This window comes from Rhyacophila brunnea, unplaced genomic scaffold (genome assembly GCF_057557595.1).
Source record: "Rhyacophila brunnea isolate RB1 unplaced genomic scaffold, BYU_Rbru_1.0 scaffold_12, whole genome shotgun sequence".
NCBI classification, from domain to species: domain Eukaryota; kingdom Metazoa; phylum Arthropoda; class Insecta; order Trichoptera; family Rhyacophilidae; genus Rhyacophila; species Rhyacophila brunnea.
The window spans coordinates 40,305-184,483 of NW_028232774.1; the positions used below are offsets into that span (position 1 = coordinate 40,305).

Genomic DNA, 144,179 nt, shown 5'->3' on the forward strand with positions numbered 1-144,179 from the left:
GATAAAATCTTAGCAGCAAAAAATCAGAACACCATAATTTTGGTTTTTGACCTACAGAAGGTTTTGGATACACCATCGCTAACATCGAACGTAGCATTTAACAAACGATTGTTTTCCACATATACTTTATCGATAAGGGACTGCTCTGTCAAAAGCAACACAGAATGTTACATGTAGCATGAAGCAATAGGTGAAAGAGGATCCGACGATATTGCGTCATACTTGTACAAAAAAATTACCAGTAAGTGTCCCCCAATTGTAACCTATTCGGATACGTGCGGTGGCAAAAACCGTCACATTAATATGGCTGCGATGTTTAGTCTGGTAACAAGTTGTCACGATTCAGTAGAAATAATTGACCATAAATTTCTTTTACCTGGTCACATCCATTAGGAATGTGACGTGGATCATTCTCGGATTGAAAGGGCCAAAAAACTTAATGATGTTCCCATTATGGTTCCCAGAAAAAACTATCGATGTTGATGGCCAAAAAGTTAACTGGATGAAAATAAGGTGGATAAGGTACGAGAAAACATTTGGTGTTTTGAGTTTCAAGTACACATTAGATGAGTCTGAGCCATTCAGAACATTAGATTTGCGACGAAGTAAAAGAGGCAGACCTATTAGTGTAAATTGGTCTTTAGAAAAGCGCTATGATAGACCTCTCCTTATTAACCCTCTTAAAAAGAAAGATTGAATTGATCTCTTTCCATTAATAAAATGAAGAATTTCATTATTTTTATAACAGCTTAAAAACAACCCCCATGCCCTGAAGTTGATTTATTCGAAGACGAAGAAGAAGACAATGAAATTGAATGAATAATAAGTAATTTTATACGTTCTTAATAATGTGTTAACTAATAATCATATTTAATTTTTGGTTTAATAAATAAAACAACAAATTGACATATTTTAATATAATGTCTGACTACTTCGATAATTTTTCAAATATACTATAATAAAATATTATGTAATTACCTAAGTACTTAGTGTGCTAATAAAATGTTAATTTTGAAAAAATTGTTTTTTTAAGTATTACGCTGCCACTTTTAATTCCTTTCGAATTATCTAATTTAATTTAAATTCAACAATTAATTTTTATGGTATGTCAAACTTTTTCTCACCATTATAAGAGGTGTGAAACTATGCATATGGTGGTAAAACATGTTTTGTCACAAAACCACCATTTACAGTTTAACCAAGTAAACTTTACGAAAGTGCAATTATTTAGTTACTTGCCAAATGTGTGAGGTACCAATTAGTAAAAGAATTAAAAGAATATGCTTTAATTCTGATTTTTAATAGCCTATCAAAATTTATATTTCTTCTCCTGTAAACTAAGGTAAAACGGACATATCAACTTCTGCCATAACGCCACAGATATTATATCATATCATATCATATCATATCATATCATATCATATCATATCATATCATATCATATCATATCATATCATATCATATCATATCATATCATATCATATCATAGCATATCATAACATATCATATTATATTACATTATAATTTATTTTATTTTATTTTATTTTATTTGGAGTGGAGTTGAGTAGAGCAGGTCAGAACAGAGAAGATCAAAACAGAGCAGAGAAGAGCACATCAGACTAAGTTCCTGAGTATTTATTGTCAGTAAATGTTCACAAAATTATACACTCGCCATAATTTCACAAAATCAGATTGAAATTAGGCTCAACAAAACAGAGCACAATAATTGTTCAAGAAAATTGGTCACTTTTTAAAGTTCGATAAATTCGTTGGGTGCAGGTTGGGTGCAGGTTGGGTCCAGGTTGACTGCAGGTTGGATGCAGGTTGCGTGCGTTACATCATTGAAAAAAGTTATGCCAAACTGTTTTCAGCAATTCTGCAATTTGAAATTGAATGATTGAGATAAAGAATTGTCGACCCCGATACTACAACGTATATCTACTGACTTCACTACAATCTTCATAATCTGCACTGATTGGATCATCTTTGATCTCGAAGAAAGAACAGAGTTCTGCTAGCAACTATATCTACACCTACATTCCTTTACTACTCTACCTTTTACATCTATCTGTATAACTGGATTAACGCATCCAAATATATATAAATTTCAAAGGTTACATGCGACTGTCGCTAGGTAGATGTGCGTGGTCTTCATATGCAACACCGGATCGAGTGGAGTTTAGATGTGAGAGCCGGCTTACATTTTAAGTAAACATATCTTAAAAAGACTCCTTTAGACGAGTCATGTAAACGTGAGTGAAAGTGAATCATGTAAACGGGGCTTAAGCAGGTATCTAACGAATTTTCGGAAAACGAAATACTAAATACTAAAATTAAAGGGTGCGGCATTCTTAATCTTCTTAAGGGCGACACTTTGCCTAGGGACGTCACTGGCGTTGTATCTAGTTTATGAGGAGAACATTAGGGAGCTTGGTGTTTAATTATTGTTATGCTGATACTCGGTGTGTCACGGAAGTATGGCAGAGGGTCAACTGTGCCGCTTTCGTAAGAAGGTTGAAAAACACTATGTAAGAATAACTAAATTAAAGGTGAATCATTTACATAGCTGATATCGTGGAAGTGAATGTAAAAAAGGGTTATTAAGAAAAGTGATTAAATTAGCTGTACATTGAAGGAATTTTTGAAGTAAGTTTAGAAATATATTGTGTGCTTTGAGATTTATTTCACAGTATTTCATTTATACAACTTTATTACACAACTGTAAATCTCTTAAATTCCTAAGTTAATATTGAATTGTACCGCATCGTAATATGCTTTAATATTTGAAAGTGATAATAAAAATTTACTTGACTTCTAAATTCAGTTTGATTTACAATATTTTAATCTCTTTTACAATGTTATACAGAGCCGCTTTAAGACCTTCATAGACCCTATACATATTTATTTTAGATCTTTCTACATGAAATTATTACTCATAAATTTATGTTTACTTACTTGATTTTATTTGATCAATACTGAAGCAGGAATGAATATTATTCATCGTCATAGATTTTTGGGTTTTCACCGTGTGTACTTCTTCCTTCTTTCCTCGACTTTTCGTTGCAGAGGCCATTTTTAAGATATGATATCATATCTTCTCTTGATAATGGCCTCTGCAACGAGCCCGAAACGTCGAGGAAAGAAGGAAGAAGTACACACGGTGGAAACCCAAAAATCTATTACGATAAAAAAAAAACAACCGAGAAAGCCTCAAACACAATACTATTCACTTTCTTTCACTAGGTCGAGTTGTAACGTCATAACTTTGCACTCCGGCTCTAAGATGAAAATGATGTTTTATTGCATTGGAGATTGAACCTTTTCTTTACATGAGCATTTAATAAAAATAATATGACAATATGCACTTACCCCGAAGGCGGGGTAAGTGCACCTGTTCTTATTTTTTTAAATGAAAATAGGTACTTACAAATCAATTAAAAACAGCAGATATTGTTGCGGTGATAAAATAATTAGAATAAGAAATAGTTGATATCCTTCTTATAAAAATTTGAAAGCAATGTGATTGATACTCCTGTGAAATGTGGGACAATTTTAAACTTCATAATATGCATTTTATATGGTTCACTTACCCCGATTCACCTAATGCATTCTAAAAATATTTTTTTTACAAAATATATTATTATCTATTTATTTTATTATTACTATATAGTACATTAATACAAGTGAATATCATTGATCTAATTTTATGCGAGGTATATACTTACATACCTACTCTACTGGATTTATTTTTTTGAAAATGTTCAGAATCACCAATTTATTAGAAAAAATCTAAGGAAAAAATATTGGCCCAAGTGCGATTCGGTTTCACATCTATCACTGTTCGGGTGAGTGCCCTTATCCTTCAAGCTACATACCGATCCATCCATGACGTACAAACTAATACTAACATTTATTTAGAATAATACATTTTTTCATTATTAAAAATATAACATTCGACCACGGTAGCCGAGCGGTCACACGTCAGGACTATAATGTCGTGGTTCCCGGGTTGTAATCCCGGGTCTGAAAATTTCACATGCTGTTTTTCCAATGTATGTTTAAACCCAGAGTATGGACCTAATTGGTTGAACAAGTGGCTAACATCCATTTCTCGTAAAAAATAAAAATCTGTTAGTACAATCTCCACTCACATAATAATATGATCAGGAACAGACAATATGGTTTAAAAAAAATCATGTTTCCGGAAAAATGTACGTAGGCAGTTGTCTTTATCACAGTTCACCATGTGATGTTGTGTGGGAAACCGATGGTCGTGGTCATAGCATGAAGATCAAATTCATGTGTAAGTAAAACACTTTTAAAAAATACGTAATAAAAACTGCCGGAATACAAGAGAAAGACAGAGTTCTAATAGGTGGATATGTTACTGAGATTTTGAAAATTGTGTATATTTCTTTATACATTAGTACATAATAATAATATTATGTACTTTGTAATGTTCACTCATGTCGATGAATAGAATAGATTAAATTGAATCGAATGAATTGAATAATTGAATGGAATGAATCAGAAAAACACTACGACTCAAATTATTTGTTTTTGATTTCATCACAAATTTTATTCATAAGAATTTAAAATTTTCGGTTTTATCTTCTGTTTTTAGAATTTTAATTCGCCCATTTTTGTTTTTATTTATTCATTGTTATTTGTTTTTAATATAGAAATTACAGGAGCTAAAAGGTTCATCGACCCTACGCACTGTGTACACTTAGGTTATTAGATAAAGCGGCCCTGTAATTCTCTCTGTTAAATTAGTTGTGATGTTATGCAAACCTTCTTTTTCATTCAATTCAGTGGCAGCTGAAGAATATCTAAATTACACGCAAATTTCCCAACAACTTAACTGTGACAATACTAATTTTGAGGTATTGATATTCGGTTAGGTATTTATGATCGGTACCTACGAGTTTACGATATCTACCTGCGTTAGCAATCACATTTCTCATTTCCTGCACATGCTACATGGGAAATGGGTCGTCCTTATATGAGTTCAAAGAGTCAGTTAAGTGAATCGACTAAAGGTGCAAATACATGATCACTTTATGTGCTGTCATGGTAACAAATTTAATCTATGGTTTCGTCATTCTGCGGAATATTTTGAATGATCACTATTTCTAAAAATAAAATGACAGAGAGTGCCAATCTAATGTATTAGTATTTTGAATTATTATGCATTATTCATACTAATTTCGATTAATTTTAACAGTGTCTACGTGTGCGTGCGTTAAAATAACTTGCAATATTACATCCATAGATAATAGTTTGAACAGAAGCCAACCAGGCGACCATAGATAATAGATGTAAACAGCAGACTATATAGATAATAATCGAATAGAAAATCCATAGAAAAACCACTAAAAACAAAGAACGACGCGAGTCAAAAATGTGTAGGCCTGCAGATAAGAGAAAAAAAAACGTTCACTGACAAGCGCGGTACGCGTGAGGTGACCTTATTGTTGTTCTGGTGATTTCAGCAAATTTTTCTAACTGACAATGTTCATTTAAAGGTTCAAAATGTGCTACGGGATGGGAGCATCAGTCTGAGAACATTTTTAATACTAATACCTTTAAGAACTCACGTGCATATAGGAGTCCTTCATTCGGGTACTTTAATGTTCAGAGAGACATTTCAGGGGTTGGCAAAAACTATAAAATGATTAACACGAACTTGGATTTGTTAACCCTGCACAGAGTTATAATTTATTACAATTGGGCAAGCATCGATTTTATTGCATTTGGACAAGCATTGATTTTAAAACGGTTCGCCGGGAACTTTCACTTTTGCACGGCATTGCCATTTAAAGGGTTGATTAATAATTAATGTAACATTACACAGTGTTCACTGATGGGTTGATTAAACTCTTATTAGGTTACGCTATACACTTGGTATTAGGTTTCACGACACACTTTTTATTTATTTCGATCTTGCGTAGCGGGTGTCACACTTAAGGGGTAGGTAGTAGCGTAGCGTAGCGTAGGTCAAAATGAAGCTTTTGTTCTATTTTCAAAGCATGATCCTGGACATACCTTAAACGTTGTAGATAATATATTTATATAATTTTGAAGCCTTATTATCCTTTATATTTATTTTAAACATTTGATGACTGCATTACATAAAATAGTATTCTTTTAAACCTCTCGCTCTAATGTTTTAGAATATAGTCATATTTCGGTACATAACTGTGCAGTGGTGTTAAGATTTTTTACATTTATTAATTTTTAAACGCATTTATAAAACCATTAGTATAATTTATGACGAGATAATTTTAGTAAAATATTTACGATAAAAAATTATATTGATAATCTCTGTGATCCCAAATTTGACAAGAATTAGGCATTTTATTATTCAAAAAAATGGGCAAGATTAACACATTTGAAGATAATTCTAAAGATACAAATTATAAGCTATGTCTTTGACCATTCAAGTGTGATAAACATCCTTCGAATAATAATTGCTTTATAATAATTATTGACCTAAGTATAAGGTAGTGATTTTTTGAAATACGCCATTTCTTTTGGCATTCCCCAGTGGTTAATCTACAACATACGGCCGCCCCTCCTATATATTGTTAAGAAAACAGAAAAAATGATTTTTTAATATTAATCCTTAAATCCCCGATTCCCAATATTATGTTTTCAGATCATATGTTTTTGTTACCCATTACATGATATCCATTTTTCCACATAGTCAGCTATATCCGATGACGCAAACTCCGTATAGTAGCTGACTCAATAATTATAATAATTAATTCCTAAATATTCATTTCAAGATATTATTTTGATTGTGAATACGTCAATAAATAGCGGAGCATAATTCATTGGACACGTCACTCCAATATAAGTTCCCGGTCTGTTAGTATCTCAGTCTCCGTATCGCTCCGCACAACATCTCTACCGAGATTCGGACCTCGGAACAGTATCATAAGTATTGTAAAATAACTACTGTAACTTGTACCGACTGTTTACACTGCAAATAAAAATCGCTCCTCCATCCATCGGAGCAACCACCAAATCACGACTCCCTCATCTACACCATTCATGAAACCCACACTTACTCAAAATTCTTCAATCACTCACAAAGTTACTTTTTATTACATGACAGTTTTCGTACCACCACTGAATAAATGAGATTCTAATCTTGTAGGCCTAATAAAGTTCATATCTCCTCGTCATTCTATTAATGTTTCACATAGCCGCAAAACAAATATTCGAATAATTAGTATTCCTAGAAGCTGGCTCCATAAAGGAACCTAAGTGTATGATCACTATGGATCCAGCCCAAAATACAACCTATGGCTATAACAGCTCCGTATTCGATTGGTCGGATTATGGAGTATTTTTTGTGATGCTCATCAGCTCTGCGCTGATCGGAGTGTATTTTGGATGCTTTGGCAGCAAACAGAAAACCACGGCGGAGTATTTACTTGGCGGGAAGTCTATGCAAGCCTTACCAGTTGGACTATCTCTAGTTGCTAGGTAAGAAAAAAAGTTTTATTTAAGTCGTTTAAAATAGGTTATAATTGAGTGGAAAATTTACATTTAGTAAACAGAAATAGAAATTAAAATATCTCACATTTCAATAATTGATTAATTACACATGTAAGAAAATGTTTGAATGTTGACCAATTTAATCACACATCTATAAATAATAGCATATATGCACACTATGAATATAATACACATGTTGTGTGTCATCCGATTGTGGGATTTTCCAAGCACATGATATCATAATGAGTAGCCTATCTCAATTTGTTAATAGTATTCTTACATATCTGTTGATCTTACAGTAAGTTCAAGGCGGCTATCGAGGGTAGTTTAACATATTTATGTATAGAGGTGTTATAATTGTTATAATAAATTAGCCATCTAAAATTTCAAAACTGTCTATCTTGCTAACACAGCCAAGAGAGGTGTTGTTAAAACATAGCACTTTTTGACAGTTCAGCGCATATATTCTATACACAAGGCCGCTATCGGTGGCTATCGAAGGTAGTTTATCATATTTTTGTATTGAGGCGGTTAATTGTTACAATTCAATTCAATTTATTTCAATTTCAATTTATTTATTTTTCGCATATTGTGGACATTACAAATTATAAGTTTAAGACGTTCACAACATGACATGAAACATTATTATAAAGAAGGAAAAAAGGTAATAAAAGCGATAAAAATGATAATATAAAAAGAGTAAGTAAACAATAAGTTCACCGTGTGAACTGTCAAACAGTGCTATGTTTTAACAATACCTCTCTTGGCTGTGTTAACTTTTCGAGCAAGATAGACAGTTGTGACAGTTTATATAGCTAACTTATTGTAACAATTATAATACCACAATACATATTGGCAATTATAATACCACAATACACGGTGGCCGCGCGGCATAAGCGTTGGACTATCATGCCATGGGTCCCAGGTTCGAATCCTGGGTCTGGCAAATACACATATTGTTTTTCAATATGTGTGTGAGTCAGGGTATGGACCTAATAGGTTGAGCAAGTGGCTAACATCCATTTCTCGTAAAAAAAAAATCTGTTAATACAAACCTCTACCCTGTGGAGGCCCATATGATCCTATTCGGATCGGACATGGTCGGAACATATTATATATGACGAAAGTCATGTTCAACTGCTTTGCGGGCCAAATAGAAATCCTCATCAATGGCACTCAGCTCGAGCAGGTGAAAAACTACGTATATCTGGGACAACAAGTTTCCATAGATGGATGTATGTTTGATGAAATTATTCGCAGAGTAAAGTTGGGCTGGAGTGTTTTTGGCCGCCTGAATAATGTCTTTAAAAATGACCTCCCACTGTACCTAAAGTGCAAGCTAAGAGGTGCATGCTGGGCATAACACGAAAGGACAAAAAGCGGAATGAGTGGATAAGGAAACAGACGGACAGACAGAAGGGTTTGTGATGTAATATAGTTTGCTACAAACCTCGAATGGAAATGGGCTGGATACATAGCTCGAAGAAGGGACAATTGCTGGACTAATCTGGTCATCTAGTGATACCCAAGAAGTACAAAACATCGACAAGGTAGATCCAGAGGCTGCTGTTTCAATGAAATAGTTAAGTTCTGCGGAAGTACGTGGCAATGCAACGCACAAGACCGAGAGAAGTGGAATCAGCTTGGAAAGGCCTTCATCCGACAGTGCGTCGCTGTAGGATTGGTTTCCCGAATAGACCAAATGTTCAGGAGACGAAAAACAAATTTCATAATCCTATATTTAAATACATGGAAATATTTGAATTATTATTTTTACAGCATATGAATGATGTATCGATTACCATTACAAAGTAATTTAAAGAAAGGGATGGTTCTAGTCCAATTAGATACAAAAAAACATTCTGCATTAAAAGGTCGATTTCAACAAAAACGGATATTCGGGAAACCAATCCTATAGCGACGAGTGGGTAGATTCAGGCTGATGATAATGATGATGATGATGACATAAATATGATAAACTAACCTAAATATTTACCGATAGCGGCCTTGTGTATAGAATAGATGCGCTGACGATTAACTTATTGTAACAATTAACCGCCTCGATATATAAAAAAATATGATAAACTACCCCGTGTCCATAAACTTGTACGTATGCAGTTCGCCGTATCACACTTCACCTGAAATGTTGTATCGAAAATATATGGCCGTATATTAAAGACTGTCCAACCTCTTTGGGTCGTATAGTACTGACATAAAATTCATGTCTAAATAAAACACGGTTCTTGTCGGTTTACACTTTACAGGAAGCCAGCAGTAAACAAATTTTGAAAATAGCCGATATACTGGATTATTTGTTAGGTTAGGTTAGGTTTTCATTCTCGAATTCATGAATTTTGCCAAAATCAGCTATGAAAATTGAATTTGTTCATATTGCATCTAATAAAATTGGAGACCGTATAGAATACGATCATCTCTTTCCGATTAGAAAGCTCACGGCGAACTGTGCTACGGTGAAATGTTTTACATACAATTTAAATATAACCGGTTAGGAGAGGTTTAATAGAGTAATAAAACTGTAAATTACCTTAGCTTAGCTACCTGTCGCCATTAGGTAATGATGCAGCATAAAATATTATGATAAGAGACTTTATGAGGCAAACATTTAAAATTATATGTTTTCTTGTTGTTATGTAGAGATTTAACAAAATTCATGTTTGTTCAGAGATTAAAATGTTTCAGTAAATACAGCAAACTGCCAGAAAAAGTCATTCAGGGAACTGTCAAAAAAAGTTTTAAAAATCTTATGTATGACAATGGAAAAAAATATTAGTTTTGTTTCAACTATTTCACTTATTGTCATAGATCAGCGATGGCAAACCGTTTTAGGCGTCCATTCTAAAAAACTTGAAAAAGATTTTTAATAATCGGTGGCGTACCAAAGGATAAACACATATGAGGGAAACATCATAAATTAAGAACAGTATTATTTATACGTATGAGTACTATTGACACATCATCGTAAATGTGCAGTTAAATTTACATTTAAGTAGGTGTACCGCACGCTCTCCGCGCTTGTTGTCCCCAGCCCATAAGTGATACGGAACATAAAATTTTAATAATGAAAACAATAAAATTATAAATGCAATATTTTGTGCTAATACAATCCGAACAGAATTTTACCAGTTAAAACACTTATTGATAAATATCTATTGAAATGTGATGTCAGTATTATGTAAATGAACTGTTTATAATCTGGAAAATATCACATAAGTGTGATATTAGTGCATTTACAAGAAGAAGGCATGATCTCCCAAAATCATTAATTTACTGGTGATTAACTATTCAAAACTGATATTCGTTCGGAGTGACGGAGTCTAGTATTAAAAGTGTGATAAAGACGAACTGACATTAATTTTTCAATAAACTTTTTTTTTAGATAAAATAATTTTGTAAAAAAACATACGACACCGACGGGTTTCTACAAAATGATTTTAACATCTAAGTATATGTTTTACCGCTTGCCATGATATTAAAATTGTGTGCAGAAATTCAACAGTAGCGCAGAAAATTTTACTATTACTATTTTATCAAAATTTTTCACGTCATCGCTACGCTTACGCTGGCAGAGCGCTCTCAAAGCTTGTCGTCCAATCACCGCTGTTAAGCACCATTAGGCGCGTATACGACCGGATGGGTGATTATTTATTATTATAAATTATTATTATAATTTTTCACGGTCTAAGATTCAAATTCGCGTGGGTTCGAATCTATCTTCCGACAAATATTTTTTATATTTTTTTTATTCTATTTTTATATTTTATTTTAGTTTATATTTTTAATATTAATAATTAATATTTATTAATTATTAAATGCGTTATTAAGTGAATACGTACTGTAATATGCAAAATGACATTTTATAAAATATAACAACCCCGGTATGCAATTCGGTCGTTCAGTGGTAGAATGCTCGCCTGCCACGCGGGCGGCCTGGGTTCGATTCCCGGCCGATGCAACTTTTTGTATTTTATTTTATATTTTATTTAACAAGTAAGTATACTATGTTTTACCGCTTGCCACGATATTGAAATTGTGTGCATAAATTCAACTGTAACGCAGAAAATGTTTTATTATAGAACTTTGGTTGCGGGCTGCTACTAAAAAATTGCTGGTATAAAATAGATCTACCATTGTTTGAAAATCATCATACAAGTGACTGAATGATATTATATCAAATGTAAGCATGCAGTGCCATCTTTAGCGGAGAACTTATACTAGGTAGTTGATGTATTTCGAGAGCCGCCCGGCTTTAGGAGAAACAATCGCTCTCAGACATATACATGTTACAATGTACTTCCGTGTAGCGGAGGTACTTAGCATCAGGCTACTGATGCATTTTAACTTCGACGTAGAACATTATCGCTAAAAACGTTTTTTTCTAGTGTGTATGTATATGCATGAGATGTTTTCAAATTATGTATGTTCAATATTTATAGAATGTTACATTCTCAAATCTTGTGTCTTATTCGTTGAATAAAAACTAAATAATGGAGTAATCCACGACGTCAGTTAATAATTATGGAATTAATTGATACCCACCTTAATTTAATATACTAAAACCGATAGTCAACATTATAACGCATTTTGATAAGCATTTTATTTAACAACTACTAGTTAAAATCATCGTAATAAAATAAGATGCCCGTAGCTTAATTGAAAAAGCATATTGGCGCGAATCCAGCAGATGCAGGTTTAAGTTCTGTCAGGTGTTGTATTTTTTTTTCTACAAAATGATATTTTCTGGTGTGTATATTATGCATGAGATGTTTTCAAACTACGTATATTCATAAACAATAAAATTATTCTTTCACTTGCCAACAGAGCTTCGGTGAGTGGTATTGTTGTAACAGTTGAACAATGATTTCTGTTTTGAAAATGTGTTTTTATATTCTTCTCTTTTATTTCAGTCACATTTCAGGATTAACGCTGATAGGTGTGCCATCTGAAGTGTATCTGAGCGGCATATCTTACTGGCTTGTGGTTCCTATAGCATTCTTCGTCTGCATAGTCGTCTCTTATCTCTTTATTCCGGTGTTTTTCAACCTTAATATAACAAGTACCTGTGAGGTAATCTATATTTTTATATTATATGCGGTATTGTATGTTTTACTAAGATAAGGAAATTGGCTTCAAAGTTGAAGATGTGAATATAAATTATACCTAACTATTTTCAATATTCTGTAATGGTTACATGTAACTTGTACGTAAAACATTGTTTCCATGTAGTACAGTTCGCCATGAGCTTTCTTATCGAAAAGAAATCTGCAATGCAATGTTATGATCACCCTGTCATGTGGCGCAATTCAAAACAAGTGCGGGACAAAAAAGTATTATTAAAAATCGATCATGATGTAATGAATTCGCCAATTTCTAGCCAGGGTCACAATAAATGAGGGTTACCTGTATATATTTTGACATCTGGTGATGTGAGTAGGTACTATGGACTAACATATTTTTAACTCAATCAACACTTGTACCCCTTGGGTTATCAGCCCCTCACCTGTATTTATTGCCAAAGATACAACTTTATTTTTGTTTTTTTACGGTACCATTAAATTATTTATAAGTATACACACTGACCAAATATGCTCAAGATTCGAGAATGTCACAATTTTTTTATTGAAAATATGTAACTTGAAACAGTATCAGATACATACATATTGGAAAAATGCTAGAGAAAATCCTGTTCGGTCCGAGATGTTTTCTAGAATGTACATAATATTATATGAGGCTACTATGTATTTGGAAACACGGCTCATTCCAATATTGTTGAAAAATTAACCTTGATTGCCATTTTGTAAAGTAAAATACACATACAAAATAACTCGGCTTTATTACATACAAAATATCAAATCAAAATAATGCGAAACTTTTAAATGTTCTTCTAAACAATCATTTAGTTTCAAAGACGGATCGTTTCACGTTAGCTAATAGGAGTTTAACTTTTGGGTCATGTGACTAACATTTTAGTGGTATGTCATTGGTTGCATACTTGTATAGGCAGTTAATTCAAACTGTTAAGTCGCAGAAACGGCTCAATCCAACTTTTACTTTGAAACCCGGCTTGATACAAACATTAAATGTAAATGGATTCATTATTAATATTGAATTGAATAAGTTCCCCTATATTTTCTATTTTAATTATACCACACTACAATAATGAACTAAGAAATCAAACAAATAGGTAAGTCATTTCTTAATCTGTAAAACAGTTTATTGCATTTTGCCGCAAATTATGTTTTTGGAAATGAACCGTGTTTGCAAATAGTAGCCTCATTATATTATGTATGTTTCCAAGGCTGTTGCTAGGTAGAAAGCCCATCCACGGATGTACGAACAGATCGGTTAGACGTTATATTTTTCAAGATTTTTTCTACTAGGTATATTATCTGAGTTGTTTTTAAATTATGTATGAGCAATATAAAGAATGTTACATTCTTAAATCTTATGCATTATTCGTTACATAAAAAAAGTTTATTAAATTATTAGCAAGTGCAAGTACTTTATAACTAAAAATTGGAGAGATCCCGACGTCAGTTAGGGATTAAGGCACTTAATTATTGATACCTTGTTTAAAACACGAAACCCGATAGCCAAAAATTAACGCTTAACGCTTATAAAATTAAAAAAATAGATAGGACGCTTGTGGCTTAATTGGTACATTATGGTATTTTTGGACAATATAAAATTATAAATAAGATAAGATATATTATTATTACTGTATTAGTGTTACATAGTGTCTTTGTTGTGTATAAAGTTAGAGCAAACATTAAGAATGTCATAATAAGTTTACAGAAATGTATTCATTTTCACTGATGTTGCAAGTGTTATTAATAATTATTGTTATAAAGTGTTTGTTGACACCAATTAAATAATAGAATATTTTGTTTCTTTCAGTACATTGAGATGAGATTCTGCAGTTCTTTGAGAAAAATTGTATCTTTTGCTTATGTGCTCGCTTCATTGATGTTATTATCGCAGTTTATTTACATACCTTCATTGGTTTTGACGCAAGGTAAATATTCTAACATAATGCTTTTTTACTAGGTATTCCACTTATCACAGATTTAGTTAACACAGTAGGCACGTTATCTCTTTGTTTGAACATAGTGTATCTTGATAAACTAGAATAACTGTTAAAAATACAATTATATGAAGTAGGTTCCAATATAGGTAACTGGAGTCTTACCTACATATTCTGTAGGTTTGTAGGTATACAACAGTGGCGAGGGGTGGAGGTTGGCTGTTAGGATTCAACATAAATAGTGCACACTAAACCTTGTCAGTCAAACTTAATTGTTTTCATTGAACTAAGAATATAATTTGCAGATGGTGGTGATTAGTTTTTAAAAATCAATTAAACCCTCCCTAACTAAACCATAATAATTTAAGTATGCTATGGGCGATTCAACAAAAATAGTGCACACGTTTTCAGTCATAATTATTTGTTTTCGTTTAATTAGTTAATACATAATACAGATAGGGTTGGTTAGTTTTTTTTTAAATTCATTAAGCTGTGTCTAACCAAACCATAATCGATAAAAAATATTCTTCTATCGATAAAATATCTAAAATTATGTATGGTTTGATGGCATATATTTAGATATTTTATAGATAAATGAATATTTTTTTACTATTATCTACTATGGCTTGGATTTGGCAGGGTTTACTTAAATTTTAAGAACTAACAAACACTATCCACACTTTGTAGTCGTAGTTCAATGAAAACAAATACGTTTGACTGACAAATTTTAGTGTGCACTATTTATGTCGGATCTTTCAGCCTACCTCCACCCTTCGCCACTGGTACCTATACAAGTTAGGAATTGGAAAGGTTGAAGGTTGGTAGGAATGTATGTTTACAAGAATGAAGTGTGACTAATAATAAGCAATAGAGTGTGGAGTGTCCCCCATTGATCACGAGGGTTACATAAGCGTAATTTTGGGATCAATGGCAAATTTTAAAAACAAAACATTTTATAACCCTATAAATTAAAATAGTAAACATATAATTAAAGTAATAAAACTACGCCACACTGCTGAGGAATTTATTGATGAACCTACTCTGCCTGAAGTAAGAAGAGCGTTAAGAACGCTGAAAAACAATAAAGCACCTGGAACCGACAGGATAACAGCCGAGCTGATAAAGAGTGGTGGCCCAACACTGGAAGCAAATATCCACAAGATAATTCTCAATATTTGGGGAAAAGAAATTTTACCTGAGGAATGGAAGATGGGTATAATCGTGCCTATTCTGAAAAAGGGAGACAAAACAATGTGCGATAACTACAGAGGATCACAATTCTAAGCGCAGCTTATAAAGGTTTCATATCTGTACTGTATAGCAGGTTAATCATCTATAGTGAGGAAATCCTGGGAGAATACCAATGCGGCTTCCGATCAAATAGATCCACCATAGATCACATCCATCTCATGAGGCAAACTATGAAGAAAGCGCACGAATACAACCTGACACTCCACCACCTGTTTATTGATTTTAAACAAGCTTTCGACAGCGTGAATAGGGATAAGATGCTGCAAAGCCTAAAAATACTGGGAATTCCCTTAAAATTAGTAAGGCTGATAAAGACCACACCGACGGATACTCAAGCAGTTGTCAGTGTGCAAAATGAGCAAACTGAAAGCTTCAAAATCGAATCAGGTGTGAGACAAGGGGATGCGCTATCCACTATGGTATTTAACCTTGTGGTGGAATCCATAGCTCATGAAACCAACATAAGAGGATGGGTAGATAACAATACAACGCAGATGTACGCTTATGCTGACGACATAGTAATTACAAGCAGATCCAAACAGAGGATGATCGACCATGGTGGCACTATGAAAATAAAAGCAGAAAATGCTGGGCTGCATATAAACCAGTCAAAAACTAAGTATATGGTCAGCACACGCAATCAGGTACCGCTGCAGAATATAGACATAGGACAGCATGCATATGAAGGGGTGGACAAGTTCACGTATCTTGGATCCAGCCTAAATACACAAAATAAGACAGCAGAGGAGATAAAAATCCACCTTATCTCCGGGAATAAATGCTGGCATGCCTGCGAGCGACTGGTGGGGTCGACAATTCTAGGCCGAAGAAGTAAACTTCTTATATATAAAACAATTATAAGGCCGGTGGTCACTTACGGCTGTGAGACTTGGTGCTTAACTCAAAACGAGGAAAACAAATTAGCTGTCTTCGAGCGCAAAATACTCCGCAAAATCTTTGGACCCACGTTGGAAAATGGGAACTACAGAATAAAAATGAACCATGAATTGGAAGAGCTGATTGAACAGCAAACAATCATAAGGTACTGTAAATCCCAAAGACTACGATGGGCGGGACATGTGGAGAGGATGCCTGAAGTTAGAGCGCCAAGGATTATGACGAAGTGGCTACCCCAACGGAAGAGACCCAGAGGCCGTCCAAGAAGGAGATGGGCTGACGCCGTAGAAGTGGACTGGTTTCATATAGGAAGACCCGGTAACTGGAGAAGTGTGGCGAGAGACCGGAGTGAGTGGAGAGCGGTTGTGGAGGAGGCCAAATCCCACCCCGGGATGTAGCGCCGTGGAAGAAGAAGAATATAACTGCAATAAACTGAAAAATAACATTCATTTTGTTACGCATTGCAAAAAACAATCAACATATTAAGTAAATACTACATAATGTTGATTGTTGGCCTGTCTGCACTTTATATGAAAAATTTGTCGATAGCTGTCAAATAATCTAATAAGCTATTTGCATGCACGTGATTGTACTTGTCATTATGATTACTGGCTGGTGGCACATGTCGAAACAAGTGCGAGATAAAACTATGTCATTGAAATTCAATCGCTATATAACAAGACAAGTGTTATCTGTACTGTACTGTAGCTCGTGGTCATATTAAAATAATTAAAATTAATACAAGTCGACATGGTTTCCTCACAGCTTAATCCAAGTATAAGTAGAGATTGCAATACCGAATGAAAATATTATTGAAATATATTGAAAAAACACAGGTAGTAGGTATCTGCTAATAAATATATTATATATACTTAAAGGTCTTTAAAATATTGATATTTTATAGAACATGCTATTGCTGGTCTCCAAGGGTATTGAAGGGCAACGGAAGTAAACAAGACCGCATTACCCGTCAAAAATACAGTCATATTAAACCGTTTATGTTAATTAATACATTTTGTTTCCACTTTCAATACCGAATATATCGGTATTGTTCGATTTTTAAAACCGGTATTTCGGTATCAAAAAATACTGGGATACCGGTTTTGAAATACCAGTATTGCTACCCCTAAGTATAAGTATACCTACATAAAAATATTAATAATTTCGTCATCATCGCCTCAGTCCCCTCATTGCTGTTACCACATTTTTCGGGTATCGCTCTTGCATTGCCTCATACTTCTAAAATTGAGTACCTATCTAATCGATCCAATTATGACTATTAAAACACAATCACTGCTGACCTTTTAATTACCACATTTAAATAACACGTTAATTACATCTAATGGCCAACTGCTCCAACTGCCAGTCGCGGTGTTAGCACTAAATGAGTTAAGGTCTTTAAAATATATTTTGGGTACCATTGGACATGTGTGATGCTGAATATTATTACATATCTTTTATTTGTCATTTATAATTTTTATATGTGGTAATTAGGTATAATAAGTAACCTAAGAGCTTAAATACGGAAGTCACATTTTTATCGTTTTTGAGTTAAGTATTCAGATTTAAATGTTCTGTTAATGCTGAAAATTTGGGAGTCGAACGTCACATAATTTTCAAAATACTTACTTCTAAAACGATGGTAGTCCAATTTTATATACTTCAGAGCTGAAAGAGTGGATATCCAATTTCAGTAATTTTTGCTTGAATCTATAGCAAAATGATTAATTGCAAAAGTGCGAAAGTCCAACATTAGCAAAATAATCTAGGATATTCTGAAAAGTTTCATTTGTAGAGACATTTGACTGAAAATACTTAAAACTGCTATCCTGCAAAATATTGAATATGTGACTTCCAGACTTTTAGCTCTAAGGTACAGTATAATGGTATGTAACAAAGTTTGTAGTAATATACAATTACAAATTATTGATTTCAGCCACCGGCATTAATCTGTACTTAATCTCTGGAGCCGTTTCCGCCGTTTGCATCTTCTATACAACTATTGTAAGAAGGAATTTTTTAAATATTTTATTTTTCTTACAAATAAATTTAATCCAATTACTTAAATGATTTATATTTTTGTTTACGAGCATTTAAAAGTACCTATTACGAGAAACAATAATATTCACTAAATAGTTGACCTTTTAAAATATTTTTTTTTTGTTCAATGAGTGGTAGGTATACAAAATTAAAGAATGTAACATACTTTTCATAATTTGGCCGCACGGCTTAAGGGGAGAGGTATGCCAGCAGAGAACCTAGCGGAAAAATACGAAGCTTGCAATTTGAGATTTTTTTGAGAATTTATAATTTCAACTGTATTAATTAATAAATATGTATCTGAAAACATTAAAAAGTTTTTTTTTTTTTATTTCAAAGATAAACTTACATTTTGATTATTGTAAGAAAATGTAATAAAATATGAATTCGTTGCAGGGTCACATCTTATTAATACATTATATTTTATGGTCATAATTATTATTAAAATTTAGTTTATTAAGTTTTCAATTATTCGTCATGTATATTTTTGACTAATTCATCGTTTTAATATTTATTTTAAAAAACATCGATTTTTATAAAAATATAAATGTGAATAACTTGAAATCCTTTTTATTTATATCAAATTTTATTTTAGGTATGGTCCCAATATTGAAGCTCAATTTGATATAAATAAAAAGGATTTCATGTTATACACATTTATATTTTTATAAAAATCGATGTTTTTTAAAATAATTATATAAAAATATTAAAACGATGAATTAGTCAAAAATCTACACGACGAAAAATTTAATACTTAATAAACAAAATTTTAATTATAAATATGACCATAAAATATAATGTAATAATAAGATGTGACCCTGCAACGAAATCATATTTTATTACATTTGTTTACAATAATAAAATTGTAAGCTTATCTTTGAATTAAAAAAAAAACTTTTTAATGTTTTCAGATACCTACATATTTTATTAATTAATACAGTTGAAATTGTAAATTATCAACAAAAAAAATCTCAAATCGCAAGCTTCGTATTTTTCCGCTAGGTTCTCTGTTGGCAAGCCTCTCCCCCTTAAGCGTCGCCCTATAGTGTTATGGGCCCCAGGTTCGAATCCTGGGTCTGACAAATGTACTGTCATATTGTTTTTCAATTTGTGTTTGAGTATGTACCTAATAGGCCGAGCAAGTGGCTGACATCTATTTCTCGTACAAACAAAATCTGTTAATACAAACCTCCACTCTGTGGAGGCTCATATGATCATATTAGGATCGGACATGGTCGGATTGGTCGGAATACAATCGTTAAACCTTACTGCCTGGATATTCTATAGTGAAAAAAATTAACTATTAATGTCCGCAGATGTAATTTCTTCTTGCGTGCAGGCATTAGGCAGGGCTAATGAGATTATTGTTACGGTTACTATTGTCAACTGTACTTAAGTTCGCAGTTCATATACAAAAGTTCAATCTTTATTTTGATTTTCATGAAAAATAGTGATTTTAGACATACCTAGCTCCCTTTTTATTTCACTCACAGAAATATATGCTCTCAAAAGAGATGATAGTCTGATTTTTTAAAGAGATTGTTCTGATTCATATGTGAGAATTATTGGCCTAAGACTATACCTGGATCTTTGAATTCCGAGATAGCGTTTTGGACTTCAAGATCTCATGATTACATGTTCTAGCTGCATGTATTATTTATTTTTGTCCTCTGACATCTGTTTCCATGTCTTACATTTACATAATAATATTACTAAAATCAGTAAACGTGAAATGCTCAGCTTAAGTTTATTGTGTACATATTATATTATATCGAGACTACATTCAAATACCAATAATGTCCATCTTTCTTCAACTGTCAGTAATATCCATTTTTATCCAACTGTCAATAATATATTTTTGAACGCAGGGCGGAGTGAAGGCAGTAATATGGACAGATTTAGTTCAAACACTTATATCTGTATTTGTCTGTATGGCAGTAGTGATAATTGGAACCTCAAACGAAGGGGGCATGTCTCACATAATTCAGACGGCTTATGATGCTGGGAAACTTCATTTATTTGAGTGAGTATCAATAATACAAAAACGTATAGTACTAACATTATCATCAATCGAGGTCGATCCACCGCTGGATGATGACTTCCCCATAGCTTCTTCCACTTCTCTAAGTCCCCAGTTCATCGTTACTTATAATAACATCTATTGGCAAAAACCGTAAATAACGCTTGCAGTCAATAATACAGCACTGCTCAGAAAAGACTTACTTAGAACATAGATCACATTGTAATTTTAGGTGTGTCACAGAAATCAACCAATAAACATCCATTAAAAACAGTTCTGTGTATCAATTATTAATTAATTCTATCCACATCTCAAAAACGTAAACTTAATAACCGAACAATCAAATCCCCTAAATTAAATAAACAGTTATGTACATGCTATAAATATATCCCCCCATTTTTATAAGTTTGTTGATTCAGTGTGCTTTAGGGCTAACATAACTATATTCTATGTCAGTTGTACATTTGCCATCGGTGAATGGGCATAGTGCCTGAAGATTCCGAAAGGTGAAACTCGGGATGCATAAATCGCTTAAGAATTCAAATTCAAATAACATCATTGCTATTAATTTTCTCTTCTTTTCAATTAATCGGTTTTTAAGAAACTTCAGTGTTATTTTTGTTGCTTTTTCTTTTACATAGTTTGGATCCAAACCCATTCCAAAGAACAAGCTTTTGGATCATGACTATAGGAACAATATTTCCTTGGATGGGTCATTTGGCATTTTCTCAAGGATGTATACAGAGATATAAATCTGTCCCAAAGGAACGAGATGCAGTTAAGTAAGCATTATTAATTATTTTAACTTAACCCCTCAAGTCCGTTCCAAAACAAAGCGATGCAGTTGACCCATTGGATACAGACAGAAAAGAAGAAAAAAATTGACCAACAGCCAGATTAGTCCAGTCAAATTAGACCGAAAAATACGTTATGGTTGCAAAAGGTGGGGTAGAAGATTTATTTTCCTACTTGTATATAATGATAATGAGTACGAAAAAAACGATTTTGCCAATTCGGATGACTTCGGCACAACTTTTGGCGGGCAAAAAACCACAAAATTTTGAGATTTTTTTTGGTTTACACTTATATCTCAAAAATGGTCGGTCGTAGCCAAAATATTGTTATATACAATTTTAAAGTTTATTAAACGTTTTTTTCTATCTCTGACCGTTTATGAGATATTTGCTGTTGAAAACAGACAAATAAACAGTTTGAGTTACAATCTAGGCTTTATGGTCAATGGGCCCAATGTTCCAGATGGTGCGTGGGGGTGGGGTGAGGGTAGTGGGAGTGGTAGAAAGGGTCACATTCCAATACCCCCACCAGTACCGCTGGTGCCACGACACGAATCAGTACCACTTTTGCTACATGTCGGCAAGAGGACAATTCTTGGACAACTTAGTCTTTCGAAAACCTGGAAAGGGAAGTAAACCAGATGTGTTGTTCTCGACAAAATCGTTGAAATATGACGCACGTATCATCCTTTTCACACACGCGTTCAGTGGGTGTGATACAATATCCTATCGTAGTATATTCTTGGGTTTTCACCGTGTCTCCTTCTTCCTTCTTTACTCGACGTTTCGGGCTCGTTGCAGAGGCCATTATCAAGAGATAAACCCAAGAATATACTACGATAAAAAACAACCGTGAAAGCCTCAAACATTATATATTATACAATATCCTCTCTATGTGGCCATATAAAGATTAAATTGTGTGGTATTTTGGAGAAGAATATTCAGTTGAAGGAAGTGGTCACAGTATTCAACAATCCAGATGCCATCCATGATGAAATATATAGGCTGGTGGGAGCTGCATTGCAAGACTTTGAAGACGTACAACCTTTGCCTACTCCACCTCCACCAAAGCGGCAGAAACGGTTAAAAAATTAAGATGTTTGGTGAATATTATTATTCTGTAGGTATTAAAATTTGTTTTGCTATCATTACTAAAACTATCAACATACTTTATTTGTAAGATATTAAGGGGGAGAGGCATAGAAATTCATTATACTTCATTATCAAATTAAAGCTTTAAACATATTTTAATCGATCAATACCTATCTAAATACAATGGGAAAAATAAAATATATTTTTTTTATTTCAAAGACAAAGCGATGGAGACTAAACTAAAACAAAAGTGGTACTGATTCGTATCGTGTCACCAGCGGTACTGGTGGGGGGTATTGGAATGTGACCCTTTCTACCACTCCCACTACCCTCCCCTCACCCCCACGCACCATCTGGAACGTTGGGCCTATTGACCATAAGGTCTAGTTTGTAACCCCAAACTGTTTATTTGTAAGATCTTAAGTTTAAAATGGTATTTCTTCTCATTAAAGTTTGATTTTTACTAAAACGCGTGTTTTCGAATACATATATACTGTTTTCAACAGCAAATATCTCATAAACGGTCAGAGATATAAAAAAATGTTTTTTCTTTAAATCTTAGCAAATTTAATAAGCTTTAAAATTGTATATTACTATATTTTTGCAGAGACCGACCATTTTTGAGATATAAGCGAAAAACCAAAAAAAATCCCAAAAATTTGCGGTTTTTTGCCCGCCAAAGGTTGTGCCGAAGTCATCCAATTTGGCAAAATCGTTTTTTTCGTACTCATTATCAGTATATACAAGTATGGGGGAAAAAATGTTCTACCCCACCTTTTGCAACCAAAAAATACAGATTGACTGGACTAGATTAAATTTTGTAGTAAATTTAATATTTACTAAAACTGCTACAACTTTTATATTACATATATGATTAATTTAAATATTTTTTTCAAAACTTGTGTAGATATTAAACACTCCAATTTAAACTCATATTTTTAAATATGTAGGTAAATTTGAAGGATTATAAGAAATATCTAAAAATAAAATATAAAACATTCGGCAATCGGACATTGATACCGATTGTCCAAAATCACTTGGTCAAGAGTAGCATTAAATTAGCTCTGATTGTCTCCAATGGATTAAGTGAGTATTATGAAATTATATCTTAAACAAACAAAAATTGTGAAAAAAAAGTGTACAAAAATTGTCAGTGTCAATACCAATATATGGATAGATATTAGTGGCTGGGAAATACTGAAAACGATTAAATAGGGGTAGCATAATAAATGACGTGTTGCCCAAAACATCAAGAGGCATACTTTGCAGGCATGTTCTCCCTATCTCGGCTGGGTCCACCCTCTCGATCTGCATATACAGGTATGTGACACATCTTTGATGTTAATCAATGGCGAGGAAATGGACGTCGATGACTTTCATCTTATATGCCTCCCCATCAAAACAGTGAACAACTATTCATGAGGAAACAGACTATTCATTTAATGATGCTAAATGCGGCGTTAAAGACCTGGCAGAAAAAAAGAATGCCTCATATATGCTTTTTCGAAATATCAAATGGCGTATGGAGATAACCGCATTCACTTGGAATCATTACACTACTCAATTCTCAACAACTGCACATGGTGGCTTCACTGGTAGGCTCTACGAGCTTGGTCTCTTGGATATCCGGTCAACATGTCCATGTGGCGGAGTAAAACAGGATGCAAACTACATCCTCCAGGAATGTCCTAACATGTGTACGGAAAAGAAAGAGCTGCTCAAGTCAATTCAACCGCTGTTGGGCCCATCATACTATCCGGCCTGGTCGCCGTAAAATTTTATTGCATATGGAACATTTGCAGTGTCATACTGGCAACACATTTATATTGTTCAGCAGTTTTGTATTAGCTTTTGTTACTTTTTACAATTTTTAATTTTGCCTCTACATGCTTCTCTCTCCCATACTCTTAATTAAAATTCATGTAAATTTAGTTATAGCACATTTCAGTGCGTAGTGACCTCAGTCTTGGGTAACTGTTTCTGAGACATTCCCAGTCATGAAAAAATGATACTTTATACCAAATGTAGGGTTTCATGATACACCCGATTAAGACAGGATGTGGTTTGGTGAAGCCATTAACTTCAATGTCCATGCTACTTACATTACTTAAAATCTGTGGGAGTGAACGAATATGAAGATACCATGTGAATTATTTTATAGTAATAATATTGCAGTATTTTAATTTCAGGGCATTGTTCATCTGTTATGCTGGAATTGTTTTCTTTATTACATTGAGCATATATAGTGGTGTATTACTCTTTTCGGTCTACAAAGATGATGATCCCGTTGAAAAAAAGGTGACTTTATTAAATTATTTATTTTCTTACCTAATTGTAAATACATAAATGGTTACATGTAAATTGTACGTAAAACATTTCACCATTCACCAGTTTGCCGTGAGCTTTCTATCGGAAAGAGTGACTATACGATCTCCGATTTTATTAGATTCAATATGAACATTAATTCAATTTTCATAGCCGATGTTGGCAAAATTCGTGAATTCGAGAATAACAACCTAACCTATTAAATAATCCAGTATATCGGCTATTTTTTTTAAAAAATTGCTTCTGGCTTTCTGTAAACCGACAAGAACCGTGTTTTATTTAGACATGATTTTATCTCAGTACTATACGACCCAAAGAGGTTGGAGACGACCATATATTTCCAATAAAACATTTCGCAGTGAAGTGTGATACGGCGAACTGCATTTGTACAAATTTTCGGACACGTACCTACATAAATACCTCACTTTACGGCCAAAATACATTCCTGGTGACGTTACCCCAGTCCCGGTATGTCCACAAAGGCAATATCCCCTCAACCGGTCCTGCCCTTAGGCCGGATTGAGAACCTTCGCTTAAGCTAGCTCAGCCTTAAGTGGGAGGAGGTAGTCACCTAAAGTTCTGTTCGACACTATTAAACACACTGCAACAATATTATTTAATTTAATTGTTCAAAAGAATCGCCACCCAGTAATAGGTTGACGTCTGGATCGTTAATTATTTCGTTAACCTCCAATTTAAATTTATTTCGTAACTGTATACGCAAAATGTCAAAAACTGCTGACCATCTGTCACTTGCTTCTTATGTCAGATTGTTTTCCGTAGAAAACATCGCGGGATTATTTTTAGAAATAAAACTTCTCGATAACACAGTTTTAATTATTTATTAAATTATCTTTGATGAATAAATTTATTATAGTTAATGTTTATTAACAATTCAATATTTTATTTTACCTTTAAATAATTACTTAATTATTTTATAAACTTATTTAACTTAATTATTATATAAAAGAAAACTAATTATATAAAACGCGTTCCTCTATACCCTTTAGGAGGGATTTTCCCGAAATTTGACGTCACAGATGCAAATTTCCCCCACTCTAAATTTATGTTTTCTTTGAATAACTAAAGAACCGTCCATAGTTTTGATTAAAAAATTATGTCTACGCGTAAGGGTTTAAATACTTGACATTGAAATATGGATTTTGTTAACTTAAAATGCACAAAAGGGTCGGAAAAGGTCTTACATGACTTTTCGGGGCGTGTTCACACGCGAAACATGGACCAATGGGGCAGTTTTTATACCTCCTCCATGAGACCAAGAGCCAGACTCTTGGACCAATCACAGAAAAGCTGTTCATTTCCCGACTTTTCCGGAAAAGTATGAATATTTGATTAGATAAAAATAAGCGGCCTATAGATGTCTATAGGTAGAACAAGTTTCGTAACAATCGCAAAAGTCCCTCTGGTACTTTTAATACAGATTGGTTAAATATCTCCTGATTCATTTATCAGGATCGCGATTATGGAAAATGAAAATTTATCCGTTCAAAACGATGCGTATTGCTAATACGAATGACAAAATCAACCGTTCGGATATATTAGTGTAAACAGAATGAAGCAACATTTAATCCAGTCGTTTCTTTTATACTCGGTACTTCCGCGCCGATTCTAGTCAGCTGAGAGGTAGGTACGATCAAAATTTATTTAATTACATTTATGAGGTACTTTAAACTAGAGATATAACTTTAGATCCAAGTAAGATTCCTACGACAAGTATTGATTTATAAGGTTTGAAATTTACCTGTTTAGGGTAAGTTTTTACAATTTAAAAATGATCTGCCAGGCTTAATTGACAGATCTAAGAAATAATTTTTATTTGTAAATTAGCAAAATAATTGTGCCCTCGGACTAACATTGTTAGAATTTCTATTTTCGAAATTCCTTTATCTACCTTTTACAAAATTAAGTACTTAAACTCGTACGTACCTTATTATAATTGATAACATTAATTTATTATTTGCAATCAATACTTACAATGTACAATCATTAGATTTTAATTACGACGTTATCTGATATCATAATTTATTTATTTAAGATATTTTATAATAGTCAACGAGAAATACATCGCGATAAGATTTCAAATCCTTTCACGTAAATAAAATTTGATTTTATATAATTCAAAATTGGATTATTATGAATGGGCATTTGTTTACAATATTTAGCAAATGATATCACATAAGTCGTTTACATTTTATTAGTTATTTTTAACCTTAATTCTAGACATTTTAGTTACTTACATTTTATCTTACTCTCTTTCTTTTCACTCTGAGTGGCTATAAGTCACTCAGACTGTACTATGGGAGTCACTACATAATCATTATAGCTTTGTTCAGAGGTAGGCCACGTAATTTCATACAAAAATCGACATTTACGATCGGACTGAAAAGTTGTGACGTCACAAATTTATCGCAAAAAATGCCGGCTGAAGGCGTGCATTTTGTGGCCGTGTCACTGGACTGGCTGTAAAATGAACATCTATATTAGTAAGTAGGTACCTACACGTGCACGTTCTTGCTCGATGGTTTTACGCTGATTCCAACATATTTCAACGTGTGTACCATCTGGCTCTATAGTTTTTGTTCGACATCGAACAAATTGCGCTATCCGAAAAAGATTGAAGGTCTGTTTTTCTTGCGCGATGTAATTTGAGTGAGGACGCACCGGCAAGGCTAGTGTGGCCTCGCTCTCACTCGTGGTCGAAGTCGTGGCGGTCAACGGTGGCCTGATAGCGTCTTGTATCAAGTTGCTCGACTGTGTGGACGCAACGACGAGCATGCTTCCAAGTCAACATTCTCGATCGAGCAAAACCGTCGAGCAAGAACGTGCGTGGGTACTAGGCTTATTATTATAACGAATCAGCGCTTTTGACAAATTCTTCAAGGTTAACTGTCAGTCAAGCAGTTCTTGTTATGTGTTATTTGTAAAATATTATGATGCAGATGTTCATGACTTGCTAATATTTCCATCTTCAATTATTGTTTATTTATCAACAAAAGCCATTATAGCAAAAAACCGTATAACAAGAGTGACTGTATATAGTGAGGTATAAAAGTGTGACTTAAAAGTTTTTTTCGGTAGGTACCTATCTCAAAATGGCGGAATATGGAGATTGCCGGCTTTGAAACTAACAGCCTCATATTGTGTTTTATTTTAATTATTATAATGTCTTTCCACTAAGAATTAACAAATAACACCATAAAAGAATGGTTCATAACCAAAGATGTTGAAAATACCTTCTTCTATACTGATGGAACCTAAATGTATGAAATCGAAGCAAAAAAAGGACCACTAAGTCAAGCTAAAGGTGACTTTGTAATGCAAGTTCATTTGCAGAGAACTTCACACTACTGCTATGACATTTATTTGACAATTTACACGGCGTATAAATAGACAATCCGTCACGATGAGTAGATAAGTATAATAATACAACACTTCGGCATAATTATTTAGTTGAAAAATCATGTAAAATTTATGTAACACATGCACAACAGGCCCATATAAGAGAAATCTAAAAATTTCATTACCATTTGAAGGTATCCCTCGAAAAGGGGTCTATATGAAAAAATTAAATTTGACATTAGATTTGATTGAATTCTAGGTAATGGAAATATTATTTAGACAACTGAAACTACACTGAATTGTATACAAAACAGTTTTATTGAAAAAAGTAACATTTTAATACATGAAATTCTTAAAATAATGTCATTTCGGTAGAAAGAGGGTCTATATGCGAGAAATTTATTACAATCGTAAAAGGGTCTATATGAAATAAGGGTATAGTCATTGAACAATAATTTCATTCGATGGCTACAAGATTTTGGTAAAATACTCTGTATTTTGATGGTATGGATTGTGACACGTGCATGTTCTGCGAGATGTCTCATGGTTTTTTCAGTTGCTTGTCTAAGAGGAGAGCACAAACTTTAAGCCGGCTCTCACATCACAGCTCGCCTCGTGTGCCTGACCGCCATAAATCAAAACTTCCGAGAACGGACGGCCAGTGTTGCATGACACAATCTCGCACATCTATCTAGCATCTATCATCAGTCGCGCGTAGCCTTCAAAACGTATTGATATTTCATGCGGTGTCGGCGAGCCGGTATAGGAATGACCTATTCCTTGTGATTTCGACCCTCCGACTCCGAAAATGTCGATTACAACAGCCAGATGTTTTTTTCAGACTTAACAGTTACATTCGATCAATATGCGAAGCTCCATTTGGCAACATGTGATTTGTTGTTTCGTTAAATAACGATGACGTCACACTGACGTTTTCGACACGTTTTTAGGGGAGACGAGTTCTGATATGCGAGCCGGCTAAGGCATTGTGCCGGAAAAGTAGATCGTTTGTTAAAATTTGTTGTGTAATATTTTTCAAATAAGTAATATATTTTTTTCTTGATCAGTAATTTCTTGACATCCTTTCTTTACACAACCTTTTTTACTGCATATACTAAAATATGTCAATGCTTGACACATGTCATATTGCAGCAAGCATATAGACCCCTTTTCTACTTACTGTTTCTGAACGGTATTTTGCAGATTTTAGTACCCCAGCTTTATTTAAATACTCTTTACCATTATTTCTTTGACTTTTCTAATATTTTCTTTCCACTGTGCAATTTATGTGTCTTACGTTTACGCTGCTTATTCATCGTTTTAAGAGCTGCCGGTGACATTACTACCCAAATTTTCAAAGATGACTCGTTTTTTTCCCGGATGGTGGGAATTTTGTGGAATGAAGAAATATCAGTAGATTTCATAAAATATCAAACAATATCAGTAGACATGGCAACACTGAAACGCATATAGACCAGGTTCACTTAACTTGGCGGCAGTGTTGCCATATTTTTCTATGCTGATTATAGTACAAAGGCGTAAAAATTATAGTATTTCTGAAAAATATATAGTACAGGAACATTTTTCGTCTTGAATCCTTTAAAATTATAGTATTTTGGTATATTTGGCGTAAAATTATAGTATTTTACATTTTTCGCGAAATCAAAATTATAGTATTGTACTATAATTATAGTACGGTTGGCATCTCTGCTTGGCGGTATTAATTGTGTCAAATGTGTTGCTATAATGAAATATTTTTTTTCCAATATGTTGATTAATGCTATATAGACCCCTTTTTAAGGGATGTCTTCATTTAAGAGTGTTTCATGAAAGAACTGATTTTGCACGTACATCCACTGCAGTCTTCGTAATTTGTTGAATTTTTTTATGTCATTATGTAGGTTAACCTGATAATATAATGTATACTATTTATTTTTAGCTGGTTTCCCGGCCTGATCAAATATTCCCCTACTTTGTATTGGACAGATTGGGATATATCCCAACGCTACCAGGATTTTTTGTGACCAGTGTATTCAGTGCGGCATTAAGGTTTGCATTTTTTTTATAGGATATGTACTTACTGTCGAACAAGAACTTCTTGTCCACATGTTAAAACTGCAAACTAATAAGCCCCTCCTGTTTAGTTAATCGCACTTCCGTTTTCAAATGAGGAATGCCTCTAAATTTATAATTTCATTTTACGCTTCCGCGGTGTACAAATTTATAAATTTACGTAATTTGATGCTTTTTATAATAAAAATATATCTAAAACGATCAAGAAAAATATTAATGATATTATTAGTGAACTTTTTGTTTATTGCGAAGAAGAAAAGGAGTCATACCTAAAAAAAGAGTCGATACATTATTTAAACACCCGTTGCCGCCATGACAGGTATGTCATTGAGAAGTATTCTATATGCGACTACAGAGACTTCCGGTTATCGACGAAATCTTATCAGACAGTACTTACTTCACCCTGTCACGCCCCAGTGTTGGGGCACACAAGGATGCGCCACTTCCTTTGGTCCTTAACCACATCTTGCATGGTTGGCCACTACGACGGAATCTTTGAGATTGAGCATCTCTTCGATCTTCGGTGATTGAAGTAATCACCGAGGATCCAAGAGATGCTTAATGAGAGATGGCTGTTTTTTACAAAACTCTTACTACATATTGTATTTTCCACATGGATCCCTGCAGAAAGAAATCAAAGATTATTCAAACTAGTTTCTATTTGCGACCGGGCTTTCACAATATATAATGGCATTATTGATAGTGTTGACCTCTATGTCACTGATAACTATCTTAGAAATCGGGAGTATCAGTTGTTTGTTCTCCCATGCTAAAGAACTAACCTCCCATTCGTGATGCCAATTGGGAGGGCGATAACTCTGTTAACTATATCAACTAAATTTCTTCAGATGTTGATATATTTCACTTACGTGAGTTGAGATAGGTGGGTGTTGTTTTATATTTTTTTTTTAAATAGGGTTTACCTAGCTCATTTGGTGTACATACTTCCATGTATCTACTTTATAAGTTTTGTGTTTACTCTTTGTAGGTACTGTTTTTCTAATATCTATCTCTTTGTTTTTAAATATCATACTAACGTCTTGAATTTGTACTTTGTAATGTTCACTATATTATGTAAATAAAATAACTTATTAAATTCTCACATATCTCATTAGCATGCATTTTAGTTCTCTTTCAGCCGCCCTGAATAGTATATCGGGATTAATATACGAGGATTACATAAAAAAACCTGGAACCAGTGAACACAAAGCCAATTTGATAATGAAGTCGATAGTCGTTACAATTGGAATTTTCACTGTTATCACTATTCCTATAATTGAGAAAATGGGTACAGTTCTGGCTGTAAGTATCATTTTAATAAGTACGGTAAATTACCACATTCATTCGATAAGAATTCAAAAAAACAGACTTTCTTTACAAAAAATAATGAAGGATACCTAAAACCGCCAAATTCCTCAATGTCAGAAGTGACATGTCTGGAAAATCGCAGAATGCATCTTAGCATAGTGAAACTTATATATAACTATGTGGGCTTATTTATTATGTTTCAAAAATGCAACTTACCATAATTAGATACAAATAACAATTGAAATTATTATCAGCGTGAGAAAGTTGCATACTTTGGCCATATTTTCCACAATAAGAAGTACCATTTATTCCTTACTTCATTAACTCGAAGAAGAAGATTCTCTATGCTATGCAAGGTCCATAAGTGATCTGATACGACTGAGCAACCAGGAGAGAATAGGGGAGGTGTACTGCAGGTTGGTCGCCAACCTTTGATGGAAGACGACACCAAAAGAAGAAGATTTGTGGGAATTATTATGAAATAATAATTGTTTAAGTTTGGGTGCGTTCCTATTCTAAATAACAAATATACCCATTTATATAGAGCAGGGGAGGGCAAACTGCGGCCCGCCGGCTTTTTTTTTGCGGCCCGCCATCATTAATTGTACTCCTGATTACGAATAACTTTTTTTATATTTTTTTAAAAAATAATGACAATAGATTAAAATTTGAAGAATTTCTTGTTTCGTTAATGTATTATCTCAGTACGTCTTCCTTGCGTCTCGTCTCACACTATGTAACCACTATTTTCTATGTTGAACATCGTGACACATTTAAATACTTTTAACTCTGCGTTGCAAGGAAAAAAAATATATACCCACGATAGGGTGAAGAGTTTGAATGGATTTCAATTAAAACTCAAGTTGTTCCTTCGACAAATATCGAATAAGAACGTGGACCACTTTTCAACTTTGAAGTTGCTGAATATACCAGAATATAAATTTGAAGAATATGGTAAAATTATTAAAGCTCTGAATGACGATTTTTTACAAAGATTTGGTGACTTCCGAAAAATTGAGACAAGTTTAGCAACAGTACGCGATCCATTTTCAATAGATATTGATAGTGTACTGACAGAGCTACAGTGACACTGATTTAAGAGAATTGCATCGTCGTGAAGATATATCCAAATTTTACAATGCCCTTAATTCAGACAAATTCGAACAACTTAAAGATTATGCAAGAAAAATGTTCGTTGTTTTTGGATCAACCTATATATGTGAACAAACATTTTCGATCATGAACCTCAATAAAAATTCTTTACGATCAAATATCTCCGATGCCCATTTACAAGCAGTTTTGAAAATATCAACCACAAAATTAGCACCTGAATTTGAAAAAATGTAGGTACAACACTTTCATTCTTCTCATTAATTTTTTTGTAATGTTTATTTTTCGTGATAATAAATAGTGTATATAAATTCTAATGGATTCAAGCTCTGTACTATTCCATTTAAGTCGTTTTTTGCGACCCGGGTTTCGCCTTTCGTCATATAATGTCAAACCGGCATTTTATTGTAATAACACAGTTGGTAGATTATTAATAAATAATAAAGACTCCATAGAGATTAAAAATAAATCCGGTATTACAGCTTATTTACAGCCGGAGCTATAACTTGAGATTATTGGTCTGCAGTGACACTGATTTAAGAGAATTGCATCGTCGTGAAGATATATCCAAATTTTACAATGCCCTTAATTCAGACAAATGCGAACAACTTAAAGATTATGCAAGAAAAATGTTCGTTGTTTTTGGATCAACCTATATATGTGAACAAACATTTTCGATCATGAACCTCAATAAAAATTCTTTACGATCAAATATCTCCGATGCCCATTTACAAGCAGTTTTGAAAATACCAACCACAAAATTAACACCTGAATTTGAAAAAATGTACAACACTTTCATTCTTCTCATTAATTTTTTTGTAATGTTTATTTTTCGTGATAATAAATAGTGTATATAAATTCTAATGGATTCAAGCTCTGTACTATTCCATTTAAGTCGTTTTTTGCGACCCGGGTTTCGCCTTTCGTCATATAATGTCAAACCGGCATTTTATTGTAATAACACAGTTGGTAGATTATTAATAAATAATAAAGACTCCATAGAGATTAAAAATAAATCCGGTATTACAGCTTATTTACAGCCGGAGCTATAACTTGAGATTATTGGTCTGCAGTGACACTGATTTAAGAGAATTGCATCGTCGTGAAGATATATCCAAATTTTACAATGCCCTTAATACTTTGGACGCGGAAGACGCACACGGTGCGTAATGACCAGGCGGCCGATCGATGTAATTAACGTGGATTTTAAAGGGGGCAATTAAAATCTCATTATCTATTCAGCAGCGAAAGCGTTAATTCAGACAAATTCGAACAACTTAAAGATTATGCAAGAAAAATGTTCGTTGTTTTTGGATCAACCTATATATGTGAACAAACATTTTCGATCATGAACCTCAATAAAAATTCTTTACGATCAAATATCTCCGATGCCCATTTACAAGCAGTTTTGAAAATACCAACCACAAAATTAACACCTGAATTTGAAAAAATGTACAACACTTTCATTCTTCTCATTAATTTTTTTGTAATGTTTATTTTTCGTGATAATAAATAGTGTATATAAATTCTAATGGATTCAAGCTCTGTACTATTCCATTTAAATCGTTTTTTGCGACCCGGGTTTCGCCTTTCGTCAAAATAATGTCAAACCGGCATTTTATTGTAATAACACAGTTGGTAGATTATTAATAAATAATAAAGACTCCATAGAGATTATAAATAAATCCGGTATTTACAAATTAGACTGTAACAACTGTCCTAAATTTTACATTGGGAAAACTACGAGGAGCCTAAATATTAGAATTTCAGAACATTTAGCAGCCCAAAGATTGGAGAAGGATACTTCAACGTTTGCTAACCACTTATTAAATGAAAAACACACGTTTGACATTGAAAAGGGTGCAAAACTACTTCACAGTCATACGGGTGATTATAAATTATTCTACCAAGAAATATTAGAAATAAATAGAGCACAGTTGCAGAGCTTACCTATATTGAACAATCAACTCAGCTTTCCTAGTAGCCCTTTGTTATATCCTATAATATGATGTTTTACATATGAGACTATATTATGGTCAATTGTATTGACACACAATTTATATATGTTTGTATGAGATTATATATATTTGTATGAGAGTCTAGGGATGAGGATTTAGGTATGCATAATTGTATAATATATATATATATTATATTAGGTGAGTTATATATTATATTATATTAAGCGAGTTTATATATATAATTTTGTTTTTGTTAAAAAATAATGTTATAAAAGTAGGTACCTTGTAAGTAGTATTATTATAGACATCTCATTAGTTAACTTGATTAATTATTTTTCTTAGAATTGACGATTTACACCTCTTGAGTGTAGTATTTTTTATTGTTATAAAGAATTTTGACCTATTATTAGGTTTGACGATTTATTATAATAATATGCTGTCCAGTGTATTGTTATTAATAAGATAGGGTTTTTACTAATTGGGTTTTTTACTGACACTTCAGCTATTCATAATTTGTTTATTGTATTTTTTGTTGTAATTTCTAACTAAATAGGTAGGTAATGGAGTTTTTACCTACTTTATTGTATTGTTTTACTATATAAGGTAGAGTTAAGGGTGTTCGTTGTCAGTGTGTGTTTGCATTTGGTGAGTGTACACGACGCCTGAAGATGCCGAAAGGCGAAACCCGGGTCGCAAAAAACGACTTAAATGGAATAGTACAGAGCTTGAATCCATTAGAATTTAAATTCAAATTCCATCAAGTACCTTCGGTCGAAAGTATTAATATTATAATAGTGTATATTATCTAAAAATGGTATTTTACTTGCGGCCCGCCGCTCATTTTGAATTCTTGAATTTGGCCCTCCATCCAAAAAGTTTGCCCGCCCCTGATATAGAGGCTTTAGATATTGACAGCCGTGCTCTGTTCAGGGGAATCAAAGCATTCTGCGTCAACACTACATCAATACACAAGCATTAAGTACAGTTTATTGCAGCGCTCGAAATGGAAAAGTTTACGAAACCGGAGCGCTCAACAAATTTTCAGAAGATATTTACATAGTCATCAAATCGTATGAGTATTTTATAAAAATAAGTGTGTCAGATTTTCTATTATATGGCCTATCTAGCTCAGACGGTCAATATATTTTTTCCACGAGACGGAGCGATAATTTTACAAATTTCACGAGCCGGAACGGCGCTCCGGTGCGTTCTGTTCCATTATGAGCCCTGAGTTGATATTAATATGGATTATATTTTTACTAGGAATGGTTGTCAGATATTTCCCGATCCCATTGTGTCCCATCTACTGACAAACACATCTATCGGTTTTTAGAATTTGTAAACCTCCATGAGTCATATAAAAAATTGTAATACATATTTGGATTCTTTCCTTGAAATTTACCACCCTTAAACAGTACATGACCTTACCTGGGTGCCATTAATTCCCATGTTCAATCCAATCCAGACTATATGGACACCTGTGGTGCATTAGTTAGAATTATCAATTATTTCAGCTTTTAATTTTAGATGAGTTACAAACTGAGCAGCGTATTGGGTGCCCCCATATTGTCAATTTTCATGATGGGTACATTGGTGCCGTGGGCCAATACTAAAGGTGCAATAGTTGGAGGAGTAGTCGGAGCTGTCGTGTTAATTTGGATAATGATTGGCAGCATAATAACAGCTGATGATAAAAGGTAAATTGGCAGTACAAATCAAAGTAATTATTGTAATCAGAATATTATTTTTAAGTAATCAGAACCAGTGGCGCACCCAGGATTTGATATTGGGGGGGCCAAGGAAGAGAATGTAAAATAGTCCCATATGCTCTTTTTTTTCTTCACAGCCTAATTTCTCATTTATCGCCCTTTTGTCTATTGCACTCGGTGTACCTACACCATGGTCCCTACATCCTGAAACGGGCCCTCAGGCTAGGATATTTGGCGGGGCCCCTAACTACTGCTAAGATTAAAGGCAGTGTAAAACACTACATTAAAGTTTTTCAAATTGTGTTTTAGTTAAAATTAAGGGTACTTATACAGTGAATTATTTGCGATTTTTAATACATCTACTTTAATAATGGAGCTGTCGAGTATCGACACATAATAATCAAAAAATGTATTGCACAATTATATAATTGAAAATGTTTATGGCCATGAAGTATAATAGCGTCGCAGGTGACTTCTTTACTATTAAAGCTAATTTATGATGTGTGTTTATTTCACTTATCTGGTCAACCCGACACACCGGGCCCCTCACAGCCCGGGCCCCCAAGCTAGAGCCCTGACGGCCCTCCCCAACCATGACCTACACCACTCCGGAATTCAGGTGGACACCGAGAATTTTTTGACAGTTCCATTAGGGATTGGGTTTCTAAAAAAACCTGACATTAGTGTTTCGAAATTTTTGTGTTAGAAATTAAAATCTAAGATTTTTTTCTAAAAAGGGTGCTGGAGAATTATAAATCATTTTTTTGCCGTGTTTTTACTTGTCTAAGCCCAAAAGTATGGTTTATTGGCTTTCAATTTCAATGTTTAAAATCATTCTGATAATTTTCATGTTTGGGGTGCCAGGGCCCCTTGCCCTCCCCCCCCCCCTGGGTGCGCCACTGATCAGAACAATAATTAGTCAATGTTGCCAATATTGGTGGGCGTAACTGATCAATATTACAATGGTTCAAAACCAAAGAGATTATCAAAATTAATTATTAAGTATTCAATATAAATTGACCGAAATGAGCAGAATGAGCTATAAAAGGACTTCATTCAGCGACTGGATAAACACTGATGATCATAATTAAATGGATACTTTGTTATGACAGTGACCATACAATACACTCTTTTATAAATTAATAATGGAACATATTATATTGTAATGTGTTTGATATATGTTATACCTATTCAAAATTATGTAATAAAGGCAAGACTGAAAGTTGGTACTGAAATGATTCTACTTTCATTTGGCTACTTTAAATAGAACCTTTAGATATTGGGACCTCAGTTTCGGATGTAATGTGGGTATTTTACACTAAAGTAATATTTTGTTTTTGTGTCATTGTTCTCATTCTTCATCTTAAAAATCATCCATAATAGGATTTTTCGAAAATGCGAAGAAGACATGGATGACACACAATTTGGCTTCAGAAGTGGTTTGAGCACTCGCAAAGCACTCTTCAGCTTGAATGTTCTAGTGCAAAGATGCCTAGATGTTAATGTTAATGTTAATGTTTATATGTGTTTCATCGATTACGAGAAAGCATTCGATACTGTTAGACATCCTAAACTTCTCGAACTCTTATAGGAGAAAGGCATCGATGCGAGAGACATTCAACTGATAGCTAACTTATATTGGAATCAAACAGCCCATATAAAGATTGAAAACGAAGTCAGTGGAGAGGTAAAAATTCGTCGCGGTGTAAGACAGGGTTGTATATTGTCACCTTTGCTATTTAACATGTACTCGGAAGCTATTTTCAAGGAAGCCTTACAAGGTGAATCGGTGGGTATTATGGTTAATGGCAAACATATTAACAATATACGATATGCCGATGATACTGTGCTGATTGCTGATAGTTTAAAGAGTTTATATCAACTGGTAGAAAAGGTTAATGAGGTCAGTAATTCTTATGGTTTAAAAATGAACCTCAAGAAAACAAAACTATTACTAGTATCAAAAACAGCGACACCAGACACCAGACACCAACACAAATTTTGTCATTAACAGCGAACCAATCGAACGTGTGACCCATTATAAATATTTGGGTACATGGGTCAATGAGAAATGGGACCAGTCTCAGGAAATAAAAACTAGAATTGAGATCGCAAGGAGCGCCTTTCTCAAAATGAGACGCCTCCTTAGCAATCGAGATCTTAACCTAGGTCTGAGACTGCGTATGGTACGTTGTTATGTGCTCTCAATTCTTTTCTATGGTATGGAAGTATGGACGCTAAACCAAGAGATGTCACGGAGACTTGAAGCTTTCGAGATGTGGCTGTATAGACGCATCCTCAAAATTCCTTGGACTGACCGGGTGACAAATGTTCGAAAATCGAATGGGGAAGGACCGAGAAGTTCTACGTAGTATCAAAACCAGGAAACTACAATACCTCGGCCATATTATGAGAGGACAAAAATACAGCATTCCCCAACTTGTCATTCAAGGAAAGATCAATGGGAAGCGTAGCAGAGGACGGCGCCGCATTTCGTGGCTTAAGAACCTCCGTGATTGGTACGAGTGCAGCTCCACTGAACTGTTCCGGGTAGCAGCTGACGACAAATATAAGATCGCCTTGATGGTGGCCGACCTCCGCTAGGGGATGGCACAATAAGAAGAAGAAGTTCTCAATCAGTGCTTGACTCACATAAAATTAGTATGTGTGTGATACATATTATCTAAACAGTAAAATCTCGATTATCCGGGCTAATGATGGGGGTGATCGGCACGGATAAACAAAAAACACGGATAATCCAAACTATGGTTTTTTCTTTTTAAAATACATACCTGTTATACATTTCTAAAGCAGACAATTATTTTGACATATTCAATACTCATTATTAAGAAAAACTGGTTGGTTGGTTTGTAGGAATCTTTTAATGATTTTCTAATATCAGTTCGAATTTTCCTAAGAGCTATTATATCGTTGTATACACCGTATCGTACACGGATAATCGGGAGTTTATTGTATTAACATGTGTATGTTTTACTGCTCGCCGTGACTATTAAAATAAAATTCTATGCACAAATTTAAATGTAACGCAGAATATTACCAGCCGAGTGGTCGAACGCTCTATTCGGATCACCGAAGTTAAGCAACATCAGGCGCGGATAGTACTTAGATGGGTGGCCGCTTTTTTTTATCACACGAAAAAATAACGGATTCGAACCATCGATTTATCGGTTATCAGCCGAACGCACTACCTTTGCACCACGAGATGGGACTGCAATAGTGACGATTTTACTGTATCTATATAATATCTAATATATAAAAATTAATATTTGTGTGTTTGTGTGTTTGTTTGTTCGTATTTAATGCGCAGCCATACCGTTCATCCGATTGCGATAAAACTTTGTAAAATTATTGCTTGCACTTGCGGGAAGAGTATAGGCTATACTAATATATAAAAATGAGTGTCTGTCTGTCTGTATGTCTGTCTGTCTGTGTGTCTGTCCCGTATGCGTTCCTATACCATTCATCCGATTGCAATGAAATTTTGGAAAGTGGTTGTATGCACACCCATGAAGGTTTCTGAATTAGAAAAATCATCATCTTCTTCTTCTTCTTCATTCTATTTTCTTTTATTCGTATGGTTCCTATACCATTCATCCGATTGCAATGAAATTTTGGTAAGTGGTTGTATGCACATTCATGAAGGTTTCTGAATTAGAAAAATCATCATTTTTTTCTTTTTCTTCATTCTATCTTCTTTTATTCGTATGGTTCCTATACCGTTCATCCGATTGCGATGAAACCTTCGTCAGTTATTGTGTTAACACCCGCAAAGGTTTCTAAAATAGTACAACCATCTTCTTCTTCATTTTATCTTCTTTTATTCGTATGGTCCCTATACCATTCATCCGATTGCAATAAAACCTTCGTCAGTTGTTGTGGTAACACCCGCAATGGTTTTTGAATTAGTACAACCATCTTCTTCTTGTTCTTTTTCTTCTATTCTATATTATTCTATTCGTATGCGTTCCTATTCCATTCATCCGATTGCAATAAAATTTTCGTCAATAATTGTGCCAACACCCGCGAAGGTTTCTGAATTAGTACAACCATCTTCTTCTTCTTCTTCTTCTTCTTCATTCTATTTTCTTTTATTCGTATGGTCCCTATACCATTCATCCGATTGCGATGAAACCTTCGTCAGTTATTGTGGTAACACCCGCAATGGTTTTTGAATTAGTACAAGTATCTTCTTCTTCTTCCTTGGTTCCTATACCATTCATCCGATTGCAATGAAAATTTGGTAAGTGGTTGTATGCACATCCATGAAGGTTTCTGAATTAGAAAAATCATCATCTTCTTCCTCTTCTTCATTCTATTTTCTTCTATTCGTATGCGTTCTTATACCATTCATCCAATTGCGATGAAAATTTGACCAGTTGTTGTGCGCAAGCCCGCGAAGGTTTCTGAATTAGTACAACCATCTTCTTCTTTCATTCGTATGCGTTCCTATACCATTCATCCGATTGCAATGAAACTTTGGTGAGTTGTCGTGCGCACGCCTGCAAAGGTTTCTGAATTAGTAAAACTATCATCTTCTTCTTCTTCTTCATTCTATCTTCTTCTATTCGTATGCGTTCTTATACCATTCATCCAATTGCGATGAAAATTTGACCAGTTGTTGTGCGCAAGCCCGCGAAGGTTTTTGAATTAGTACAACCATCTTCTTCTTCTTCTATTCCTATGCGTTCCTATACCATTCATCCGATTGCAATGTAACTTTGGTGAGTTGTCGTGCGCACGCCTGCAAAGGTTTCTGAATTAGTAAAACCATCATCTTCTTCTTCTATTCGAATTCGTACCTACACCATTCATCCGATTGCAATGAAACTTTGGTGAGTTGTCGTGCGCATGCCCACAAAGATTTCTGAATTAGAAAATCATCTTCTACTTCTATTCTTATGCGTTCCTATACCATTCATCCGATTGCAATGACATTTTGATCAAGTGTTGTGCCCTTGCCCGCAAAGGTTTCTCAATTAGTACAATCATCTTTTTCTTCTTCTATTTGTATGCGTTCTTATGCCATTCATCCGATTGTGATGAAATTTTGACCAGTTGTTGTGCGCACGCCCGCGAAGGTTTTTGAATTAGTACAACCATCTTCTTCTTCTTCTATTCGTATGCGTTCCTATACCATTAATCCGATTGCAATGAAACTTTGGTGAGTTGTCATGCGCATGCCCACAAAGATTTCTGATTTAGAAAATCATCTTCTTCTACTATTCGTATGCGCTCCTATACCATTCATCCGATTGCAATGAAACTTTTGTCAGTTGTTGTGCGCACACCTGCAAAGGTTTCTAAATTATTATTATATAAAATACAAAGTTTGTTGTTTGTTTTTTCCATCCAATTTTGATTTTTTTTTACTACATATTAATAACATTAATAACGTTTTCATATTTTGGATTCGATTTTAATTTAGTGTTCTTATGTTTGACCTTTACTCCTATTAGAATTATTTTCATATTGCCATATTGTATTACACAGATATTTTAATATTAAAAAAATAATTACCTCTTATTATTTTTCAAATATCTAAGATAAATATAACCACGAAGCGACCCTGTACGAAGCCGGGTACTTCAGCTAGTATATTATATAAAACAAAGTCGGGTTAGTTACACCATTTATAACTCAAGAACGGCTGGACCGATTTTTATGATCATTGATTTGTTGGATTTGTCTCCGCCCCGAATAGCAGAATAACTATTAAAACATCGAAAAAATTCACGGAAAAATAAATTATGAAGAACATTAATTTTCTTATACATTTCGTATGGAACGGCTTTTTTGATGGTATCCCGAGAACTGATTGACTGATTTCGATGATCTTTTTTTGTTCGTCTCACCCTCGAGAAGCTTCCTCGCGTATTGTAAAAGTAAGGAAATCACAAAAAAAAATCGGTATACAACGCCATCTCTGATACACGAGTATTGCAATTCAGTAAAGTCCATCAAATACATCTGCAAATATGTCACCAAAGGCAATGATATGTCTGTTTTTGGCGTTCAAACTCCCATAACTAGCGATGAACGAGTTGCAATGAAGTGATTTGGTGTATTTTCTCATTTCCCATTCATGAACGTCATCCCACTGTTGTACATTTGGCGGAGCATCTGGAGAATGGTCAACGAGTTTATTTCAACGCATCAACGTGCTCAACGTGCTGAAACATCTCCAGCGACAACATTGACCAATTTCTTTTCGATTTGCGAAAGCGATCCGTTTGCACGAACGTTGCTCTACTCTGAGATGCCACGTTATTACACTTGGTACGCTTCATCGAAGAAATTTCAACGTCGGAAACAAGGCGATGCGGTTTCTGATCATCCGGATGTGCGTTCTACTGATGCTCTTGGTCGCACTTACACAGTTTATCCGAAGAATGACGAATGCTTCTACTTGCGGTTGTTGCTGGTGAATGTTCGTGGGCCGACATCATTTGAATCACTTCGAACTGTCAATGGTCAACAGTTGTGTCAACAATGTCAATAGCTCAATGTGCTTGATTCTCATTGGAACATGAAGCTTCGAAGACATCGCTGAAGGAATTATTTCTGCATCTCCAAGTCAGATACGCACATTATTTGCTATCATTATTTCCACATGCTTCCCATCGAATCCACCTGAACTGTGGAACAAGTACAAGGATGACATGTCAGAAGACATTTTACATCGAATTCGTGTCAGTTCAGGGAATCCTGATCTCGGTGTGAATGAGGAGATACATAACCAGGCTTTGCTTTTGATCGAAGACATGTGTTACCTCATGTGCGGCAGTTTGTTAGTCAAGTTAGGAATGCCAACGCCACATCGTGGAATGTACGACGCTTTCAATCGAGAATTGGAACGTGAACGTGAATATGATTGAGATGCATTGAACCAATAAGTTCGAACGAATGTACCACTGTTGAACCCCCAACAGAAGGAAGTGTACGATACGTTAATGAAGGCAATTGATGATGGATATGGTGGCTTATTTTTCCTCGTTGCGCCCGGTGGAACATTGATTTTGGCCACTGTTCGTGCGAGATCGGAAATTGCTGTAGCTAAGAAGCTGAAGAAAAGCTGTAGAAGGATGCCGAACGACTCATTCAGCGTTGAAATTACCTTTAAACCTTCAAACGACTGAAAAATCGACATGCAACATTGCGAAACTCAGCAATGGCCAAAGTTTTGTTAGCAACTAAAATCATCACCCGGGATGAATGCACAATGGAGCACAAACGCGCATTGAAAGCACTCAATCGATCTATGAAAGATCTGCGCAATGACTCAAGAAGTTTTGGAGGCGCAATGATTTTACTATCTGGCGATTTCCGCCAAACGTCTAGAAAGGTGAAGAAAAAAATTTAAAATAACTGGCAGAACGTGGTTTCGATCCTCGGACCTCTGGGTTATGGGCCTAGCACGCTTCCGCTACGCCAATTTGCTGCGTGCCACGAGTGACAAAATTAACGTATTATTGTAGTTTATCTTAGATACAATAAATTTTTTTTTTTTTCCGAAGGATGTATATAACATGATAAATTTATAATATAATTTATTAAATTAGATGAAATAGTAGGAATATTGTATTGAAAAAGTATCTTTGATGATTTGCTTTGAATAAGTACATAATATAAATATTTTTGATCTTTTTGAGAGCTGCCCGGCTTTAAAACTAAACAATCGCTCTCAGACATATACATGTTACATTGTACTTCCGTGTGGCGGAGGTACTCAGCATCAGGCTACTGATTCATTTAAACATTCAATTTTTAATTCCAACCTATTGTTTTTTATGTTTCCTTTTGCAAAGCAGAAGCTTTAAGAAGAAAGATTGAATTTTTATAATACCTGTTACAAGTCATAAATTATTATGTAGGTACTAGAAAAGCCCATCCAAAGATGTACGAAAAATATATAAATTATAGACCACTTCTTTTATTCAACGAATAATTCACGAGATTTGAGAATGTAACATTCTATAATATATTGAACATACATAATTTAAAAACATCTCATGCATATACTCATTAGAAAAAATCCTGTTGTGTCGTATATGCATGAGATGATTTCAAATTATGTATGTTCAATATAAAATTATAGTTAATTATTAGCAATATTATACTGGAATGTATAAACATGCACAATGAAAGATTGCCAAAAGTCCCTCTTATAAAGTTGGTACCTAATTCCATCATCATTTTTTTACGATTAGAACAGGAAAATGTCTTGTTAATAATAATTAATGAAGTCATCCAAATGACCAGTGTAATTTTAAAACCTTCAAATAAATCTTTTGCCAGCTTTGTAAAACGTTCCCCATTATTTTAAGGAACCACTACAATATATTTTAATAATTTAATTAATACCAATTTGTTTAGTGTATAACGTGAATGACAGTAACAGTACTTTCCTTTGGTTTGTTCATCTGTTATTGACTTCAAAATGACATTTTTAGAAATGGAACTGCACAGAAGACCCGTGCGCATTTCAGGCTTAATTTTTTGGAAAATGTAAAATTAAAAATAAGATGAGTCCTACGTGTTTGTCTTTCGTAAAATTCTAATCACACAAAAAATACACCAGAAAACCTGAACACGACATATTGTGTGGTGTCATGTCACAATAGACTAATATACTATAATTATACTACATTGTCACTAAGGTAGGAAATTAATTCGCATATCAGTGCTTGTAAGTATTATAATCCATATAATATCACTCCTTACTAATATTGTAAAATATTTTTATTTTCTTTTGCAGTGAGGATGTGTTCATATTATACAAGCTATCATTCATGCTTTATCACACGGTTTGTTTCTGTATTACCTTTTCCATTGGCATCATTGTGAGCTACTTCACAGGATTCAATGACTTGAGGATGATTGATCCAAAACTGATCTCCCCACCGATGAGAAGGTTTCTGCCAAAGGGTGGAAACTTTGAGTTTGTTCCAACCAAGGACGGTGTGTTGTCAGAAATAAAGTTGTCAAAGAATGAAAATTTTAAATAGACTGATTTTTCATAATGATATAATAAATAGATAATTATATTGTTAAGGAATTTGTTGTATTATGACGTAATGCTTGTAAATTACTGCACATTAAAATGCATATCATATTTTATGGAGAGATTTTTATTGAAGTTATTTGGGAATAGTATACAGTGATGTAACAAGGGATGAGTGAATGGGGCAGCTACCCGGATGAAGCAGAAATGGAATTCTATTGAACACACAAAAATTATAAATTTAATACATATTCAGAATCGCTAGTAAATAATGTGTGCACATTTTGATTCAATTCTTTTAATTACATATGACCCACGTCCATACTAAAAAAATTCACACGCTGGCTAGTCGTAGCAACACAATGCACATACACACCAAGTTCGTCAGCGAAAAATATGTTAAGAGTAAATCCATGAAAAAAATGTGAAACATAATTTTCTTTAATTGTGATTTCACATTTTGAGTGTGTGGTGATGAAGTTATAGTTGTTTCGAGTAGAGCTAATTTATCATTACAGGAATAAATAAATACTATGATAAAAATGACCGAGTGATGTTATAATCGCGGGTACGGATAAGATTCACTATACATATATTATTATTGAACTGACTAGTGATGTACCGAGATGTTAATATAACCAAGACTGTACTCGACTGGAATGATGGCTGAATGTGTCGAGTGACCAGACTCGAGGTGAGTGATGAGTTATGGATCATCCTTGCTATTTATACAAATGGAATCCATAAATTACAAGAGACATTGATGCAATTAACCAAATCATAATAGACACTATTGATCTAGCTAGAGGTTATGATTAAGGAATTGCCGACATACTCATACACTTTAATGTATGTACATATTAAAGTGTATGAGTATGTAATGCTGAGAGGTATGATTGCTACAAGTGTATGTACCTATCTGTAGATGAATATTTAAAAAAAAACATCACATATTGAATTTATTTTGTCGCAAATTTGCATGACGTGTCTAATACACTGCTGGCAGGTGTGGTTCGTAACGGTTAGCTATGTACTTACAGGATGTTGGCAAGGGCGGTAGGTTAAGTGATAATGTGTAAAAATAAAACAACCAATCAATTTATTGCAGTGCATTTTATTCATAAATAATTACATATTCCAGATTCCAAATACCTGTCGATTCAAAGCTTAAGCGACACGAAATACACTATAAAAGTACAAAAGGGTATTCACTGACTAATGTACACATGTCCTACGTACAAGAACTTTAATCAAACAGTAAGTATCGTAGCCTCCAAATTAAAAAAAAAACCACACAAGATAACATTCACAATCACAAAATACCATACTATTTATTAGTTAGACTTCCGGCGATATGAGATATTCATTCAACTGATAGATTGGACTGAATCAGCAACACGTCTAGGATATTGTATGAAGTATCGTTTTTAATACACGTTACATGACACATGCTGTTTTCTTTAAGACAAAAATATCACCAAGCTCATAGAGAAACAATGCAACCTCAACAAAACTACTTTCCATAGATACAGAATGACCATATTGACTCTTGACAAATTTAATGTCATCAGGTGATGATAAACCTGTGGTTTCAACTATTTTGATATACTGTGCAATTCATTGTTGCGGGGGTATATCTCAATTTCTCTGATATAAAAGACGTTATTATGATTTGTTTGCAATTATTGTGTCATGCATTCGACAGATGACTCAAGATAAGTATATTGTACCGTTATCAATTTAATAATAATTGTACATATAAACTATTTTTTTTCTAATCAATGTAAAGTTAACTGCGTGCATCAGTGCATTAATTTACACTTGTTTTGTGACTGTGTTGCATTGACTTTTATGTACTTACAACTTTGGATACTTTCAGATTCTTGAAAGGTCGCCAAAGCAGTGGTGTATGTTATTAATTCTTTAAGTGATTTTCTTCTATATGAGGTTTTGTAACAAAGGTGTAATTTTTTTGACATCACTAGTTGCGAGAGTATATTATTATTTTTAACGATCATTGAAAATATTGTATATTGTAAAGTAATGTAACAAAAAGGGATCATACCTGTGATCCATCAAGGTTCTAAAGATAGATGACAATAATATATATTTTAGTATTCAGATAATGACACGTGTGTTTATTTTATTAGCAAGAAAGCACTACATATTATAATTATGCAACCTTGTTGTAAAATCAAGTTAACGAAATTTGTTGATAACTCTATTAATTTTCTTAATCGTTTTATTATCTATTAACGTACAGAATACGTAATAAATAGTTGTATTACAGATTAAATACGATGATTGTCAATAATTTCACATGAAATATTAAGAAGATGTTAACTTCTAGAAACGACGTTACAGTGCAGAAACTACTTACCTATAGATTAATTAATGCATAGACGTCTTTTATGACTACGGTACGGTATCGAATTTGAAATAATAGACTAAATGAAAAACACCTTTGATACAAAACCTGATTTCTCACATCTAATCACACCAGTATCCCAGATGTACAGTATTGCCGTAGCAAAATAAATATGATATTCGGGCAGACACAGCATCGCCAAATTATTTACAATGTGCCATTTATTACTAACGGTAATATTTCAAAGTCAGATATATAATTTCAGCGATGCTATGTCATTTTAATCCTAAAGTTGGTCACCGACAGTAAATCCTTCCTTCTAATGAATATATTTGACACAAAAAATAAATTCATACTATAATACAAAAGTATGCTAACACATATATTGTATATTTTGGTTAGATTTAAAAATAATTTGGCAAGCTCGCAGACAATTACCGTAAAATGAAAAACTTAAAAATACAATTTAGAATAATTACATTGGTGTTTATTATTCATTGTAAATTTTCAGATTTAATTTTGAACACTCAGTTAAATTTACGATTACATAATATTATTATTTTTTAATCCTTGAGCAATGGTTACATACTGATTGGTTTTTAGATCACAATCGTTAAAATGACTGAAATTACTTTTAATTATTTTAAGCTAATCCTGAACACATTATAAATATTATCTGTCTTGTATTAACGGTAGAATCATGTAACTTAATAAAACTTTATCACTTTTGACTGCCAATGATTTTCAACTACTTTAAGTTAATTTGATGTAGATGATTTTAAAAATGATTGATTATAAATTAATTTGAATACATTCTATAGATCTGTATTTCCCATATGGTGGTATTTAAACTCTGTAAAAGTATGTTAGATCCAATAGTTGACTGCTGTCATTTTTATTATTTGGTAGTTTACCAGCAAATAGCATTCATGGGTATATCCCATAGAGGTATTAAATATATCCCTTGCCCAATTACATAATCGTAATTTTATTTAAATGAAAAAAGCAATGTTGCTAGATGTACCATTTGAATGCCATAATTTAAAGCAAGGTTTCATTTTAGAAATACATATTTCATGCTTCCGTTAATTGCCTATTTTTAAATTACATATTTTACGTTCGGATCTATATTGCGTCTTTACGCCCCTGCACAGACATTCGAGGCGACTCCAACTTAATTTGAACAGAGAAAAGCAAACAAAACTGTTTTTCTGATATTTCGTAGAATCAAAATGTCAAACTGGCTGAACATATATATAGAACAGATATATGTAATAGCTTTATAATTTCGTACGAAGCAGTAATTTTGTATTGGCACTAAAGGAAAAGATATTTCTCAACCCCTCATACAAAAAGATATTATTACAATTGCCACTCATTCGTATCGTCTTGTTATGCAATTTGAGAGACGAGTGAAGGTAGTAACAAATATATATAAAATAAACGAAAGCGAAAACCCTGTTGTGCGCCTTCCTATTCAGTTGCATTGGTTTTATTCCAACCGATGTCGAGTCAACTCAGTGCATTAAATTACGTTATCAGTGGTGTTTGGGCATGACCTGATAACTGCATTTTTGGTCATTTTAGGTTAAGAGTAAAAATTGGATCCGATATCTATATTTCATTTAAAATGCTCAAAATGCTATGGTAATATGATGACATGTGAACAAACATAGCGGTTAGTTTGGTCAAAATATGATCAAAAACCTTATCATAGTTTGACCATTGATAAGTGACACTATTTTCCTAATTAGTGGAATAATGGACAATCTAATTATTGTCATAATATTCTTTTGTTATATATATATTTTATATATATGTCTTCTCAATGTTAGACAAAAAAATGAATCAAGATTTATGTGGGCAATTCAAAGGTTAAAATTGCTCTTCTGTATATAACACCAAACAACACCAATATGTTTTGTTAACGTTAAGTTGGAAAGTTGCAAACGTCTTGAGTTTGTATATGCGAGCGGACTCAGTGTATAAAAGATATATTTAAAATATTACATACTTAATTGATTGTTCCAATCTACCGCTGTTGAAATAAAATTTACACCTCCGTCTGATGAGTCAATTCAAAATATATAAACCTCCATAAAGACTACGCATTATTATAATATCGGTAAGAATTATTCAATCATTATATTATTTTAAGATACTTTACGATAGTGATACAAATATATACCAGCTAATGTAGGTATAAATATATAGGGATTTTCGTTTATACAATAGTATATTATTATTATTCTTATCGTATGCAAGATTGTATATGATTTATGCTAAACATGCATATACCTTAAATTTATACTCTATCTAACAGATGATTTGATTATTTTATCTGAAATTTTCACTATTCTTTTTAGATTAGAAGAAGTATTGCAATGACGACTGTGATGTCGTTAACATGAAGTAGATGAAATTTAACATTATAATAATTCAAAAGATAATAATATAACAATGCGATAGAAGTTAATAAATAAGTTTTCAAAAGACATTTTTTTAAATTCTCAAATTTCTTTGAACATCATGCATCAGCAATACATATGTACCTATAGACAATATTCAAGAATATTGAGATTAAATAAATGTAGTAGGTAAAGCCAAATATTATTTTTAAAAAAAATGTATTTAAAAATTACATTCGAAATCATCTCAAACCAGACAAAAAAAAACTTTAATTGTGAAAGCTTGACTAGGATTTATGTTGCTATTGAATAAAATATGTAGTCGAAAAGATGCAATACAATATAACTTGCAGTATATTAATTGTAGAGTTTTCTGATATATATAATATTTATAATAATATATTCAGAGTAGAACCATTTTATAAATGAATATTGTACAGGTGAGATATAACTCGATAAAAAAAAGGATTAACAACTGTCACATCTGTTGAAATGTAATAATTTATATATAATTCTATACCAAATATACAGACAATAATGAAAATTGAAAAGCAACTTTCTCTAAACAATATGAAATATTATATAATTTATATTGCACTTTGAATGAAAATTTCAACTAGTTTTTTTTCAATACATGCTATCAAAATAAATACGCATTGTATTAAATAATATTAATGCACTTTGATCATTTGCTAATATGGCGGAAAATGTGATATAATAATACAAAAATATATTAACTAATTTAAAGCGATATAAAAACAATTACCTGCATACTACTCTTACATTTCAGTATGAAAATACAAAACCAAATGATAACAATTATACAAAACTAATATAAACACCTTATTTGATGAGTAGATATTTTTATTCAACCAATTTCAATCCTCTGTATATTTTTTTTTATTTATTTACAAATGCGGATTTTGGCGTACATACGAATTCGTCAACTGTCAAAGCATAAATGCTTTATTTCTTGAAATGTCCAAACAAAATCAGTAAAGTAGGATGTTTATGGTAAAACAGTTTTCTAGACATCAAAAAAGGATATTATTTGCTAACAGATGGCATTGGCTATATCGAAATAGTTTGAAATATCGCAAATTTGCGACACTATGCAGCGAAGGGTTAACAATGTGTATTGAAAATTAAGCTTGTTTAAAGCATATGTAGATGGCGTGAGTTCACTTAATCTTTAAAAAAATAAACACAATACTTACCGAAAAAATATTAAAAAAAAAAATTACCATCACAAATGCAGCAATAATCAGTATGAAACTATGATGTCTGAGGATAATCACGGCTTCTTAGGAGAGTATGCTTAGTGGAACTATTATATCATTCTTAGATTTAATTCAAATACTTCTAAATACAATTGCTACAAAGCTAAGCAACATATTAATTGCTAATTGCACGACACACGGCATGAGTTTTGTTATAAATTGTAGGTAACTGACTTTGGAAGTATTTGAATAAAAAATCGCGAGTATTTTGATTTCTTATTAGTTTCATTAACTTACACCTACGTATATCTACCTAAAATTACATAAACATAGCCAAAATATTAATATTTTACGACTAGAAATCAATAACACAAAAGAATATCATCAATTTCGTCTCAATGTTGCCGTCAAATCAAAACAACCAACTACAGACTAACTTCAATAAATACCATTTCTATTTAAGCAATGTTTGAAAACATTCAGCAGATTATACGGATTAATTATCCTACAATGTCCAGTTTTGTCACCACATTTACTGTCGGGAGTATACTGATGAAGAAACTGAAAAACCTCTTGACAATCGGTAGTGACTGCTAATAATGATTTATTGGTGCATGTACACCAGGGAGCTTTTTAGATTATTATTTCATCATTTATAGTAGCACCTTCAGACCGGTCGGATAAGTCATATGTGATAATTCATCATAAAAAGGTTAACTATCCTACCATATCTGATGAGCATCCACAGAGTGGACATTATATTGCACAAGTTGAATTTATCAGGCAGCTCCCAAACAAATTATTATCTTCAATAATAGAAAATAATTGCCGACGAGTCAACAGTTTAGAGGGTATTCTAAACGCCCAGTTTGGAGTTTAGATAAACGTCTATAATAACAAAAGTCATTTGGACACCCTGTCGCCATATAAAATTGTAATGATAATACAGGTGTAAAAATGTTTTCAGACATTGCGATGATTTAATTTAATTTTGTGCCAAAATTCACTATCACTGATAAAAAAATGTAGATATCTAGCGGACTATGTAACGGGTAGAACATCGAACGAAGAATCATGGAGAGCATTAATTAATATTGTCATGGTTTCATTCAAACATTCTCTGTCGGAAACGGTCCTTCGAACAAATAAAATATAATGAAAACTTTCATTATGATATTCAATCGTAATTGTTGAGTTCAATCAGATTAATGCGAATTCGATATAATCACATTAATTCATAAATTGGAATCGTAAAGGTGAATAATAGAACTGTTGATGAAAAAATACTGTGTATCGTGTTGTCACTACTCACTCGATTATACAATAAAACCTTGTGAATACGAAATATAAGGGATATAAAGGAGTGTTGTACTATTACTAATTTTAAATAAACAATAGGTACCATACCATGACAAAAAAAAATATTATCTAAAATTAGAATTATCGCAAATTTCGAATTATTGAGATTTTACTGTAATTCAATTACAATCAATGTATAAGACGCATCATATTGCATTTAATATAACAGTTGAGGGGTTGGAATACATGGGTAGCCGTTTATATTTCAGGAATTGGCAACACTGGTGTTTCTAGGTGCAATTTGACTTCTGTATTTTGAAGTTTGACATTTTTAATGGCAAAAGTACTCAGAACGTTTTATCAAATAGACGCTTTTTGTTTTTTTTAAATTCAAAAATCTATCTCAGCCAAAAAATGAAATTAACTCATTAAAATTTTCGTGTGATTATTTTTCACAACTTTCGACGTGGATTATCGCGGGAACAGTACATCGCTGAACTTAGCGCTTTATATGGCGATGAAGCACCATCAAAAACTATGGTATATTGCTGGTTTAACAAATTTTATTATGGCCGTCGTTTGCTCACAGACAAGCCGCGTGAAGGTCATCCAAAATCGGTTGTTTCTCTAGAAAACATCGATGCTGTGCGTGAACTGATAATGCAAGATCGTCATGAGATATACCGTGAGATTCAGGCATCCTTGGGCATTAGTAACACCAGCGTGAATACTCTTGCATGAACATTTAGACGTGAAGAAGCTATGTTCGCGTTGGATCCCGCATAATTTGACAATCGCACAAAAAGGCGTGTGTTGATTGGTGCAAGAAAATGCTCAAAATATACGATCAAGGTGCTTCAAAAGACATTTATAAGATTGTTACATGTGATAAATCTTGGATCTATACGTATGAGCCCCAAAGTAAACAGCAGTTGACCGTATGGGTCTTCCAAAATGAGCTGAAACCAACAAAAGTTGCTTGCACTCGAAGCACTTCGAAGCAAATGGTCGCCTGTTTTTTCGGAAAAACGGGCCATGTCGCAACTGTGCCTTTAGAGAATCGTAGAAGTCAATTCTGAATGGTACACAATCATTTATTTGCCAGAATTTTTTGGTGAAATAAGGAAAAGCAACCGTCGGCGTCAAATCACCCTTCATCAAGACAATGCGAGCTCTGACACATCGGCTCAACAAGCGCCTATTAAAACATTAAATTGATGGGTCATCTGTCGTACAGCCCCGATTTGGCACCTAATGATTTCTTTTTATTCCCGACAGTCAAAGATAAATTGCGTGGTCAACGATTTTCTACACCAGAAGAGGCGGTTGATGCATTTAAAAACGTTGTTTTGGAGTTACCTTCTGCAAAGTGGCAAAAATGTTTTCAGATTGGTTCAAACGCATGGAAAAGTGTATAAATTATCATGGAGAATATTTTGAAAAACAATAAAACTGTATTTATAAAAAATTGTTTTTGTTTTTACTTCCCGAAATACAAACGGCTACCCTCGTATGCTTAATGATTAACTAAGAATTAATTATCCCCCTTTTCTCTGGTTATATGTATTAGACAATTAATGATGATTATTTCCAGCCTTTTGGCCAATACGAGTAGTTTATAATCGATACACCACAATACACCGTATTAATGAAAAGTTAAAAGCACGGAATACTGTATATTATGTAATACAAAAATAGGAATGTACAAAACATCAGTCAAATACAAATGCGTTGTATGTGGAAAATAAAAAAAATATCACATAATATTCGAATAGTTAATATTTCTTCCGGGACGAATCGCATGGCTAAATACTGTCAACGGAATAATATGTTAAAGAAAACTCATGGAAAATTACTACCTACTAAAATAATACGGTAAACCCGTTAATTCGAAATCGACAACCGAAAATCGCAAAAAAATCGAATTACAAAATACAAGATGTATGACAAATAAAAAAGGGGTTTCCGTTTCCGATACAATTTCGTTCAGATGGTTATTATAGTTCATTCATTGATTTAGTGGAAATTACTATAAATAGATTTAATGAATATGAATCTTGGTGAATATTTCGATTTACAGTGAATTTTTAATTAATTGTGTTCATATTAACGGGGTTTTACTGTATTACCTAAAGCTTCTCTGTATATAAAAAAAATATTAATAATTGAAAATATATAAAAAGTTTTTTTAAAGAATTTGTCACCTAAAAAGCAAAGTGATGCATGTATATAATCGTGGTCAACGCTAAGTTAGCAATCATTATCAGTCTATATAATTTATATTTTACTATATGTGCCACAATATCAAAATCAGAATTACATAATCAGCTATATTTTGATCAAAAAAAAGTTCACATATATATACGCAATGAATTACAAAAAAAAATTGCTTCTACATATTGGCGAATAAAAGAAACATTTCGATTACACTGACATTGCTTTTTAGGCGATCCGAGTCTATAAAATTTGACACACATGGAATAAATACGCTTCTGGCAAAATTAATAAAATGACAGTTCATTGACAGACGAAAAATTATACAGTGTCCAATGATTTGGCAAACACGTATCACATTGTTTTGTCATGGGAATAATTCACAATGTCGGATGAGTTATGATAAAATCAAAAAAAAAAATATTTTTATTTCGAGATGGTGAAATTACTTTGAATGAGCAGTTTATAAAAAATTAAAATCTATATAATATTTAGGGTTTTTTTTCTTCAAATAATAAATACATAATACTTCCATACTGAATAGTTTTAACCGCTCGATATCAACACTAACATACATATGGGGTTGTTCAATACAAAATGTGATACTTTTTATGTCTGATATGAGGTGCTAAAACCTTCCACCTATTTCTCAATGTTGCCGTTACTCAAAACACACCAAAGATAATAATATACTAATTCATAATTCAATACAACAAAAATGTTATTTGAGCGATTGGCAACACAAGTACCTTGATAATGATTATTATTATTGATTAAAAATATTCATTCGAAAGAAATCATTATTATAACGATAATAATGAAGATGAGAGAAAATAACCTAAATTAAATATTATTTAAATATGATAGTATTATTATTATTATTATATACGTAATATTGATGACTTTTCTCTACCAAAAATAGCATTTCACTAGATATATCTTAGTTAAATCATAATATACTGACATTTTAATTTCAAATTTGGTGTAAAATATTATTGATTATCCATTGTATTCAGTACCGAGGGAATTAAAGAGCAATTATTGAGGAAAGGAGTTTCCGCTTACACGGCGATACATGCCTGGTCACTCCTCCTAGGGAATAAAGAACTTTCATTAACTATTATTTGAGAATGGTTTGAGTAGATATCCTACGAATAGTTTATTGATCCCATTCTGATTCGTCCACACCCTCCATGCTGTCTTGTTCTAATGTCATGTCGATCTCAATTCTAGCCGCCAATGATCGCTGGATCTACAGAAAGAAAAAATATACAGTCACATTAAGAATCAACTAAACAGAGACAGGACAACCGCATTTAATCGGCAGCTCTCGAGGTGCAGTGCAGTGCAAAAATTACTAACCACCTTGTAAGAAAAAGGAGGGAACATGGTTATTAACACGTCCAGTCCTGAAACTGCACCTAGCGCGTTTATACAACATTTCCCCTAGTACGCACACCGCGCCCTCGCTATAACAACACTTGTATGGCACATTATTATCACAGCACAGCTGGAAAGTATAATATACTACGTCAGCACATGATAAATCGTCAGTATATGTTTGATTGTCAAATGGGATGGCAGTTTCGCGATGTTTTAAAATTTCGGCACATAAAGCTGCGTTCACACTCTCTTCTCGTTGAGTATGTAATTAATAATTATCAATATTTAGTCTTTTTTTTAGTTTTATACGTAGTTTTTAGTCGGGAGTTCACCTATTCACCCAATATGGATAAACCTTCGAATTCAAAAAGGGCAAGAATTTCGGAGGATAGTGATAGTGAAAATTCCAATTTTTGTGACAATAGTGACTTTGGTACTGAAACTAGTTTCACAATAACTGACAGTGAATCAGATTTTGAGTCTGAAAGTGATGAGGAGAACACTGGCACCTTTGACATAATACCACCTTCTCAATCATCACCAAGAGACCAACCATCGGCATGCGGACAGGACCATGGTCAGTTGCAAACACAACCTTCTACTTCAGCAACACAAAGCTAGCATTCAACGTCTGAATCCAGACATTGGTCAGATACACAGAAACCAGCCATAAGTATTCCATTTTCGGGGACCCCAGGCATAAAAATTGACAGTGAACGATGATTTCTACAATTTCATCATAAATGAAACAAATGCGTACGCAGTAGAAGTTTTAGGCCATTCGGATGGTGACAAAAGTAGAATTACTCGCTGGAAAGATGTGTCAGTGGGTAAATTCAAAATATGGCTTGGACTATTATATCATATGGGAACCATTAGACTAAGTCGGATAAATGATTATCGGAAGAAGCACTATCTCTTCAATCTAAAAGCTTTCTCTCAATATATGTCACGAGACTGATTTTTGTTGATTCTCCGGACAATGCACTGCTGATACTATTAGTTTAGATAAAATACAGCCACTGCTAAATTTTTTCAACGAAATGATGAATACCATTTATGCGCCCCAAAAACATTTGTCTATTGACGAGTCATTAGTATTGTGGAGAGGAAGACTAGTCATGCGTCAATACATCAAAGGGAAGAAAGCAAAATATGAGATCATATTATATATTATGTTGGGAGAATCAAATGGCCTGGCTTTGAAAATAATCGTTTATGGAGGTGCCGCTGACACGGAGGTAGGTGGAAAAGACCATACCAACAAGGTCGTGAAAAAACTTATGGACGGAAAAACTGGCGCGGGACATTCGCTATATATGGACAATTTTTATAATAGTGTTCCAATTGCGGAAACATTATTAAAGGAAAAGACTTATGTCACCGGAACACTTTGAAGTAATAGAAAGGGCAATCCAACAGAAGTGAAAAATAAGAAACTGAAAACCGGAGAAGCCAACAGTCAATACACAGACAGTAGTATATGTGTGACTAAATGGAAAGATCGCCGAAAGGTATTGATGATTTCCTCAGAGTTTCATGGCGAGTTGATGGAGACGACAAACCGACATGGTAAAGTGGCCAAAAAACTCAAAATGGTCATACAGTATAATAAAAATATGAGTGGTATAGATTTCCACGACCAGATGCTGGCTTATTATCCATGCGAACGGAAGTCAGTTCGATGGTATAAGAAGTTAGGGATACACTTATTTCAGACATTTTTATTGAATGCCTATTGTTTGTATAATGCAAATAGGAACAAAAAAATGTCACTTTATGACTTCAGAATGGGGGTAATTGAAAACTTAGTGGGCCCACCTCCAACCGCACTCATTTAACAACCAACAAATAAAATACATCTTCCGGTATTTTGTGATAAAGACAATCGCGGTAATACAAAAAGAAGGCGATGCAAACATTGCTGGGATATCTATCATACACGCAAAGACTCCATTTACTGCTGTGTTGATTATCCCGATAAACCTGGTTTTTGTCTAGATCAGTGCTTTAGATTATATCATAAGTAATAATGTGATTTAGATGTGAAAGTGTAATTTGTGCCAATCAATTATTTGAACATCCAATACTATATTTTAGTTTTATAATTGTATTTCTCGATTTGTATTTCAACCACAAATAACATTTTCAAAAACTTGAGACACTATGGGCTGTAATGAAATTGAGATAAAGAAAACAAGGTAAGATTACAAATTTATTCAAAAAAATAAATAAAAAAAAGGTTTGTAATATTATGTCATGTGTGAATGCAGCTTTAGTCACTATTTGTGTTCTAGTTTTAACACATATTGCGAGTCATCTATATGGTTTATGAGTCTGCACTTGCCTGTATATTGAAGTTCAATTAGTCATCTGTCATATCCAAATAAGCACGTCGAAATAAATTATAAATTTAATGGAGTTTTAGAGTTTTTAGAGTTAGAAATAGAAAGAACTGTAACTTTCCTCAAACTCAAAAAATTCCAAATTATTCATTAAGAATCGTAACTAAAACACAAAACTTCAAATTTACTAACCTTATATTGTGTACTTATAATAAATTTGACAGGTATCTATAATTTCCAAGCTAAGAGGATCGCAAAATTTCACTTTGATTTTAATGAAAATATCTATAGGTATGTACATACTTATACATTATTATGGTTGAAGTCTATGTGTAAGATAAATCTAACTATGTTGACTAAGCACTTGGCTCTTAGTAAGGTCAATTTAGCGGCGTCATTTATGACTGACCATCACTTGAATGGCCACAAGTCAAACAAAGAGTAAAATAACCAACCTCATCTTGTTTAGCTTTGGTGATACCGGCCATGTCGGGGTTCCATCCCAGCCTGTTGAAGGGCTGGTTGCCGGAGAAGCCTGAAGGTTTGGTTGCAGGAGCTGTAGCACTCGCTGGAGACTGGGCTACCGGGTTCACAGATGCCGATACTAAACACAATAATTAAACTTTAAGAAGCACAATAGTATATTGTGTTACATGAAAAGGCAGACTTCCGAAAATAGCGATGACGTATGTGACACGACTGCTACAGAAGACACTACACTACACAACGAAGTTGTTGATAATGTCTAAGCTGTATTTAACGTATTCCACAACAGATTGGAAGTGTTAACTTACAGGTATCCATTCCAGGTGGTTTCAGAGATATAAGTCTTGGAGCTTTGTCGATTCCTTTGAACCATTCAGCCGATGTAACAGTCGGCTCCCAACTGACACGAGTCGGCGGGAACAAATCATCTTGGAACAGTTCACTCTGAAAATAGTCACATGTCACAACTGAATATTATTCAGTAACATTTTCTGCGTTTTGCATAAAAACGAATTGATGGGTTAGTCAGTGTACAGATGTTATCCAGTTTTTACTAAAATTAATGTACACAGATCACCTGTCTGCATCACACCCATACAGTACTACGAGGGTGGGTCAATAAGTCCTTAGAAAAGCCGACAGGTGGCGCGACTAGTACTGCAAGCGGTTTGTTTTCATGCAGCGGCACTACCGATTCAGTATGCTGCGAAGTTTCAATCAGATTGGTCGGGTTGTTGTGTGTTTCTCGTACATTTAAAAAAAAATTTGCTTGTGGAAAATGGAAAAATGGAAAATGGAGAAAATTGAGTTTAGAATTGTTATTAAACATTTTAATATAAAAGGGTTAACAGCAAAGGAAATAAAAAATGAGTTGGATTTAGTTCACGGCATATCTGCTCCTTCACTTGCAACTATTTATAACTGGTTAAATGAATTTAAACGTGGTCGTACATCAACAAAGGATGAACCACGCTCAGGACGTCCTGTAGAGGTGACTACACCAGAAATGATCAATAAAATCCACGATATGGTGTTAAGTGACCGAAGATTAAAGTTGAGTGAGATAATTGAGGTTACAGGGATCTCAAAAGGTAGCGTCATTTCTATTTTACATGACAAATTGGGCATGAAAAATATTTCTGCAAGATGGGTGCCGCGTTTGCTCACAGTCGACAATAAACGCAGTAGGGTGGTGGCCTCTAAAGCCCTGTTGTCGCTCATGCAACGCAATCCGGATGAATTTTTTCGTCGCTTTGTGACTGTAGATGAAACATGGATACACCACTATACTCCCGAGACGAAAGAACAGTCAAAGCAGTAGATTGCGAAGGCAAACCATGTCCAAAGAAGGCGAAAACCGTAAAATCAGCTGGTAAGGTTATGGCTACTGTATTTTGGGATGCACGTGAAATTATTTTCGTTGACTATTTGGAAAAAGGAAAAACAATAACAGGGGATTATTTTGCATCTTTATTGGACCAGCTAAAAAACAAAATTGAAGAAAAACGGCCTCATTTAAACAGGAAAAAAATCCTCTTTCATCAGGACAATGCCCGTGTTCACACATGTTTACGATCAATGGCTAAAATTGAAGAATTGAAGTTCGAATTGGTCGACCACCCACCGTATTCGCCAGATTTAGCCCCCAGTGACTTTTTCCTTTTCCCAAACTTAAAAAAATGGCTAAGTGGACAACGTTTTTTTTCAAATGAAGAAGTCATCGATCGGACAAATGCTTATTTTGAGGACCTTCCGAAAACTTATTTTTCTGACGGTTTAAAAAAAATTGAGAAACGTCTAACCAAGTGTATTGAGCTCCAAGGAAATTATGTTGAGAAATAAAAAAAAAATACAAAAATAAAACCTGTTTTAATGCTTTTTTCTAAGGAATTATTGACCCACCCTCGTACCTCGTTGGGAGGACTGGAAATCAAAAAAAACTCGATATTATATTATACGATAATTTCATAGCCTTGTCATAATTTTAATATTATATAAATTATAAAGCCTACATTTTCGTGTAAGAAGGTTTTTCTGGAATTTTTTTGATCTTAACCCGATCCCCGCGTAGCGTCATCAACAAAAAATAGTTTCGTCTGCGGGCATATTTTCGTAATGTTAATATTACCCGTACCGTAATAAATACATCAGTTAAAAATTATCGGTCTGACTTTTATTACCCCCAAATCCATTAAGTTTGCGTCGAGACACTTAAGAATAACAATAAAGGCCTTGTGGAATCATATAAACTCGAACAAATATCTCTATACAAAAAACTTACCGATACGCAAATCCACCATTTTGTCCGAAGCTAATCGGCCGGGACCACTGCGCCGACCCTCTTTTGGTATCGCGTTACAACTTCACACTCGTAAATCAGTCACTTATTTTAACCTTTGCCATTAGAAAATACATTAATTATTCAATACCGTGACACTTTAAAAATAATACTTAAAACTTAACTGCATTTAAAAAAAAAAGGATAACACGAATTTAAAAATGTTTTGAACTATGGTAAATTTTATAACATGGATCTAAACATAACGTGACTTGGCACGTTGAACACATAAAACGGGATAATTTGTATAGTTTTTTTGCCTTTTTTGAATTGCCACAGACATGGCATCTTCTGCGCGGCTTGTCATTTTTGGGTGTTGGAGGAATGTGCACTGGCAAATGGTCTGTAGCGGATTTTGGTAATAAACGTACCGGATTGTCACTACTTGATGCCGTGGGCCTATGGGGTTGTACAGTTTTTACACCAAATTTTTCCACAAGTTGTTTAATCACACATAATTGATATTCGGCCAATGATTTTTTGCTACCTGTTACAAATTTGAATAAATAATAAGCATTTAATAAATATAAGTCAATTATGTGGAAAGCCACCTTCTTGTACCACTTAATAGACTTTCTCATGCACGAAAGACTACTGAGCATCATATCCACTTTGTCCACCGTCCCCATATTTTTGTTGTAGTCCAACACACACTTAGGCTTCATGATGGGGTCCCCTGTCCTAAAATTAGTTTTTCCCGTTGGTCCAAACGAGTCATCATGGAGCGTGGTTAACATATGGACATCCCTCCTATCGTGCCATTTAAGGGCCAATAATGGGCTTTTTGATTTGGCTTCCGTTTCTCCCTTTTTCAAACTTTTAAAGCTTGGCATCTCCTTCCGGTTCTTCCTAACCGTGCCACAAGCATTAGTTTTATTATCGTGGAGGAATTTAAAAAGGGCTGGACTGGAATACCAATTATCACACCATAAGGTGTGGCCTTTTCCGATATAGTCATTTAATAGTGTCGTTACCACTGCAGCAGATATACCCAAATTTTGGTCGTCCACTATATCTGTACCATCGCCACAATATATAATGAAATCAATTATATAGCTGGTCATGACATCGCACAATACAAACATTTTTATCCCAAAACGGTGCCGTTTTGACGGGATAAATTGTTTAAATATTAGCCTGCCCTTAAAAACAATGATGCTTTCGTCAATACACAAGTTTTGGTGCGGGAGCATTGTCTCTCTAAAAATTTTGCGGGTGTGCTCCAGAAGTAAACGTATTTTGACCAGCCTATCTGTGGTGGTCACATTCGAATCACAAAAATGAAGCATCTGCAGGATTATTTGGTACCGATCTCTTGGCATAATTTTACCAAAAATATCAGCATGGAGGTACGGATCGGTGCTCCAATGCTCCTCGATCGTAGTATGCTTATTTCTGGTCATCAGCAAAGAGACAGCAAAAAATGTGTCGAGTTCCGGCACTGATGTATCGGTCCAGTTATGTGACCGCGATTTCGGTCCCAGGGCAGATGTAGTGTAAACATGTGAAAAAAAATTGTTCGTTTGTGTCACTATCTCCGACATTATATTATTATTAAGAAAATGTTCGAAAAAATCGCATTCAGAAGAGGTTTCACTGAGAACGTTTGATGTTACGCCGGATTGAAAGTTATCGAATTCATGAACTATTGGAATATGTGGCCCGGTTCTCCAAGTACGTAAAAATGCAATTGGCTCGTCTGAGTCCGTATCCGAGTCATGATCACTTTCAAATTGGGCCAATTCCTCTTCAGACATAACATAGTCAGAGTCCAATTCCTCATTCATGATTTCCGCCGGACCAATATTCACCTCCGCCATTGTAAAGTTTTTCCACAAATATTATTTATAAATTATAACCAAAAAACCCGTAAACAGTTTTAAAAAGTTTTTATACGGAACATAACAATAAACGCAAGTCAAACACAAATAATTAACGCACACACTATAGTCAGTTTTTAATTTCACAATTTACAATCGTACATAACGATCGTAATACATGTAAAATCGAATCAAAGAAAAGTTTTTTTTTTGCCGATAAACGCTAGACTCAGCCACGAATAATTAAACGCACACAAAATAGTCAGTTTTTAATTTCACAGTTCAAAATCGTAATAGTTATTATAAGTTTGACTCGAAAAACAGTGTATCAAAACTTGAATCATAAAGATCGAAAAATAAACGCTATCGGCGCAAAGTCCGTTCGTGTTGACGCGGAGTTGGCTACTGCGCTTGCGTAACATAAAGGCGGTCATGTTTAATTGAGTTCAGTCGGGCGATGTTTTGCGATAGTTTGAAGGGGTTCAAAGAAATGGTGTGTATGAACTTAAACAAATTATTTTTGACAAACCTATCGAGATGGCAGTACGAACACGAATCAGAGCATTTTTCAATACAAAAATCAATACTATGCGCGAAGTATTTCCTACTTTATCGACATTTCAATTTTCGATCTCAACTGGTGCGACATCCGCCCAGTATAAGAGCTTATGTAAAAAACAACAGATGTCCCATCCGCGGCGATCGGGTTAATAGATATCGTTGGTATCTGAGCATATTGTGGGAAAACAGTTAATAAAAGAGTGAAGAAACGTACCTTAATTCTGGGCACAGCGAAGCTGAGAGGTTCAATCGTAGCATTCGTCAGACGGAAACCTTTGGCGAATTCGACTATTTCGACAGCACACTTTCTTTTGGGGAGGAACGAGAGTCCTTGGTGGAGTGAGGCGCAGCGATGGTGGGATAAGGCGCACAGATGCGGTGCTTCTCCAGTCACTTCAAAGCAGTAGATCGTCGAATCACCCTACATTTAAATAATAATTCATCGCGTTATACCTATTATGACCAACATAACAATGCATCAGTAAGGAATGTGAACTCATGTATTGTTATAATTGTGATTGGATGTGACCAAACATAACCATTATGATTTTAAAATATGTTTTTTTTGGGATTATTTTAAGAAAAAAGTTTCACATAATTTTCATAGGTGCCAGTAACGACGTTTTGATTATGGTTAATGGTTAAAAAAAACAAAATGGCTTTGTTATTTTTCGAACACTGTTTGCGCTACCACTACATGACAACATGTGTTAGAATAATGTAATGTAGTACATAAATTTATTCTGTCATTGTTTTTGGGGTGAGAAGAACGAGCCTTGTATTTAACTGTGTACAGTAAAACATCGTTAAAAAGAACACAAAAGTCCCTTGAACATTATTTACATATAAAACCATACCTTTAATTCGAATTTCGTAATTCGAAATTATTTCTGAGTCCTGGCATATAAAAATATTCAGTAAATCGTAATAAAGTACACTATTTCATGAGCCAGTCATTGAAAATTGTGACAGACTTTTCGTAAAACATCACAAATTAGTTATTGTAAGGTAATAAAAATAATCCTGACATTTTATGACCCATTAACACAAACGGAACTGGAAATTTGGTAGGCACATCTATGATCATAAACAATATTGATTAAAATCAAAAAGAAATTTTAATTTTCATATTTTTCCCCCATACATTTCATAATTCGTAATTCGATTTTTTTTTCGATTTACGGTCCCGTGAAATACGTATTAATGAGGTTTTACTGTACTGTCTCAAACACCTCATACGAGGGTAGTCCCAGAAGTACCCGACCTGATGTATAGATAGTAGATCATTATTTTGACAAATTTAAATAAAAATAGATTTTATAAATCAAATATTTCTTAAAAAATATATTGGACTGTATATAACTAACATCATAAAATGATAGCTTAAACAATTATTAAGTAATTTCAACTTTAAAAAAAATTAAAATATGATTAAAATTGTTTGATTTTCATCGTGTCCTGCATCCTGTAACACCGGAGCCAAATTGGCGTCGATAGGGCGCGATGGGTTAATAATGGCAATACTCACTCTTCCAGTGACGAACAAGGTGGAGCTATCTTCATCATAAAACGGAATCAAAATGGCTGGAGAGACATCCAAACCGACAGTGTTTAGAGGAGCAGAGAGGTCTGATGCGTTAAACAGCATTATTTGACGTTCAGAAACTCTGCAAGAAAAAAAGATACATGCATATTTTTATACATCATAATATAAATTTGATATGGATTTTTAATGTCAACAGAGATTGAACTTACTATAATAGAGGGAGTATTATGAGCTCTTTGTATTACAACACATTATGGTAATTCTGAAGAAAATGATTTTTTCATCTTCTGTCAAAAGCTGTCTGCATCGAAGAAAAATATCGTCACCGTTCAGGTAAAAGTCACCAACCATGAAAATGGCAGTTTTGAGTTAAGTATATCATCCGAAGCGTAAAATTATGTTCGTTAAGATGCAAAAGTCACCACGGTACATTAGTTAGTAAAATGTTGCTTAACCCTTTGATTAGTATCGCCGCACGTATGCGGCGACACTGTAGTGATCCAAATAGAGTATCGCCGCGTATGTGCGGCGACACCGTTTCATTCGAAATTTTCAATAATAATAGATAATAATAGAATAATTTCGATGTAATTATTATTTACAGACAACACAAATACATTTATCATCAATTTTTAGATGTTATTATAAAATAAATATTTGTTTCTAGTGAGAAAAAAATACGTAAATAAACGCAACTATTACGAACAAAATCTAATTCCGTAAAATTCCTACATCCCCTTTTATTCTCTTTTGAAAAAAATTTTAAATTCTACCATCAGAAACAGATGTTCTGTCGAAGATTCCAGGCCCAAATTGGAAACAACTATGTGTTCAAAATTTTATAAATTATTACGAAAATATTTTTTTATGCATAGCAATTTCAGTTTTCAGTTCTGTTTGGATCCCAAATATGTAGAAATTCATTTATACATATAATATGTCTACAAATTATTATAAAAAATATTATTTTCAAAAGTTTCCAATACAGCTCTATTTTGTTTACATTTAGATAACCAAACGCAGCGGCGCGACAAGAATAAGGGCCATACATGTGTCCCACATTTCAATTTTTTTCACACTTGTTGACAGCTTGATTGTTTTCGGGTCATTAGGTATCGTTGTTTCAATCACTCAAGAGAGATTCAAATATTATGCCGATCTTAGGTAAACCTCACCCTCTGCACAACCCTTAGCAAAATATTTGGATATTATTTAGTTTTTTGCTTGAAGTCGGATTGCATGCATTGAAATTGGATCGCGATAATAATTATTCGATATTATTTATTTTGTGATTTTGCCATTTTTTATCTATTTTTTACTATTTTTATTACACAATATATTATAGCGGTGTTTCCCAACCAGTGTCGCGAGAGCAAAGTATAGTAAAAGCAAGGTCAGTTGTTCTCAACATTTTATAAAAATATAAATTTTTATAAAATATATATTTTTATAAAACTATATTACTACTTGCATAGTAAATTATGGTCAAATAAATTGAGTGATTCTCAACATTTCATAAAAAGTTTTTTTTCTAAATAATTTTACCTCAGACTTTTTTCGAATGATTATTATTACACCTATTATAATTTATTTGATTGTATAATAAATTTAATTTTCTACAATTATTATTATTATACTTACTATTCTTATTTTGGTTGGATAGTAAAATATTGTAAAATAAATTCAGTGGTTCTCAAGATTTTATAAAAAGATTTTTTTTTCTAAATTCACCTCATATATTTTGTTCCAGCGATTGATATTCTACTATAATTATTTCGATTATATAGTAGACTATAGCAAACCAGCGGTTCCCATTTTTTGTACTTTATTTAATTTTTTTTCAAATGTTTATTATTATTCTGTTCTAATTTTGATTGGATATAATGAAATGAATTTAGCGGCTCTCAACATGTTATAACAAGAAATCTTCTTCTTAGTGTATCTCACATTTTTTTTCATTGATTGTTATTTTGCCCTGCTAAATTTCAATTATGAAAAAGTTGTTCCTGTCATTTCAAAAACCTTTAATAAAATTATGAAAAAGTGTAAACAATAAATGCATAACAATGATAAATAGTGTACTCGTGCAAGACAGAAACTGTTGAACAGACTGATATATTTCAAGTATCTACATAGGTAAGTTTATATAATAAGACTTTATCTATACCTACTTTCTTTTGCAAAAATATTCTTTTTGGTGATGAGAGTCAGAAAATATGTTTTACTATATTTTACTATGTAAGAAAAACAAGAGTAGCAAGTGTGAGATAAATTTAGATAAAGAAATATTTTTATAAAATGTACTGCAATTGATTTACTATAGTTTATTACACAATAAAAATAATTTTTATGAGACCTAATTACCATTGGGAAAAGTGCGGGATAAATTTAGAAAAAAAATCTTTTTATATAAATTGTTGAGAACCGCTGATTGATTTACTATATAGTTTATAACGCATTCGAAATAACTACTATATAATATAATAATTACCATCAGAATAAGTGCAAGATAAACTTTGAAAAAAATCTTTTTATAAAATGTTTAGAACCACTGAAATTGATTTTTATTATGTAATCGAAATATAGTCATAGTATATTACCGCAAACACTGTCTTTTTACTTAGCAGGGCAAAATAATAATGCTTGAAAAAAATTGTGAGGTAAACTGAGAAAAAGATTTCTTGTTATAAAATGTTGAGAACCGCTTAATTTATTTCATTATATTACTATCCAATCAAACTAACAACAGTATAATAATATCTAATCATTTGAAAAAAAAGAAATTTCTTATAAGTACAAAAAAAAATGGGAGCCGCTGGTTTGCTATAGTGTACTATATAATCGAAATAATAAATTATAGTAGAATAACAATCGCTGGAACAAAATATAAGAGGTGCATTTAGAAAAAAATATCTTTTTATAAAATCTTGAGAACCACTGAATTTATTTTACAATATTTTACTATCCAACCAAATTTAGAATTATAAAAAATTAAATTTATTATGCAATCAAAATAATTATAAAAGGTGCAATAATAATCATTCGAGGAAAGTCTGAGGTAAAATTATTTAGAAAAAAAACTTTTTATGAAATGTTGAGAGCCACTGAATTTATTTGACTATAATTTACTATCCAAGTAGTAATATAGTTTTATAAAAATATATATTTTATAAAAAAATATTTTTATAAAATGTTGAGAGCAACTGACCTTGCTTTTACTATACTGTGCTGTTGCTGCACTGGTTGGGAAGCACTGCTATAATGTATTGTGAAATAAAAATAGTAACAGTAGGTACATAATAAAAAAATTTTTCTAAAAACTTGTAAATTAACCCAAAATAAAATACTTAATAAAAGAAAATCTTCAAAATTAACTCACTCCCGAGATGTATATTCTAAATATTTAACTCACTAATCAAAGGGTTAAATCCGAATTATTTGTTTTCCACTAAATGACTTTCTATAAAATCTTAACAAGCAAAAGTCATTATAGATGAATAGACATTATTGACTCTATAAAAAAAATCCTTCGTTATAAATATACAAGAAAAAGTCACTATACTATGGATGGTGAGTTTTACTGATTTGTCATTTGAAAACTTCTAACACTTGTCTTAAATACACAAAAATAACCAAACAGGAATAGTTTACCTTAGCTTGTTATAATAAGATCGCTTTGGTCTAAATTAAATCAAACAAAACTCACCATAGCGTAATGGTGACTTTTGTCTGCTCGTAAATGCAGTAGAGTGATGACGAAATAAACAAGCAAAAGTCACCAAACCATAATTGAGCTACCTTGCCTCCTTCAAAACCTTCCAGATGTTTTAATTAGCATCAAAAAGTAAAAGTACCTTAAATAAATTATTAAGAAGATATGAGAAAATAATGTGATGTAGATAAAACCTTAAAAACATAAAAATATGATCAAACTTTCAAATTGCGATATCTCAAAACAATGTTTTTAGGATTGGTGACTTTTGCCTGAACGGTGACGATATAAAGGATTCATCTGTGAGGTAACGGACTTACTTGTCGAATCCTGTGACAACAACATGAGTTCCATTGAGGGCCCAAACTATCCTAGCACCCCTGCTGCCGACAGGGCCTTTCCCCTCTTTGATTGGGGCATCAGATGTCCTGGGTTGGTAAACCTGTAATATTAATTTATATAATAATAAATTAATAATTTAATTTTGTGTACTGGTAATACAAACCATAGAAGTTCATCATAATTAAATCACTCTCAATAATACTTGATGGAAATGGTATACTATGAAAGAAAAAAATAGTTCCCGCGATCATTGACACGTTCGTCTAGACAGGCTCATTATAAATAAACCTATGGCTCTGTTCGATAGCGTGGTTTGTAGGTGGTCACCTACTTGTGTACGGCCCTTAATTGATGAGCGGTGCCACTATAATTTCCACGTGATAATTAATTTTACCAATTGATATGGGATATACATATACATTAGAAACATAATTATTGGAAAAAACTTGGACCGGGTGGGATTTGAACACACGTCTTTTGCTTGCTGGGCGATTCCTCCAACTAGCAAACCAATAAGCTATTTACCCAGACCCAGAGTATATAGGTAGCGGATATTTTCTATTATACATCTAATATTATGACTTACTGAAGATGTTGTTAAAATTATGTCCACAGATGCCTACTTTCGAATCAATGTAATATGGTTACTAAATTTGATTCCTCTGGAATTACCACAAATTTATGTTGTGGTGCTTAATTATGTACTTCAATGAAAAAACTTTGCTTTTTAAAAATCTTGTATAGTCTTGAATAAAAATAATAATTCAGATAATAGATTCTAATGGATTCAAGCTCTGTACTATTCCATTTAAGTCATTTTTTGCGACCCGGGTTTCGCCTTTCGGCATCTTCAGGCGTTGTGTACACTCACCAAAGGCAAATACACACTGACAACGAACACCCTTAACTCTAACTTATATAGTAAATCAATACAATAAAGTAGGTAAAAACTCCATTACCTACCTATTTAGTCAGAAATTACAACAAAAAATACAATAAACAAATAATTATGAATAACTGAAGTAAAAAACCTAATTAGTAAAAACCCTCTCTTATTAATAACAATACACTGGACAGCATATTATTATAATAAATCGTCAAACCTAATAATAGGTCAAAATTCTTTATAACAATAAAAATACTACACTCAAGAGGTGTAAATCGTCAATTCTAAGAAAAAATAATTAATCGAGTTAACTAATGAGATATTAGTCTTTAATAATACTCTTACAAGGTAACTACTTTTAAAACATTATTTAACAAAAACAAAATTATACATATAAACTCGCTTAATATAATATATAACTTAAGTGAAACAAATTTTCAAAACGAACTTTCAACGATTAAACAAATTGCTATTAACAATGGTTATGAGGAGTCTCTTATAGACAAACTTTTAATAAAAAAGAAAATAAAATTAGTATCTAAATTATTATATAAAGGTATAGAACCTACCATACCGGTCATTGCTAATCATTGGTGTAGATTAAGTTATATGGGTAAAACCAGTGAAAAAGTTAAAAAACATCTGTCCAAAAATAATGTCAAACCGGCATTTTATTGTAATAACACAGTTGGTAGATTATTAATAAATAATAAGGACTCCATAGAGATTAAAAATAAATCCGGTATTTACAAATTAGACTGTAACAACTGTCCTAAATTTTACATTGGTAAAACTACGAGGAGCCTAAATATTAGAATTTCAGAACATTTAGCAGCCCAAAGATTTTCAACGTTTGCTAACCACTTATTAAACGAAAAACACACGTTTGACATTGAAAAGGGTGCAAAACTACTTCACAGTCATACGGGTGATTATAAATTATTCTACCAAGAAATATTAGAAATAAATAGAGCACAGTTGCAAAGCTTATCTATACTGAACGATCAACTTAGCTTTCCTAGTAGCCCTTTGTTATATCCTATATGATGTATTACATATAAGACTATATATCGTCACCGTTCAGGCAAAAGTCACCAACCCTGAAAATGGCAGTTTTGAGTTGAGTATGTCACCCGAAGCGTAAAATTATGTTCTTTAACCCTTTCTAAGCGTTACGAATCCCGACTTAGTACAACAGTGCGCGTTGTTATTTCAAGCATCAATAAATCGTAATAAATGTCAGTCAAACATACACAAATAGAGTAGTAAAAAATCGGAGTCAAGTTCAAAAATGATTATGACAGAACCTAATATTTTATGTGACTCTAAAAATAAACATTCGTCGCCTAAAACTGATAAGAAATCACGAACAAGATTTCTTCATTGAAAAAATGCCGGCTTACTCGAGCGGCGCCATGACACTTACGAAATGGTGCTGGACTAATGCGTCGATGACAGATTAACAAGTGTAAGAACAGTTCAGTATTATAGTCTACGGCTACGATTTCGACAAATATGTCATACACATAATGAATAATAATATGGTTTATGACTTTTATGAGCATTTTTGTTGAGTGTGTTAAAAAAATATCAGTCATAAATAGCTCATTTTTATAGCATCCAGGACATCTCAAACTGTGTAACTTTTATTTGAACTCCCATACACATTGCAGCACTGCAGGTCGAGTATAAATAAATCATCCTTGAGAACTACTGGCTATTTGAGAGTAATGTACTTACCACCAGTGCCTGGTTTGTACCTACCATTGACCCCGAACTGAATGGAATCGAATGACACATAGTTTATAACAAAACGGTTTATTTTTCGAATACCTATTAGGCTATTACAATTCGTAAAATATTAAATTTCAAACACTTTTTGCACTTCTAAATGCTTTATAGTCACCACAATTTTATTTTCAAGTTCATTTGTTTTTTTTTTTATTATATTACTTCAATAACCTGTGGGTCTATTCTATACTTATCGAACACTAAAGTGATAAATAGTATCAAACTTAGGGTAGGTTTGTATCAAAATATTAGCACTTATTGTAACAATTACACGAAGTTGGTTTTTATTGTTGCAATAAGTGCGATATTTCAACAGCAGCAAGATAGGTGCTGTTAAAATATAGCACTTATTGCAACAATAAAAACCAACTTCGTGTAATTGTTACAATAAGTGCTAACATTTTGATACAAACCTACCCTAAGTATGATAATATTTATTACTTTATCACTTTAGCGGTCGATAAGTATAGAATAGACCCACTGGTACTAGAATAGGTAATCTCTTATTTTATTATAATGACATGATAGTAAGTAACTCGAGTTATTTTCGACTATAAATATAAGAAGAATTCTCCATAAAAAAAAATAGTAGTCATGAATCAAACCCTTTTGAATAGTGTTACGAAAAAAATAATTCTCAAGTGTCTGTCTCACACCAGCAGACGATGATTTGCCGCGCAGTGTATAAAAATTCAGTAGCGCGGGACCTGGTGTAGCGTAATACGACAATTTAAGCATTTATGCGGGAACGGGCATCTGATTGTTCGTGTCTTTTCTTTATAAATGGCTGATAACTAGGGTAAATAAATAATTTTTGTCTGTTTCACCTAATTCTATAACCAGAAAATAGTATTTAAAAATGTTAATCAATGATAAACAAAGAGACATATTGAATCGCGGACTCCTAGGTATATTTAAATGACACCTTGTTCAAATTATTTTCCGAAACTATTTACTCGCGGATAATATAATAGCAGATAGGCGAATGAATGCAATCTCCAAAAGCATTCCTTTTGTAAAAATATTTTGTAAATTCACTTTGATCAATGTAAATTTCGAATATTCTATTTAACAGTTTACGCACCAAATAGTTTTTCAATCATTAAAAAACAATATAACTTATTATATCGCAAACTCGTATCGTTACAAACACGTCAGTCAAATGTCTTCGACGCACATGCACTAAGAAGCGATAAGACACTATATACGCGGCAAATTTGAATTGGCCCGATGACTGATATTTTTTTATTCAAGACACGCTCCCGAAAAATATTTATTTAAATTAGATAGAACAAAAGTTTAGGCTATCCATTGACAGATGTCAAGAGAAGGATGATTTCTGAATAAATTAAATCAATGTTCGAATTATTCGCGCCTGGCCGAAAGGAGTACTAGGCAAACGAAAATCGAAATGACTTTAGTCAGCTGACGCGCGGATGACTCGCGCGTATAGGCTGACTAAAGTCAGTTGCCGCGTTAGAAAGGTTAAGATGCAAAACTCACCTCGGTACATTAGTTAGTAAAATTTTGCTTAAATCCGAATTATTTGTTTTTCACTAAATGACTTTCGATAAAAACTTAACAAGCAAAAGTCATTATAGGTGAATAGACATTATTGACTCTATAAAAAAAAAATCCTTCGTTATAAATATACAAGCAAAAGTCACTATACTATGGATGGTGAGTTTTACTGATGCTTCTTTTGGCTAACATTGTTCAGATTATTAACAAGCAAAAGTCACCAAACCATAATTTGAGCTACCTTGCCTCCTTTAAAACCTTCCAGATGTTTTAATTAGCATCAAAAAGTAAAAGTACCTTAAAGAAATTATTAAGAAGAGATGAGAAAATAATTTAATGTAGATAAAACCTTAAAAACATTAAAATCTGATTTTTCCTGCATTTTCAAACTTTCAAATTGCGATATCTCAAAACTATGTTTTTAGGGTTGGTGACTTTTGCCTGAACGGTGACGATATGGTCAATTGTATTGACACAAAATTTATATATGTTTGTATGAGAGTCTATGGATGAGAATTTAGGTATGTATATTTGTATAATATATATATATATAAATCCAGCTATCATTGTTGCGTCCTTTTACAGAACCCACAGTATAGCGTCCATCTGAAAGACTTGATTTTTCGTAAATTTGAACAAAGTATATTCTTTTTGTCATTCATCTGACGACCGTGAGGTATTTAAATTTTTGAAAAACGTTTATATAAAAATATACAAAAATAAAAAAACTACCTTTCAATGACCCGCTTATCGGAACTCCTTTCATATTAATACATTGGGGGGTCCTTCATATATTTTTTCATAGTGGGTAGCATGTCGTGCGTCCCACTTGTATATTTGGTTTGATTGTCCCAACAATAGGACGTCTTGCGATGTTGCCACTGTTTCTCTACGTTTTTGTTTAATAGATTTAATAGGTATGTAAATAGGTTGTTATTGAATGTTAAAGCGTTCTGGGAAGAGCGCTATGATCATGGCGCGTTATTATGAGTTTTCGGAGACTATTGTTTAGAATAGAAAAATTGGAATGGTACTCTTTATTTTGGTTAGTGATATGAGATATATTATGTATTGTTGGGTAGGTACTTTCCAACCTTTTTCAGTTCATTCTCCCGCCTCAATTTTCTTCCGTCTTTGCTGGAATACTTATTTTTAGGTCTCGTAGATCTTGATATTTTCTATATAGTATGTGGCAGTATCGAAGGATGGAGGTAGGCTGTAAGATTCGACATAAATTGTGTGCACTAAACTTTGTCAGTCATACGTGTTTGTTTTCATTGAAATAAGACTAGAGATCGGTTGGTTTGTTTTTAAAATTCAATTAAACCCTGCGAAAACCAAGCCATAATAGATAATAGCCAATAAATACTAGTAAGTATATCTATAAAATATCTAAAATTATGCAATTAAGTCATACATAACTTTGGACATTTTATAGATATAATAATATTTTTTTATCTATTATAATTTGGTTTAGGAAGGGCTTCATTAATTTTAACAATTAACCAACAGTATGTGTAATATGTATTCTGAATCCAACGAAAACAAATAAATATGAATGAAAAAGTGTACACAATTTTGTCGTATCGTCCAAAATATACCAAAACTATTTTGGTTTGGTTTAGGCAGGGTTTAATTAATTTTTTAAACTACCCAACACCATCTGTAAATTGTAGTCTTAGTTCAATAAAAACAAATACGTATGACTAACAAAGTTTAATGTGGATTATTTATGGCAGGTCTTAACAGCCTACCTCCACACTTCGCTGCTGGAAGGTGGTAATTAAGTTTCATAATTCTCTGATTCCCTTTACTGTGATAAGTAAAACTATACTTTGCGGATTCATAAAATTGTATAGGCAAAGAGAAAGGGGAGTATTCAATATAAAATTGATAGCATAACATTCTTATAAGTACATCTGAATAAACACAAAAAAACTAGATATTTATTTATTTTATATAATGTCATTGTCCAGGATCTATCCGATGCTGGGTGAAAGAAAAATAGTCATAAGCAACAAAATTATTTTTAATAAATTCATATTATAATAACTGTTATGGTGTTATAGTTACTACTTTAAATAATAACTATATCTAAATGAAGTTAGGTTGGTAGTTAGTAGAAACATTAGTTGATAAAAATAATAGGCAGCTAACATGTACTTCAAAATAGTTACACAATTTAATAATTAAAAAAAACAAGAACAATGTCTAAATAAAGTTAGGTTTTTGGTAGAAACACAATTATGACATTGTATAAGAAAAAAATAACCCTATATATAATGGAAAATAGGTTAAAGAAAAAAAAAAAACAAGAATTACCTATAAGTAACAAAATAAAGTTAAGGTGGTTGATAAAAACATACGAGTATCAATAAAATAGCTGGTGATAAACTTGCTGATAAATTTGCTAAACTCAATAAAGCATCTTTATATCGTAGTCTTGATATTTTCTATATAGTATGTGGCAGTATCGAAGGATGGAGGTAGGCTGTAAGATTCGACATAAATTATGTGCACTAAACTTTGTCAGTCATATGTATTTGTTTTCATTGAAATAATACTAGAGATCGGTTGGTTTGTTTTTAAAATTCAATTAAACCCTGCGAAAACCAAGCCATAATAGATAATAGCCAATAAATACTAGTAAGTATATCTATAAAATATCTAAAATTATGCAATTAAGTCATACATAACTTTGGAAATTTTATAGATATAATAATATTTTTTTATCTATTATAATTTGGTTTAGGAAGGGCTTCATTAATTTTAACTAACATTAATTTTAACAATTAACCAACAGTATGTGTAATATGTATTCTGAATCCAACGAAAACAAATAAGTATGAATGAAAAAGTGTACACAGTTTTGTCGTATCGTCCAAAATATACCAAAACTATTTTGGTTTGGTTGAGGCAGGGTTTAATTATTTTCTTAAACTAACCAACACCATCTGTAAATTGTAGTCTTAGTTCAATAAAAACAAATACGTGTGACTAACAAAGTTTAATTTGGATTATTTATGGCAGGTCTTAACAGCCTACATCCACACTTCGCTGCTGGAAGGTGGTAATTAAGTTTCATAATTCTCTGATTCCCTTTACTGTGATAAGTAAAACTATAGTTTGCGGATCCATAAAATTGTATAAGCAAAGAGAAAGGGGCGTATTTAATTTAAAATTGATAGCATAACATTCTTATAAGTACATCTGAATAAACACAAAAAAAAAGATATTTATTTATTTTATATAATGTCATTGTCCAGGATCTATCCGATGCTGGGTGAAAAAAAAATAGTAATAAGCAACAAAATTATTTTTAATAAATTCATATTATAATAACTGTTATAGTATTATAGTTACTACTTTAAATAATAACTATACCTAAATGAAGTTAGGTTGGTAGTTAGTAGAAAAATTAGTTGATAAAAATAATAGGCACCCAATATGTACTTCAAAATAGTTACACAATTTAATAATTAAAAAAAACAAGAACAATGTCTAAATAAAGTTAGGTTTTTGGTAGAAACACAATTATGACATTGTATAAGATAAAAGTAACCCTATATATAATGGAAAATAGGTTAAAAAAAACAAAAAACAAGAATTACTTATAAGTAACAAAATAAAGTTAAGATGGTTGATAAAAACATACGAGAATCAATAAAATAGCTGGTAATAAACTTTTGCAAAAAATTGCTAAACTCAATAAAGCATCTTTCCCCTACCAACAATAAAAATAAAGATATTATATAATACTGTACAAAAACCTAATACTAAGTAGGTAGGTAGGTTACCAAAATTTCAAAACAGTAAGTATCCGAAACAATAACGGGAATGCGATAAAATAATAATACTTACCTACCTAATTTACCATACATCGCGTCTGTCCCGAAGGTCACATCATAGGAATAATAATTATTATTGCCCGTGCTGACATAAAAAGCTGGAATACAGCGTTGCCAACCGTGGGACGTACAACACGCGACACATTGTAAACAAAATATTCAGGCACAAATATACACTTATCGCTAGTAGCGCGCCGTCAGCGACAAAACTCCAAACTACAAATACATATTTTGTTCCTATGAGGTAACAAAACTGCGTCTGGGCTATTTTCGGTTTTAGACTCTATGAGCGGTTGGGAGATGAGAAAACGTAAAATTACATGAATTCAATTCTGCGTCCGTATACCGGACGCCGTATTACAGTTGGACGCAAGATTGAATGAAAGTGTCCTATTACATGACGCAGTAATGATAGCGGGATGTATATATATATATATATATATATATATTATATTAGGTGAGTTATATATTATATTAAGCGAGTTTATATGTATAATTTTGTTTTTGTTAAAAAATAATGTTTTAAAAGTAGGTACCTTGTAAGAGTATTATTAAAGACTAATATCTCATTGGTTAACTCGATTAATTATTTTTTCTTAGAATTGACGATTTACACCTCTTGAGTGTAGTATTTTTATTGTTATAAAGAATTTTGACCTATTATTAGGTTTGACGATTTATTATAATAATAAATGCTGTCCAGTGTATTGTTATTAATAAGAGAGGGTTTTTACTAATTAGGTTTTTTACTTCAGTTATTCATAATTATTTGTTTATTGTATTTTTTGCTGTAATTTCTGACTAAATAGGTAGGTAATGGAGTTTTTACCTACTTTATTGTATTGATTTACTATATAAGTTAGAGTTAAGGGTGTTCGTTGTCAGTGTGTATTTGCCTTTGGTGAGTGTACACGACGCCTGAAGATGCCGAAAGGCGAAACCCAAGTCGCAAAAAACGACTTAAATGGAATAGTACACAGCTTGAATCCATTAGAATTTAAATTCAAATTCCATCAAGTACCTTCGGTCGAAAGTATTAATGTTACAGATAATAGATATTCATCTAGTTATGAAGGACACAAAAAAGAGAATTGGTGTACCCTGATAAGTCCATCCTTGCTGACGGTAGCCAGTCTGGTCCCACAGGGAGACCATGCCAAAGCAAAGATCTGATCTTTGTGCCCGGTGAGCAGAATCTTCTCAGATACGTCAGGCGTAGCCAGGTCCCAGAGCTTCACTGAAAAATCGTGGGCAGCTGTAGCCACCACATCTGAAGCGCACGGATGGAACTTCAAAAGGTATATCTTGTCAGAGTGCGCCGCCCACGAGCGGGCTGGAGAATTTGTCGGTTCAGTCAGACCTGAAAACATTAATTTACGAAATTAAAATAGTTTTACCAATGTATTAGGAGTTTCGGAAAACGTTGTCATAAATTTTATTTCATGATAATTTTTAATAGAGAATTATGTTTTATTATTTAATCATTCACATTATATATACCACAAAGGACAATAATAAAATTGTACCTGAGAACAGATTCACAAACTTATTTGTGTATATATAAGAATTCTTGGCAAGTAAATAAATGTAGGTACCTACCCGTTCTATTGTTTGAGATGACATCTACTATCTAAGGAACAAAAGTTTACCTCCTTCAGGAATGATCCATTCTCTTACTATCCCATCATCACAGGCAACCAGCAACCTGGCGTCCTGGAAAGGATCCCACTGCCAGTCGCAGAGCGCGTTTGGATGAAGCAAAGCAGGTGTGACACCGTCTGCTAAGCGACCTGTGGCCGACAATTCTAACACAGCCACGCGACCGCCTCCCCCTCCAAGAGGGACGGCCACTCTTTGGGAATTTGCTGAAATAGATATTCATACATAATTTATGTGATACATTGACAAAGACAATAGCTGTTACCGATTTTGACCATTGTCTGTAGAAGCAAATGTCATAAAGTTAAACAAAATGTGTAGAAGATTTTCCAGCAGTCTTCTGACATATCACTTAACTTTCCCTTTATGAAACTACTAATGAATTCCGTCCGTTCCGTTGATATCACCTTGAGTTACCGTACAAGAATGCCAATATTCCAGTAGGTAAAAGGGAAATGCCTATTTTGGTAACATAAATATGTCTAATAAGCTTTCATCATCATTATTTACTATTTGTTTCATCTATAAAATGATCAATAAGATATCAAAACTTAATTAAAACAGAGTATTTCTATACATTCTTACAGCCTACAATCACAATACTATCTTGATCTCACCTACTTTCATATCTCTTCCTCAGATTTCAGAATGTCTCTCGGCATTACAAATACTTTGAGTTCGGAATGGAATCTGACGGGTATTTATCAATATTATATGTATTTACTGGATGATGCCATCGACTTTGAAAATAATAACATTTTAATTAGATGTAATATTGATGATTCTAAGAATAGCCGAAATATAAAGATGACAAAGTGCACATTAACTGAAATATTTGCAGTTTAATGGGTTGGGTAACCTAAGGTGACATTACAGTAACGGGAGCGTTAACTCCAAATTAAATAAAAAAAGTGATAAAAGATGTCGTATTCAGGCAGTTAATTATCCCGTGAAGTTAACTGTCAGATGCAATGTTTTTTAACATGGTTATGACCACCGTTGCTAACAGCGAACTGTCAAATATCATTGAATAGGACTACAAAACATTTTTAACACGTCATACTCGACTCTTATAGGATGCATTTGGAATCAAGTAAGACACAGTAATGTAGTAGTGTGTATATAACATAGTAGTGCTAATAATTATTGTAGATAACCGCCTTGTTTATGGAATTGCTCTGAGTGATATGTATCCGTGTTACTTTAGAGCAATTAAAATAACAGAAACATGTTATGTACCATATTAACTATTTAGAATAGTCCTGCAGGTGAGTCCAATTGTCTCATTGAATTTGTTTGTAGTTTGTTAACTTACCATGAAAACCATCGCATTCTCCAGATATCTGCCGACTTATATTTTTAAGGTTCTCAATGTGCGTCGACTTGTGTCCCGGAGTCCCCTTCAAGTGTCTGAACTTGGAAACACGACCTGAGAAATAATGAGATTTTTATAAATTGCAATTTCAGTATCACAGAAGGAAAAATGTTGAAAACAAAATATTTTACACAAACTTACCGAATACGGTTGATGTCCGCTTAGTGGAAGGATTAACCACAGATGCTCTCTTCTCCTCAGGCTCCGGACTCCGTCTGGACTTTAATGAATCACGTCGCCTGGAATACATATTTTTATCAGCAAAGTGTATTTATACAACCACTATCAAGAATACTCCCGGTATTTATCTGGGAATAAATTATGATGTCGAGATGCCATGCTTGGTTTGTGAAAAGAGAAAAGAGAGGCCTAAAGAATTAATAATATGTAAATATAATCGTGAAAGAGAAAAGTGCTGAGTCGGATCAACGCTACATTTTACAAAAATTCATTCAAAAGTGAATCGTCTTTTGGTTCTCCTGAGAGTGTAGACTTAGTTTCCTTTTCCTATCTCATACAGATGTAAGTAGCCAACGAGTGAGTGAGCAAAGAATGATATGTGATGCAACCATCAACATGTTCAAGTGTTGGTACCATGAATACCCTGTTTGTAAAAAAAATGCAAATGGCGATATTTTTTGGCACATATTCTGCTTGGGTTACTTATTTACGTATGTTTTAGTTATTTGTGATTATACAGGATTGTTCAACCCCTGTCAATGTCAATTCAATGCCACCACAAACGGTGTTAAAGAACGCGCAGGCTTAATAAAATTTCTTTTAGGCTTATAAAACTATATTGCAAGCCATTTTTATTTCAGTCTGACCCTGGCTAATAAATTTCACAACACAAGTGTGAAGCTAGTTATAAATGAACCTGCAATGCAAAATGACATGCATCTAATTTAACACATTGATCGCCAACTAGTTTTACATAAAATAGTTAAAAAATGATTATTTGTCTCTAAGGTATTATTTGATAGGTAATGAAAGAATATAATGTTTTTTTTCATTTTGATGATTTTTTTACGTAAATATTGGTTTTTATGATGTGCCGGCCACATGTGTCCGTCGCGGCGCCAACAAGTTAATTTATTCTATTGCGCCGGGCCGGCCACTTCGCCGGTCACCTGTCCATATGTGTTGACGAGAGCATGGTGCCATTTCGCGGTCGAATTATATTTAGATTTAGATAGTATAATAAACAGAAAAGGCACAAATACGGAATAAAAGTTTTCAAATTGGGTAGTATAATACCTGGATACACATAAACTGGAAATATACGTATACATACCTTATAATCATTTTTTTTATTCTATTTTTTTATTATTTACATATTTTTTATAACTTACATTTTTATAATCTATTTAATTTTTATTTTTATATCAACAAAAACACATTTAAAATTTAAAAGGAAAACTTTTTTTTTCATTATGTACATTCTTTACATTAGTGAGCCTATATTTTGTGACTGGGAAGACATATTTTCAGGCCAAGTGGCAGTAATATACAGAAGGGCCATGCCGGTCACCGCGTATCGAAAAATGCACAGCGCGCGTGCCCGCCGGCGCTGTAGAACAACTCTACGCAGGTCTTCTTTGCCGGTCACCGGTGACCCCCATGGCCCCCTGAACGTAATCCAATGCCGGTCACCGGTGACCCCCATGGCGATCAACGTGTTAATCACCAGCCTTGGTAATCCTATTATCCATCTCCATAGAGGACAGGTTTTTCTCATCTTTGTTGAAAACTATAATCCATGAAAACATGTGGAAAAAATATAGTGAATTTGTTAATTGATAGCGATGTTGACTTATAACGAATAATAGACTAAAGCTGAATAACCTCAATGGAGTGGGGGAAGGCTGATTAACTTCGGCAACGGCAGCCGCTGCATTGGCAGCTATCATTCCCGTGGAAGCTGTCTCTTGCACGCTCATGCTCCTGTTCTCATAGAGACGACGCCTTTCCGCAATACTAGCTCTCTGGTTTCCCGAACGTTCAAAGTTCTTGCTATCATCGAACACATCGTCAGCTACGCACGTGTCGGGTGTCTCTTTCGAGTTAGTCCTGAACAAAAGATAACATCATGTTTAAACATTCTATGCCATCAGCGAGTTTTCTCGCTCTATGAGGCCGTGATCGACAGGCCGCACATACAAATTTCTTTCGCGAGTTATCTCGTCCGACTTCAAACTCATATTACTAGCCACTGTTGATTGATTTGCATAATCTAAAAAATAGATAAAGACATAGTGACATCTGTTTGAATTATTATGAAATACTAAGCCACAAATTATCGGAATCACAGCGATTTTAGTAAGAGCATCGCTCTACATTCAACGTGTGTTGTTAAAAATGTGCGGCCTGTCAGATACTGCCATAGTAATATCGTGAGGCATAGAAAAGGTTAATCGACAATGGGAGTAGTCGATGTGTATATTGAATAATGTATTGAGAGACTTACTTGACTTCGAACATCTTCCTTCTTTCAGCCGTGCTGGGAGTCTTTGGTTTATATCCTGAATCGGAAGAATTGGCCTCTTCTTCGACACTATTATCCGATTTGCCGTTTGTATATTCTCCATCTGTTAAATTAGATTAAGAATTGTAAAATTGACACTATAGGCACAGATACACATGTGAGTAAAAAGCATGTTTTTGCGAGTAGGTTGGATGCTATGCTAGCTACTCTACTCAAGTGCCTGATGGTCAGTATACATGGTAGCTATGCATAGAGCCCTTGGATAGATTGCCAAAAAACTGAAACTTTCAATCTTACTGCATGCTCTGCTAGTTACTATAGTATAGGTACAGTAAAACCACGTTAATACGAATTCCATGCGACCGAAAATCGAAAAAAAATTCGAATTACAAAATGTATGGGGGAAAAATATTAAAATTTTGAAAATTTTTTTTTTTGATTTTCATTAATTTCGTTTCCGATCATAGATGTGCCTACCGAAATGGGTCATAAAATGTCAGGATTATTTTTATTAACTTCATAAAATAAGTAATTTTTGATGTTTTAAGAAAAGTCTGTCACAATTTTTAACGATTGGCTCATGAAATAGTGTACTTTATTACGATTTATTGAATATTTTTATATGCCAGGACTCTGAAATCATTTTGAATTACGAAATTTGAATTAAAGGTATGGTTTTATATGAAAATAATGTTCAAGGGACTTTTTTTTCGGGAAAATTTCGAATTACGGCGAATTTCGAATTATCAGTGTTCTTACTAACGAGGTTTAACTGTAGTATAGGTATAAGTATAGGTAAATTTATTATTTCCGACTGCTCTTACATGAAGCCAGGGAGCTCAGAAATAATGGGAACTGAAATATCTAACGGTTAAGGAGATGCAGGTAACCGATCTCGAGTAACGAAGAATACGGAATAAATTCAAACACGTGTAAATAATACGTTACACGTTGAATACTGAAAACTGCTCTGGGTTTATGCATTTACGCTCATCTAATATTGATGTATTACACACACCATTGCACATACATAATGCGTGTTTCATTTTCGTAGGACACTCACACATTCAAAACCCTGCATCAACATGTGGAGTATTGAACATAGCCTATCGGTATTCTATTTATTAACTGTTCTATGCATGAAGCTTTTTGCATCGTTTTTTCTCACTTGGTATCGCTACACCATATTTTTTGTCAAAACCATCGAATTTCACGCTTATGTGGTATGTTTATAACACATAGATAATATTATACTACTAACACGTGCTCGTTGGGTATGTTCAAATATGCCGGTGACTGACACCGCTTCTTCTATTTACACCACATGTGACATGCACACAAAAAATTAAACACCACGCGACATGGCCCTCACAAGGGAGGGGGAGGCTGACAGGGCTCTAGTCTGGGGGCCTGGCGTGGCGGGTCGATCAGTTAAGTGAGAAAAACAAACACCACAAATTTGCTCTAATAGTAAAAAAAGTTGCCTGCGGCGAAGATCATGGTTAACGATTACCGTGTTACTTGGCTACCATGGCAATCACTGCTTCATAATATGCTGATTGCCGACAACTCAATAAATCAACTGGATTTATTTAAAAATTGCTAAAAATACAAGAAATACCCTTAAGGGGGGACATGCTCGTCGAAGGTCAAAATTGAGTTTTTATTGTATTTTCAAACCATGATCCTGGACACTCCTTAAACGTTGTAGATAATCTATTTATATAATTTTGAAGCCTTATTATCCTTTATAGTTATTTTAAATATTTGATGACTGCATAAAGTATTTTTGTTACATAAAATAGGATTGTTTTAAACCTCTCGCTCTAATGTTTTAGAATATAGTCATATTTCGGTACATAACTGTGCAGTGGTGTTAAGATTTTTTACATTTATTAATTTTTAAACGCATTTATGAAACCATTAGTATAATTTATTACGAGATAATTTTTGTAAAATATTCACGATAAAAAAATATATTGATAATCTCTGTGATCCCAAATTTGACAAGAATTAGGCATTTTATTATTCAAAAAATCGGCAAGATTAACACATTTGAAGATGATTCTAAAGATACTTATTATAAGCTATGTCTTTGACCATTCAAGTGTGATAAACATCTTATGAATAATGATTGCTTTATAATAATTATTGACCTAAGAATAAGGTAGTGTTTTTTTGAAATACGCCATTTCTTTTGTCATTCCCTAGTGGTTAAGCTACAACATACGGCCGTAGCCATAAATTGACAAACTATAATTAAAGTAGGGAGTAAAATTATGTTAACGCGCGTGTTTGAACATGTACCTAACCGAATTTTTTTTTATTTTTTTTTAAACGGTACATGTTCAAACACGCGCGTTAATATCATTTTACTCCCTACTTTAATTATAGTTTGTCAATTTATGGTTACGGCCGTATGTTGTAGCTTAACCACTGGGGAATGACAAAAGAAATGGCTTATTTCAAAAAAACACTACCTTATTCTTAGGTCAATAATTATTATAAAGCAATCATTATTCATAAGATGTTTATCACACTTGAATGGTCAAAGACATAGCTTATAATAAGTATCTTTAGAATCATCTTCAAATGTGTTAATCTTGCCGATTTTTTGAATAATAAAATGCCTAATTCTTGTCAAATTTGGGATCACAGAGATTATCAATATATTTTTTTATCGTGAATATTTTACAAAAATTATCTCGTAATAAATTATACTAATGGTTGCATAAATGCGTTTAAACAGTAATAAACGTAAAAAATCTTAACACCACTGCACAGTTATGTACCGAAATATGACTATATTCTAAAACATTAGTGCGAGAGGTTTAAAAGAATACTATTTTATGTAACAAAAATACTTTATGCAGTCATCAAATGTTTAAAATAACTATAAAGGATAATAAGGCTTCAAAATTATATAAATAGATTATCTACAACGTTTAAGGAGTGTCCAGGATCATGGTTTGAAAATACAATGAAAACTCAATTTTGACCTACGACGAGCACGTGGGCCGTTAACCCTGGGGTGCCGTGGAAACAGTAGTGTAGAAAATCACAGTGCCCTTAACCTTAGGGATAGGTAGGGGGCCACTATAGACCCAAGCCTAGGGGCCAGCTTCAGGATGTGGGGACCGTGCTGTGCGATTAGCTGATATGCTGGAGAGAGCTACTCCCATTTGTATTAGATTATAATACACTATAGACATGATAGGGATATTTTAATAATTTGGTGAGGTAATTTATATGAAGTATTACCCACTGTTTACTGAGAGAACTATTATTGAAATACACCGAGTACAACATGTTTTTATGTAAATAACATCAGACATTAGTAACATTATAAAAGACCATCACCTTTATTCGGAGTAGCTTCCACGTCGCTGGTAGGCGAAGACTTTTCACCGCTTGCGAAGCTATCAGAGTTTGAAGAATCCTTTGGTGTGGTACTCACTATGTTTAGGATGCCTGAATTAGGAAAATCACGAGGATTTATTTGAATAAAATCAATTAAATTTTAACTTAATAAAGACAGGAATGGAATACTTTTGGATTTAGTTGAGTGGATAAGAAATGCCTGCAAAAGTCTGCCTGGGTCTGCACTAGATCATTTGATATGGTTCATTTGTGAGGTGCTATTCAAGGGAAGTATTACACGGTTTATACCTTTAGTGGGGCTATCGTTTGTTTTAACGGGAGAAATGTTCTCCTTGCCGATGATGTCTTCACTCTTGGCACAGTCGATCTGATCTCCTGGGCCTGTGGACACACCTCCCGGGGCAGCCGGCACACTGAACACCTTGTCGAAAGAAAACTCCTCGCTGCTCTGGGATGAGGAGAAAGGCTTCGGACCGAGGCGTGGCTGTGAACCCACATAAATACAATTAGATACGTAATCATGACATTATCCTTCATCTCGATGCCGTCTCCTCAAGAAGTTTAATTTTTTAACCATTTGTTCAATCTGTTTAAGTTGATTCAAATATGCATTAAAAAACGGCATATGAAAGGTACTTGATGGAATTTGAATTTAAATCCATTAGATAATTTTATCAATTCACAATTGTCATAATGTATTAACTTTAAAAAGGACCTTAAGTCGTTTCAGAAACCAGACGAAGGAGAAAATTGATGGTAATTTTTCTACTTTAGTATTGTAATCTTCTTAAAATGAGATAAGATAGAGAAGCATAATATTGATTAAATAGAGTACACATATAAAAAAACAGGACACATGGAAAAAATAAAAAACGAAAAAAATATAAACAAAAAATATTCTCAAATATTTTATTGAACAACTACGGATGCTTATAAAATCCCTGAATAAAAAGCTAATCACACATGAAAATTCATAAATTCTTGTGAAATGAATTTAATACAGTTTAATCTCACTAATCTGACACTATATAAAACCTGATGGTGCCGGATTATTGGAATATATGGAAAACTGGAAAATAGAAACTATGAAAATGATACTATTTACTAAACGACTGTTTAAGGTCCGTGTTAAGCGCCTAGATTCAGTAAAAATATTCTGTCTTTATAGTTTATATCAATGAAGAAATTTAAAATGTAATCAAAACTCAAGGATTTTACAAACAAGCATATTTACAAAAGTAAATTATTATATAAAAATCATAAACACAAAACAGCCAAAGTGTTAAAAGCGAGTTCCTTTCATACCTTGTACCCGCTGACACTGGTCTGAGCGGTCGTCCTGGGCCGAGCGACCGGCCTGGGCACGCCATTAACCACGTTCACATTACTGTAGGCCTCTTCGCCAGCCCCTGCCTCCGAAATGGAAGACCTGGGCATGGGTTTAGGCGCAAGAATCGACGAGCCATTGCTTCCGTTTTGGGTAATATTATAAACCTTATCTTCGTCTGAGACTCCATTCGATTTGTGATCGTCATCGCCATTTTCATTGTTTATTTCGGCAACGGTGATCAACTCTTCGAATTCTGGCTGCGGCAGGTTGTTCTGATCACTCTCTGGCATATCGTTGCCGTCATTGATTTCACAGTCATACGGAGCGACTTCGTTCACAATAGGCGGTTGCTTCTTCTCAATGGTAGGCAGCTGATTGATATGATTCTTATCTTGATTCTCGATGCGTTTAGAGCACTTTTCGTCCGGTTTCGGTTTCTCCATTCCCTTGATCAAGTCTTTGACGTTAACGAAATCAATTCTGGAGGCTTGCTCGCTGTCTTTGACAATATCGGGCTGTTCGACGGGCGGTTGGACTTTGGGCTGAGGTTTGATGAGTGCCGTCGGGGGAGAGTTGATTGGTTTTGAAGATTTGGGAGTCGGATCGACCATGGCCTCCAGTTGCTTCACGTATTGAGCTAAAGGACCGCGGTGTACCTGATGAAAAAAAATACTCTCTTCAATGACACTAGCATTTATAAATACACTGTAGATATTGCATAATATAATATGAAAAGGCCCAATGTAAAAATGGATGTAAGTACATATTACTTTGTCTAAAGTCATCATTTCAATTTTTCCCGTGTGCCCACTTCTTTTCTTTAATGTTGTTTTACCCTTTTTTCATAAACACCAACACCATTGATGATGAAATAATTTACACGAACATGAAGTCTTGCAAACATAAACCATGATTTTTGTAATAACCCAAATAGATTAGAATACCATAAATTAATAGTAAACCCATGATGGATGAAAAACCTCTTCAATGTATAAATTCCATTTTGTGGTGCAAAAGAATTAATGAAACTTAAAGTGAAAAATTGAACATAAAATATATATAACACATAAAATAATAAGAAACCAAACACTTACCTCCTTTCCGAAGTAGGAAACAACACCGATGTGCAAAGACAGAACAAACAACAAACAGAACCACGGCTAGTAAAGTAATCAACACTAAGCACGGAAAACACAAAAAAAACACCAGAACTGAAAGGGATTTACATCAATTGCATGAAAAAGAAAGACAAAACGTGATAAGATACCAAAGTACTACACATGCTATTTAATATAATCACAATATATAATATATCATATTATATATCTAAGACTATTTATTTAGTGGCCAGTAAAACATGGCTCTAGATGACTATATTCGATTAAGTAGATGACTTCTTCAAGCTATGTGTCTTGCCCACGCCTTTGTCTGTTGCCATATCCAATTATTGTTTTTATCGGCGTTATGCCCAGTATGCACCTCTACATACCGTAAAACCCCCTAACTTCGCCAAGTGTCCCTAACTTCACCTAAATCAATTAAACACTAAAAACTCATGTTTTTACTATCGCACCACTTTAAGCCACTAAGGCGATTTTAAGGATAATATTCGTCCTGTCACCACAAAATTTTCAAACCGCCATTATTTTCGCCGTGTTTGTGTTAGTACCGTTTTTTCGAGTCCGGTTTGAAGAGATTTTTTCGGAATACCTCTGAACTTTTGCTGATTTCTACGAATCTTGTAGAGGTAGGTTCTTCATATTTTTAATATAATATAGTGATATAGTCTGCTTGCCAAATGTAACGTGCGATTTCCGATATTTATAATAAAACATCAATTATTTGAGTATGCAATGTCAGGCTATGTTTTGTCAATTACTTGTTCCTACACTTCCCCTGGCTTTAGGGTTGTCACAAAAAAATGATTTTCTTGAAATAAATGTGTTTTTTTTTATTTTTATGGTTTTTAGACTAAAAACTATTCATCACTTTGAATCACCAGTTAACAATTTTTCTCATATTTCCTTTGTTAAAAATTTACTATGTAAATCAATACATAAAAATGATACTATAATGCTTTGGGTTTTGGCAGCCCTAGCGTAAATTGGTAGGTTGTATAAAACAGTCATTGAAGTGATTCCTATCTTCGCCAACGTAGATATTTCTTTAAAATATTTCAAATTGTCTCTAGCTAAGACCTGAATTTGCTTAATGTCATTTATAATAGATTTCGTGAGTATCCATAGACCATAATTTTTTAATGGACCTACTAAAACACATTAGGCAAAGTTAAGGAATCGTGCCGTAACTTTGTCTATATAAAAAATAGTGATTTATTGTATTATTTAGTATGAAAAGGGTGTTACTTCAATATAAATAATAATTAACACTATCATTGTGTATTACATAAGGTCTATAAGACTTCATATTGGTGGATATTGTGGTGGCAAAACGACTTTCTGTTAAAAAACCGGGCCAAGTTAGGGGGTTTTACGGTACTACACTGTGTCATCTGGACCACTCTTTTATTGTGTCTGATCAAATAAAGCTGATATTCTGTTTCATAACCTATGGCTGTGCCGAATCATACTGTTTCCGGTTTATTAATATTCTTATGTATTCATAACTGGCGGTTGCCGCTGACTTTGTCCGCATGATATACAGAATGAAGATATAGAATTTTTTCAAATATACAATGGTTCGATAATGCCCCATTACCCCTTGCATCTCACTGTTCCACTGTTGCCATCTGACCACTTCACTTATTTGTCATTCAATTTTATGATTAGCTCCAACAATAGTGTGTGGCAACAATGGCGGCGCACACGTCCCTCTACCCGCACCTCACTTCAGCATTCCACTGCTGCCAGTGACATCCTTCGACCAACTGCCGCCCTTATTCAGACTTAGAATGCCGCTCCTTCAATTTTGATTTAAATTTTAAAGAAAATTCATTTATCTATCTTAAATGGACAATTAATCTACCTTAAATGGACAAATCCAATAAAAATATAATTTTTTTTAGAAGTTTATAGAATGCAAAACATGTTAGCGTCGCAGGCAAAAATACCTATTTCCACGAAATCTGCAGTCATTATTCATATACGTTCTTTCATTTGTCGCCCCTTTGCAGTTCATGGCCTGTCTACCTCCACAGGATGTTGCCTGATCACTTTATTTACTAGTGATGAATTGTTGCAAACGCGTTATTTTGATACTTGTTATCCTAACTTTGAGATATTCTGATGAAACTTTACTAAGCTAATACTGACTATATTGAATTCTATAATCTGTGCAAGTTTCATCAATATTGGTTCAGTAGTTTTCGAGTTATAAATCGATAAGATATTATTATTGTTATACATGACAATAGTTTATGTTGCCTAATTTTAACCAGTATGAATCACTATCTCTTTCTCAACGTTTCGATCTCTATCTCGGCACATGACGTGATGGTAATGTATACAGATAACAAGTCCCAAACACGCCACAACAGTTTTTGAAAAATTTTATTATATTCCTTTAATAACCACCGCATTTTGGAATGTCGAAATGTATTTTTAAAATAAATCATGGGTTTAAATATGTTCTCTGGTTAAAAATCATCTACTGAATATGTTATTTCTACCTTTAAAACCACTCGAAATACGATTTTGTTGCAATATATTAATATTGTGGAATTGTTTGCAACAATGAAAAGTAAGATTGACTGTTTTCTTATACACAGATATGTTTTGATTTGTTGGCTAACAGCTAACCAGCTAACAACTAACATAATGTTCAGCTTATTTTGTGAACCAGATTATGTCCAGCATGCTGTATAGTGTATATAACTATATACCCACATTAATTTTCATAGAACCGGCTGTCAACTACACATAAATTAACAAACTCAACAATGAAACATGAAACACATGAAATCCAATCATGCAAAAAGTAAAATATACAAAACAATACCTTTTCGGAGCTCTGTGGACCTCTCTTGGCGGGGTCCAGAGATACTTTTGGTACAGGATGGTCGACACCTTTCAGCCACATGGTGGAGTTGGTATGGGTCACAAATCCGGGGGTATTAGGATAGAGGTCAGCATGGAAGTCTCTGTATGTCTGGAATTAAATACAAAAAAAAACTGTAAAACCTCAATAAGAAATTTTATGTGTTGTCAATAATAACACTATTAAACTAAATACATTGTAATGATAAATATAATAATAACATTATATTAAATATTCATGCTTCATATTCTGCCACTAGATACCCTTATTGGGCAGAGCATTTACCTTAAGTGCCGAGCCACACCGGGCGACTCTGGTCTCGAGACCAGTCGCCGAGACCAGACCGATGCATGCAGTTATATGGACCATGCCACACCTGGTTGCCCAGTAATCGCGCAAGCAATAAAGTCGCGCGATCAGTAAAATCTCGTTTGTGCGCTCGGTCTGGTCTCCCGGTCTCTCTGGTCGGGCGATCGGTAGCGATGTATGAAAACATATAGCTATGTATTGAGCGCTGCCACACTAGGCGACCAGTCGCCGGCAGCCACGCCGCATTTTTTGCATAATTGCGTATACATTCATTATTATTATTGCTGCCTCTCTGGTCGCCGGCAAGTCGCCCGAGTAAATCGCCCGAAGAGACCAGTGGCGCGACTGGTCTCGAGACCAGAGTCGCCCGGTGTGGCTCGGCTCTAAGTCCTGACATAAAACTAATATTTGACATAGAATTTGGTACCTTTCTGGGGACTTGATACATGATGGGGACAACCATGCTGGAGGTCAGCTGAAGTACTCTGTTCACTTCTCCTTCCATCACTTTGAGGGCTCTCTTTGGGACTAAGCACGCTCCTTTGGTTTGTTCACCTGACAAATTCACATGCCATTAATTAAACATACATTTTTATCAAAAAATTACGATAGTTTTATTTGGAAAAACTTTTATTAAGTTTCTTTACTTTTATTTATACATATATAGTACATTTCCACTAAACCAAAATCAGTTTATATTATTTTCAAAATAATAAATTGGTCTATTGATAATCGATGACAATCAGACCAATTCATTATGTTTTTATCAGTACAACAAAACAGATATGTAGATAATGTCATGAAATTAAACCGGTTGTGGTTTACGATAAATATAATATTAATAATATAAAATGTTATTTCTTATAAGAAATCGATTGCCAACAAGTTCTATGTAAAATTATTAGAAAATGGTTAATTGTTTTTAATTATTATTTGATAAAATATGTAAGGATATGATTTTTATATTTTATGCACATACCTGAGTGTCTGAGACCCTCGATGAGGTAGGGATCTCTGTCGGCGATTTCCATGTACGCAATGGTGGTGTCCCCCTTCCCAGCGAGGAAAAGCATGCAGGTGTCAGGGTCGTAAAGAGGCATCAGAACGCCAGTGGAGCAATCCAATTCTAAAGTTTTTTCAGGGGTAGAAAGGTTGCGCACGTCTCGGATTATAACCTGCCGTAGACGGGCCGAGTCAAAACCTGGTGGAAACATTTACATCATCAAAAATTGGTCAAAAGACACCAAAAAAGTGGAATAACCACCATTGCAATTCGGAAAGATTATCTTTCTGGATATTTTATCAATGCATTGACATTCTGCCTTATCTGTGAGATATCACTGAAGTTTGATTAAATGATTATGCATTGAAGCAAAATGTGGTAACATATACTCCGATAAACTGTCCTAATTGAAGAATTTAGACTATAATTAGAAGCTTTATAATTATGTTAATTCTTTTATAACATTTGAAATTATTTAGCAAGTGGAAATTATTTAGCAAGTGGTGCATGGTTAAGTTGGTAAACTTCACAAATGTGAACATCGCTCAGTTGCCATTCCGATTTTCTTATTCACGCAATATGACGGTGATTTATTACTTGCGAGTGCAGTTATAAAATCAGTTTTACACATATTTTATATAATTTTTCAACAAAATAATGATACTGAAGTGTAGTATTACTGGCTGCTAATCTACTCATCATGATGGATTGTCTTTTTAAACAACCTGCAAATTGGCAAAATGTTATAAGTGTGAAGTTATCTGCAAATAAACCTGCAATGCGAAGTCACTTCTAGCTAATTTAATCAGTAGACCAGTGGTCCTTTTCTTGCTTCGATTTCATACATTTCGGGTCCATCTCTATAGTAGTTTTTCAACATGTTTGGTCCTCACGGATATTATCAATTGGTAATGTCCGACAGGATGAATACGGTCTTAGGTCTATATTTATATTTTGTGTAACAAGTACAAATAACCTCATAACTAAATATTTTAAAAATCAGTTTGTGATATCTAATAAAAGTTTATAGCTACCATTTTCAATGCTTTTAGGTATGCCTACATACTGCAGTCTGCAATTTAGAAGAGATCTTCATTTAGCTAAGTATTTTTTTCGACTTATATGAGGTATAAATGAGAACTTTGCCTTTTTGGGCAGTGTTGACCTGTGTGTCCCTGAAAACTATCTTAGAAATAGAGAGCATCAGTTGTTTATTCTCCCATGGTGCAGAACTAACCTGCCACTGGTAATGCCAATTGGGATGGCGATAACTATGTTCAACCAAATTGTTTCGGGTGCTGATATATTCCACTTGCGTGAGAGTGAGTTTAGACGGACGCTATTTTATAAATTCTTAAAATATGGTCTCCTTAGCAAACTCAGTGTACTTCTTTGAACTTCTACAGATGTATAATTGTATTTTCACTGCTTTTGTATGTTTAAATTATGTTCTCTTTTTATATTTTCATTTTTAACGTTTTTACTACTTTTATTTATAATAATGTTTCATGTCATGTTCTGAACGTATTAAACTTACAATTTGTAATGTCCACAATATGTTAAAAAATAGATTGATTTGAATTCAATGCGTCAATTAAATCAAACTAAAAACAGGAAAAAATCGAGTTCACATTATATGTTCCTAATACAGTAAAACCTTGTTAGTAAGAACACTGATAATTCGAAAAAAAAGTCCCTTGAACATTATTTTCATATAAAACCCTACTTTTAATTCGAATTTCGTAATTCAAAATGATTTCAGAGTCCTGGTATATAAAAATATTCAATAATCGTAATAAAGTACAAAGTACACTATTTCATGTTCATGAGCCAATCACTGAAAATTGTGAGACATTTCTTAAAACATCAAAAATTAGTATTTTATGAAGGTAATAAAAAGAATCCTGACATCGACACACGCAGCAGTATATCATCAGAGGCACTCCACTCAAAGGAAAAACAATAACTCACATATTTCAGGGCTGTAGGTATTTAATTGTTGATTGTTTATTGGATTTTCACATAGTTTTCCTAGAGAACCAATGCCAAACAATAATAATTGTGTTGACAAATTGGAAAAATAAAAAATATTTCTTATTTTTCTATAATTTTAGCTACTTGGTAACTTCAATTTATGGATTAATGACACATGGTATATACACAGATTTTAATTTGAAAGAATTTTATCGGAAATTTCGTAGGCACATCTATGATCGGAAACGAAATAAATGAAAATCAAAAAAAAAAAAATCTAAATTTTTATATTTCCCCCCCATACTTTTCATATTTCCGTAATTCGAATTTTTTTTCAATTTTCGGCCCCATGGAATTTGTATTAACGAGGTTTTACTGTATTGCATTGACTATATTATATATTTTTTAACTTAACAGGTAACAGGACTAATCTTAAACTTAACACAAGGATGTTGAACTGTGGCTTCATAGAATCTAAAGAAAAAATACGAATTTCTATTGAAATTTTGGCATTACCTGTAGTGAGAATCCTGTTCTGGTCTCCCAGCCAAACCACTCGGCTGTCTTTGATGCTCTGGTGACTTGGTGCTGAAGAAACTAGCGGAGTAGACGCTCGAGGGTCGATGATGCGAACTTTCTTGTCCTTAGCGGAGGTGGCCATGATTCGACCGTCTCTGCGCCACGATGCGGATTGGATTACGTCACCGTGATCATTGTTGCCTAGTAGCAAAACAAATTTATTAGAAAATGTCTGAAAAATCACTACCATCTTTTCTATGAATTACAATACGTATAATTTATGGAGAGTAGAGGTCTGCAAACTTTTTGCAATGGAGGGCGCAATATAAATTTGAAAATCATCAGGGGCACATAACAATATAGCTATATATATTTTCTTTGACCACTTAAAAGCTAAAAAAAATAGTTTTACATAGTTATAATTTACAAAATTTAAGAGGCTTATAATGAAATCCACTGAGCTGGAAAGAAACATCATGTTACCGACCTATGCTCTAGACTGTGTATTTTTTGTGTTATATTATTTTCTCCGAATATGATAACGCATGTTAAAAATATAATCTATCAAGTTTTAAAGAATTTTTCTGTTCTGTACTATTATCATAGCCAGCAATAAGCAAACAGATCCAGAGTAGTTGATATTTGGCTAGTGTAGAATAACAAATGTTAGTCGTCCTTCAAACTTGTGCTGGGGGTGTTTCAGGAGTATTTCCAGGTTATTTAATCTATTTTGGTTCTCGTTCTTGAACCATCTGTTCATTTTACAACAATGCAAATTTATTGAAAGCTGAGAAATTTCCTCGTCAAAACAATATTAGATTATTCGAATTAGAGAACTAATATAATACGGTAACAGTTCCAAAGAGCATGATCAGAATCCAGCAATTCATCACAGAATCAAGCTGTCAAAACATAGAGGATAAATCACTATGTCCATCGATGAACTGAGTCATCTAATGGTTTGGAGTAAATTTGGTGATGTATTATTATATGAGGAAAAAAGAACTGAATAAAGGTATTAGACTGCTTTTGGAAGTGACAATAAGTATTAATGCTTTTTTGACATGTGGTGGAGTATTATTATTGTGTAAACTTACAGAATGTCTCTTGCTGCGTGATAAGATCCCAGAGGGAGAGAACGGTGGCAGAGGTGACATGGAGGAGACCATCGGCCGAGGGGTTGAAGCCCACCGTCTCGACCCTCCTCTGGCGCTGTGACAGGCTGCACTCTGCATTTGTCATGGACTCTGACAACCCGTTGGGTGGAATGTTCCAGATTTTCACCTGTAAATTCAAAAATGTTCAAGAAAAACGTTTATGTATCAAGCCTATATAGGTATATGTAAGTGGTGCTGACAATGAAGTAACTAAAACTGGTGATTAAATCAGCTGTGAATGTTTTTCCATTCCATGTTCATTTGTAGAGATTTCACATAGAGATGACCGCTGATATTAATCTTAAGAGTATGATGCGCCAGCAAGAGGCAGGCAAATATTTTCTTAGACCGAGGCATTGACTGCAATCCGCTATCATATCGCCCATCTTTCACTGAATTAAGGTCCGTAGTTCGGGCATACATATAAATATAAATTTATATTTATTAACACGTTTGCGGACACGTCTATAAACATAGTATTCTGTGAAATGTGATATGACAGAACGTCCGTTGACGTCCTGTACTGTAGAATGGAAAATGACACTTTATTTATAGAAGTCGTATTTTGGATTAAAACAATATGTTCCCTGTCTACTTATGTCACAATGCAAACATATTTCCATTAGATAGTGTCATATTATAAGATTTAACTCATTTCTATATAATATCTAAATCAAAAGGTTAAAAAAAAAATAAGTAAATCATTTTCAATACCATAATTTCAATGTGTCATATTATTATCAGTAACATTTATTAACCAACATGACGTGTCCGCAAATGTGTTAAAGAATACATTTTTTTCAGTGTTTTTAAATAAATTAATCAATACTAATCTAAAAAAAAGCTAGGGTGGAGACAATTTATAAATAAATTATAAAATAATTGGCACATATTGAAAGGATTAATCATGAGTTTTTGATACCAGAGTATTAAAATTTGTATAAAAATAAAAGCCATAAAAACTATCGATTAAGATCATTTCCTATGGAAGAAATTTGTAAATTCTTTTACCAGACAATCCTGAGATCCGGTCGCCAGCAATCCATCATGAAACGGAGAGAATTCCATATCAGTAATGGTATCAGTGTGCGCATGCAGCAGAGGCATTGTCTTGCTCTTCCTCCCACAGTCTTCGAGTGGCAGCACTGCCAGACTGGACCCCACGTGCTCCCAGTTGAATGCCATGACCGACGCCGACGCGCAAATGTTGTTGCCATATGTCTGATAGGAGCCCACGCATATGTCTCGGATGCACGCTTCCGGCTTGGGTACGATTGGGGCGGCATTTTTGTATTTGGATGCTTTAAAGCGCCACGTCATTTTGGTTAACGGCGGGAGTTCTTCCCTCTTTACCGCAATCTGATCCTCGACTTTTTCTTTTTTCTCTCCGTGGCTGCTGAATTTCTATTCACATGTGACGCCCAACACTCTCTGCAGATTGTGATGCCTGGAGGTATTTTAAAAGCAATAGATAGAGAAGTGAAGAATAAAACCTGATATTTTATATTGTAATAGAAAAGGCGGTCCCGGATGCAGATATCGATGCACGGTGGCAAAATATTTAATAAATATATACATATTATACTGATATCATTGCTCTCAGAATCGGCACTGAAAAAGGACATTGATAGCACGTAAGCCTCGGCTAAAAGAATGACCTACAGATAAACGAAGCTAAAACTAAATATATGCCAGATTTTGTCACACCACGACATCTAAATTAGACTTTGTTCTGTACAAGTTTGATAGAGTCGGTAGTTTGGTCTACATTGGGTCTCTCGTGAATTGACACAATGATATCGTAAGTGTTTTGTAAAAAGGGCGAATTAACCAAAATGCTATTTTACGGGAGGATTTTTAACTTTTCACATTTATTTATTTATTTACCTGTGGATGATTATAAATGTCTAACAAGTTTATAATAAAGCTTAGAAAGAATACTGTCTTTATAATATAATATTTTAAAAAGCCTCATATCTCACATTCGCTTTTTATTCGTAACACTGGTGGTTATTCGCCCTGACTATTATCCTTTTTAAGTACTTTCCTGTGGAGATACAAATTCGCCGTTTCTACACAATAAAGCTAGTGAAGTACATATTGTTTTTTCATTAAAATCTTGATTTCGCCAAAATGGTTGATTCGCCCTTTTTACAAAACACCGGCAGTATCACAGAGGAAATTTACAAGGGAATCATGTCAGCAAACGAATGCTGGTTCAAGGTTGCAAGTCCAAACTAAAAGCATAATATTTCACAAGCCATTTGTAAAGCCTATGTTCACCTATGCCTTGGAAATTTGGACCTTAACTTTGAAAAATGACAAACCTTTCAATATTATTGAATGGAAAAATTTTCCACCATTTTTATGGGCCAATGAGGGACAACAGCATTTAGAGAAAATACAATGCTTAACTCTCGTCTGTACGAAAATTGCACCGTAAATCAATCAAGATTGGGACACTGCGCTGTCTAGGTTATGTGCCCAGTATGAACTATTATGAACCGATAAAGTGGGTAATATTGAGAAATACAATATAATGCAGAAGAGGCAGGCCGAAATGCTTCATAGGGTCTTGAGATACACCCGATTAAAATTGGGTGTGGTGCGGAGCGCATTGGTTTGGAGGGTCTATCTTTGTGTTGCCATATTATACTTACGGTATCAAAGTGGAAAGTGGCCACTATGGACAGGGAGAGGTGAACAGAGTTGTTTGAGGAAGCCAGGACCCACCCCGGATTGTTGAAGTCCTGATGATGATAATCACGTTCACTAAGAGGTCTCTCTACAGAGATATCACATCCATGTCAAGTTTAGTAGGTGTGGCCTAAGGCCGGTCAGGCCTAAGTACTGTTGATTCCCTCTGATTCTCTCTAAATCATGCCGTCAGATGCTGTGCATGCATTTGACTTAATAGTCTGATATTTAAGTTGAGGAAGCATGAAATCTGTTTATAATAAATTTCTCAACGCGCATATTCCTTTGTTTTGGGCATTTTAAAACACAACCAATTAAAATGAGCAATTTGAAATAATCATATTTAAAATTAATACTATCGACTGAAGGTACTTGATGGAATTTGAATTTAGATTCTAATGAAATACTTAAATGGAATAGTACAGAGCTTGAATCCATTAGAATATTTAAAATGAATGACATCATGGTTCCATACTGATTCCCACACTGAAAATACATAAGATTATCCTTGTCGGCATACGTACCACACTATGAATGTTTGGTAGGTAGCTCCCAAAAGGAAATAAGTTTACCACCCCAGTGGGTCTATTCTACACAAGGCGGCTATCGATGGTAATTTATATATTGAGGCGGTTAATTGTTAAGTTAACCGTCTAAACCAGGGGGGGGCAAACTTTTTGGATGGAGGGCCATATTCAAGAATTCAAAATGAGCAGCGGGCCGCAAGTAAAATACTATTTTTAGATATATACTATTTATTATCACGAAAAATAAACATTACAAAAAAAATAATGAGAAGAATGAAACTGTTGTACATTTTTGAACATTCAGGTGTTAATTTTGTAGTTGATAGTCTCAAAACTGCTTGTAAATGGGCATCGGAGATATTTGATCGTAAAATTTTTTTATTGAGGTTCATGATCGAAAATGTTTGTTCACATATATAGGTTGATCCAAAAATAATGAACATTTTTCTTGCATAATCTTTAAGTTGATCGAATTTGTCTGAATTAAGGGCATTGTAAAATTTGGAGATTTCTTCACGACGATGCAATTCTCTTAAATCAGTGTCACACTGCAGATCAATAATCTCAAGTTGTAGCTCTGTCGGCACACTATCAATATCTATTGAAATCGATGTTCAACGTAGAAAATAGTGGTTACATAGTGTGAGACGAGACGCAAGGAAGACGTACTGAGATAATACATTTACGAAACAACAAATTCTTCAAATTTTGATCTATTGTCAATATTTTTTTTAAAAATTATAAAAAAGTTATTTGTAATCAGAAGTACAATTAATGACGGCGGGCCGCAAAAAAATACCCGACGGGCCATATGCGGCCCGCAGTTTGCCCCCTCCTCCTGGTCTAAGCTGTCAAAAAGTGCTATATACAGCCTCTCTCTTGGCTGTGTTAACTTTTAGAGCGAGATATGACAGTTTTGACGGCTAACTTATTGTAATAATTGTAATACCTCAATACATAAATATGATAAACTACTGTCCGTAGCATTAATTTAAACCGATTATACGAAGCAATGTGAGAATTTGAAATTCTGACGAAAATAATTAAACTTGTAGAGATGACAATGACACCAGTACAATGCCGGGTGAAGCTTCAAGCGGAAATGTCCGAGCCATTTATTTCACTGAACTGAACTGAACCAGGCAAGGTGACGCTCTGGCATGCCTTCTTTTCAATATTGCGCTAGAAAAGGCGATACGGGATGCAAATATTGATACCCGTGGCAGCGGCACGATATTTACTAAGCCTGTGCAGCTGCTGGCGTATGCCGATGATATCGACATCATTGCCATATCAGAATTGGCGCTGAAAAAGGCATTCACAGCACTAGAAGCCTCTGCCAAAAGAATGGGCTTACAATTAAACGAGGCAAAAACTAAATACATGCCTGTCTATGTCACACCACGAGAAGGTGCACCAAAGTCAGATATCGGTGCATACAAGTTTGATACGGTCGACAGTTTCATATACCTTGGTTCTCTTGTAACTCGACATAATATTACGGAAGAAATCAACAAGAGAATCATGTGTGCGAATAAATGCTACTTTGGCCTTTTAAGACATTTTAAGTCCAGCATACTGTCTCGGCGAACTAAAAGCACTCTTTACAAGACACTTGTAAAGCCAGTGCTCACCTACGCATCGGAAACCTGGACATTAACTCTGCGAAATGAACGAGCCCTGAACATTTTTGAAAGAAAAATTCTCCACCGTATATATGGACCGATCAGGGACGGCACCAATTGGAGGAGGAGATATAATGCCGAGCTCTACGGGCTGTACGAAGATTGCAGCGCAGTTCAATCAATTAAGATTGGGATACTACGATGGCTAGGTCATGTGCACCTTATGAATGACAGTGAATTGGCAAAGAGAGTGATGTCCAGCAATCCAATAGGGCGTAGAAGAGGCAGGCCAAAGATTAGCTGGTTGGATGGAGCTGCCAGTGACTGCCGTATTCTAGGGGTACCGAATTGGAAAGCAGCCACACTGGATAGGGACAGGTGGAAGGAGCTGTTGGAGGAGGCCAAGACCCACACTGGGTTGTCGTGCCCCTGATGATGACTGTCGATAGCCGCCTTGTGTATTGAATAGACGCACAGAAGGGTGGCATTGAAACTATACGAGTCTCAAAAAAACAGGTAGACCAATAAAGTAACAATAAATGATTAAAGCCTACAGTTTACAATTTCTGTGTACAGTACTTATATAGATTCAGAGCATCTCGTTTTAAAGGACGCCAGAGAACAAAACAGTTCCCCTTGATCACTATAATTATTCATAGTTCTGCAGTCGAGCCACCGGTTCTGTATTGAACTCCAACAATGTCCGTTTCACTACCTATAACAATTATTGGTACAGTTCGGTTATGAGGAATACAGCGGAAAACATATTTTGAAAATACCTGATATACTGGATTATTTGTTAATTTAGGTTTGGTTAGGTTAACCTAACAAATAATCCAGTATATCGGGTATTTTCAAAATGTGTTTGCCGCTGTATTCCTGATAACCGAACTGTACCCAATTATTGTTTGTATGTAATTAAATAATTATGCACTTACTTGTCTATAGTGATGGTGAAATTTGTATGTTTTAAATTATTAGGAACACTGCTGATAATGAACATGGATCATTTTGATTTTCATATTTATAATAAAGACAGACCGAATTAAATTAATTCCAATTTCATACACAGAACACTGATTAGTGATTAGGAATAGAATGAATTGAATTGTTTCTGTTAGGTTACAAGTTTTTATCTCCACACAGCGATATTGAGTATGTATTTTTTTTAACCATAAATAATTATGATTCATGAAGTAAAATGCAGATAACACTAACGAATGGTGTTTTGTCCACTCCCATAGCTGTATTAGTATTCGGTAGCTATTTTAACTATGATAATAAAATGTTGATTGAAATTATTATTTTAAGTAGGAAAGTACCTATACTGTAGGTATTTACACAAAAAAAACCATGATACAAGAACAGTACGTAGCAAGGAGGTACCTACTGAATATAGATTAAATTATAGCTGACAATGAAATAAGTAAGTAATGTAAAAGAAAAAGAAGACCGTTTTTATGGAATGTAATGTCAGACTACTTTCAAATGTTAGATCACTTTCATCGCTACCTAAGTAGGTATTTATAAGTAAATGTTTTTACAATCTCGTACACACGTATGACATCACAAATCTGTAATCCAATTCACCCGATTTACATAACTGCATTCAATTATAAGTTAAGTAATTTAAAGCTCGAGTGACAAATTGCTGAAAATGAAAATCATAGGAAATACCAATTATTCCATCTCCGGACATTTAATTTAAATAAACTGAATTAAACGAACGCACACTGCGATATTGACGACGAAGGAATTTATCGCTGCGCTTATTTGAATATTACGAATTTAATAATGAAATGAAATTTAAATACAGAAAACAGAGCGTATTGATTATTCAAATAAAAAAAAATAAGATTTTTCCGTTCAAGTGACAAAGCGAAATATACAAAATAACATAGGATTTCGGCGAAGCATTTGCGTTAGATATGATAATTTATGGCAATTATATCAAGTGAAGAGTTTAACTATTCAATTATTCGAGTAAAAACATTTTGTGCCAATTCGCCCTGCAAAGGTTGGAATTAATAATAACAATGAAATTACTGTAATTACACCTTCGAGCCGACGATAACCTGCCGCCGCGGGTAGATTCTCATTCGTGGGCAATTAAATCAGTCGAAAACAACATTCGCACCGCATAAAACTGTCGCTATTTTGCATTTAAATTGCAGACAAAATCAAATCACGCCCACTGTTGTGACGGCCATTTGTCAAAACAGCGTCGGCATTTTACATTTACTCAGTGTTGCCATCTTTTCAAAGTAGAATTATAGTACAGAGCCTCCTAAATTATACTATTTGGGGAAAAATATAGTACGCGTTGTTATGTGTTGAAAATGTATAATTTTTTGTGTCAAAAAAAAATAACGGAGAATTTGAGAACTGTGAGACCCCTTTTTATTTAGGTACCTACATCTCCCGAACAAAAATGCTAACCGAAGAATTCAAGATATTTCATTTTAAACCAGTCAAGGGATTTTTTTACGTTTTTCGAGCAATTTTTCTCCAAATCTTCTTATATTGAGAAATTATAAAACTTTGCACCAACTTATCGAACGGAAATATCGAAATTTTAGTGCTTTTTACATATTTTTTCCAATATTCAAAATTATAGTATTTTGGGCGTAGTATACTGCCAGCGCTCCATTGGCGAGCCAAAAGTCCAAGGACAATAAGTCTTCAGATTTATCTACGTTCTGCTACCTGGCTAACGGACGTTCAACGAAACGAGGTACTTATATTATCAATATGACGAGTAAAACAGTCGACTTTGACAGCATAGACATATGACAGACGTAAATTTGACAGTTAAATCGTGGTGGCGTTTAATGATACCGACGTTTTGTGTTTTTTGGGTGGCAGATAATCTAATAACGAAGCAAAGGGTACACAAATACTGGGTGAAACATTGGATAAAGAAAAGAACAACATTATCCCACACCAATTTAATTAGAGAATTGCGTTTGCAACCCAACGATTTCGGCAATTATTTGCGAATGTCGGAGGATATATTTATATACTTGGAACTGCATAATTTGGTCTTCCCATTCATTTAAAAAAATATATGAGGGAAGCTATTTCTCCTCACGATAGATAAGTGCCACCCTGCGATTTTTGGCTGCCGGCGGAACGTTCACTGACTTACATTCTTAGATTATAGAAAAATATTACATTACAGAACTGCGATTGGAAGACAAACTCTGGGCAAGACAATTCCTGAAATTTGCCAAGTCATCATTGACGTTTTGAAAGAAGAATGTTTTCAATGTGTGTATTATATTATACGTCTTCAAATAAAGTTGGGCAAATTTACAAATATATTATTAACAAGTAGACATCGGTTGGTATTATAAAGTGAACGTTTAGTGGATTATTTTACCTATATAAATCATGGACGGCAACGGCGTAAGAATGACAGACAAGATGCATTTGAGATAGGTACCTATCTATATATTGAGTCACAAATAAGGCCATCGTTGACATGCTAAATATATTCAATAGACCATCAGAATTCTGTACCTAGCCAGGACTCTCCATATAGGCTGTAAGCAAGCTACTTAATTATTACTGTAGAATGTATTGTAATGGTAGTCATATTCTTCGAAAAGCATGCATGGAATTTGATTTCTAAATGAGGCCACATAATAGTATAGGTAGGTATGCTAACATAGCTCAAATACTTACCATTATCGTTGTATCGCTTAAGCCAAGGTTTATAGGCATAAAAAACAAACAAAAAAACAAATATTTTTACAAGATATTTATTCACACAAAAACATTAATTTATTATACCAGCTTTTGTACATTTTTGCTTAATATACGATAAACTGGTTGAGTATGAACAGTAGTTGCTGGTGTTATTTTGTCAGTTTGTCCCATAAAGGCAACTTCGTGCATCAGCTTCTCGGCCAGCAATCTTTGTCCCTGTGATATCGTTCGTAATTTCATGGCTATCATTTTTCCAAAAACATCAAATTCATCTTCAGCGTGAATTAATTCTAACACTTTGTGGGCGCTATCATTCGATTTTTTTCGTTTGAACGATGGGGGTTCTGGTGCTCTATTGAGATTCGACCTTAGAGTAGTCGACCACGTGGATGTTGAAGGCGTATATTCTATCTGTAAATAAAATATTGATTATTTTTTGTTGCAGTTCCCTGATACGCACGAAGAAATGGAGACGATTGCAGAAGAATTTAATAGTAAATGGCAATTTCCAAATTGCATGGGCGCAGTTGATGGGAAACACATTGCAATCGTGCCACGCACCGGCTCCCACTTTTATAATTACAAACATTTCCACAGCATTGTTTTGATGGCGATTGCAAATGCTAATTATGAATTTATTTATGTTGACGTTGGAACAAATGGACGTATTTCTGATGGAGGTGTACTGAGAAAATCTGATTTTTTCAAACGATTAGACGAAGGCAGATTAAAAATACCTGCACCAAAAAACCTACTGCTAATTCTAATGCACTGCCATTTGTTTATATTGGCGATGAAGCCTTTGCATTACGTAACAATTTCTTAAAGCCGTATTCACAAAGGCAATTAAATCACAGTAAAAGAATATATAATTATCGGACATTCAGAGCCAGGTGAATTATAGAAAATGTTTTTGGCATTTTAGCTGCTAGATTCCGCATTTTTCAAGCTCCAATAAACATGAAAATTGAAAATATCAATACAGTTGTATTAGCTTTCTGTGTGCTGCACAACTTTCTTTGTCGCAAATCAACACAAACTTATATGTACTCCTTCTCATGACCTTGGATGTCAGCCACTTGCTCAACCTATTAGGTCCATACTCTGTCTCATACACAAATTGAAATACAATATGTGTAGGTACTTGTCAGACCCAGGATTCGAACCTGGAACCCGACCACGACTCTTAAGCCGCGCGGCCTTAGCCATGATCGTACCTATATACATATTATTATTTATTACCTACCTCAGCAAAGAATAAGTAATTTTATTGTGACTAGAAATGATTCATAGCTGTATGTTTTAATTGCTTAATAGTAGCTAATCTAATGTGATGTCACTTTCAGAGCTACGACAATGTCATAATCTACACGTGTATAATAAATAGCTTTAGAGCATTCCCACGTACCTTCCATTTGGTCGTTCAAGAAATCCAAATTTTTATAGTAAGTACCACAGTTTGGGTACCAACATATTATGATCCTGACTTTATTTTTCTCCTTTCTATAAGAAGACCTCAATGTCTGTATTTTTTTTTTGACATCGTCGACTCTTGCCTGCGGCTCCACCTTGATTAGTATCTCAAAAAGATCCGCATATGGCATCACGACTTTTGTAAAGTGGGCTGTTCGTCTTCCACAACGACGGGTTGTCTTTAAAATAATTCATAAAATCTTCCAAGAAACTTTATGAGTGTACTCGTAGATCAACCATTGTTGTTTGCGATGTCCGAACTCGGAACACTTCGAATGACAGTAAAAGAATGATGGCGCTGTCATCCGTCGGCATAGATATAGATAATGTGACGGTAAAGCGTGGCGAACGTGCGAATTTCAGCGGCTCGGCGAGTAAAATATCAAACATGTTTGAAATCCAACGAGCCTGGTCTGCGAATTGAAAAGTCCGCAGACCCGGGGTGCTCCACGCGAAAAAAAAGTCCGAAGACTGTAATCATCTTATCAGATGATCTTACTTGCGTGCCAATAGAGCGCCGGCATTATATCGTACATAGTATGCAGACCAAAATTATAGTACAAATACTATAATTGTAGTACGAATGGCAGCACTAATAGATCTTCACAATGCAGGAGCAGAAATCCAATCAGATTCCGTTTTAACAGCTGACACTTTGTCTTTTTCTATCACAAATGTCGGGAAAATTCTCAAAGCAAATTGTAAAGTAGTAAATGAAGTACCTAACAAAATTACAATTAGTTTTTAATCACAATCAAAATAGGTACAATGATATTTTTCCGTATCGATATAAAAAGCTCTAATTTTACCGAGTTGTTTTCAAAGCTAAGTATCTATCTAGAATAATTGTATTGCAGTATTTCAAAATATTTAAAACATAATTTTCTCATGATTATGTAAATGAAATCTTTTCACAGATTTACAATTCTTATTTTTAATGTGATCAAATAATTTAATAATAGTTTAATATGTATTGGTAACACTAAATTTGACATTTCTGCTTCTGCTTATGGTAATACTAAATGTCAAATTTGCAATGAAAGTTTGCTTTTGCTTTTGCTATCATTTGCTGTGGTCCATGTCCATGATTGACCAAAATGTCAAATTGATAGATTCTTGTTATTTGTAAAAGATTATTCGATATTTATTCGCCAGGTACGTTTATCGATTGCCATATGAAGCGATCGTCGGACTAATATATGTTGTGGGTATTTACATTGATTCGATTATCGCAAAAGTGAACTTAAAGAAAGTGTCTTGATAAAATTGATTTCACTTTTATTCCAGTGAAGCGAGACTCGTCAATTTTCCAATTATAATATACATTTTTATTACTGCTGTATTTTCACTATTCATATATACAAATCTTACGTCAGCGAACGAATGTTTTCTATTTACAGCATCTCATACATTTTACGATAATATTCATTAATTAATCTCTATCATAGTTAGTTTATCACTCGCATTCGCTAGCCATTATTCAATATTAACTTGATTGTATACAACAAAAACAAAATATTATTAGGTAGGATAAAATATAAACAAAGTACGTGTATGGTATTAATTGAACTGGTGTTTACAAGGTAGAACTTCATTATAATGGTTTTGTAACAGTTTTTGTTAATTCTACAATATTTGGGTTATTTATGTTGATAACTGTTTCAAGCGATAAACCCATCAGAACGATCCAAATATCTGTTATATACTACTTTTTCCGTCCGTGTCTGATCTTAATAGGATCATATGGGCCTCCTAGGTTTGTATTGGGTAACAGATTTTGTTTTTATGAAAAATACTCTGACTCATACGCAAACTGAAAAACAATATGTGCACTTGCCAGACCCAGGATTCGAACTTGGGACCTCACGACGCTATAGGCCGACGCTTAAGCCGTACGACCATCGTGGGTGTCTACTACCATACCTCTTTACTATATTGTTATTCACCCCGTCTTTCCTGCTCTAACATTTGTAGCTCGTTTCAGAGTATATCTTTCATTAGTCATTTTGATAATTGTATGATAACTGAAATAGATATACCAAGGCTAATGTAACATTTCTGTAGAATTTAATATAATTTTTGTAAATTGTAAATTTATCATAATGGCCATTAATTTATCGAGCAGAATACTGTAGAATATTTATCTATCTCGTTGGACAATAGAATAGAGTCAGGCAGCCTAATTATTAGATGAGTGAAGGTGGACATAAATGGTGCACACTAAACTTTGTTTGCCTTAGTTGAATTAAGAATACATTTATGCCGGCGCTCCATTGGCACGCAAGTCAGACGATTTACAGTCTTCGGACTTTTTTTTCGCGTGGAGCACCCCAGGTCTGCGGACTTTTTAATCCGCAGACCAGGCTCGTTGGATTTCAAACATGTTTGATATTTTACTCTCTGAGTTGCCAGACTTCGTCCGTCGATCACTACGAAAATTCGATTTGACATAATATACGCAATCATTCGGAATGAAAAAAATCTGCAATTGTTTTAAATATTTTTATTGATTGATTTGTTAATTTACACATTAGAAAATGAGAGATTTACCAATATTTTTTCATTTGAATTTATAAAATTCATAAAAGAAAACGTAAACCTTGTGTTGTTTTCACTGCTATATTATTTTATGCAAGTATACATATAGATAACACAAAAATATAGGACTATCGGAAGACATTATGACAATCGCAACTTTTCACTTTTGACAGCTCGACTTTTTTATTCGTTCGTTGATCAGTAGCAGAGCATAGACAAATCGGACGATTTATTGTCCTCGGACTTTTGGCTCGCCAATGGAGCGCTGGCATTACAGACGGTTTCTGTTAATTTTTTTAAAATTCATTAAGCCCTGCCTAAACCAAACCATAATCGATAAAAAATGTTCTTCTATCAATACCTATATCAAAAATTATGTATGGTTTAATTTACTATCTACACACTGCAATCTTAGTTCAATGTAAACAAATACGTTTGACTGACAAAATTTAGTATGGCTTATTTATATCGAATCTTAACAGCCTACTGTATGTTGTTTTTTTATATTAGAGTAATAAGCGCATATTTCTTATATAATCAACCCTTAATTATTGTAATTAATGTAAGCAAAATAAAATTGAACATATCAGCATTCATTTGCATTATTTTAATTTATTGGTCTCTGAAAGTCATTGAGATTTAAAATAATTTTTTGTATACTTTTGGCGGGTTTTGGAAGTTGTAAATAAATCATTAAATATTGTGTAAAATTACATTTAAAATATGCACTAATTTTTTTCGATAGATTTTCACCCTAATATGTGAATTTGTTGGCTGCTTGAAATAGATGCCTCTATGGACCGATCCTTTTTTCAGATTCCTGTTATGGAAGATTACAAGTTCCTGTTCAAAGTGGTACTGGTGGGTAATGCGGGGGTCGGCAAGACGTGCCTCGTCAGGAGATTCACTCAGGGCATATTCCCGCCTGGGCAAGGTGCTACAATTGGTGTTGATTTCATGATAAAGACTGTTGAGGTGGACAACGAGAAAGTTAAAGTAAGTCCGTCTATATCAGTGGTTCTCACGTGAAATTTAACTGTCGCCGCACAATTGACATTGACAGTTCTATGGAAACATCTGGTGGCCGCACCAAATTTCACTTTTGTTGTGATTGAAAAAATTAAAGATAAATTTTATTTTCTAAAAAAATAGATCAATTTATTTATAGACAAGTCCATTTAATGAAAGAAATTTGAACATTTTAGTACATATCTATTTATTAAAAAATAATGCAAATGGAAATTCCTCAATACTTCTTTTTTCCAATGCGAGAATCATGGCTGCTTCTAAGTTTATATCTGTCAACTGACTTCGATATTTGTTTTTTATGAAGTGCATTACACTGAATGATCTTTCACAGTATACAGTAGTAGGAGAAATCGACAATATTAATAAAACAATTGTTGCCAATTCTTTGAATTGACTTGATTCTTGGTCAACGTATAACTTCGACCAAAATTTTTCAACCATGGTATTATTAAAATGGTTTTTAAGTACTTGGTCATGACTCATTTCCAATAATGCACATTTAACGTTAGCCCAGTTAATTAAATTAAATACTGAAAATGATGTTTGTGGCCGCACATGAGTACCTTTTACTGTATCTTCAGACTATGTATACCTACATATTGTCGCACCTTCAAAACCGTATAATGCTGCAATTACATTATGATCAGGTCACGCACTGTCACATGCTGGTACATCGTTATTCCGCAGAATATTTTGAATGATCACTATCTCTATAAATTCAATGATGGATAGTGCCAACTCTAATGTATTAAGGTAAAGGCACTAATGGTTGACAGTGCACTAATGGTTGACACTTTTGAAATATATTAAATAAAATAAGAAAACCTGTGCGTGTATCCATTCGAAAATAGCTTAAAAACATGTACAGTGTAAATTTTGTGATGAACCAGTCAAAATTCATTTCTTTGCGAGCCAAACCATTAAAATGGCGAATATTTTTTAAAGAGTGTGACAGAGTGAGTACGTATTTCATATTTTCTTACCAAATCCGTTACGAATGCTGTACTCTTCCAGGTAATAAATTATTACATAATATGTTTTTATTTCAGATTTTTGGTATCTTACATGTAATAATATATGTTAGTAGATTTGAATAGGTTTCGTGATAATATATTTAAATTTATGTCTGAAATTGATGGGTGTCAATTATTGGACCACAAAATAAAGAAAACCTAATAGTTGACAGGGTATGTCAATTAGCAGTGATCACATCAAAGTTGCAATAAGAGTGATTTTTCAACAATTTCGGCATACACATACATTCAGTTTTGATTCCATATAAGAAAGTATATTTTTCGCCCATCCTCTCCAATAGTAGACACATGTCAACTACTAGGTAAATTAAATGTCAACTTTTGGTTCCGCAAAACACGAAGCGACTGCCTCAAGAAAAATGCCACCTATAAAACGACAAAATGTTTCAATACTCTTAAGGCTATACCTCAGTTGAGGCATGGTCTAAAAAGATCGTGGCTAGGGGATGCGCAGATTGCGGGTCGCGGGTGCAAATGACGCATGCCGACCGAAATATAATTTGTCATATAAATCCAACATGCGTCCATTTAATGTTCTGTTTATTGTTCTATCAGTAACAATAATAATATATTCATTGACATGTTTTCTTTTTAAAATGGGTAACGTTTTAAGTTATCTTTACACGATTTAAGAATTAATACCCCCGTCGCCATCACGAAACAAAATTACGTATTGACACCTCGACGTTCTCTCTCAGACTGCCAGCGAGTCCAAAATTTCGTCGCGCCTATAGTTGAAAATTATTTGCCGTTTCACTGAAGTATCGCCTTATTAAGCGTCAATTACATTGAGCTTCTTTACGAGCTGTTTGTTGGCGAATTTATAATCTGCCTGTAAAGTCGCCCAGTGTAATTATCGAACAAGCTAACATGTTCGATGATTACACTGGGCGACTTTACAGGCAGGTTATAAATTCGCCAACAAACAGCTCGTAAAGAAGCTCAATGTAATTGACGCTTTAAGCAGCTCTTTACGAGCAACTGCAAATCCAAAAAAATGTATTTTAGAAGGGAAAAAAAGATATCATAAATATGTCTGCGTTGTCCAAAAGGCATTTAATAAAAATGATATCATGGTAATGATTTGTTTTGACAATGCAAAAACGAGTCACCGGTTGATGGTTAATTTGTATGTAGGTACCAGAAAAGGTAAGGAGAAAATATTTAGGTAGGTACATGTAAATTATACCAAAATATTCCATGTTAACTATTGGTGTTTAAAGGTGTCAATTATTAGTGATTCATCTTTTTTGATATGTCAAGCATTAGTGATAAAAGATAGGATACAAAAATGTTTTATTAAAAAGTGTGTTTGATTGATGCTTATTTTCTCTCATTATAATATAATCGGTAAGGGTTTTGTGCAGTGATTAAGATATCTGGTTTTTAAATCTATGAAGAAATGTGTATTCTATATTAAAAAAAACATGATTTTTTTCTTAATGTGTCAACCATTAGTGCCTTTACCTTAGTATTTTGAATTATTATTCATGCTGATTTCTATTAGTTTTAACAGTGTCTACGTGTGCGTATGTTAAAATTACTTGCGATATTGCATCCATTAATAATATTATTTTGAACAGAACCCAACCTGCAGACCATAGATAATAGATAATAATTTAATAGAAAATCCATAGAGAAAACCACTAAAAACAAAGAACACGCGATTTTGACATGAGTCGAAAATGTGTAGGCTTGTAGAAAATAATAAAAAAACGTTCATTGAGTCATGCAGGTGTCTATGCAGCACGATACGCGAGCACATAACGTGATCATAATATATTTGAACCTTAAGTGTTTTTTACAAAGAAGAGGCAAATGATTTTCATCACAATTTTTAATCACTGCGTCCTACAACATGGGAATATTTTTTTAACTCAATTCCAGAATAATTTCCCTTCCCTAGTGAAATATAAATGCATCATACAAGTGCACTGCACTGCTTGCATTGCTATGAAACATCGTTCAACATCGGAAATCATATTTTTTCTTCATAGGTTTTTAATATCATCGCTCATTTATTGTAATGCAAACCATAAACCGATGAGTCCATATTGCCAATAGGCGATAATACAGGCACTATGCACCGTATACGTCATCCTCACTGAAATCATTTGCGCCCCGGCAATATATTTAGTTTACTTAAAATTAACCCAAAGCTTAGTATGAACTAAAGCCATTATAAACAACTTAAACCGTGCTAATCGTTTTCGCCATTCGTAAGTTCCAGAATATCGTGCTCCGACCGGTAAAATGACATCATATTGGTCTGAGTAGAGAGCAATTACGGATTTGAATTATGGTTTGTTATTATAGACGCTGTAGCTTACTGTTCACGGTCAAATTATGTTTAGTATCATATTTAGCAATCTCGTATGTAAAATGCCTGTTAAACTAAATTCAATAGAATTCATTATTTTCTAAATTTAAAATGGATAAGAAATGTAATACAATGTCGGTAAGATATTTTGATTTATGTGTACTCCAATTTAAATCAGTGAAGATAAAAATAATTTTTCTACCTAACGCATTAAAATTATTATTTCATTATCCTGTGTGTTGACTAAACGCGAAATGATGTCGGTTATTTATAATATAGAAAATTATTAATTCATGAATTCTAGTGATAAGCTAATAAATCTTTATTCTATTTCACAAAGTGCAGTTTCATAATAATCATTATTCATACATTGTACAAATTGCTAAAGATACCTAATGTACTATATATATAGAATAAGATGGCTTCCGTTAAAAGTAAGAGGTATTTATCTAACCAAATGTCAATAACGTTTTGTCAAATCAAAAACAACGCCGAATTGATTTCAATTTTCAATAAGGTAAGTTTCCAGCACACCCTCAAAAATTACAATCCAAAAAATCACCAGCCGCCACTAGTCTTCAGTAATTCTTAACATTATGTCACCAGAATTGAGAGTGGAAGTGAGAATAACAAGTGATGTGTATAATCTTATTATTATTATTATTATAATATCGTAGTTAAGGCTAATGTTATTTTGCATTCGGCCATAGTACATTTCCATAGAGATTGAGGAGTACTTTTTTTGTACAATACTTTGTTTTTTATGAATGATATTATAATACTGATATATAATTAAGTACTGATATTATAATATTTCCAGTTACAAATTTGGGACACGGCGGGACAAGAAAGGTTTCGCTCCATCACCCAGAGCTACTATCGATCTGCCCACGCCCTCATATTAGTTTATGACATCTCCTGCCAGCCCACTTTCGACTGCTTACCCGATTGGCTCAGAGAAATCGAAGAGTACGCTAGCAGTAAAGTGCTGAGGATCCTTGTAGGTAAGTCGTCATCAGTATAATCAGCAGAGGTTGATCCAAATTCAAATTTATTTTACATGTTATAATGTACATACAAAATACAAAGAAAAATTAGTGTTTTTAATTTTTTTTTAGTTTGACCATTTCCGATCCTAATAAGATCATAATATAGGCCTCCACGAGGTGGAGGTTTGTATTAACAGATTTTTGTTTTTACGAGAAATGGATGACAGCCACTTGCTCAACCTATTAGGTCTATTCTCTCACTCATACACAAATTGAAAAACAATATGACGTGTATTTGCCAGACCCAGGATTCGAACCTGGGACCCACGACGTTATAGGCCGATACTTAAATAATTAGACAATATTTAAGTAGAAGACAGAGTAATATGAGAATAAAGGACATAGAACACACCAAGTGAACTACGTAAGTTGTCCACCTTTACTAAGTGGAATATATCAATATCCGAATTGATTTGATTGAACATAGTTAATGCCCTCCCAATTGGCATTAGTTCTGCAACTTGGGGGATCAAAGAATGCTCTCGATTTCTAAGGTAGTTGTCTAGAACATACAAGTAATAATAATAGTAAGTATAATAAATACTACCAAGAATGGCAGTTTCCATTTACACTAAGTAGTCAGAAAAAATCTGCAGCTAAATATAGATCTCTCAAGCCTTCGAACTAAGGAATTGTAAAGAACTTTTAATACTGTAACATCCGAAAAGACTAAATTTGTAGCGCCTTGTAACAATGTGGCTACTAGGTCTTAGACCTCCTGTAATAGTTTCCTTTAGTTGAAAGTAGTTGTCATCCAGTTAATAATATTTCGTCCCTGTATTTTAAATACCTCCTATGTGGTTTGAGTCATATTCCGAAATAATCGAACAAAAAACTGTCGTAAATGATGTATAGGTATGTTTTTTTGTAGATCCTAATCATAAATTAAAATTGGATAATCATATTTTTTTAATGATATATTTATTATTTAATAGAAAAAAAATCTACTTCCATGTTTTTATCACATAGGATTAATTTTATATGCACCGCGTTGAACAGATTGCATCATGTGTAAACATGCCGTGTTCAGATAAGATTATTTTAATACTGATCTATTGCGGTGGACACTCACATAGGATTAATTTAATATGTATAAATAATGATTTTATTTGGTGATTTAATTTTTTTTTGATTTTTCTGCAAGTGAAATAATACAGATGGTACAGAGAAAAAATGCGCATCACGTAGTATCAATAACTCATTTTCGTCAAAATCACCACATAGGAGATATTTAATATTCAGCGACGATTTAGTACCTACCTTGAATCTATAAGCTATACTATCCTAGTGCAATATTCCCTCCACCACCCATCACGTCTCTACACCCATTATGCAGCGTATAATGGCGTAACAAACATTAGGTGCCCTTTAAAGTTGTGCTTGAGAGAGTGTCCCAGGAGCAATTTCCCATGACCTTTGTTGGCGTACAATATAGTGTGCAAGACTTTTATTCTGATGTATTCACAGAACAGATTAATACGACAGAAATGCGATACCAGTCACCATATAACAAGACTTTCAATGCAGTTTTGGTTTATGTCTTAATAACCGTCAGGCCATAATGCAAGAAATACAAAGCCTCCGGAATGTCCTTAAATATTACTAATATTGAATGCATGTTTCGTTTACATGACAAACTATTATCATACAAATGGTAATATAAATTATATTAAATTCTACACATTTTGACTATTTTTTAACCGCCCCCCCCATCGTCACATTCACATTTTTGACACCCTCCCCCTAAATGTTAACAAAGAATTTTTTTTTTAATATTTTTCCTTAAATCCCCGATCGACAAACCTTTGGCAGAAATGAATCAGCTCTTTTGACAGTTATCTGTACATAGCATTCTGTTAGGATTGATGAAAGGGAAGGTTTATAGGTAAAATAAATAAATTTGAAAGTAATTTTATATTATCAATGATCAATTTCAATGCATTTATAAATATTTGAATGGACATACATCAGTTCATAATATTACAAATATGCATAATATAAGTAATACTTAATATACAAATTTTGAAATTTATTATAGTAAAATGTCATAGGAATTACATTATTTTCAACAGTAAACAGTGGAAAAATCAGGAAAATAATAAAATTACATCAACTTATTTAATAAAAGAAATACATGAACTAATAAAGAGAAAAAACTTAAAATAAATCGTATTTATTAATCTGGGTACACCAAAATAGCATACAAACTTCTATGATACAATTATAAAATGAATTAATTTATTAATGGACAATCAATAGTTAATTATAAAACCATTTATAATACGAGACACTCTTAACACAATGCTTACGGGCCCTTTTAATTAAGTTTGTAATTAACGCGTTAATTTGCATTTGAAAAGTAATTAGCAAAAACACAATTTTGTGCGGCCTGTAAGCTATGGGTTATTATAAAAGTATTGATATCAATTAGAAAAAAATACAAAGAAATTTATAATACTTACAAAAGTTTACAGTGTAAAAATTGTAGACATATTAAAAATATACAAACTTATATTGAAATAACACATGAATAAAGAGATAAATTTACAAATAATTGGTTTTAACATGATTCTATTCACTATTTCCGTTCTTTTTTTAACACAATTCAATGAGTACCTATTATAATAAACACTACACCACGCCGTCATCTTCGATTTCATTATCACTTAAGGAAGGTTCGGGAATAATGTTTCTACATGATGCACTTATAGGTAGGTAGTCCTTTATACAATGATTATAGTTCTTATGGAATTATTCCAGCACGACACATTTTTCTTTTTTTTTCTTTAGTTATCACAACATTTTAGTATAATATCCATTCTTCAATTCACTATACACATTGGTAACAGGCCGCCCTCTCATATGACTAATAAAAAAAATATTATAATGTCCGGTATGGGCAACGATTTCGGTGATCCTTGATTTCTTCCGTAGAAGTTGATAACAGCATAAGATCCTGGAACAATTATTATTATGTTAATAAATCGTATTCATCATTGTTATTATATAAAACGAATGATAACCGAGCCACTAACATTAAAGCTAGGCAGACATTCTAAATTATTACTCTTTTTTTTTTTTTTTTTTTATTTATTTATTAAGGAAAACAAACAGTTACATATTGATTACAGAAATTTATAATATAATAATAAAAAGTTAATGCAACCAGCAAAGTTTCCATATATACATTATAATATAGTTAAGCCTAACAAGATAGAGAGTAAAATAACATAAATATAAAGAAATTACATAAGAAGATTACATGAGAAAAATGATAAAAATGAGGAAGAATAATGAATAATTAAATAATATACAAAAGATAAAAAAGAAAAATAAAAAAGTAACATAAAAAATAAAAGAATTAATATATATGTATAAGTAAATACATTATATATCTATTTATACAAAATTTTTGAGATAGCATGTTTAAATGAAACAGGTGAATTATTAAAAGGGTCAACGGTGGAGAAATACATATTATAATTTAAACAAGAGCGCCGAATAAAGGAGTTTTGTGCATAATTAGAACCGCTACGACTGATATGGTACAAAGTTTGGTTTTGTGTATATCTTGATGGACAATGGAAACCCACCCTTTCGAGTAGGTTTGGCGAGTCAACAAAACCATTGATAATTTTAAAAAGAAAATATTGATCAGACATAGAACGTCGATTTTCCAAAGATGGTACCATAAAAGTTGCAGCGGTCGAAGTAGAATTAGATAAATCATAACAGTAGGCTTTAAAATTAACGTGCTTGCGAAATCGCTTTTGCACCGCTTCGAGCCGATTTATATAAGTAACGTACTGTGGATTCCACACGACAGAGGCATACTCAACTAAGGATCTAACATAAGAGAAGTAAAGAACCTTCAGAACATCAGGTGATCTGAATGGTTTAGAGATCCGAAGGATAAAACCTAGTAATTTTAATGCTTTATTGATGGTTTCATTGATATGAGCGTTAAAATTCATTTTATTATCCATTATAACACCCAGGTCACGTATTTTTGAGCTGCGTTTCAAGGGTTCGACTCCTAGTTTGTATGGTGTGATGACGGGGTTCATACTTCTGGAGAATGTTATTGACGAGCATTTTTTGACATTTAGATAAAGGTGATTCAGTTGACAGTATCTATACAGTCTATCTAAGTCAGATTGTAACTCAATACAATCATCGACTGAAGAGATATTTTTATATATTTTTGTGTCATCTGCATAGATGGAAAATTGTGAGTTAAGAAAACAGGTGCTCATATCATTAATATATAAGATGAATAATAAGGGACCAAGGTGGGACCCCTGCGGTACTCCAGATGGAATGTGTATAAAACTGGAGACGAATCCTTTAATTGCAACAGCTTGCGACCGATTTGAGATGTATGAAGAAATCCAACGGAATAAATCCCCGTGAATCCCCAGGGCCCAGAGTTTTTTAAGTAAGATGCAGTGATTGATTTTGTCGAAAGCTTTAGAAAAGTCCGTATATATAGCGTCCACTTGTGTTTTACTGCCCATTGAATTAAGTATGAAATCAGTGAATTCGAGTAGGTTAGTTTCTACGGAGCGTCTCCTAAAAAAACCATGTTGATTTGGTGTGATGAAGTTACGTAGAGCTGCAAAAATATGGTCGGAAATGATCTTTTCTAACAATTTTACGAAAATAGGAAGTTTGGATATCGGCCTGTAATTAGTAATGACGCTTTTGTCCCCACTTTTAAATATTGAAGTAATTAATGCTTTCTTCCATACATCAGGAAAACATCCGCTTTTAACAGAAAAGTTAAATAAAATTGATAATGGGGAGGCCAATTCTTCTCCACAAGAAGCAATCAAAATGGGAGGAATACGATCAGAACCGGCGCCTTTATTTATGTCTATGTTTTTGATGTATGAAAGAACTGATGACGGAGTGAATATTATTGAATTAATTATCATAGTGCTAACATCTTGCAAAACAGGTGTTTGTAAGGATGACGGAATAATACAGATTTAAAATAGTCATTGAATAAATTACATATAGATTTGCCATCCGAAACAATTTTTTCATCAAGGAGCATTTCACCGGGTATATTGGACCCATTGGATTTGGATTTAACGAATGACCAAAAAGATTTTGAGTTTCGCTTAATGGATTTTTCTGCCCGTAAGATGAAGTCTTCATAACATTTTTTAGCAAGGCGTTTTTGCCTTTTTCTTAAAATGACAAATCGTCTCTGTTCTGGCAGAACACACTAATTGGAGAATACTAGTTTCGAGTAATTTGACTTTGAAGTTTTTAAAATGTTTACAATGGTCTATCATGTGAGTTTATTAAGTAATCGTAAAAAGGATGACTTTAAAATAAAGATTGTTTATTTATTTAGAAGGTTAAAGTAAAAAATAAAGTAAAATTTTGTTTTTTTATGATTATTTTCTTATTTGTGTATAAAAAAACGAATTAGTGTTTTTTGCCAGAACACATTTTGTCTTTTTCAGCGGTACTGATTACACTAAGTGTTATTTAGTGTTTTCTGCCAGGAGAAAAATCCAGAATAATCTAAAGCCGTTGTTATAGTTTTAGGGTAAAATTTTAGTACGAAAAATTATCTAGGTATTTTTATACATAAAAATGAGATAGATACATACTGCATAGTATATTCTTATCGAGCGTAGAGATTATAAGTAGGTACATGTGTAAATAATGACAAGTAGAAGACATATTAATAGAGGGAATTTCAGAGTAACTATCATTGGTGGAACATTAGCATCGTTAGAGTCATCATCATCAGTCTGAATCAATGCACTGCTGGATGAAGCCCTCTCCAAGCTGATTCCACTTCTCTCGGTTCTGTGAATTGCGTTGCCACGTAATTCCGCAGTACTTAACCATTTCATCTATCTAGCGACCTCTAGGTCTATTTTGCGAACGTTTTGACCTCTTGGGTACCACTGGATGACTACAATAATTGTCTATCGGTTGTCCCTTTTTCGAACTATGTATCCAGCCCATTTCCATTTGTGGTTTTTAGAGTACACTATTACATCACAAACCCTTGTCTGTTTTCTTATATAATCATTCCGCTTTTTGTCATTTCGCGTTATGCCCAGCATGCACCTCTCTATACCACGCTGTGCTACTATAAGTTTCTGGGTCTCTCTTTAACTTAGGGTCCATGTTTCACACGCATTTGTGATTACGGGAAGCACACACTGGTTTAACATTTTGTGCTTAAGGCACGGGTCATTTTTGAAGACATTATTCAGACGGTCAAAAGTTTTTCAGCCCAGCTTCACTTTGCGAACAATTTCATCAAATATACATTCACCTACAGACACCTTGTTGTCCCAGAAAATATCAATTGAGTTACTACATATGGCTCTTGCAGACGAATCATAAAATATATTGCATCTCTCGTAATTATTACGAAAAAGTGTTTCAGCAGTGGCTTAATAGAAAATTAACCATGTGCATGTAGTCAAGTTAGGTGGTGATTCGTGAAAGGCATGACCACTTCTACGACTAGAAACATGACTTCCCTGGTTTCCTATTGCCTCGAGTAGATATATCACAAATGAAACAATTGCGTCTTTCATGTTCTCTGCCATTTTGGGTAGTGTTGACCTGTGTGTCCCTGATAACTATCTTAGATATAGATACCATCAGTTGTTTATTCTCCCAAGGTGCAGAACCAACCTGCCAATTGGGAGGGCGATAATTATGTTCAATGAAATTGCTACGGGTGTTGATATATTTACCTACGTGAGAATGAGTTTAAATGGACACTGTTTTATAAATTCTTAAAATAGGGTCTGCTTAACTCATCCGGTGTACTTCCTTGTACCTATCTAATTTATCTACTGATCTATCTCTTTTTTTATGTAATACTGTTATATTTATATATCTTTGTTTCTAAATGTCATGTTGTGAACGTCTTAAACTTATAATTTGTAATGTCCAGAATATGTTAAAAAAAAAAAAATGTTAGAAGAGTCACGCGAGCTTTGTTAGTAGAAGCACGAAGTTGGGTATACAGAGGGGTGGAGCCCATACGAGTCACGACCTTCGGCCATGAGGTTCCTACTATGAAGAAGAAGAATGATGCTAACACCAAAGTAACCAATACACTGGCTGGATACAATGGCACCATGCCTATATTCTTGAAAACAATGGCCAGCGATAAATAATATACAAAGTCATACTGCGTCTCTCATATACATACGAAACTAAGTGCTCACACAGTGTAATTGTAGTTCCAAGTTAAGTAGTGAGGAGTTGGATTCACGACTACTTCCGATGCTGCTACTGTGACTTTTCGTGTATTACTTGCTATCGTCTTAGGTAGACGAATTACAAAATAGACCGTGTAGGTATATCATATTGTGTAGGTGAATCAGAGGCGCGCTCGCGGTGCCCATCGAGGATGTGAGAAGTGAGAGCCACGTCGACTCCTTGGCATGGTGCTATATCTTTTCGTGTATACTGTCGTCTCAGTTAGACAGATTGCAAAACAAACGTTATATGCTTCCGACGAATCCGGTGTACGCGCGGGATTCTCATCAAGTACCAAGTTACGGAGGTGAGGATTGGGAGTCACGACCACTTCCCGACCTGGTACCATGACTTTTCGTGTATACTATCATCTCAAGTAGACAAATCACAGATGAAAGTATGTCTCTCTGATTATGTATATGGGTTGTTAGGTAACGCACCTGGACTACATGTAAAAAAGTTTTTTTAATGTATTCTATACATCAGTGGCTTGTTGTCGATTTTGATTATAAAACAATAAATGGATAAATAAAAGGACGGTGATGATTAAAAACAATATTTATAATTGCTAATCAGGCTCTGTCAATCTCTCAGATTGTTTTGTTTTAGAGACTATAGACACTAAGTCGCTTGCCAGTATAAGGTAAAAAGCAAAAATTGTTCTGGCAGAAAACACTAACTCAATTAGTTGTTATTTCCAGGCAACATTTCGCAATTTTTCATTTAGTGCGTTTGCACAAAACTGTTTTTAAGTAAATATATATTTTTTAAAAATTAGTGTGTTTTTCCAGACGGTAGAGTTTGAAATAAGGATCATTTTGGTATAACTAACTCAATATGTCATTTTTTCGAATTAGTGTCTTCTGCCAGAACAGTGACGAAATGTATCGTAATCTATGGGACTACTGTACTTTTTCCAATTCTTATGATACTTTAGTTTTTCATTTATAACTTTTATTAGGGGTTTGGAAAACCAGGGAGGATAACGATGAATTGGAGTTATGCATTTTTTCGGTACGTTAGTATCAATTAACTCCCAAAGTTTAGCATAGAAACAAGCCGAGGCCTCTTCCATATTCATGTTTGGTAACATAATAGTTTCCCAAGATACTACAGAGAGATCCTTTTTGAGTTTGGTATAATCGCAATTTTTAAATAAATATGTCTCACGAACAGCCGCTTGTAACGTTTTCTTTTTGGTTATACTAAAATTAATAATAAGGGATTTATGATGTGCGTCTTCTGGAGTAAGGGGTGTAATGCACGAGGTGACCACGCAGTTACTAAGGTCAGAAATTACAAGATCGAGAATACGATTATTAATATTACAATTAGAGTTAAATTGATGCATGTTCGTGAAGGATAAAAAATCAGTTAAACTGGTACAAAACGGATCAATGTTGTAATCAGGGTGGAGATAGTTGACGTCATCAGATGATTTCCAGTCTAAATTTGGAAGATTGTAATCTCCTACCATAATAAAAACTTCATCAGTATGAGAATGATATATGGTAGAGCTTTTTTCCAAGTGCGCGCTAAGATTGGTTTTAAAATCGGTTCCGCGTGGATGGTAGGAACCACTGGCGGCTCCCTCTTTAGGTCATTCGGTCATTGACCTGCCAAAATAAATACCTTACAATCGACATAATAATATGTGCAATGTCATATATAATAATATTAATAATAATCGGTGGATTTGAAATTATAGGGCGCGCGATATTGTGTCAACCCAGTCTATTGGGCTTTTTTTGTTTGGGCGATAATTCCCCGAACAAAAATATTGTGTTCGCCGGCAGTCTGAAAATTGACCCAAATTGAATATTTTTATAAAATTTTCTCTCTCGTTTCTCATACATAAGACAGAGATCGATATAACACAAAATACGAGATCGAAGCTTGTAACGGTGCGTGAATTTCTGTAATATCGGCAATGCCCGAGTGTGAGACAAAAGATTTTTTCACCTAATTAAATGAAACAGAATGATAACACTGACTAGATAATTGGTCTCAAGACGCAACTGTGTATGCGGTTCGGATTCGTTGAGAGGTTTTGACGAATGCCTTTGGTTATTTTAATAATATATAAGGAGTTTTTGGTGATTTATAACATTTTTGTGAAGCAGTTAGTACGCACGCAGTAGCAATTGAAGTCTGTGATACAATTATAATGGAAATGGAAGCACGATTTGCATCCAACGATCATCTCATTATATCCGATTTGTTCAATAAAGAAAATTACACTGATTTTAAAAATAATTTTCCCACACGTCAAGTAAATTTGGTAAAACTGTTAGAAGAAATAAACATAATCAAGTTAAAAAATGAATTATTGGTGTTTTATCAACGATATGATTTGCATGGCGCTATTAGTGCAGTTTCTCTTCTACATTTTTTACTCAGCAATAATTTCAACGAAACATTTTCCGAGTCGATCAAAGTTCTCCAATTTATTTGCGTCATACCAATGACAACAGTTGAAAGTGAAAGATGTTTTTCCACTCTCAAAAGAATAAAAACCTTTCTACGCAATAGGGCCAGGATAGACTGACCGCTCTTGCAATGCTCAGTATTGAAAAAAAATATGTGGGAAAAATAGACAATTTTTATAATCGTGTGATTGATGATTTTTCAAAAAGCAAAGAAAGAAAAGTGGACCTGTGGGTCTATTCTATGCTTATCGACCGCTAAAGTGATAAAGTGAAAAATATTATCAAACTTAGGGTAGGTTTGTATCAAAATATTAGCACTTATTGTAACAATTACACGAAGCCGGTTTTTATTGTTGCAATAAGTGCTATATTTTAACAGCACCTATCTTGCTGCTGTTAAAATATCGCACTTATTGCAACAATAAAAACCGGCTTCGTGTAATTGTTACAATAAGTGCTAATATTTTGATACAAACCTACCCTAAGTTTGATACTATTTATCAATTTAGTGTTCGATAAGTATAGAATAGACCCACTGATTTACAAAAAAATATAACGCGTTGTGTGCAATTTCGGTTAACGATGGGTTAGCGTTATGAAAAACGGACATTTTTTGAAGGGTTAGTAGGTACCGACCTATAACAATTTCTAGCACTTATTCTATAATGTATAAAAAGTCAATTTGCAATACGTCTTTTCAGTATACAACGAAAAGGCAAATTAAAATAATATATTTAAAATTGACCTGCTAGGTTTTTCCGGATTAAGCCGCCAATGGTAGGAACAACATAGATTTATAATTTTAGCGAGACTTTCAGTCTTCAGGGTGACCCAAAGATCCTCAGCACTACTATTCCATTGAGGCTGAAGGGATGCACTGAATTCCAATTTCACTGCGATTAATACACCACCACCCATTTTTTTCCCAACTGATTTATAATCGCGATCTCGGCGAAAAATGTTATACCTAAAGTTGATTAGTTCGTGATCCCTAATTTCGTCCAAAAGCTAAGTTTCAGTAAGACAAATTATATCATAGTCGCAGTTAAGGACACTATTTAAAAAGTCGTGCGTCTTTGTGCGGACTCCACGTACGTTTTGATAATAAATTTGGATATCAGAGCCTGAGATAACTTAAGTAATAAATAGTTAAATAAAAATATATTGTTGCACCAATAAAGTTAAATACATAAAATAATATGATATTCCTCGGTATCTCAAGATTAATAAAAAGTGAAGTGCTCACGAAGGTGAGTTTCATTGTATAGTTTATTTCATTTTCCCTAATTCTTCCTCTTTTGCTATACAAATAGCCGGGGAGGTATCGTTTTTCCTTGTGAAAATTCGACCATTTCTGACCCAGGTATAAGTAAACCCCAGATCTTTTGCCTTAGTTTTAGTAAGTTTCAGCAGTATTTTGTTGTGTTTAGTCAGATGTTCGTTAATGTACACTGGGAGTGATGATCCTGGGATGCCGATATCGGCAGAATGTAGCATTTTTCCGCCGGATTTAGATTTTCGCGCTCCCGATATTATTTCAGCTTTCATATCCCTATGGCAAAGCCTTAATATAATTGGGTTGGGTCTGTTCGGAACGGGCGTGAATTGCTTAATTCTTGAGACATAATCGACATCGTTGGGAGGAATGGCTACTCCGATTTTGGCCCCTAGCATAGAGACAATTTTACGGAGGTCTTCGTCTTTTCTTTCTGGAATTCCAATTATCTCCACATTAAGGAGACGATCCCACTGAGCATTTTTGTTATTTTCTTCTTGAAGGTAATTTAATTTAATTTTGACCGCTTCTAAATGGGTTTCTAAATTGTTTATTTTGTTAATTTTGTTTTCAAGTTCTTTAAACTTCTTGTCGAAGGACAAGAATTTTTCGTCCATAAAATTTAAGTATTTTTTTATGTCTAAAATTTCTTTTTTTAGATCTTTAAATTCCAAGATATCAATTTGAATGCCCTTAACTACATTAAATATGTCAGTCAAACTGGGATTATCATGTGATTTCTGTGAACCGACGACAGATTTAGCAGGGGTATTAGTGGCGTCACACTTACTGCAGCTAGCGCACTTCCATTTTGATCGGGTGCTGGAGGTCATTTTTTTGAATGTTGAAGCAGGTAATCCGATACACTGATGTTAGAAGGATAATTTGCAAGTACTGCATTCCAAGTCAGCTGCAGCTTCGGTCGTCAACGCGCAGTTTAAAATAGCACACGGCATCGCGAGTATTATTAATTTATTATGGTAAAATATAGGTACTTGTAAATAATATCGTTGAGCGCGGTACAGTAATAATTATTATGATAATTGGCTATTACTGCTAATTGATCACGGCACTGGCACAAACAGAATGAACAAAAATTGGAATCAAATTTAGGTTATGTAAGTTACTGCACGGGTAAAAAATATTATTTATAAAATATTGATTTGTTTTAACACATTAATAATTAAATAAAGATTAATCAATATATTTATGTACACAATTCACACACTGTTGTTATTGTCTTCTACGGTTATGTAATATTAAAAGAATTTACTTTTTAAAATCAATTCACTACTATATATATATATACATATCTCTATACATATACATATCTCTTGAAATGCAACACGTCACAAAGCCATAACTTGGCTATTATGATTCTATATTAGTTAAGAAATATGTCAGAGGACTAGGCTTTTAATGTTATATAAGATAAGTTATATTATTATTATAGTTAATACAACTTACAGACAAAACTAAAACGAAGTTATTTATTGATATTCAAATTGATGCACCGTGCATTGTGACACGTCACGAATCTATAAGCTATTATTTTTATAAGTAATTATTACACGTGGACTTTTGTAATATTATAATATCATAATCAATATACATTATGATCAAAACATTGAGAAATATAACAATTATTAATCGCCAAACAACGAAAGTAAAGACAAATGAATCAACAAAATGTACCTGATCAGTATGACATCGGACATCAGTTTATTTTACAGCCATCGGTTGTATTTTTATAAACTGATTATAAAATCCTCACAGCTCTAGATGACAAGCACTTTGGGAATGGTTTACTATCCATTTTCTATTAACACTTAATAACGTTTCACAAATAATTACGAACACGCACCAACCTGCTCTGACAGTTGTAGGAGAAAGAATGATAATTCTGGCTAGAGTTACCGCAAAATGGCCGAAACCATAGGCAAATGCGCGCTGTAATTGAAGTTACAAATATTTGGCAGTACTAGTACATTGAATTTGACTCGACTGCGGCTTAAGAGAATACTCTAAATGTTATTACAAACTTATTTCAGAAGAAGTTTTAACTTTTAGCTCAACTATTGAACTAAAATAAATCCGTTAGTGCCATTACAAAGATTTGACTGCCGCGTTTCATTGACATTTGGTTAGATTTTTTATCTAGATTAATACTGTAAGCATCTTTACAGTTTTTTTGATGTTGGATAATCGAAAAAACGGGAGTTATGTATTTTTATTAAAATAATGAATAGCTAAAAAACGATGTTCTATATATCGGATGACCTTGATTTTTTTTCTAGCATACATATTTATGTATAGACACATAATCCGTTATTAACTCAAAATACCTAAACTATTGACTTACCAACTTTTGGCACTAACCCGACGATATAAACTTAATGATATATAAAGTTAATATACAAAAACATTCTGTAGAATTTAATATAATTTATATTATTATTTGTGAAATATAATTCTACCAATTAAATGCTGGCTCAATTAATATTATGATACAGACTTAACCTTTTCTCTGCTAGCCAATTTTTACTAGGTGGTCACTTGTAGAGTGTGAAAAGTTTACGGTTCAGTATTCATTCCCCTCACCTTGAACGCATTTGATGTTTCTTATAAGTGCGCGGTATCAGTCATTTAGACATGTTAATAATGGCAAAAGTTTTGAAAAGTGACATCAGGAAGTTTTTAAGTCATCTTATCTCCTACTGTGAAGAAGAAAAAAGTATAAACACGAAAAAACGAATAACCTCATTCGGCTCCAACTTTTAATGTTGCCATATAAAATTTATCCTATGATAAATATTTATTAAAACTTACCAAATCAACATATTTCTCGAGTTTATCGTGAATATTTTCACACTAAAATGATAAAATATTGTTTAGAAAATATACACAAACAGTTCATTCAGAAGTTATAACGTTTACAAGAACCTGCGAGTTAACTCGTCCGTGGCCTGACGCGACATACATGCTTTGGCGAGTTAACTCGTCCATGGCACTGATCAGGATAATTATAGGAAGGTATATATTTTTCGCAAATTTCAAATAATGATATACATTTTTTCCCAATAACTTAGGATAAATTTTATATGGCAACATTAAAATAAAATTTCAAGTGTGTTTTGTAGTGGCTTTGGCAGGATCAGGACTGAATAAAACATATTCTTTAACGCATGTTTAAGTTCACCCCATATTTTTCCACACTCGAGAATTGTACCTTCTTACAACCACACCCAGAAGGTAAGAAGTTACCTGAGTGGATCTGTGATGAGAAAATATCTTCTCATAATATACCACCACGGTTAACCAACAACTCGTGTCGGCACATACATAAAATTTGAGTTTTAATTTTTTCTATTTTCAGGAAACAAAATAGATAGAGAAGACTGTGAAATACCGAGGCATGTTGGAGAGGACTTTGCACAGCGGCACGGAATGTATTTTCTGGAAACATCCGCAAAAGAATCCGACAATGTTGAGCGACTGTTTATGGAAATTGCTGTTGAACTAATGGAGGTTGGTAATTAAATGTGTTTTTGTCTAATAATTCAAATATTTTATTATAGTATGTATCTTTTTTCCTATTTATTAGAAGCCATCAGATTTTAGAAAACATCCAGCTGTTCTAAAGAAACTACTGCAATTTTAGTCTCGTTTTTAAAATACATTATTGGCATAAGAGGTTAAAGAAAAATCGTCTTTTATACATAATACGCAGATGGGGTTTTCACATAGTATGAAAGTGAAACAATAAAAGGATGACTAAGGCTAATGAAACTTACTGTTTTGGTTACTTACATACATATACAGTGGAACCCCGATTTTACATGTTCGGAATTCACATTTTCCCACTATGTATGTGATTTACCTGCAATCTACGTCTGAAATATCCGTTATTATAAATGTATAGCAAACATTGAAATGAATTTTAAGGTGCAGACGTATGTGTGCATTTTTATTTATAAACACGTCTGCAGTACCCAAGGCCAAGGTCGGTGGGCGATATTTTATTTTAACCAATTATTTTTTTTTTATTTTGCATTTCAGCTCGAATGTTACGGTCGGTTCTTGCTTATGTTTTTCATTGTTATCTGTAAAGTGATTTTTACATTTCGTCTGTTAAGTTTTTCGTTTTATGTTTTTATATTTATAAAGGTTTTCTTAAATGTATTTGGCATTACCCCCTTTATCACGATCGATCAATATCTTAATTATTTTGGTTATTTTTAATATGGACTATTATTTGCAGCAAGCGAAATGCAAAGAGTTACCCCGATACGACACCAGCACGACACCGATCAACGGAAAGACGACTTCAATAGGTGACGGGGCCTGCTGCGGTAAAGTCGCGTAATCGCACAGCGCACAATGAAAACAATAACAAAGCTGTTACTGTAGCAACTAAACGTTTGCGAATAACAATACCATGTCAGTTTATACACTTCCGTTTGTCGGCAATTCGTCAATTGCTGGAGTCAGTCTCGGAGATAGCTTTTCAGAGCTGTCTGGGAATTGTCTCAGAAATCCTAACTAACTGAATATACTGAAACGAAATTGGAATTGACTTTACGAATATTTATTAATTTACTATCTTTGTGTCGAAAATACTGATTATTATTTTCGTTTTAGCGACTGTAAATGTATACCTTAATTAAAATAAATAGAGCATTCATTGTCAATGCTATACTAGGTCTTTTATCTATGGTTGAAATTATTAAAAATAAGATGTATACCTTTTTTGATGTAGTCCTTTGAGATTATTTTTTTTATTCGAAAATGCATTTACTGATAATTCATACTAAAATGTGCAACATTGGATATTAACATACATTAATATTTTCTCAAATACATCTGTTTTCCAATGGCAGCTCTATCAGTACTGTTTGATTTTATTATGTTAACGACGCTCTCTTATGTTCAATAAAAACATTTATGGTCTGGCCACAATATACCATGGAATTTAGCTGCAAGATCAATCATTTTACACTGGTTGAATATGTATAGAAAGGCTGAGTACACGGTGTCTTAGGGCCTGATGCAAAGTTATACTTAAATGCGTAAGTGGCCTTAAGCGACGGTGAACTTTGGGAAACTGAAATTATCTGTATAATTGCTAGCACTGCGACACTTAAATGCAGAATTGAGAAACACCAGTGACAGCTGTCAAATTAATTAAGAATATTGTACACAGAAATTAATTTATTTATTTACAACAAAGCAACGTTGTTTCGAGTACTGATTATTGACGTAAATGAATTCTTTTTATTTCTAAATGTCAGTTGTTGATGGATAATATTTATGTCTATATTGAATGACGGCTAGCATGAGTGTATTATCATTGAAATTATCATGATCGCAGATGGCGGGGGAAGGTCATGGGAGTTTCCATTTATTCAATTTAATTTGTGCAATTGTCATAATTTTAATGAAATTATATTATATTATAATATGAAAATCAGAATGTCATGGAATAGTACAAAGCAATATAAATCAATTAGAACAAAAAGCAACATTGTCATCTTGAGTATCATGTCGACTGTTTGGTTAACGGTGTCTATGCGTCTAGCCCCTACTCTCTGCAGCCGCACATCCTGCTTGCGTACAAAAATCTTCATCGGTTCTCACAGAAATTATCCATGCTTTATAGCCATATGCAACAAATTGTCCGTATTATTGTTTTATAAAGTCTTCGTTTGGTATTTCTGTGAACATTCTTGGACTTCAGCACGGCCAATAATAAATAAGAAATTTTACCAATAACTGCGGAGCTGTTTGGCTCTATTCATAAGATATTGCATGAAGTTCCCAACCTACCACATAGCAGTTTTACATTTTAGACACTCTGTTCCACAGTATTATACCAGTACACGTGTTGAGAACTTGACAGAATTGCTAAGATCTTTCTATTTCCATAATTTTGCTGTGTGGCCTGGCACTCATTGCAATCGATTAATTGTATGTAATAATTATATTGTGAACAAATTAATTAATGCAGTCTTTTCTACATAATAAATAATCAACTAAAGTAATCTGTGTAGCTTAGTGTAAAAACTCTATTCTTATTAATTTTGTTTACATTCCATTATAGTCAATGTTAATTACATTTTAATTTACATTATTATTTCTGTGTTCATACCCACTATATTTGCTTATAATTGAGATATTATTCATCTGTCATAATATCATATAATATTCTGTGAAATAATCTTTATGTGAGTCTATTGTTGTGTTGTGATGAATAGATAGTACATATTAATTATTAATATTGTTTCTTTCTATAACATTTTATTTTTCAAGAAATTTTATGACCAATCATTGTAATATTGTTCAATTACGGTATATGAATTTTCGTATTCTTGACTATAGATTCACCAGTATAAGTTGTCAGTTGAATGAGGGCGCCACATGCTAACATTTGAAATATCATTCAATACTTTTTATATTGTAATGAGCTTAGTTCTAAATTCGAACACCTGACGATTTATGATGGTACGTATATCTATAGTTCTTTGCCAGTGACAATAGTTCATATTGCGGAAGATATTCCGAATATTATTGTGAAAGATCATTTATTCAAACAACCACAATTTAAAAAAATCTGTAATTCTAATTACTTTTATAAACTCCACCTTTAATTTCGAAATTTGTAATTCGTAATTTGTAGTTATATTCGACTGAGTAAAATTGATTTCATTGTTGATTGTCAACTCTTCATTTAAAATTAGTAACGATACCTACTCATATGTTATTTATTCAACATCAATGGAATTTTTCAAACTAATTTGTAATTAGAATTTTTTTAATCTGAATTCATATTCCTTGCATTTTGTTAACGGCCCACGTGCTCGTCGTAGGTCAAAATTGAGTTTTTATTGTATTTTCAAACCATGATCCTGGACACTCCTTAAATGTTGTAGATAATCTATTTATATAATTTTGAAGCCTTATTATCCTTTATAGTTATTTTAAACATTTGATGACTGCATAAAGTATTTTTGTTACATAAAATAATATTCTTTTAAACCTCTCGCTCTAATGTTTTATAATATAGTCATATTTCGGTACATAACTGTGCAGTGGTGTTAAGATTTTTTACGTTTATTAATTTTTAAACGCATTTATGAAACCATTAGTATAATTTATTACGAGATAATTTTTGTAAAATATTCACGATAAAAAATTATATTGATAATCTCTGTGATCCCAAATTTGACAAGAATTAGGCATTTTATTATTCAAAAAATCGGCAAGATTAACACATTTGAAGATGATTCTAAAGATACTTATTATAAGCTATGTCTTTGGCCATTCAAGTGTGATAAACATCTTATGAATAATGATTGCTTTATAATAATTATTGACCTAAGAATAAGGTAGTGTTTTTTTGAAATACGCCATTTCTTTTGTCATTCCCTAGTGGTTGAGCTACAACATACGGCCGTAGCCATAAATTGACAAACTATAATTGAAGTAGGGAGTAAAATGATATTGACGCGCGTGTTTGAACATGTACCGTTTAAAAAAAAATAAAAAAAAATTTGGTTAGGTACATATTCAAACACGCGCGTTAACATAATTTTACTCCCTACTTTAATTATAGTTTGTCAATTTATGGCTACGGCCGTATGTTGTAGCTTAACCACTAGGGAATGACAAAAGAAATGGCGTATTTCAAAAAAACACTACCTTATTCTTAGGTCAATAATTATTATAAAGCAATCATTATTCATAAGATGTTTATCACACTTTAATGGTCAAAGACATAGCTTATAATAAGTATCTTTAGAATCATCTTCAAATGTGTTAATCTTGCCGATTTTTTGAATAATAAAATGCCTAATTCTTGTCAAATTTGGGATCACAGAGATTATCAATATAATTTTTTATCGTGAATATTTTACAAAAATTATCTCGTAATAAATTATACTAATGGTTTCATAAATGCGTTTAAAAATTAATAAACGTAAAAAATCTTAACACCACTGCACAGTTATGTACCGAAATATGACTATATTATAAAACATTAGAGCGAGAGGTTTAAAAGAATATTATTTTATGTAACAAAAATACTTTATGCAGTCATCAAATGTTTAAAATAACTATAAAGGATAATAAGGCTTCAAAATTATATAAATAGATTATCTACAACGTTTAAGGAGTATCCAGGATCATGGTTTGAAAATACAATAAAAACTCAATTTTGACCTTCGACGAGCATGTCCCCCCTTAACTGTTTTACTGTTTATTACTAATCTTACGTTGCTAATTAAAAGTTGACAATATAGGTCATCTTTTCTTGATTTAGACAATATTATAATGCCTTTGTTTATGTACCCAAATTACATACAGATGCCTATTTTAATATTATGGTCTATAAAAAATAGAAAAATTTAGTAAACCACGCAGACAAGAGTATGGGATATTAATTTTATGAATGTTGGGCTTGGACTAGAGGGATAATGTTAATTTATGATTATTGTCATCAGATAATGAGTTTCCTTAGATTTACAATGTTTTTAATTAACGTTGATTTGTATTGTCAACCCGACATGCTTACTGTTGTATATTATACCAAAAATGTACATTTAATATTTGATTGTATTTATTAATTTAATTTTTAATCCACTTTTAATAATTAATTGATTGTAATCATTTACTATATTTAGGTTATAAAATGCTTAAATGTTATCTTTTTCATGTTTACGATATTGAATTCATTTAATGTTACCTGGGCTAGGAACTACATCTTCATTCATTATGCGTTTAAATATAAGACTGTGACAGGGCTTTATGTACCCTCGGTAACTAATACTCTACGTTTGTTGTATTTTTTTTTCCAACCATGTTCGATCTTATGAGATCATATGGGCCTCTACATAGTGGAGGTTTGTATTAACAGGTTTTGTTTTTACGAGAAGTGGATGTCAGCCACTTACTCATCCTATGAGGTACATACTCTGACTTATACACAAATTGAAAAACAATGTGTGTACTTGCCAGACCCAGGATTCGAATCTGGGACCCTTGGTTTTCTTAATACAATCAAAAACTGCCTCTCGTTTTTATCCCATCTTCTTCACTGTATCGTGTCTCTGATAGCTATGGGGTATTTATTGCTCCAAAAGTTAGCAATGGGAGCTCTATTTTCCTTAGGCTCTAGAATCTCGTTGAAATTGCATTTTAGTGGGTACAATTAATTTCATCATATTGTTTCGAATGTGCCCTACCATGAGGCTGACTCAGGTAGGGAGACGCTTTGATGGACTCACACATTCTCCACTGAAGACCGTCAGATGTGAGATTCGTTTCGGGTAAGATGGTCATAGTTATGGTTTTTACAATAAAACTTCTGTAGTGGAGTGTGGTGACTATATCTTTTGTTATATTTGTAGTTTGGCTAACCGTTGTGGAATATTAGCAAAGTGTCTGTCTCTGAGGTTGTAGGTTACGAGTTCAAATTGACTAAAACAAAGCTGCCGTGGAGGCATATTCTCTGTTTCGCAGTGAAGATGGAAATTTACTATGTATTTTTCGTATTTAATCGAAGCAGCCCATAAACTTGATATTGCAATATTTTCTACTGAATTATACTTGAACACAGTATTTTCAATATTTAAAATAACACATTACCCGAATAGGTCGAATATATGAACAGGATTTTTTAACAGCCTTATTGCACTGTACGTAAAATTCATTTTTCAACCGTGTTTTTCTGTGATCATGGTTGTTTATGAAGGTCCTTTATTTTCCAGACGCTGTGTCCAAGTGATAAGTCAGTGAATGGGTCATACTACATAAATCTATTGCTTTCCTCAATAATTAGATTTTTAAATCATGAAAATATGTACTTAATTTTTCTACATACTTACACTAATACTATTTTTTCAAGCTTTTTATTAACCATCTTAAAACACACTTTCAGTCAAGTCTTAAGCCATCACGAAGCTTAAACAAATTATTTCTATTGCTAATTTAATTTACCTTTATTACCTGGCGGTTCATAAAATAATAGAAAATATAATTTTGAAACGTGCCAGTGACTTTTATCCACCTTTATCGAAATTATCGAATCCAAGAAAACATTTTGTTATTTAAAGTAATTATTTCATTGTACTAGGGTAACTTTTACATGTTAAATCATAAAAAAATTAACGTTAGATATTATCATGTATTATTATTGGTTTTGTATTTTTTAGATAGAAAGGCACTACTACCTACAATATTTTATAATGTACCACTCTATATTACGTTAATAATAAGTTTTATATGGTTTCAAGTATAGATATAATTGTATAGTTAATTATTTAGATGCACCTTGTGGGGGACTTCTATGAAGTTAGAATAGCCTTTTTACCATAGATTGTATTATCACGTTTTTATAGATTATTTAGATTTATTTAGTCGCGGTGCAATAAATTTACTGAAATCTTAGGTCAACGATTAAGTTTAAATACCATTATCCTATCTTACTATTGTAAGATTGACACATATTTAATTAAATCAGCTTTCCGAAATTTTTTCAATTTCGTGGCAGACTTCAAGTATACCTAAACTCATCTTGACTTACCACTATTAGTGACGAAGGGTGGAGATCTGACATAAATAGGGCACACTAAACCTTGCTAAATTTGCTTCAGGCAGGTTTTAATTAAATTTTAAAAGTTACCCAATACTATCTGCAATTTGTATTCTTAGTTCAATGAAAACAAATGAAGGGTACAAGGCAAAAACAGGCTCATCACATATTTTTCATTTTTGAGATTGAAATGCCAATTTTTTCAACAGAGGAAGTGCTTAAGAATGGTACCTATCATTAATACTACCAAAATCGATTTCATTGCTTCATAAATGAAGGGAGAAGAAAGTGCAGTCAAGGCAAAAATCAGCTCATTGTGTATGAAACTCCACACAAATGTAGGATATGTTTTTATTACTTTATTTTTCAAAATAAATGAGAAATCAATATATAAATTCTGTTACTAATATTAAACCCATTTTCCAACCAATAACGATTTCATTCTTATTTTTCCTCTTCTGCACAATTATCATTTTGTCGATGAGCCTGTTTTTGCCGTGTGCCCTTCAAATGAGTATGACTGACACAGTTTAGTGTACGCTATTTATGTCAGATCTCAACAGCCTACCTTCACCCTTCACCACTGACCACTATATCCATATTATATTTATCGTGTAGTGGTCCATGGGCATTTCGTTTTATAGGATGCTGTGAGACAAGTTACCGTGACAGGAAAATTAGAATTATATGTGACGTAGTGGCGAAGACTGCATGTTGGATGTAGGTAAACAAGATTATAACAAACGAAAAAAATTAACAATAGACTTTATACAGTGATAAATGTGTTATCATATATCTGCAGTTTATACTAAGTAACGCACGGCAATTTGTTATATTATATTCGGCTTCACTTCAGTTCATTTTATATATTTTTGTATGAAAATTGATCTTTCTTATTTTTCCATAATGCAGCAAATCACCTATGTACTGATACTTTAATGTTATATGTAGATCATGGCCCCCCTACCTATCGCTAAGGATAAAAGCAGTGTGACACTCTACAGTAGCATTTTTCAAATGGTGTACGCGGTAAAATTAGTGATTTTTTTAATATATTCACTTGAATTATGGGGTTGTCGAGTATCGATACACAATTAAAAATTGCATCTTACAACCACATAATTGTAAATAAAAACATTATTGAAGGAAAATAGCGCCGCAGGCGACTTTTTTTATTATTAAAGCAAATTTGTGATGTGTGTTTATCTCACTTATCTGGACGACTCGCCTCGCCGGGCCCCTCCTGAGCCCGGGCCCCCAGGCTAGAGCCCTGTCAGCCCCTACCTTGTGGGGGCCATGATGTAGATCCCCATCGAAAATCTTGCGAACAACGTGAAAATTTGTGTAATTGAGTAAAGAAAATAAAAGTGCCCGTGGTCTCAACAATAAATATTAATTTTTATAAAAAATGTACCTTCACCTTTGTTTTTTTTTGCTACCAAAATGTGTCTTTTGTGAAAAGAAAAATAATTATATCATACGTGGTTTTAATTTAAAGTAAAAACATCCCAACTGATGTTGACATCTAGTATCAGTACATATGGTAACATTAATTACGATTACAGACCCGATAATTTGATAGTATTTAAAGATATTTTTCACATTGTAATCTAATAATTAGTTACGTAGCAAATTCTCTTAAATCTTTGTGTCAAAGTAAACCTGGAACAATCGCTTAGCTGTTATGTTTTCACCACTGACAGAGAACCATTTTGTACAATTGTGTTTTTATGATCTTTTTGAGTGTATAGTTTTTTTTTAAATTGTGAAGCTTTATCTCCCTACTTACAAAACTGCCTAACACTGAGTATATTAAAGGTTTGACTGTAAAACTACACTAACCAATGTCACGCAGTTTACTTGTTGCGAATCACTGAATTATTTTTTGTAAAAGGTACTATTTCATCTTGTGGTTGAATCTAAAATCATTTAAATACAAATAAACCAATAATTACATACTATGAAATTTTTCCGATTACCTATCGCATATTGTGCTCACCCAGTAAAAATGTAGGCCAGCTTATCTAACATTTATGGTATGTGTCCAATATGTTGACTTCAGGCATAGCAATAGACTTTCTTGATAACAAACTATTCTACCATTGGACTATTAGCTGTTCCAATGTCTTACAAGGTGAAATGGTTACCGTATCAGTATTTATTTAAAAAAGAATTTCAGTCATAGAAATTGATTATATAATGATATAATGTTATGTTTGTATATTAGGTATAAAGTTTTAGTTTAAATTTTGTGATCTCGAAACAGCATTTTACATTATTATTTTAGAGATTCTATAATTACACGTTGCTGTCGCATTTCACATTGATTTCTGACGTTTAAATCATCTTATGAATTCCTTATACGTGCACGCAATTTCAATGCGATTTTTTTACCATTTTAATCTTGATATTTCAATAAAACAAGTCAATTTTATTAATATAAAACAATGTTGTATCTAGTGTAGTTATTATAGACATTTCAAGTAGAAATGTAGGAATTTTTAAAGGTTTGATAAGGCTTAAAGTCATTTTAAACACAAGAATACTATTAGATTGTAAAATGGACATCGTTTTCTTTGGGCCACATTTTGGAAATATCTAATCATTACTAAAACAATTTCTATTCTACAAAGCTATAATTTTTTTGTAATTTAACATTGTACAATTTCTGGTAAAATTGCCATATGGACCGTAAATACACATTTATCATTACGAGAACAGTTTTGTCTCAACTAAAGTGTTCTGAGAAATATAATTAAAAGTATTCATTAAATAATGAGCTATTTTTCAAAGGTCGGTAAGTCCACATGCAATCAAAATCATACAAAAATGTCATCATCATTTATGGCACTACAACCCTTGTTGGGATTGAATCAAGTGTGTGGGTCCAAAATAGACTATTATCACCTTTACTTACAACAAACGGTCTTAGACGGGGAGATGCACTTACCTGCGTTCTATTTAACGTGACCTTCAAAAAAGTTAACCGTGACCCAAAATTGGAAGCCAATGGCATGATATTCCAAAAGCTTTATTACCTAATCAAAAGCGTATTCTTTTATTTTGGTAATACAATATTAAAAAGGAAACTAACATTAAAATCAACCATTTGCGCTTGATACATAGAAACATTATTTGCCTCAAATATTGAATTGTGGATTTGTTTTGAAAATAAATGTCTCATAATTATGTTCAGTTGAATTTTGTAGATTGCCATTGGTTAGATTGTGACAGTTATTAGGTTTAATAGAAACAAATTCAACCTAGAAAGACTGTTTCATTGTCACTGTTGATAATCAAAGTCTCGCCACCATTAATGATTTATGTTACATTTGGGCAGTTTTGAGCTGTGAACGCAGTAATGAATTTTGTAAAAATTCCCTATGCTTGTGACAAATAATGTTTTTTCTACGGCAACACTATATAAATTTTAATTTAACATTTTTGTGCTGTCTTCCCTATATTGGTGATACCTGTAAAATCAAAATGGCAGATATGAAAATTATATAAAGAGGGTGAATAAAGGCCGAAAAATATTGATTTGTAACAAATCATTAATGGTGGTGTAGCATTAATAATTCAAACGCATTTGCACATCATCTTATTGTTATTAAAGTTTCATTGAATAAAATAGATTGTTTTCGGCCATTTTTTTTTAGTTTTAGAGTGTAAAATGTTTGCTTTAGCTATATGGCAATTTTACCTTTTTCTTTTTAATGTATACCTAATTAATTACGAATGATATAACTTACAATTTATATCAGAAATTAATGGACCTTCCCAATACGGATTATCAATTGCCTACCGATTTTGCTTCTTAGTGAAAAATTGACTGTATCACATGATTAGTCTTGGGTATATATTTCTCTTATCATTAGTATTCTTAAAAAATAATTCAAACCGATAAATTAATTAATAAATGCCAACTCATTCTATGAAAAATAAAATATTTAGAAACATTACGAGATCTACGACCAATTTTTCTAAAATGATTATTCGACAGTGTTTTGGTTTATGTTTTAAAGTAGACTTTCCTTTGAGAATATCAGTCAGCAAATAATTTACTAACATATCGATATTTTCTGTACTGTAAATAGTTAAATATAGCATTATTAAAAATATTCAATTGTAGATACATAATAATTTTTCATGTCATTTAACATTATTTACTCTAACGCAAAAATGCCTTATTTCTTTTTGTTGTATACATTATTCTAGTGGCACTGAATTGACAGTGAGGTACGCAGATAACAATTCGTCCCATGCACAATAAATCGGTGAGGCTTTTTTTATTTGGATATTCTCTTTGGTCGCTATCGTCGACAGTAATAACATCACTTCGGTTTGTCTCACTCGGCCCCCTGCTCTTTCTTGTTAGCAGCCTGAACTATCGAACCTTACTTAGAACGTAGAACATTTATAGAATTATGCTGAAGCTAGCAAACTGTCATACATATGTATTTCTGTAGTAGTCTGGTTTACATTATTTGCAACAATATCCGTGTATGGCACGTTTAGGTAGATTCAAAATAGTGCATGTATTAAGTTTATTATAAATTTTTACATTGAAATAATAAATTAGACATTTTAATATATTACGTAACTGTGTTACATGAGCATATAAGTACTATTCTGAATATTTGATGATTTTTGACATATCAATAATTTATTTACATCATGCACGGATATAATAGTTTGCTACTTCTCATAAATGATTTATTTTCTTGTCGTAAATTCAATTCAATCTATAAAATATCTTATAGTAATTGATAAGTCAATCGATGATAGTTGATTTATCGATATTACCTTGATTTTTACTGTAATTTCACCTTTTCAATAGCACATCCATTATCTAAATTTATCATAATATATACAATGAATCCATGCAGATGATTGCCTGTTGGTCATTTTGTAATGCTGGCCATTCACAATAGTCCAAGTCAGCCAAATGTTAATGGTCACCATTGTGAAGAGGGCAATATACGGGTTGGTAGGCAAATGCTTGTCGTCTATTGATAGTGTCAGTATTTCAACATGCATCAAAGGGCGCCAATATTTGCCTGACTGGCCATTGTGAAGGCCAACATTAGGTTCCAAAATTGTCATAGAAAAGCTTTAAGATTTATCTTATAAGCAGCATTTTATATCTGAATAATTTTATACTTTATCTTCTGTTTATGTTAAACATTTTGTAAAACATATGCCTGAATAAAACACAATTATTGTCAAAAATTACTTGTAAACTGGCGCACACGATTGATATTATCTGTGAAAAACATTTACTAAGTAACATACCCTAATAGCCTGTTTACACGTGCATGGATTTTTACTGCTGGCAGGAAGTATTGTCGCGACCATAACAATAAAATACAGATGTAAACTTGTCAGTCATACATATTTGTTTTCATTGAACTAAAACTCCAATATGCAGATGGTATTGCGATAGTTTTTAAAATTATCTAAAACCGTAAACCAAGCCATAATTAGATAATAGTCAAAAAATAGTTCTATAAACTATCTAAAATTATGCCATTAAATCACTAATAGTTTTAGACATTTTATAGATAGAAGAATAATTTTTATCTCTTATGGTTTGATTAGGCAGGGCTTAATGGATTTTTAAAAAACTAACCGAAACCATGTGTAATACGTATTCTTAATTCAACGAAAGCAAATAAGTATGACTGCAAAATATGTGCACTATTTTTATCGGATCGCCCATAGAATGCCTAAACTATTATGGTTTGGTTGAAGCAGGGTTTAACTGATTTTTAAAAAATATTTAATCAGGCTGTACTTAAAGATATATGAAATTGTGCGGCAATGAAAAGATATAAATAATGCTTTTTATTGTTTATGGCAGTTGTGTAACCGTGCATTTACTGTGACATAAAAAATTTAAACGCCTCAACTCTAAAATTGTAGAAAAAATCAGTTCACCATCAAGACCATGTAATATGTTGAGTGTTTAAAACTACTTTTAGAAGTATGTGGGGTTCGATTTGGGTCATCAATGTGGTAGCCATGGTGTGGTGGATGATGATGAAGAAGTCGAAGATGGATGCAGGAGCGAGTTTTATTTGCGGCGTAAACAGTCGGTACCATAGTATGTTACAGTAGTTATGTTACGATACTTGTGATAATGTTCCGAGGTCCGAATCTCGGTACGATGAGATGTTGTGCGAAGCGATATAGAGAGTAAGATTCTAACATGCCGGGAACTTATATTCACTTGATAAACTTGTATCTTGCTAGAGAACTTAGTGCCTCGGACAATAACACCTACCTCTGTTATATTGTACCCTTGTACTTACATAAGTAAATACCATAGATAAACTCTCACTTCTCCATCATCACGAATAACCACGATTGTCTTTCATCTACCACACCATCGACCACTCCAACAAGTATTATAAATGTTGCAATATTGACCATATTCAGATGTTTATTTTCTAAACTTTTTCTGTCTAGGCTGTATTTTATTTGGGCTATGTAATATGGGTCGCAGAATACAGGCAGTCAAATGATATTAACAATTGTACCTGAATATGTTTTCGCAGACGGAATTATTTTCCTGTTTGACAGATAAAGCAATCTTATAACATGTAAAAAGATTTTGGAGATTATTCTTTTAGTCCAATCAACAATTTTTCTGATAATTGATTACACTTCCATGAACTTTCAAGGCGTGGAAATCAATATTCTTTTACATTCACTCGCGATTATTAAAAACGGCATTTCACTGAAAGACATTTAGATTAGTTTGTCGCTACTTCATTTTGAAGAGTTCTAATTCCGGTTAAATCTACTGATCTAATTGGTTACTGTCGCTCTGTAAAAGAATTGTTGATTGGAAAACCTCCAAACACATAAATAATAAAGATATTTAAATGAACAGTTTATTTTTGTCTATCGTGTTTATTTTTCAATTTGTTTAAGTACCTGGACGGAAAACTGAAAATGATTTTCCTTGCTAATGTATCGCTTATGTATAACATAACTGTTGAGGTCAAATAAAGATTAACAATATTCATTTATATAACATGGACTTTTATTTTTAAATGATAAATTAATACTTTAAATATCCTGAAAATTAGAAGGACCAGAACAGCAGTTTTACTATTAAAGTTCAAGTGAAAATAAAAACAAATAGGCAGTGAACGGAAAAGCCCAAACTGTATTCAAGAAGGTTTTACAATATGCGTGGAGATATAAGTATGCAAAATCATTTTTACACTGGCTTTACAATCTGATTTGCAACTTGCCAGCTTCCTGAGAAGGGTTTTTTTAAGCAATGATTGTTAGGGTATTTGCTTAACCGGTTAAGTTAGGTATCGTGCTATGGATCCAAACACACATTGAAAAAACAAAATGTGAATTTGCCCAGATGCAGAATTCAAATCTGCAATCCACAGTTTCAGTCGCAAACTTCTACCATTCGTCCACGGCAAACTATAAAATAATCATTGATAAATCATTTTTTACATAAAAAGATGAGAGTGATGTATGTAAATAATTCATGTGACTAGATTTATCAACTTGATTAAGGTAATAAAAAATCGAAAATATAACAGTAGATAATATGCTTAGGTCCTTCTAAAATCAAACACATTAATAATAATTGCCAATATACATTTATATACTACTTATTTGCAGGCCAAGATATTTTTCAACACAATAAAATATGGGTAGCACCTGTAATTTTACCATTTGCTTGATTAAACTATATCAAATTGTCATTTTAATACAAACCATAATTTAATATACTTATCTAAATATAACAATAAAATACATTGTAGTTAATAAGGTATACACAAAGAATCTAAAAATATAAAGCTTAATTTTG

The 144,179-nt window shown here is 33.3% G+C and overlaps 4 protein-coding genes and 1 non-coding gene across 7 annotated transcripts in view; 3 read left to right on the forward strand and 2 right to left on the reverse strand.

The window, feature by feature from the left end:
• Positions 1-7,212: 7,212 nt before the first annotated feature.
• Positions 7,213-45,626, forward strand: LOC147077599 (sodium-coupled monocarboxylate transporter 2-like). The gene is made up of 11 exons (XM_085960581.1): positions 7,213-7,497; positions 12,435-12,594; positions 14,425-14,542; positions 18,636-18,703; positions 20,608-20,762; positions 21,401-21,541; positions 24,835-24,943; positions 30,270-30,379; positions 31,531-31,705; positions 36,307-36,476; positions 45,265-45,626. The coding sequence occupies exons 1-11, from the start codon at positions 7,280-7,282 to the stop codon at positions 45,512-45,514; spliced, it is 1,674 nt and encodes a 557-aa protein (XP_085816707.1). The 5' UTR covers positions 7,213-7,279; the 3' UTR covers positions 45,515-45,626.
• TRNAG-GCC (transfer RNA glycine (anticodon GCC)) lies at positions 11,410-11,482 on the forward strand. Its single transcript has one exon. It is a non-coding gene; the product is annotated as a tRNA-Gly (tRNA).
• Positions 45,627-56,000: 10,374 nt separating the features above from the next.
• On the reverse strand, positions 56,001-103,855 carry pod1 (coronin). 3 transcript variants are annotated; one of them, XM_085960584.1, is made up of 22 exons: positions 103,693-103,855; positions 97,798-98,233; positions 96,727-96,913; positions 95,627-95,830; positions 93,113-93,334; positions 92,561-92,688; positions 91,786-91,935; positions 87,804-88,484; positions 86,787-86,982; positions 86,478-86,588; positions 83,100-83,220; positions 82,478-82,702; positions 80,774-80,871; positions 80,573-80,686; positions 79,248-79,463; positions 78,699-78,958; positions 69,531-69,652; positions 65,481-65,619; positions 64,167-64,373; positions 59,542-59,677; positions 59,203-59,351; positions 56,029-56,271 (listed from the first exon to the last, which is right to left on the reverse strand). In XM_085960584.1, exons 2-22 carry the CDS (start codon positions 98,104-98,106, stop codon positions 56,179-56,181), a joined length of 4,068 nt encoding a protein of 1,355 aa, XP_085816710.1. In that variant the 5' UTR covers positions 98,107-98,233; positions 103,693-103,855; the 3' UTR covers positions 56,029-56,178. The 3 variants fall into 3 exon arrangements, with proteins under 3 accessions (XP_085816708.1, XP_085816709.1, XP_085816710.1); XM_085960582.1 differs by lacking the exon at positions 87,804-88,484 and having other exon boundaries at positions 56,001-56,271; XM_085960583.1 differs by lacking the exon at positions 87,804-88,484 and having other exon boundaries at positions 56,001-56,271; positions 103,682-103,855.
• Positions 103,856-107,848: 3,993 nt separating this feature from the next.
• Positions 107,849-130,440, forward strand: Rab30 (RAS oncogene family member Rab30). Its single transcript, XM_085940110.1, has 5 exons — positions 107,849-107,974; positions 110,174-110,353; positions 114,561-114,744; positions 129,122-129,273; positions 130,007-130,440. The coding sequence occupies exons 2-5, from the start codon at positions 110,183-110,185 to the stop codon at positions 130,109-130,111; spliced, it is 612 nt and encodes a 203-aa protein (XP_085796236.1). The 5' UTR covers positions 107,849-107,974; positions 110,174-110,182; the 3' UTR covers positions 130,112-130,440.
• Positions 130,441-143,362: 12,922 nt separating this feature from the next.
• The window catches only part of AP-1mu (adaptor protein complex 1, mu subunit), a 4,211-nt gene continuing 3,394 nt past the window's right edge, over positions 143,363-144,179 (reverse strand). The window contains exon 2 of the mRNA XM_085960585.1: positions 143,363-144,179. This exon is cut by the window's right edge and continues 3,126 nt beyond it. The gene's annotated coding sequence lies outside the window, so the exon portion shown is untranslated.

Coding starts and splice junctions, on each gene's coding strand:
- LOC147077599 (XM_085960581.1), top strand. CDS start 7,280: ATGATCACTATGGATCCAGCCCAAAATACAACCTATGGCTATAACAGC. Junction 7,498..12,434: donor GGACTATCTCTAGTTGCTAG/GTAAGAAAAAAA, acceptor CTTTTATTTCAG/TCACATTTCAGGATTAACGC. Junction 24,944..30,269: donor ATGATCCCGTTGAAAAAAAG/GTGACTTTATTA, acceptor ATTTATTTTTAG/CTGGTTTCCCGGCCTGATCA.
- pod1 (XM_085960584.1), bottom strand. CDS start 98,106: ATGACGTGGCGCTTTAAAGCATCCAAATACAAAAATGCCGCCCCAATC. Junction 88,485..91,785: donor GTCCACAGAGCTCCGAAAAG/GTATTGTTTTGT, acceptor TTTTTTCATCAG/GTACACCGCGGTCCTTTAGC. Junction 69,653..78,698: donor GCAAGGATGGACTTATCAGG/GTACACCAATTC, acceptor TTAATATTACAG/GTTTACCAACCCAGGACATC.
- Rab30 (XM_085940110.1), top strand. CDS start 110,183: ATGGAAGATTACAAGTTCCTGTTCAAAGTGGTACTGGTGGGTAATGCG. Junction 110,354..114,560: donor TGGACAACGAGAAAGTTAAA/GTAAGTCCGTCT, acceptor TAATATTTCCAG/TTACAAATTTGGGACACGGC. Junction 129,274..130,006: donor TTGCTGTTGAACTAATGGAG/GTTGGTAATTAA, acceptor TATTATTTGCAG/CAAGCGAAATGCAAAGAGTT.